The sequence below is a fragment of the Carettochelys insculpta genome, chromosome 1 (assembly GCF_033958435.1).
Source record: "Carettochelys insculpta isolate YL-2023 chromosome 1, ASM3395843v1, whole genome shotgun sequence".
Lineage (NCBI taxonomy): Eukaryota > Metazoa > Chordata > Testudines > Carettochelyidae > Carettochelys > Carettochelys insculpta.
In genome coordinates, this window is record NC_134137.1 from 273,772,226 (window position 1) to 273,914,548 (window position 142,323).

The following is a 142,323-nucleotide window of genomic DNA, read 5'->3' on the forward strand; positions in this document are numbered from 1 at the left end:
GTGGCATAAAGCATGCAGTTACTCTTTTTTAACATTAGCAACGTTATTACATATTGTATTTTCAATACAAGGGGCCTGTAACATTTCTTGCTGAATAGAGAAACTTTTACATCTAATGTTCTCAACATTTTGTGGTTAATAGTCAGAATCAAGTATTAGAGTTCTAAACTGTTATCCTGCTGTGATAGTTGGTGGAATGTCCTAGTAACTGACCTAGATCTCTGTTCTAAGGCCAAATTCAGTTGTTCCTGCTGCTGCTAATAAGTTACAGTAACTGAATAAGATCTAATAAAAAGTTAGCTAACTTTGTCTCTACAGGGAGGAGGAAGCTATTCAGTTAGATGGCTTAAATGCATCCCAGATAAAAGAGATCAGAGAAAAATCAGAGAAGTTTGCATTTCAAGCTGAAGTTAACAGAATGATGAAACTCATTATCAATTCTTTATACAAAAACAAGGAGGTAAGCAGTATGTTTATCCAGGCAATGTCAACACCTATAATTCAAGCATAAAATTTGTTATAACCCTAAACTTTTTTGTTTCAGATCTTCCTGAGAGAATTGATTTCAAATGCTTCTGATGCTCTAGATAAGATAAGGCTAATATCGCTGACTGATGAAAACGCTCTTGCTGGTAATGAAGAGCTCACTATTAAAATAAAGGTAAGAGCTGTTAGCTACTATAGTAATGTGCTGATTCTTCCATTTCCTCTTCCCACTTCCATTGGAAAATACTTTTTCTTGCCCAGATTAGTGTATTTGTATTTAACATGCTGCAGATCCCAGGGTTTGTGAACGAGTTTGACTAAAATCTTAGTACCTTACTATTGGATTGACCATAAAATCTTCAACTGCATGTCTGAACTGATGTTTAGCGTGCCATATAAAGTCAATCTGGTACAGAGTTCAAGCTAAACCAATAACATTGTTGGAGTTGGTATTAAGTTGAATTACTGTGGACTCTACACTGCAGGAGAGTCACTAGGAGAAATTCCTGTTACCTTACGTTGACTGACTTGGCTCCTATCCATGTAGAACGCAGGTTTGGCTGTAGAGCAGTCTCTTAAGTTGACAGTCCATGATGCTCTGAGATCAAGGCAATCTCTGCTGTAGTGTAAATGTAGCTTTAGAGTTATAATATTTTTATACATGCATGCGAGGACTCTCACTCTGCAAAAAGTGGATGAACCTCTGCCTTTCTTCAGCAAGAGTGTGTGTCAGTGCTCTAATCAGATTGTTGCATACCAGGTCTTCATGAAGAATCTTCTCCATTACTGTAATATTCACCTGCAACTCTCAGCTTTAACTAGATGGAGCACCTGTGGTCTTTAAAGTGATATTTAATGGTATGTGCTTTCTTTTTCTAGTGTGATAAAGAGAAAAACATGCTTCATGTTACAGACACAGGTATTGGCATGATCAAGGAAGAATTGATCAAAAACTTGGGTACCATTGCCAAGTCTGGTACAAGTGAATTCTTAAACAAGATTACTGAAATGCAAGAAGATAATCAGTCAACCTCTGAGTTGATTGGCCAGTTTGGTGTTGGTTTCTACTCTGCTTTCCTGGTAGCAGATAGAGTTATTGTCACATCAAAGCACAACAATGATACTCAACACATTTGGGAATCTGATTCAAATGAATTCTCAGTGATTGATGACCCCAGAGGAAACACGTTAGGCAGAGGCACCACTATAACGTAAGTCTTGCAGGTGATCCTAAAAACTTAACCTCAATAGATTAGTAATATACAATACTACAATATAATACTGCTCATTAGCATGCTATCTCTTCTCATGCATTATGAATTCTTTGCATTTAACTCTTCATTTATAGTGTCCTGCTCATGGAATAAGTGTTTTGTTCAGAGTAGGGAGGACTTCCTGAATCAGGAACTTGAGGAGAATTAAACTACACACTAAAGGTGATGAGATGTTGAAAGTGGGAAGAGCAGGTATAGTTTAAGGATTTGATGAAATATAAATAGACTTGGTCATGCTTGACTTTTTTATCAAGTTTGAAAATTCTGTAGGTCAGCTGCATGAGCTGAAAAAACAGATTAGCTGTGTAGTAAGAGTACTCAGTGTTCTGTTTCATCACTTTTTAGAAGAAATGCAAATTTTGAATACTTCATGGTCACGGTAATACACTGTTTACCTTACTGTTGCACATTAACACACGCTTAAGAGCATAATTCATCTCTGAACTTACGATGCTCTGACACAAGGGGCTACTATGCTGGGTGGTCTTCCTGCTAATATAGGTAGTTGTATCTGTGGCTTTTATCATATGAGCATCAAGAACCACACAAACACTCCACTTTCAATTTTGTCAAACTTGCATTAACTTCAAGTAGAGCAGACAAAGCTTAAAATTCATGTGAAAGTTTCATGATTGTTTCCATCTCTGGTTGTTTGCTTAATGAAATCTGAAGTGTACTAAAACAACTAGTCCAGATTGCTTAAATACTACTAGGAAGACTTTCCATCAACTTAATGTGAAAAAACAAATGCCCTATGTAATAGTTTATCTGACAAATCCTATGAGCAGCCAATCTGAAGTTGTACTATGGGACTAGGTTGATCCACTCATGGATTGGCACGCAATTCAACGTCCTCGTGTGGACCCTTTTTTCTCTTTTTGTAGTATGCTGCTGTGCTGTTGAATTCAAGTTTGTTTTTTAAGAGAATTTTATATGTACTGGGAAAGTTCATTCGTTAAAAGCACTTTTAACAGAGGGCTAGCCATGTTATTCTGCATCTGCTAAAAACAGTGAAGTCCTGTGCCACCTTACAAACAGATTTTTGGAGCCTAAGCTTTGTGGACAAAAAATTTTAGCGTAAGGTGCCATAGGACTTGGTTTCTTAAACACTTTGTGACATTTCTCCTGCCCTCTTTTCCTGCATTCAACTATAGTGACAGATGTTGCACTAATCTGGCTTGTCTTTAACTGTAGTTTTTCTAAAGCTGTCCTGATGTGGTTTGTTTGAGGTTCTGTAATTGGAACAGCTGTAAAAGTACTGTACTTCCTCTGGAAAAGACAGGATACCAAAGGACCAGAGTTGACAGTTAATCCCAGTTCAGTTGGAACGTTCCCAAGGGACTGTAATTAAGCATAAATAAAGTAAAATTGCACTGATGCTAGTCTAACACTTGCACTGAATGGCTTGTACTGTCTTTTTCCAGCCTTCTCTTGAAGGAGGAGGCATCTGACTATCTCGAGCTGGATACAATTAAAAATCTTGTGAAGAAATATTCACAGTTCATAAACTTTCCCATATATGTGTGGAGCAGCAAGGTAAATAGTTCTTAACTCTTATTTAATGTAATTAGTTATCTATATATGATATATCCATGTCACGCATTTTGAAAGGTTTGAGCAGTATGCTTCCTGGTAGGGTGCCCTCAGTAAGAGAACTTCATGAGTTTGCTCTCGGAGTTTAAGCCTTCTGTGAAAGAACTTGCCCTCGTGGGTTACCAAAACCTGTATTTGGTTGTCATTTGCTAGTAGTGTCTCCAAATAGACCTTTCCAAAGCAGCAGAACTGAAAAGTTGCAGGTGAGCTTCATTACTCTTTACACCTGGCGAATAAAAGCACTAATGGCAATATCACAGTGCTTGGAAAAGCTGAGCAATGGCTGAAGAAATTGGAATCTGAAACAATAAATCAAAAGAGGCAGGTGGTAAGGAGTAAGTCAAAGGTTTGTTCCTCTGACTCCTCAACTGAGTGGCCGGGGGGAATACTCTGCTGCTGCTTTGAGAGAGTCTGGGGGGGAAACAAAAAACAAAAAGACTATCTCTGGTAGCTAGAAGCAAAACCAAAAGGTGGAATTCCTAAAGCGGAGAACTGCTCATAGTAGAAATGAGTACTCTGTTACCCGTAGTTTCTGGGCTTATTAGGGTGAGTTTGGAGGCCTCACTGGAGGGTCTCATTCTAATCTTTGTCTGCCTCTGCTCAACAGTCTTGAGCAGCATAAAAAATTCCAACAGTGGTTGAAAATCGACTTAGGCAAGCTTCTTTCTGCTGCATTCCCATTCATATGTGCTGTTCGAGACAACTGTCTAATGCTATTGATCAGAATGCTATGTGATTTAATTTTAAAGCGTGACAGTGGACATGTTCCAGCTATGCTTTCAAAACAGCTTTATTGTCAGTTGGTAACTAGATTTGAAAATAAGCCCTGTAACCATTAATCACTTTGTTCTATTAGAAAAAATGGAAAGGCTGTTTTGACCAGGTTCTTCTGGTTTAAGCACAGTGGACTTACAGTTAAGTGTTTCCACAGACTGAGACTGTGGAAGAGCCCACTGAAGAGGACGAAGTAAAAGAAAAAGAGGAAACTGATGATGAAGCTGCTGTTGAAGAGGAAGAAGAGGAGAAAAAGCCAAAAACTAAAAAAGTAAGGTTTTGGGGTATAGACTTGAGTGTTAAAAGCTTTGTTTGTAGTTCCATGTTAAGCAGCATAGCACCTTTTAATCTTATAGATGTGCATGATACATTTTAGCAACACCAGTGTATTCTATAAAGTTTACCTGTCAATATTGCATTAGCACCGTAGCCCAACTAATAAGGCAGTAAAATAAGATTAGAACACACTAGTTGCAGTGTAATAAACATCAGAATACAAGAAAAGTTTTTTCCCTGTTATAGAAACTGGTAGTACTTCATGAATTGTAGTTCCCACAAGGATGCCTCTACAAGAAGCTGAGAACCAGGTCACAGGTGTGTTTACTGAATGAATTTTCACATTGGCAAATGAGCTTTTTTCAACAGAATCAAGCATCTTGAGCTGTTAAGCTAACTGACAAATCAGAATAATTACAATATATCACCCACACTTGAGCAGAAGAGTGTAATATTTTATTGTATAAACTCAGTGTGTGTAATTTGTTTGTGGCTAAACAAATGCTTAAACTCTGAGTTAGCAGCTGTCAGTCTTCTTAATATCTCATTGCTTGTTGCTGTATACTATACCTTAAACATAAGATTGTAAACCCTTCAGGTTTGGGCACCATGTCTAACTTTCCTGAAAACTCCTAGTACAGTACTGAGCACTTGAAGTAATACTGTGCATGCAGAACATCTGAGGTTGATACATAAATAAACGTTGAGATGCTTCAGTGAAGCAGTGATTTTTATTTTTCTTCTGTAACTTACAGTTGGTCTGCACTGCAAGTTTAGATTACGAGTTTGACCCAACACTAAAGTTGGTGTGTCAGCACTCCCCAGTTGATCTAAAGGACTTCTAAAATACAAATTTTGTATTCCATCTGAAGAGGAGTACAGCGTCAGAAGACATTCATTCATTGAATTAAGGACAACTGTAAAAGCTAGTGTAATCTGGCATTACTGGTTTCCAGGTGGTGATCAATGATGCTCTGGTGAGCACTTGAAACTCCAGTACTCTTTAGCCAAGTGACCAGGAAAAGCTCCCAGAATGTTCATTTCTGGTTGAAGCAGCATGGAAAATTCACCTATACAGCTGAGCATGCATGTCAAAGGTCACACACACCAGCATGGAGCGTTTGAGACAATTGCTGGGGGAGAGGTATAGGAATCGATGCAGGCAGAGCTCTGAGCCAGCAAAAGAAATGCTGGTATCTATCAATCAAACAGGAAATGGTTGATCAGGGCTACACTGGGAACATAAAGCAATGCCGTGTGGAAAATAAAAGTGCTTAGTCAAGTGTACTGTAGGACATGTTGATTCTGAGCCACAGACGTGAGAGGCTGATGTGTACCACAACCTGCAACAATGTTTTCATCACATCAATAAAGCAAATAGGAGCATAAATGTTTACAAAATTCTGGCTTTGAATGTTCAAGAATATGAAAAGTAGCCTAGGATTCCAGTCTGCTGCAGGTATTGTGGGATAGCTATCCATAGTGCAGTTCTTGAGGATGTGCGCCATCAACCATAACCACCTGCGGGGGGGGCATATAAAACTGAGTGTTTTGTTAAATCTGGTGCTTAAAGTTAAAATGAAATCAGTAAACTTGTTGGGTAGACATGCACTTATGGTAACTAAATAAATAGCAATGTCAGGCACATGCAAACCCCCTTTCCCCCCAAAAAACAAGTAAATTTTTATTTTTTTGTGCACAGGTGGAAAAAACTGTTTGGGATTGGGAGCTTATGAATGATATCAAGCCAATTTGGCAGAGACCATCTAAGGAAGTTGAAGAAGATGAATATAAAGCTTTTTACAAATCATTTTCTAAGGTAAACTGGATATGGGCTTCAAATTTCTATAGTACACTTCTGGATACAGTACACACTTCATTGGAAGCAGTTTATGGGGGAGGTAATTATGAAGGAGTCCCTTGGGTACCTTAAATATGGTTGTATCTTTGACTGTTATGTTTCAGTGAAATCAAATATCTTTTTATTTAGTCATTAATTAAATGTATTTTAATGTCCTGGCCTATGATGGGACTAAAAAACAAGTCCTTGCCAAGTTCAAGCTTCCACATGTATTGTAAGATTGTGTGGGCTTTTTTTTTTTTTGGTGGTCCACACCAGTGAGTTAGCAGTAGCTTAGTTGTAAAATAGCTGGTGGCTAGCATAGGGAAGGGAGAATCAGGCCAGTCAATGAGTGCATGTGGAAGTCTTTTGTGTTCAGTCAGGCATGTTTGCCAGCCAGCATCCTTTCATGTGTAGAGGTTGTATGCATACCCCTGTGCCAGCTATGGAGCAAGTGCTTGGATGGAAGGAGTGCATAGTAGTAGACAGGAGCAGAGGGCTGGTGCTGGTTTGTTTGTTTTTTTTTTTGTTTTTTTTTAAAAAAAAGTGGCATCACTAGGGTCATGTGCCCACGTGATGTTTTGTATGCACATTTTAAACATGCTAAACTGGACAAGCAGCATCTTCATGGAAATGAGAAATTCAGTGTTGAAAGCGTTACTTTTTGCTAGAATTCCACACTATTAGGCAATGCAGAATTAATCTTTGCAGATGACATCCTACTTTCTTAGGATCTGGGGGGTGGACCAGATCTGGCCTGCCGAGCCTGTTAACCCAATCTGATACATAGAGTAGTACTGGATGCTCCCTGTGGCTCTGCATGGTGGCAGGGGGGCAGTGCAGTTTGCTGAAGGTGGGGCCAGTATGCAGAGTCTTTCCCTCCCTCCCCCCCACCCCACACAGCCAGTTTGTTTGAGTGGTCTGGGGCTGCTGACTGGTAGGCAGGAAAGGCTGAGTGCTGCTGGCTGGATGTTGCTTAGATAAGCACCTCCCAGCCACAGCCTGTGCCTGTCACCCCACTCCCTCCCAGATCATTCACCCTTTCCTGCAGCCAAATGCCCTCTCAGATCCCATACTCTCTTACACCTGACTCCCCTACACCAAGCTCCCTTTTGCACCAAACTACCTCTGGAGAAAAGTGTAGCCCTTGATTGCTTTCCAAAATCTGGAAATAGCCTCCCATCCAGAATTGTCCACTCCTGTTATATCCTTTCATAAATACTTGCTCTTGTTGTTTAACTACTATATTTACATGCTATTTGCCAGGGAAGTAAACTACCAGAATGGTATTGGATCTCGGTATTTAGTTGGCACAATCTGTCTCGCTTCATGCAGATACCCAATTAAAAGATGTTAGTTTCCTTTCTAAAGGGTAAATCCAGGTTAGTGTTATGCAGAGATTACCACCACTCCTAATTTATCCCATGAATGATTTCTATATCACAGATTCAACTGTTCCTTCCACAAGTGCAGATTCACAAGAATCGCTTTCGGTTGATTAAATGGTAACTTTCCTTCCACAGGAACATGATGATCCTATGGCTTATATTCACTTCACTGCTGAAGGAGAAGTAACATTCAAGTCTATCTTGTTCATTCCCAACACAGCTCCACGTGGCTTATTTGATGAATATGGATCTAAAAAGAGTGATTACATTAAGGTAAAAGGATAAGCTTATTCCAGCTTTCAGAATGTTTAATACCTGAAACATTCCTAATTCTTGTTTTCATAATGCAGTTGTATGTCCGGAGAGTGTTCATCACTGATGACTTCCATGACATGATGCCAAAATACCTGAATTTTGTCAAGGGTGTTGTAAGTATCTTGCAGTCTTTCAAATGAATTGGCTTAAGTTACTGTTACATTGACTTCATAAATTCACTTTCTTCAATTAGGTGGACTCTGATGATCTTCCTCTCAATGTGTCCCGTGAAACACTCCAGCAGCATAAATTGCTAAAGGTAATTTGACAAGCTACTTGAGCCTAAGCACTGGGTGGCTAAGTAATATGATTGTAGCAAGTACGTGGAAGCACAAAATACACAACTAGCTGTCGTTAGCCTAGATTTTTTTTCCTAGACCTTTTGCTTCTAAATTAGAAATTTAAGTTATTTTTCTTAACTAAAAGGTGAGGATACAAAGTAGAATGCCTTTCACAGAGTTTTGCCGTATTCAGAGTTCTTAGCTATCCCCTTTTCATTCCCTCCCCCCCCCCCACAAAACAAGGTCTATAGATAATCTCATTTAGAAAAGAGGTAGGTAGACATAATCTTTCTAGAGCATTCTATGTACCACCTTTAAAATATTGGCTGTGCTCAGTGTTCATGTAACTATGGGTGAACTTGCTTTTTTGTCTCCTGGAATTTAGGTTATTAGAAAGAAACTGGTTCGTAAAACTCTTGACATGATCAAGAAGATTGCGGAAGAAAAATACAATGATACGTTTTGGAAAGAATTTGGTACCAACATAAAACTTGGAGTAATAGAAGATCATTCCAACCGTACCCGTCTAGCTAAACTTCTTCGTTTCCAATCGTCTCATCATGAAAGTAAGACTACTAGTCTGGACCAATATGTGGAGAGAATGAAAGAGAAACAAGATAAAATCTACTTCATGGCAGGAGCAAACAGAAAAGAGGTAAAATCTTCTACTTGACTTGTGCTACAACAATAGGAAACCTGTTTGAGTTTAGGAGTCTCACTATTTGTAATTCAAGATATTACTGCTAGAGTGATTTATGCTCTGTGTCATGTGGTAGTTGCTTACACTGTAGCATTGCTATTAAAGGCAGTTTTTAGACATTAGCAAGGGTGGCATTTAGATGAATATATTCTCAACTGTCTGAACTGTATAGTAATACAGTTCCAATTTAGTGTTGAGCAATACTAAACTCATTTCTGAATTAACTTGTATTTGTAGGCTGAATCTTCACCATTTGTTGAACGTCTTCTGAAAAAGGGTTATGAAGTGATCTATCTGACTGAACCTGTGGATGAATACTGCATTCAAGCTCTACCAGAATTTGATGGCAAAAGATTCCAGAACGTTGCTAAGGAAGGAGTGAAATTTGATGAAAGTGACAAATCCAAGGAGAGTCGGGAAGCTTTGGAAAAGGAATATGAGCCACTGTTAACCTGGATGAAAGATAAGGCTCTAAAGGACAAGGTACAAATTCTCTTCAGAGTAGCATTATCATGTTTCTTTCTAGTAATGGTATCTGATTAATCTTAACTTTCTTCCTCATTTTCCCTGTATACTTCATATTTTTGGCCCTTTTGGACATAAGCTTGGTTTCTAAATGACTGTAGCTAGCTTTCCAAAAAGGACTTCACTCACCTCACTTATTCTACACTAATAGGATGTTTAGAACTTTTTTCAAACAGCTTTCAAAGCTGCCTTGATTCATGTATAACAAATACATTTCTGTATTTGAGTGGAGGGTATTAAAAACTAACTTGACTTCAAATAGAAGAATTGCTAATTTGCTTTCCCAAAGTAATGCTGTAATGGAGATAACAAAATAGATGCTACTCTTCATTAGAAGATCCTGCTATCTCAGTAAATTAATTTTTTTTTTTTTTTTTTTTTTTCCCCCAAGATTGAAAAAGCTGTGGTGTCTCAACGTTTAACTCAGTCTCCCTGTGCACTGGTTGCTAGTCAGTACGGATGGTCTGGCAACATGGAAAGAATCATGAAGGCTCAGGCATACCAGACTGGGAAAGATATTTCCACAAAGTGAGTTTTTTTTTTTTTGTTTTTTTTTTGGTACTTCTCTGTAATATACATAAGCCACAGTTTGGTTTTTTTTTTTAATTATGCATTTATTTGTCGGAGAGTCTTTTGGAATTATAAGAATGGAGCTATTAGAAATACTCCATCCCTTGTTAAGAGTACCTTTATTTACAAGTACTTGCTTAAATGAGGGACACATTTACTGACCTTTCGTTCACTGGATGAGTGAACTCCCCCCACCCCCATGGCTCCAACCTGCTGCAGCCTGACCCACCAGCCCCACAGACCCAACCCACCTCAACTTTAAATCCCCCCTGCAGGCCCCCATGCACCCAAACCACTGTACCCTGACCCCACCAGTCTTAGACCAAAACTGTTGCAGACTTTAAATCCCCCCCCCCCCCGACCCAACCTGCAGCAGCTTGAACCCTGCCCCCCCCCACCAAACCAATCCTCCACCATCTTTTAACCCTCCCTCCCGCTCATGTCCCCAGACTGCCCCCCGCTTTTAACCTCCCACAACCCCAGGCTCACTCAGCTTTCAAGAGCAGCACCATGTGCTGACACTTCAAGCACTTGAAACCAATCAGACTGTTACACATCTTAATAGGAATTTAGTGTCCCTCTTTAAGAGCAAAAAGTTAGGAACCAATTGTGCTTGTACAGTGAGGAATGAGTGTATCTGGGGTGGAACTGATAACAGGAGGATTGTGATGCTGGAGGGTGGAGTGAAGTTCTGAAGGTAGAGCTGAGGCTAGGCTGGTGGAGAGGTGCATGTTCTTGAGGCCAAAGATTGAGGACAGAAGGTGGAGGGAAGCAGGGTTTGGTGTTCTGCTTAGGCTTAAGTTATCTCTGGCAGCTCCTGGACAGCAGCGTAGTGGAGGTGTTTAAGGTAGGCTTCCTGCCTAGCCAAGTGGCCAGTACTGTCCTGTTTTGCCAGTAGCAGGTCCACCTCCTAGACAAACTCTTATGTATAGGTACTGTACCCACTCTTCAGATTAGCCAGGAATTGGCCAATGGGAGTTTAGAGCCAGAGCTTGGGTTGGGAAGTGCACACAGCATCCTTTGGGTGGCCCCCCTGCCCCCGAAAGCTGCCAACAGGCCTGCTGCTGGCCACTTTGAGGTTACAGTGTGGTATGAGGACAGATGAAGAGATCTACTTTAGAACCACTGCAGCAAGGCAATGCAGTACTGGATTGTGACCTATAGTTTTGAAAACTACTGGACCACTTTTTTCCTGAACATTTAAGGTGTAACCTACTTTGAATACTCTACTCCAGTGTTGAAATTGAGAAATCAGTTTCCTGTTACCTGCAGTAATACTACTGTGATGTTACAACTATTTCTGACTACAGTTAGCTGTGTTTTGTTCTGTAAAAATACAGAATAACACAAAACAGACAGGTAGTATTTTAAAGATCAAACACGTCCAGATCTGAGGAAATGGGTCTGTCCCATGAAAGCATATTGCCTAAAATTATTTTGTTAGGATTTAAATGCTGTTTGACCGCTGGGTTTTTTTTGTTAGTTTTGAGTAGTAACCATAGGTTATGCAGAGTGATTTTTATTTATATAAAGGTAGTACATGTTTTAGGAAAGGGATCCATATAAACTTTGAATCCACCTACTGGCTAAGCATTGAGTTAGTTTTCAGTGCTTCATAAACCGCTTTTTATACTAGTGTACCTGCTTGCTTCAAACTGATTCAACAGAATGAATTGTGCTTCAGTAATATCAAGATAAGCCTCTGACCATCTCAAAATGCAGTTCCAATTAATAGTTCATGCTACAGCCCTGTGTTTCATATACCACTGACTTTCTGCATTATAGTTGTCACTGAGAATTTGAACTTAGACTCCTCTAAAGAAAACCAATCCTTGAGTACTAGATGGCAAACTGAAAGTGTTGTGTGTGCGCATGCGTGCAGATATATACAATAATCTAATGTGTTTTTTCTTTCAGTTACTATGCTAGCCAGAAGAAGACATTTGAAATTAATCCTAGACATCCGCTGATCAAAGACATGCTCAGGCGCGTCAAGGTAAATGGATGTGACAAAACAATAGGTTAACTGTCCAGCTATGTTAATCCTGTTTAATTGGCCTTCCTTCCTTTCCAAATCAGGAAAACGAAGATGATAAAACTGTTGCAGATCTTGCTGTAGTTTTGTTTGAAACAGCAACCATAAGATCGGGCTATATGTTACCAGATACCAAGGAATATGGAGAGAGAATAGAAAGAATGCTTCGTTTAAGTTTAAACATTGACCCTGATGCAAAGGTGAGCTGCCTTCACTTTTGGATCCTGTTTAGTGCTCCTGTGATCTTTGGCTTTCAAAGCACTTAAACAACTAAATCACCTTCCATGTCTTATAAGTTTAGGGGCGTACCTGTAGGAGGGGAGAAAACTAATAGCTATAGCCAAGCACTTTTGCATGAGCCTTCCAAGTCCAGGTCAGCAGCTTTGATGTTCTGGCTGTGCAGCTGCTCTTGGAGAACAAGCCTTGCTAACCCAATTGTTGACCTCAGCTTGCAAGGATCTACATAGCTGATCCTCCAGGTGGTGGCTGGGGGGGTCACAGGAGGAGAGAGAATCCTTCATAGCATCTAGAGTCAAATCTACTTGCTGTGTATCCCGCTTCTTGGAGTACAAAGGTGAACCGTTCTGATTTGACCGCCCTTCAAAATTTCTCCTAGGTCACATGACAACTTATCTACTGCAGGTGGCACAACACCATCTGAAGACTTGCAGTGTGCTGTTTTTCCTCACCCCCACAATTATGGGTTACTAGAGAAGGATGTAGGGAACAGCTGTAACAGATGTGCCCAGTGTGGAATTGCCATACTTAAAGAAAACCGCATTGGGAGTGAATAGCTGGATCTTGCTATCATGTTAGTGCAAAAGCAGGTGAATGGACCAGGAAAGTGAACCTCTTGATTATCTTCAGTCTGATCCACAGGACTACAGTCTCTCTAGTGCAATTAACTCAACACTTAACGTTGCACATGAAATATTAAACTTACTTTAAACCTTGAAGCTAGATGAATAAATAGCAGATTAAATCTGCTAACTTTTGTGCCTGGGTTCACTAAAACCCATTCAGTGTCAGTTCATACAGCTGTCTTTCAACTGAATCTTGTGCATGTCCATCTACCATTAAGACAAATAAGCAAACTAATGTGAAGTAAAATGTCTAAGGTGGAAGAGGAGCCTGAAGAACCTGAAGACACATCTGAAGTAGAGCAAGATGAGGAAGAAGTAGAAGCTGATGGTGATGAAAGTGAAACAGAGAAGGTCAGTTCTGCATCTGAATTGCTGTGATCTTTAATCCTGGTGTGTTTTTTGTGTCTTTGTGCGTCCCCCCCCCCCCCCCCACCTAAATTCTGAAGTCCCTTCACCTCATTAAAATGAGCAAACCATAGCTTCATTGAGGCATGGTGTAGACCTGTGCTTTTGATATCAGGCTGCTGCTTGTTGACCTTTTCAGATGAAATGGTGGTAGTTAAAGGGTGGATCTAAATTGGGGTTAAAGCAGAGACACTTCATCCCAAAGCACTTGGTGTATGCCTGTCCTAATTCTACTGGATGAGATGCTACTAAAATATTCAGAATAGATTAGTAAGTGTAACTTACTATTGGAGATTTTTAAACCACAAATAGCTTATTTCTGACCAGATTCATCAGTTACTCTATTAGACTGTATCAGAGGTAGCCGTGTCAGTTTGTAGTTTTCGAGACCAACAAAGTCTTGTGGCATCTTATATAGCCTAACAGATATTTTGAAGCACAAGCTTTTGTGGGGAAAAGACCCACTTCATCAGACGCATCTGATGAAGCGGGTCTTTGCCCACGAAAGCTTGTGCTCCAAAATATCTGTTAGGCTATAAGGTGCCACAAGACCTTTTGTTCTTTTAGAATGCTAGCCAGTTTCCAATAATCATGTTTCAAGGTTAAATTTGATTACTGAATACTCACAAATGGAACTAAAAGTAACCCTAGATCTTTAGAGAGATGCAACTGTTTTACTGTAGAGGGTCACAAGTTGTAATGCTCTGGGACACTTTTTCTGGAATTGTAGTTTCCTACTGCATCATTCCCTAGTCTGAAGATCAGGTGGAAGAACTACTGAAGCAAACAGAATAAATGATTGGTTCCTAGCAGCAGGGAAGGGCCTCTTTCACTTAAATCTGTTCTCTTGGGGTGATACAACATAAGGGCTGTGTCTATGCTATCCAAAAACTTCGAAATGGCCATGCAAATGGTCATTTCGAAGTTGACTAATGAAGCACTGAAATACATATTCAGTGCCTCATTAGCATGCGGGTGGCCGTGGCACTTTGAAATTGACATGGCTTGCTGCTGTGCAGCTCGTCTAGATGGGGCTGCTTTTTGAAAGGACCCCCACCTACTTCGAAGTCCCGTTATTCCTATGAGCAGATGGGAATAAGGGGACTTCGAAGTAGCCGGGGTCCTTTAGAAAAGGAGCCCTGTCTGGACAAGCCACCTGGCCGCAAGCCATGTCAATTTCAAAGTGCTGTGGCCACCCGCATGCTAATGAGGTGCTAAATATGTATTTCAGTGCTTCATTAGTCAACTTCGAAATGGCCATTTGCATGGCCATTTTGAAGTTTTTGGATAGTGTAGACATAGCCAAGGAGTGTTTGGTGTTCAATCTCCTGTAGCCTGTAATTTGTCTATAAAGCTGAAATGTTTTTCTCAATTGTACCTAAATCTGCTGTTTTAGTGAGGTACATAACCAGGGTTGGGGATGTGGTGATTTTTGGGGAAGATAAAGTGTGCTAGATAAAAACAAGCTCTAACAAAACTGTTACCTGTGTCTGGACTCATACATAGCTGTTTAAATGTACCTGCTACACTTCTTCTATGCTGACCTGCTGCAGCAGTAGATAGATAGGAACTCTAGTTTGTTTGGACTGTCTAGTTGTCATTTATAGCAGTTCTATTTTTTAAAAAAAAAAGCTCAGCAGTCATGATCCAGACAGCTGCTATGTCTCCATATTTTCAGTGTCCTTTTTTTTTTTTTAAACTGAGAAATTTCCCAAATGGTTCACAATCACAATGGCATTCCAGAGGTAGCCTATAGTGGACAAGTTGGGTTTTTTTTTGGTGCCCTTTTGTTGTAAATGATGTAAAAAGCCAAATTTTTTTAAAAAATTGTTCTAGATTAAATAGGGGGTCATATTTTCCTCCAGTTGGACACACATGGAGCCTCCTGTAGGAACAAGATGGTTTTAAAGATTTCCTCCTGTTACTCGCCTATTGTGTATTAAACCTAAATTGGTGTAAACAAGTAAATAGCTTTTTTTAAAGGGACTAGCAGAGCTTGTGACTCAAGACAATAAATGCTATGAAAATGAGAAACACAGCAAACATACTACAGAAACTGGCCTTCTGAAGCATCATAATGTATAGAAGCCATGGTTTCCAGTATGCAGACATGGACCCAAGATATTGATTACTCATTTATAAATCTTTTTAAATTGTCTTGAGCCAAAACTTAATTTTCTCTCTCTCTGCAGGAATCCACAGATGTAAAAGACGAACTGTAAACGGCACTCAGCTAGCATCCTGCCTGGGGTGAGGAGGGAATGTGAATTAGACTTTTCAGTTTTTCACTGTAAAATGTTGAGGGGGGTGGTGTGTTGGGGTTATGGGCAGAGGAAGATTTTTTTAAGTTGAATTTTTTTAAAACATTCCTCATGAATGTAAATTTGTACTATTTAACTGACCTATTCTTGGTGTGAAATCTTGTCATGTGTACAAAATAAAAATGTTCCCAAACACTGTGTAACCTCTGTCCTGAGTGGAATGCTAATGCCTTTTCTCTGTACTCTGGCCTAGGCTAGAGGAGTTCACATGTTTGGCTTGCATGAGTGCTTGGTGTATACAGTGGGTGACTAGGGAGAGGTGGGACAGAGCTGATGTGCTCAGTATTAAATCACACTTGTGATAATTGCAACTTCTGCAAATAGGAAGGTTAAGACTCTTACATTGAGTGAGCTAAAATGCCTCTGCTGTCAAAATCAGACTCTTCACTTGGTCTTGGAGAGATGCAGCATAAACCTTTTAAGCATCCACTGTTTGGGCAGTGGGGTGACAAGGGGAACCTGTACAAATTTCTCAAGTTCCGAATTGCTGGCTGGCTTCTGCATGCACTGGAAGGCCATATCTCACAGGGGTCGGCTACATGGAGCTTGCTTCGAAGTGGCTTGGATAAAGCAAGTGATTAAATTTATATTCAATTAGTTGATTGTATCATCTCTTCACCTTCATCTCTATTGCACTTCGTAGGAGCCCAGTATATTACCCTGTTCAGTGTGTACTAGAGTATTTGAGTGGATTTAAAACACTGCATCTAAAAGAAAATTATTTTGCATTATTCTCTCTTCCCACAATTTACTCCAGCACTGAAGCTCTTCACACTTAGTGGATATTGTTCTTCTTCGAGTGTCCCCGTGGGTGCTCCACAATAGGTGTCGGGCTTGCCCAGCGCCGCAGATCGCATCTTCCAAGCAGTATCTGCTGGACCACGCATGCGCCGGCGCGCGCCGCTCCCTTGTGCGCTCCTGGCCATGTGCGCAATCCGGTCCCCGCCAGTTCCTCTTAACCGCCGTCGGCTGCAGACGGAATCCGAACTAGGCTAAGGCCAAGTAGCGTATTCAATGACTAACTGTTTTTCTTTAAAGTTTTTTTTTTTTTTTTCAAGTACTTAGGCTACTGCAAGTTAGCCGGTTGTGTGTTTGGTGTGTGTGTTTTTTGTTATTTTTCAAAACAAAAAAAACAAAAAAAACTACAAGCGGGCCAGCTTCAATCCAGTCCCAGTAACAAGCGCCAGAGGCCAGGAGCATAGGGCCATCAGCCCTCCTGCCGCGGCAGGCCATCAGAAGGGGAAAACAGCACAGAGAAGGTGCTAAGTACCCGTTTAACAACTGAAAGACTCACCAACAATGTCCTCTTCAGGATTTAAAAAATGTGAGTCCTGCCAAGAGGCGATGCCAGCGTCTGATGGGCACAGTCTATGGATAAGGTGCCTTGGAGTCCCATGTTGCACAGAAATGCTCCTTCTGTGCTAAATTAACAGCCAGAGCAAGGAGAGACAGGGAGATGTGGCTTAAAATGCTGCTTTTCGACAAGGCCCTCCAGCCAGACGTGCCGGAGCGGCCGCAGCAGGAGGGACCCTCCGGGGCCCATAAAAGGAAAGCTGCCTCCCTCACCCCATCAGCGCAAAAACTGAGGAAAGTCTCCCCAGCCCAATCCCTGCCGGCAGCAACAGCGAGTGGGACGGGAGGAGCGAGCAGCCCCCAGCCGCAGCAACAGCTGATCGGGGGCGGCACGGAGAGCCACATGGAAGCGGCTCAGCCTCTGATAATCAGCCAGCCACCCCGCACCACAGGCAGGGTGGCGGCTAAACAAGTGCCGGTACCGGCGGCACCGCAGGCAGCGGCACCAACCCCCGGGGAACCAGTGGTGCAGAGAGCGCAGGCACGCAGCCTGCAGGCACCGGAGGACACCGCACGTGCAGCACCGCCCTCAAGCGTGCGGAGCACGGTGCGGAGGGGGCCGGGATCCCCTGTACGTCAGGGGGCGGAGTTACCCCCTCAAGGGAGGGGGAAGGCTGCACATGAGGAGGCATTGCAGCCCCTCTCCGCACAGGGCTGTGGAGTTGCTTTCTCGCAGCCCTCCAACCAGAAGGCAGGGGTCCCCCCTAGCCTACCCGGAGCCCCCTTCTCCATTTTTGCAACCAGCCTCACCCTGGCTGGAACCACCTTCACCCTTCCTGGGGTTTGAACCACTGGACTGTTATGCAAAATCACTCTCTCCAGTGTCTCGACGATCTCCCTCCCCCAGACGCAGAGGGTATGCACCAAGGGAGTGGTCTAGGTCACCTTCCCAAGAACAGTGCCTATACTGCCATGGTCACCCCTACCACACGGGGCATAGACACCATCGGCAATCTACTAGGGAAAGATCCCCACAGACGATCTCGTACCCCCGAGGGCAATCGCGACCGGGGACAGAGACTCAAGCATCTCGGGGGGACTGGTTATGGAACCCCGAGATTTTCCCTCGCAAACCTCTAGTGAGAGGGTGTACCATCACCAGCAGGAACCGGAAGGGTCCAGAGAGACATACCCCAGCGGTTCCTCGCTCTCCTCCCCGGACGAGGCTACGGCCCCGGGGGACGTCCATCCTCCGGACGATCTCAAACAGTTTCAAGAGCTGTTTAAGAGGGTGGCCTTCACGCAAGGCATCCAGACAGCAGAGGTGCAAGAGAAACACCATAAGCTCCTCAAAAATTTGAGACCTCTGGCCTCCTCCAGAGTAGCAATACCGCTTGATGAAGCGATCTTAGAGTCCGCCACTACGATATGGCAGACCCCTGCGACTATTCCGCCTGTCCAAAAGAGAGCGGATAAGAAATACTTCGTGGCGGCGAAGGGCATGGAGTTCCTGTTCAGCCACCCACAGCCAAATTCCTTGGTGGTGGAGTCGTCGCAACAAAGATGAAAGACATCTCAATTCAGGACAGGGGGAACAGACAAAGATGCCAAGAAGCTAGAGCTGTTCGGCAGAAAGGTCTACTCCTCCTCCACCTTAACGTTGCGAATAGCAAATTACGCAGCGCACTTAGCGAACCATAATTTCGACAATTATTCCAGGTTAATCTCCCTCATGGACTCGCTTCCAGAGGACAAAAAGCCGGTGCTCAAGGCCATAGTGCAAGAAGGCTACGCAGCCTCGAGGACGGGAGTTCAGATCGCCCTGGACGTTGCGGACACAGTAGCACGTTCCACAACAACGGCAGTGGTGATGCGAAGGGAGTCCTGGCTCCAGACTTCGGGTATACCGAGGGATCTGCAGGCAAAGATAGTTGACCTTCCCTTCGACTCGCAGAAGCTGTTTGCTGAATCAACTGACTTGGTCCTTCATTCCAGTAAAGATTCAAGAGCCACACTCAGGACCCTGGGGATTTACACCCCTCCATACACAAAGAAAAGGTACTACCCTCAACAAAGACGGTACCAGTACCAGCAACAGCGCCCCCAGTACCACAGGGGTTAGGAGCAAGGGCGACATCAACAGCACCAGCAGTACAGAACTCCCAGGCGACGTTCACAACAGAGCCGTGCGTCCTCGGGGCGGGGCCAAAGGCCACAAGTTTGACATACAGATCCAGGGCTGCGCCATCACTACCATCGCACAAGGTCATCCGAAGCGACTATTCCACCATTGCCTCCGACCATTCTACGACCAGTGGCAAAGGATCACCACAGACAAATGGGTGCTGGAGATCATAGCCACGGGGTACGCCATCCCCTTCCAGTTGCTCCCACCGTCACGACCTCCACCCAAGCCCCACCTCCAGGAGGCCTCCCATGTAGCGAGGCTCAGGCAGGAGGTGGACCATCTCATGCTCATAGGGGCAGTGGAAAGAGTGCTGGAGCAACTGCAAGGGAAAGGGTTCTACTCCAGGTACTTCCTCACGGAGAAAAAGACAGGAGGCTGGAGGCCCATCTTAGACCTTCGCGGCCTCAACCGGTACCTGCACAAGCAACGTTTTCAGATGATCACAATCGCCTCCATCCTTACAGCACTGGACGATGGAGACTGGTTCGCAGCCCTCGATTTACAAGACGCGTACTTCCACATAACTATCCATCCGGTTCACCGGCGATTCCTCCGGTTCATGGTAGGCAACGAACACTTCCAATACAAGGTCCTACCGTTTGGCCTCTCCTCGGCCCCCAGAGTCTTCACCAAGACCTTGGCAGTGGTGTCAGCCTACCTGCACAGACGGGGTATTTATATTCCCGTATCTGGACAACTGCCTGCTCAAAGGGGCCTCGAAGGGGGAGGTTCTGTGCATGATACGCGTCACAGCAAACATGTTCTCTTCACTCGGCCTGGTTATCAATCTGGCAAAATCAAAAATAGACCCCACACAGGACATAGAGTTCACAGGGGCTCGCATAAACTCGGTTACAGCGAGAGTATATCTACCAGAGGCTCGCTTTCGGGCCATCGGCTCCCTCGTGCAGGTCATCACCTTCAGCCCTACGGTGCCGGTCTTGACGTGCTTACAGCTGCTGGGCCACATGGCAGTGGCGATGTTCGTAGTACAGAACGCCAGGTTACACATGCGCAGCATGCAGCACTGGCTGGCGAGTGTATACAAACTGGCAGTACACACCGTTCACAGGGTGGTGTCGCCCACAGCGGGGGTGCGCAAATCCCTGCAATGGTGGGTAAACCCCAGGAACCTGCTAACAGGGGTATCCTTCCACCAGCCGCAAATATCGGTTTTTTCTCACTACAGATGCCTCCCTCATAGGGTGGGGAGCGCACATGGGCGAAGAGGTGACTCAAGGACTGTGGTCACCCACGGAACAGTCACTACACATAAATATACTGGAGCTCAGAGCAGTGTTCAACACCTGCAGACACTTTCGAGACCATATACAAGGCAAAGTCGTCGGGATCAGTACAGACAATACCTCCACCATGTTTTACATAAACAGGCAAGGAGGAGCTCGATCCCGTGCCTTATGTGCGGAAGCAATCCGCTTATGGAACTGGTGCATCGCCAACAATATACTCTTGAAAGCCTCATACTTGCCAGGTGCGCACAATGTGAAGGCAGACCAGCTGAGCAGGCGTTTTGCACTCACACACGAGTGGCAGATCCGTCCCGATCTGCTACGGCCGATCTTCCACGCATGGGGTTTTCCCCAGATAGACCTGTTTGGCACTCAACACAGCAAGAAGTGCCCACGATTCTGCTCCAGGGCAGCACTGGGATGGGGGTCCCTGGGGGACGCGTTCGCGATCCTGTGGAGGGGCCTCCTGCTTTATGCGTTTCCTCCTACAGTGCTGATCCACAAAGTCTTGCAGAAAGCCAGGAGGGAAAGGGCCCGGATGATCCTGATAGTCCCAACGTGGGATCGACAACAATGGTTCCCCCTACTCCTGCGCATGTCGGACCGTCCACCGATGCCTCTTCCGGTGGCACCGGATCTGCTCACGCAAGCCCAGGGGTCCATAGTGCACCCGCACCCCCAAAGCCTGCGACTGCAAGCGTGGTTAATCCATGGCTCAGCTCCCTAGAGAGCACATGCACAGTGGAAGTACAGCAAGTCCTAGAAAGTAGCAGGAGGACTTCCACCAGGAAGACCTACAAGCAGAAATGGACTCACTTCACGGCTTGGTGTTCTACCAAACAGCTGGCCCCCCTTTTGGTGCCTATACCTACAATACTAGAGTATTTACTGGACCTCAAGAGAGGAGGACTCTCGCTATCCTCGTTGAAGGTCCACCTTGCTGCTATCTCGGCGTTCAGACACGAGGAGGAAGGGCACACGGTGTTCGCCCACCCTATGGTTACCAAGTTCCTCAAAGGGTTGGTAAACCTATACCCCCCCCCCCCTTGGAAACCGATTCCACCTTCGTGGAACTTGGACCTGGTGCTTACCACGCTAATGGGACCACTGTTCGAGCCCTTGGCCACGGTCCCCCTCCGCCTCCTTACAATAAAGATGACCTTTCTTCTTGCAATTACGTCAGCTCGTAGGGTGAGCGAGCTCGCGGCAGTCATGGCAACGCCACCCTGTACTGTTTTTTCCAAGGAGGCGGTAACCATACGGCTGCATCCAGCCTTTGTTCCCAAAGTTTCTTCCGAGTTTCACATTAACGAACCTATTGTTCTACCCTCGTTTTATCCAAAGCCTCATAACTCCAACGAAGAGGCGCGCCTACACCTCCTGGACGTGAGGAGGGCGCTAGCCTTCTACATAGACAGGACCAAGTCCTTCCGGAAAACGGATAGACTCCTAGTCTCCTTCGCTCCCAAGTCGAAAGGAGAAGGTCTCCCCTCGCAGAGAATCTCAAAGCAGATTGTATCCTGCATAAAAATGTGCTACGAGCTCAAAAAGACTCCTTTATCGGCCACTCCCAGGGCTCATTCCACTAGGGCGGTGGCGGCATCAACAGCCTTTTTCAAGGGCGTTGCGTTAAAAGACATTTGCAGAGCGGCGACCTGGTCATCCTACGACACCTTCGCCAAGCACTATGCCCTTCACAGGCTATTCCAAGAGGATACCCGTCTCTCTACAGCGGTCCTCTCGGGGACAAGCTGCACATAATCCGATTACCCACCTCCTATCTTGGGTTACTGCTGGGTAGTTACCTATTGTGGAGCACCCACGGGGGCGCTCGAAGAAGAAAGAAGTTACTCACCGTAGTAACGGTGGTTCTTCGAGATGTGTCCCCGTGGGTGCTCCACTACCCGCCCATCCTCCCCGCTTCGGATCTGTTAGTGTTTTGCAGGGGCACCCGAGGCGGTTGGTCGAGGAACTGGCGGGGACCGGATCGCGCACATGGCCAGGAGCGCGCAAGGGAGCGGCGCGCGCCGGTGCATGCGCGGTCCGGCAGAAACTGCTTGGAAGATCCGATCTGCGGCGCCGGGCAAGCCCAACACCTATTGTGGAGCACCCACGGGGACACATCTCGAAGAACCACCGTTACTACGGTGAGTAACTTCTCTTTTTATAGCTAGGCAGCTCCAATACCTGCTTGTACCAAGGTGAATAGACTATGGCCATAACAAATGTCGGGTATAGTTTTTCTTGTACAAACTTCAGTAGTTTTTGTTTGTAGAAGCAACCTCAGGTGGTAACAAGCTTATGGTGCTTCAAGTGCAAATTTGACAGATAAATGTGGAACATTTGTCTTGAGCTTTGAAGATGTACTAGCTCTCAAATATACCTGAGGGCACCCAGGGTTGCCAAACTGTAAAGGCAAGGTGGCTTCCCTTGGGCACATGAGGAAAAAAAATTGGTGGCATGGATGGGATTAGATCAAGACTTCTTAGTCAGGCATTCTGCCACACCCTGTTGTCTTGGATTATTGCTGTAAAAGTTTAATGTTTCTGGTCACTTACAAGTGTAAGTTTTTTTTTTTTTACGCTGTCTTATACTGCTGACAACTCTGCACATAGTATACACCATTCAAATAAGAGCCCTTTTCCTTCCTGCAAATTGTATTAAGTTTAGAACTCATGGACTATAGATTTCTCAAAAAAATTCTTGTTTGGGCCAAATAGTGCTAATGCTCAGACTACTTACTTTACATTTCAGTAGCTCTTCTGAATCTCTAGAAGACAAATTGACCTAATTACTATGCTAAAACAAATTTTGAAGTGTATGCTACTACTGGTTAGTGGTAGCATTTTTGTATTTTTATGGTAATGTTGGAATTGAGGTATCACCTTCCATTTAACTCCTTACTGGTACGTGCAGGTATGCCACTGCTACTAACTAATACTGAGCAAGCAGCACTTCTTCCAGTGATCCCTGTAGGTGCTCCACATTAGGTGTCAGGCTCACCCCAGCGCTGCAGATCGGAAACTTCCAGCGGTATCTTGTTAGGTCGCACATGCGCCACTGCACGTTTGATCCTTCGTGCGCTTTCAGTCACGTGTGCGATCCAGTTCCCCCTTAACTGCCAACAGCTGCAGACCGAATCTGCTCTGGTTCCAATGCCTGAGACCGATAAATTTGTTTTAATCTAGTTATTTGTTCGTTCACTAAGACTGTTAAAGTTGGTTTCTTTCTTCTATATAGTTTATAGAAGGAAAAAAGGGAGCAAAGAAAGACAAGGGAAGGAGGCAGCTGCCTCAGGCAGTTCACTATCTTAACGGCCATAAACGTTATCTACTAACTACCTTATTTAACACTGAAAGGAGTTAAGCACCCTGGCAGAGATGTCTTTGCCAGGATTTAAAAAATGTGAATCATGTCACAAGGCCATGCCTGCCTCTGATGGCCACTGTAAATGTATCCATTGCCTTGGAGAGGCCCATGTGCCCCAGAAATATCCTCACTGCTGTAAACTAACGGCCAGAGCAAGAAAGGACAGGGAGATGATGATAAAGATGATCCTGTTCAACAAGGTCCTGCAGCCTGAGGTGTTGGAGAAGCCCTAAAGGGAAGGGCCCTCAGGGCTGTATAAGAGAGAGGCTGTCTCCTTAACCTCCTTTTGTGCATAAGAAAAAAGCTTTCCCCAGCTCGATCCTTGCCGGTGGTATCTGGGAGTAGGACAAGCGAGGCACGAGGCCGTGAACCGTTGGCAGCTCAAAGCAGCAGAAAGGCCACACAGCATGCAGCGGTGCCTGGGGCTCCAACCAGTAAGCAGTCGGCACCGAGAGCACCGCAGGCATCAACATGGCAGGCACCGGAGGCCACAGCACCAACGGCATCAGAACGGGGGTACCCGGCATGGGACCTGACGGTGCCAGAGAAAGCTACCTGCACAGAACCGCATGCAGTGGCACCGGGCATGGCACCAAGAATTGTGCCGAGGTCCCCAGCACCAGAGATGTTGGCGCCAACTTCAAAAGCACGGGCTGGTTAAAGCAAAATCCAAAACCCACCACCATTGCCGATTCCCCCAGACATCATTGAAATGCTACTGTCTCCTAGCTCTCCTGAGATGGATATGCCACAAGGGGCTGCAACACCAACAGCTTTTCTAAGACCCCCATCTCCTTTTCTTCAGCTGCCATCTCCCTGGCTCAGGCATCCTTCACCAGTCTCCAGTACAGAACCATATGAATACTGCTGCAGAGCATCCCAGCAGATTTCAGCATCAAGGCGGTCACACTTCTCTAGGCACTATACATACAGACACCGGTCTTGGTCTAGATCCCCATCACCGGGACCCTGCCCCTGCTGTTACGGCTGCTCATGTCATGGTGAACACCGACACAGGCTCAAGCTCGAGGGGCAGATCCCCACCTCAACCTCCAGTACATCCCTACATTCACCCCCTCCCCCTTCAAAAAGAACCCAGGCCTCTCCAGCGAAGACAGCTCCATAGTCCTTGGACCTCCCTCTAGAACCCTTAAGTGAGCAACCACACGAGGGGGCTCAGGAATCAGAGGAGGTTTATCGCAGTGACACGTCTTTGTCCTCCCCGATGAGGCGGTTGTCCCTGGGGACATCTCTCCTCCAAACGACCTTAAACAATTCCAAGAACTTTTTAAGAGGGTGGTACACACTCGAGACATACAAATTGCAGAAGTACAGGAGAAACATCACAAACTCCTTAAGAATCTGAGACCCCCAGCATCATCTAAAATAACCATCCCACTAGATGAAGCCATTATGGAAGCACCCACCAATATATGGCAGACCCCTGCCTCCATTCCAGCTACAAACAAAAGGGCAGATAAGAAGTACTTTGTTCCATCCAAAGGTATGGAATTCCTGTTTAACCACCCCCAGCCAAATTTCCTAGTGGTCAAATCCTCACAACACAGGTCTAAGACACCTCAATACATGTTAGCGGGGGGGGGGGGGGGCGGGGAGTGGTCTGACAAGGACGCAAGGAAACTGGACTTATTTGGAAGAAAGGTTTACTCCTCCTCCACGTTATTACTGAGGATGGCTAACTATGCTGCCCACCTATCAAATCATAATTTTGATAACTATTCTAGACTTACCTCTCCTATGGATTTCCTCCCAGATGACAAGAAACTGGTCTTGAAGGCGATTGTCCAGGAGAGCTATGCGGCTTCACGAACAGGCATCCAGATCGCCCTTGATGTAGTGAACACAGCAGCATGCTCCACAGCCACAGCAGTGGTAACGCGTGGAGAGTCTTGTCTCCAGATGTCTGGCATCCCCAAAGATCTGCAAACAAAAATTTATTTGACTCAACTGATGCAGTCCTACATTCCAGCAAGGATTCGAGGACCGCACTCAGAACACTGGGCATGTACACCCCTCCATACAGGAGAGAGAGATTTTACCCTCAACAAAGGTGCTATGCATACCAACCCCAGCGCTCACAATACCAGTGGGGTTACGATCAAGGGCGCCATGAACAACTACAGTATAGGGCAGCCAGTGGGTGTCCCCAGCAAGGGCATACACCTTCAGGGCAAACTCCAAGACAGCAAGTTCGACAGTTATGTCGAGGACTGCAATACCAAGACCATCCCTCAATGCCAATCACAGCACATGTTCCACCACCGACTCAAACCATTTTATCCTCAATGGCAAAGCATCACGACAGACAAATGGGTGCTGGAAATTTATATCCAAGGGATACGCCATCCCTTTCCAATCACTACTGCCACCAAAACCCCCTACCCAGTTCCTCCCCAGGGACCCCTAGCACAAGACAAGGTTGAAGCAAGAGGTAGACCACCTCACATTTATAGGGGCAGTGGAGAGAGTCCCAGAACAATTCCAAGAGAGAGGCTTTTACTCCCGATAGTTTCTAACGGAGAAGAAAACAGGAGGCTGGAGGCCAATCCTGGACCTAAGGGCTCTCAACTGGTACTTGCACAAACAGCGCTTCAAGAGGACAACAATTGCCTCCATAATCACAGCACTGGACAATGGAGATTGGTTCACAGCCCTAGACTTACAAGACGCATATTTCCATTTAACAATCCACCTGGCACACAGACGTTTTCTTCACTTCAAAGTGGGCAGGGAGCACTTCCAATACAGAGTCCTCCCATTTGGTCTTTCTTCGGTGCCCGGAGTCTTTACCAAAACGCTTGCAGTAGTACCAGCTTACCTACACTGGCAGGGCATGTTCATTTTTCCATATCTGGATGACTGCCTTCTGAAAGGGGTCTCAAGGGCAGATGTCCTGCGCACGACAGATGTTACTAAGACCTGCACCTCACTGGGCCTAGTCATCAATTTCTTGAAATGAATGACGGAGCCCACACAAAACATAAGAGTTCATAGGGGCATGCATAGACTCTACTACATCAAAAGTATATCTGCCCGATGCCTGTTTCCGCACCATCAAATCCCTGGTGCAGGTAATGACGTACAGCCCCACAGCGCCAATCCTAACATGCCTACAGCTTCTGGGGCACATGGTGACCACCACGTTTGTGGTACAGAATGCCAGGATCCACATGCAAGGCCTGCTGCCCTGGTTGGCGAGCATTTACAGGCTGTTGATTCATACCATCCACAAGACAGTATCACCCACAACGGAGGTGCGAAAGTCGCTGGCATGGTGGGTAGATGCCAAGAACTTGCTTGTAGGAGTGCCTTTCCACCAACCGCAAATTGCGGTTTTTCTCACAACAGACGCATCCCACATAGGATGGGGAGTGCACATTGGCAACAGAGTGACACAGGGGCAGTGGTCCCCAGCAGAGATGGCAATGCACATAAACATACTGGAACTCAGAGCAGTGTTCAATGCATGCAGGCGCTTTCGAAAATACCTGCAGGGCAAAGTGGTCGGAGTCAATACCGACAACACCTCCACAACGTTCTATATCATTCATCAAGGAGGGGCCAGATCTCGTGCGCTATGCAAAGAGGCAGTCTGATTGTGGAACTGGTGCATTGCGAACAACATAACGCTCAAAGCCTCATACTTGCCAGGTGTCCACAACGTGAAAGCAGACCAACTAAGCAGACACTTTGCTTTCATGCATGAGTGGCAAATCCGCTCCGATCTGCTCCGCGAAGTACTTCACAGATGGGGTTTTCCCTGAATTGATTTTGTTTGCCACCTACACCAACAAGAAATATCCACAGTATTGCTCCAGAGCAGGCATTGGGCAGGGTTCTTTGGGGGACGCCTTCATGGTTTCATGGAAGGGTCCTCTGCTGTATGCATTTCCTCCCACAACACTCATTCACAAGGTTCTAGAGAAAGCCAGAAGGGAGGAGGCACGCATGATACTTCTAGCCCCAACGTGGGACCAACAGCAATGGTTTCCCTTGCTCCTATGCCTGTCATGCTGCCCGCCACTCCCCCTCCCGATAGTACCGGACCTTCTCATGCAGAGTCGGGTCCACAGTGCACCCCCATCCTCAAATGCTCCGCCTACAAGCATGTCTAATCCATGGCTCAGCGCCTTAGAGAGCACATGCTCAGAAAAAGTAAAAAGTCCTGGAGTGCAGTCGGCAGGCCTCCACCAGGAGGATTTATGTACATAAATGGAAACAATTTATATGGAGGTGCTCATCCAAGCAATTGGCTCCTCTAGACGTCTCTTCCCCCAATTCTAGAGTACCTGCTGGAGCTGTAACAAGGTGGACTTTATCCTCATTAAAGGTCCATCTCACAGCTATATCAGCGTTCCAACATAGAGAGGAAGGGCCAATCATATTCGCCCATCCCATTACCACATGGTTCCTGAAGGGGCTTGCAAACCTATACCCCCCACAGAAACCGTTATCACCTTCATGGAGTTTGGACTTGGTCCTCGACACACTGTCTAGACCGCCCTTTGAACCATTGGCCACGGTATCCCTCCGGTTGCTTACCATAAAAACTTTTCTTCTTGCAATTGCATCAGCCCGCAGGGTGAGCGAACTCGCAGCAATAATGGCAACATCACCCTACACAATATTCTCAAAGGAAGTGGTAATTTTACGATTACACCTGGCCTTCATTCCAAAGATTGCTTCAGAGTTCCACATTAACGAACCAATAGTTTTACCTTCATTTTATCCTAAACCACATACCTCCAGCAAGGAAGCGCAGCTGCACTTACTAGATGTGAGGAGGGCGTTGGCCTTTTACATAGACAGAACTAAGCCCTTCCGGAAAACAGACAGACTTCTGGTGTCTCTCGCACCCAGATCAAAAGGGGAAGGCCTATCCTCTCAAAGAATTTTGAACAACATTGTATCCTGCATAAAACTGTATCATGAGCTCCGTAAGACCCCTCTGTTAGCTCCGCCCAGGGCTCACTCCACTACAGCAATGGCGACAGCGACAGCCTTCTTCAAAGGAATCGCATTAAAAGACATCTGCAGAGCGGTAACTTGGTCATCCTACGACACCTTCACCAAGCACTATGTGATGCACCGGGTGTTGGATGAGGATACGCGACTATCGACAGCAGTCCTTTCAAGGGCAAGCTGCACATAAATCGGGTATCCACCTCTATATTATATTTGGGGTCACTGCTGGGTATTCACCTAATGTGGAGCACCCATGGGGACCACTCGAAGAAAGAGAAGATACTGACTTGTGTAGTAACGATGGTTCTTCGAGATGTCCCTGTGGGTGCTCCACTACCCACCTGTTCCTCCCCCCTTCAGAGTTCTGCTTTGTGTCTTTCAGGAGGATCTGGGGCAGTTGATCAAGGAACTGGCGTGGACTGGACCACGCACGTGACCGAAAGCGCACAAAGGATTGATGCGCGTCGGCACGTGCACGACCTGCCAGGATAACACTGGAAATTTCCGATCTGTGGCGCCGGGGCGAGTCCAAAACCTAATGTGGAGCACCCACACGGACACATCTCGAAGAACTATCATTACTATACTTCTTTCATGCAGCATGTTTGAAAGAGTGTAGCAATATTGCTCTAGAACTTATTTCTGCTTCTTAAGCAAAGCTGAGGTTCATGACCCTCTGGTGGCAAATAGCATTAGGAAAAATGTCATAAATCTGAAAGTGAAGCTTTGACAGATAATTTGCATCACTGCTCAAAAGTTTCTTGCCAAGAGAAGTTTGAAGATAATGCAGTGAAGACTGATAGGCTGAGGAATCTCTAGCAGCTGAAAGATGCTGCTGCTAACACTAAGCAATTCTGCTCTATTAATGCATTTTGTGCACCTACTGAAAAATTCTGATTGAAAGCTACAGCAGTCAAGTGTTAAACAAGGCAATGTCTTGCACAACTCCTCTACTGTATAGCCTATGGGGAACCCCTAGACAACAGTCCAAATCCAAAGTCTGAGGCTCAGGCCTCCCCCTATGGAACCTGGCCTACAGCATGCTGGGGCTGGCTCAGGCCAGTGGGTTTTGAAAGGGGTGACAAGGTGCTCCACATGCAGCATGCTGCTCCTATTCTGTACCTCCCCTGGCAGGAAACCAGCAGGTGCTGCCTCTGGTTGGCTTATACATCTATCTCCAACTCCAGTCTGTTCCTGCACTTTCCTCATAACCTGCTCCCCAGTAGCTCAAACACCACCCACCCACTGCCCCCAGTTGTGGACCCTTCCTGACACACACACACACACACACCCTGCCCCCACTTTTGGTCCCATCCTGGTCCTACAGAAGTTAATTGGGCCTGGGAAAGCCCTCAACTTCAGTTCACACTTCATTACTGTCCTGCCCATGGTATTGAAGCATAAGGGGAGGAAGCTGTCAGGTGGGCCACAGTGAAGGGGTGGGTGTGGTAGTGGAGTTTTTTTTCCCACTCTCCACTTTTGACATCTTCTGGGTCGGGGGCCGCAAAAGGTTACCCACCTTTGGCCTGTAATTAGGCATCTGTATAACTGATCTCAGTTTTGAAATGTGCTGAGCAGTGAGCAGCATAGAGCAGTTTATTGTGTACAGTATTTCCAAAATGTACCATCCTAGGAGCTTACATTTATGTACTTATAAAATTGTCATCTCCTCCAAATGTAACATGCAGCTTTGGCCATTTCATAACTTTGGGAGTAGTTATTTTTTGTGAGGTTGTACACTATGATTTGCATTATTTCTTGAAGGCTTTAAATGAAGGTTTACAATAGAAATTGTGTATCAAACTAAAACCAAGGACCTAAATTTAGATACAAAACTTTTTAAACAGCATTCCATGAACACTACTGTGGGAGTTCTGGATAACATGAAGTTGTCCAATACTGTGGATGGTAACTTTGGGGATCTAGAACTAAGTCCTTAAACTTCAGACTGAAGTGCCTATTCTAACCTCTGGCCTACAGTTATTCTCTGTCTAGCTCAACATATTCTGTAAGTACTTCGATGGAGAAGTTTTCCTATGGATTCAGACACTCAAGAATTGAAATGCTGGGTCCAGCTCCAATTACTTTCACTCTTCATTTGTCCACTCTGGAAAGGCTTCAACAGCAAAGAGGGGGCACCTTGTGTTAGAATAGTGCATACCTCTGTTTTGAAAGAGGGTCATCTTACTCCCACAACTTTCACTACATTTTGCTTTGGTCAGTACAATAAGAGCACCCTGAGGCTACATCTACTCTAGAGAGGTTTGTTGACAAAAATGGGGATTTTTGTCAACACTCAGAGCATCTACCCCCAATTCATTTTGTCAACAGAAACTGTAAACGAAAAAGGTGTGTAGACACTCCGGGGGGCCCTTTTGTTAACAGAGCAGGTCAAAACATCAATTCACTTTTAGGCGTAGATGCAATCTGTCGACAGTTTTGTTGCATCTTTCCTGATAGTAACTTCTGTCGACAGATGCTTCTGGTGTAAATATCGCCTCGGAAAACTTGCACTCTGTTTTTGCCTACTTTTATTATTATTGCCCTCTGGGGCTCCTTTTTCCTCCCCCTGCTGCCAAAAAGCTATACTTTTTCTCACGTACTTTGGTGCTTATTGGATGGCTCCTTGGCTCTAGCTGGCTCCCCATGCTTTAAATGTTAAACCTGTTTACTGTCCATAGCAGTCTTGGATGGATAGTGATGGTGTGCCCATTGTTTAAGAGAAGCACACGTTCCTCAGAAGTGCCCCCAGAGTGAGAAACTAGAAAAGCAAGGGAATCTCAATCTGAAAGGCATGCTCATGGAGAAACTTCTGTGCCCAGTGTCAGACCTTGAGCATATGACTCCCCCTCATCATCCCTCTCTTATGGGAGTATCTGACCAGGCACTAATCTGAAAATTGAGCACAAGAGACCCATCTCCACATATGGCCTCCTTGTCCTGGAATCATTTGCCCCCCAAAAAGCAGTCTCCTACTACAAATACTCCCCCTGTACCACTGGCACCTAAAACACCACAATGTGAGGTAACTGGTCTGTCTGGCACTAGGATAACCTGAGGAACAAAAGATCCAGTGGGGTCTGGCTCTAAGGTGTGCTCCCATACTAAGGCAAAGCTTGTTCCTCTGGTACCAAAACCAGTCTCCCTCTGCAATGAGCAGCACAATAGCACCACCTGCAGCCCCTTTACATAGCAGCAGGGCCATAGCACCATCTGTACAGCTGTTGCTCCCCAGCCTTTGTCTGCTGCCTTCACCCTTTCAGTGGTGCCCTCACCCATTGCCTTACTACCCAACTGGCCATATAGGGATCCAGGGGCATTACATGGAGCCTAATCTGCCAGGACACCTAGATCAACCAGTTCACCCACTCATTAACAAGACTTGGAAGAGGACACAGAAGGTATTGAAGACCCCTCACACCTGCATGTATTTTCTTCTTGCCTCCTGACACTATCATCACACCCCCACCCACATCAGGGGACCTTCAAGCATTCCAAGTTCTCTGCAGATGACTCCCTTGACATTTTGCTGGCTGAGGTACTGGACACATCATGAACTAACATCCTATGTGCTTCTCCTGCAGCAGAACTGGCATTGCCCTCAAATGCAACCCTTGTGGATACAGCTAAAACAATTTGGCAGACTCTAGCCACAGTTTCTTCTTCTTGCAAATGATCTGACAAGTATTATGTCGCATCTAAAGGAGCTGAGTTTCTATTCATGCACCCCATTCCAAATCCTTTAGCGGTGAATGCCATGAATCAGTAGGAAAAAAAGTGTGGCCCACACAACTCCATATGACCAGGACTGGAAATGCCTTGACTTGTTTGGCAGGAAGGCCTATTCTTCTGTCAGCTCCGCATTGTAGCATAGGGCCATGTAGTCCCCATAGCCATGTCTACACTATCCCAAAACTTTGAAAGGGCCATGCTAATGACCATTTTGAAGTTTACTAATGAAGCGCTGAAATACATATTCAGCACCTCATTAGAATGCCAGTGGCCAGAGCACTTCAAAATTGCCGCAGCTCGCCGCTGCATGGCTTGTGCAGACGGGGCTCCTTTTCAAAAGGACCCTGGCAACTTCAAAACCCGATAGGAATAAAGGGAGTTCGAAGTTGCTGGGGTCCTTTCGAAAAGGAGCCCCATCTGGATGAGCCGCGGCAATTTCAAAGTTCTGCAGCCACCGGCATTCTAATGAGGCGCTGAATATGTATTTCAGCACTTCGTTAGTAAACTTCGAAATGGCCATTTGCATGGCCATTTTAAAGTTTTGGGATAGTGTAGACATAGCCCCTGTGTATATTCCATTACATGCTTTCCTTCCCTGCTGTTCAAACATCATAACCTCAGTTCAGTGGAGGCATAGGTACAAGATAGGTGCATACCAACAAATGCTGCTACAGGTTACACCTTCCTTGTCTGGCATAGTCATGACTTGACAGGTCCCGAACAAGAGAATTTGCCAGATGAGGGGAGGTCCAGGGCTTCTGCACCACAGGACTGCTGCAGCCCCAGCCACCAGCCTCCCTCCCTGTGAATTCCAGCCTCAGTCTGGGCTCCAGCCCCTGCCTCCCCACAGCTGCTGTAGGGTGGGGAGCTTCCAGTTCCTGGCTCCATGCTGTCACAAGGCAGGTGGAGGGTCCAGGTCCCAGCCCCCCTATTGTGGGGCAGGAGAGGACTCTAGCTCCCCTGCGGGGGGGCAGGCAGGACTCCTACACCAGCCTCAGCCCCACCCCCTGTACTCTCTCATCCTGGAACATTTGGATGCTGGACCACAGATGCCAGCTAAGAGAGTACTGGATTTGAGAGGTTCAGTCTAATGCTCTATTTAGAGGAATTTTCACCTTCCTCCTCACATATCCAAGAATCTCAGATGTCAGAAAGATTAGGTATTAAAACAGAGGTCACCATGGGCAACTGGTGAGTTGACTGGACTCAACAAGACACACAATCCTAAGTATGACCAGTGCCAAGCCACACATCTGGAAGGGATCATGTCCATCAGAAATGGCAAGATTTCCACTTCTATTCCTTTAATACAGTAACTGTAGGTTCTTACTAACTTCATACATTCTAGTAAGATCATAAATAACCATATTTTAGAATGCAACTTTTTTTTTTTTTTTTTATAAATAAAGCACATTAGCTTAAGAGTGATTGAAAGTATCTTTAAGCAATTGGTTTGAATAGTGTAACACTCTCTTCTTAATCAAGTCATTCAAACAAAAGTGTCAAACTAAGTGCCTTATAAAAAAGTGCACCCTTGAAACTCTGAGGCTACGTCTATACGTGCCCCAAACTTCGAAATGGCCATGCAAATGGCCATTTCGAAGTTTACTAATGAAGCGCTGAAATGCATATTCAGCGCTTCATTAGCATGCGGGCGGCAGCGGCGCTTCGAAATTGACGAGCCTTGCCGCCGCGCAGTGCGTCCAGACGGGGCTCCTTTTCGAAAGCACGCCACCTTCTTCGAAGTCCCCTTATTCCCATGAGCTCACGGGAATAAGGGGACTTCGAAGTAGGTGGCGTGCTTTCGAAAAGGAGCCCCGTCTGGACGCGTCGCGCGGCGGCAAGGCTCGTCAATTTCGAAGCGCCGCTGCCGCCCGCATGCTAATGAAGCGCTGAATATGCATTTCAGCGCTTCATTAGTAAACTTCGAAATGGCCATTTGCATGGCCATTTCGAAGTTTGGGGCACGTGTAGACACAGCCTGAGTTAGCCACTGAAGAATTGAAAATTCATGATCGTAAGTAAACATAATAAGAAACCTTGGTAACTTGCATCATTCCTTGATATAATTGCTGAGCTTTATCTCTGATAATTGTGACTGTATTGTGTATGTGTAGTATGCACCTACGACTGTTTTGGCTACACTTGACTGGTCAATTGTTGATTTATATATTAATGTGGTTCTTACCAACCATCAGGGCTTAGTATTACTACCAATTTTAAGATGATTTATGCCTATTGATTCATTTACCTCCAGAAGGAATAGAAGGCAGTAGCAGTAAGAAATTTTGCAGAGGGTCACACGTTTCCTAGGGGCCATGTCTACACTTACAAAAAACTTACACGGGGCCATGCTAAGGGCCAAATTGAAGAATACCAATGAGGTACCAAAATGAATATTCAGTGCCTCATCAGCATGCTGCAGCACTTCAAAAGTGCCGCAGTTCACTCACCCGCAGCTTGTCTACATGGGGCTCCTTTAGAAAAGGACCCCCATGTAGATGAGCCACAGGTGAGCGAAATGCAGCACTCAGCATGCTAATGAGGCGCTGAATATTCATTTCAGCACCTCATTCATTTCAGCACCTCATTAGTATTCTTCGATTTGGCCATTAGCATGGCCATTTCAAAGTTTGTTTGTAAGTGTGGACGTAGCCAGGAAGTGTAAGATAGGAGTAAAAACTCACATCCACCATGATACTTTTTTTTAATTAAATCTTCATGACTTCTCAAAATTTGGCTAGAAATAAAGTTTGGTCTGGAAATGCATACCAACAAGATATAAAACATTTTTTGGACACCTTCATTAAAATGAGCTTTTCATTCTGTGTTTTATACTTATTAATCTTCTTAGTGTTTTTATTTTCACTCTTCCCTGCTTTAAATTGTGGTATTTCTTAAACATTCTGAGATGTTCCAATGATCAGCCACAAATAAATAAATTTCTTCCCCTCACAACTGGAAGTTGTTGCTCTTCTATTTGAAAAAAAAAAAAAAAAAGAGGCAAGCTCACACCCCTGCAGTACTCTCAAATCCACTGATTTTCTGCCTTTCCCATCTGAACAAGTACAGCAACTACAATGAATTATACATACACCAAAACGTATTATATAAAAGATGATTTCTCAACAACTCTTCTGATGAGAAATATAGCAATAGTAAGCTAAGTTCTATTTAACTTTGTCTGCAAATATATTGTATAGACAAATAAATAGAGAAAATATCTAAAGCATGATTCTGGGTATTAAATATCTGCTTACATAAAATTATAGCTTTAAAAAATAAATAAAAAGCTAATCAATTTAATGTAGTGGTGCCACAGAAAATTTCAGGCCCTTACCACTACTGATCTGTGCTAAAGAAGAGGACCTCTGAGTCTGCAGAGCATTCTGTAATCATTATAATAAATGTATTACATTCACCTTAAAGCCTTGTTCATTTTCAAATTCCTCATAACGTTTCTTCAAAGAGCCGATACAAATTATACTTTCAACACATTTTAAAAATTCTCATAGAATAATTGGGCAAAAATTATATTCTACTGAAAACAAAAATAAGAGAGCTTTAATGAACAACTGACTGGATTTCTGATAAACAGTATTTTGCACACAATTTCTTACACGAGTTGTTTTGTTTTAAATAAATATAAAAATAAATTTACAGGCCTACAATATTTTGTACATGGACTTTGGGTCTCATCATGACAAATGGGACATACTGAGGCAAACGGGTCTCAGGACCCTATGTTATTTAGGCACTTCTGAAATTTCTACCCTACATGATTTCCAGATTCTGTGGTCATTCCTGTGAAGTGTTAATGTTATTCTGTCTTTGTTTTAGACCCAAGAGTTCTGTTTTCAGTTCTCCAGGCTTAGGCGGAACTTCAGGTATACTCTATAAAACAAAACAAAGAGATGTTACTCCTCAAAATCTGTGACGGAGGTAAAGAAAAAACAGAAAGGCTGCGTCTACACTAGCCAAAAACTTCGAAAGTGCCATGCAAATGGCCATTCCGAAGTTTACTAATGAAGCGCTGAAATACCTATTCAGCACCTCATTAGCATGCGGGCAGCAGCAGCACTTCGAAATTGACGTGGCTCGCTGCCGCGCGGCTCATCCATACAGGGCTCCTTTTCAAAAGGATCCCACCTACTTCGAAGTCCCCTTATTCCCATCTGCTCATAGGAATAAGGGGACTTTGAAGTAGGCGGGGTCCTTTTGAAAAGGAGCCCCATCTGGGTGAGCCGCGTGGCGGCGAGCTGCATCAATTTCGAAGTGCCATGGCCGCCTGCATGCTAATGAGGCGCTGAATATGTATTTCAGCACTTCATTAGTAAACTTCAAAATGGCCATTTGCATGACCATTTCGAAGTTTTTGGCTAGCGTAGACGTAGCCAAAATTAGACATCCTTCAGGGGGTGGGGGGCTGGAAAAATGTACACTACATTCAAGTTAAAATTATCTTTTTTTCTAAAGTTAATTTTAAACTGATCTCTAATATCTAGCAAACGTCCCTCTTTCTAATTCAACTTCTTACCCATGGCAATTTTGCTTTAGTCTTATGGAACAACCTGATGTTGGGGGGATGTGGGGAATACCGTATATTTTCTAAACTAGACCTTGCAGTCAACTGCAGATATGCAATTCAAGCTGTGGCAATTGCATAGCTGGAATTAATGTATCTGGAGTCAACGCTAAAGTCTGTCCTCACTGAGGGAGGTTAGCAGGAGTTCGGGGAGGTCAACTGCAGACCCCAGAGAGATTGATTCTGCATGTCTTTACCAGATGCACGAAAAACAAACTCCAGGAGATCCAGGCTTCAACCCAGTACGTTTAGACATACCTTAAGACCATTCCACAGTACTAAATCCCATTCTAGGAAACTGATTATTCTTAAGGAAGATGGCGGAAAAAAGTGCACTCCAGATTTCTTTTAAATAGAGTGTCATCCACACTTCTGATGCTCTCCAAAATAAAGCTCAAACTGATATATCTTTCCCTTAATTTTCATGTATTGCCACATGTTTTCCTGATGAGCAGCTGTCTCACTTCAAATAAATGAACTGCCATTCCAGTGAACCTGGTCAGGATGCATATGCACAAGGTCTCCCAAAGATACAATCTGAAAATGGTGGGAGAATATAGGAACTAGCCACAGGAACAAGAACCTCTTCTGCTCTTCAGAAGTGGACAGTAGCTGTATTATATGGCCAATATACATTTAAACTGCCAAAAGGAGCTTCAGATTGCACTCCACACCTGCAGGGGGTGACACTAGAAATTCACATCCTCACCAATGCTCAACATGGTATTGAAGATGAAACACCTACACTGGAAGTGGGAAAAAACTTTCACGCTACTTAACTTTTGCTCCTTTTAAAGCTATAAGCCTTTAGAGTCTAGTTTAAATTACAGACAAGCATTCTGTACAGGTACACATTTTGTCTTTTTATATGTAAAAGAAAATAGTTTTATGAAATTACTGTATACTTCCTAATTACCAATCTACTGGTAGGAAAAGTATTACTTCTAAAATTGTGAGACAGATTCTTCAAATATAACAATTTTTCTTTTTTAAGGAATTTCTGTTTTGAAATGGACATTGTGAAACTGGTCTTTGTTTCCTCTACTAGAGGGCAGGTACCCCCTGCCACATTTTGAAATAAAGCTACACAGATTTAAACAACAAATTTCCACAGAGATGGAGCAGGATGGCAGAAAGATTGCAGAAGCTCTAGGGCATTGGTTCAAGCTTCAGCCAGGTTAGCAGTTACTATCTGACGGCTGTTGGATTAAGACAAATCAGATCAAATGAAAGTACCTTGTACCTAAATATTACAATGTGGATGCATTTTATATTACCACAACTGTTACTTTTGTCTGCAACCCTATGAGAGAAGCTAAAGATCTAAAAGGCAAGGAAACAGCTACTATCCCTATTCCCCTTGAAGGGCTGCCTCCAGATCAGAGTGAGCACATATTAGTGGGACATTAAGAATATGGTACCTTGTACTGGCATTGCCATAATATCTGTTCTGTGGAGAGGCCATCACTCTCCAGTACTGCAGATTTTTTTAAGTGTCAAAATTGGATTTGCATGTATTTTCAGTCTTTGAACTTTTGGACAAATTGAACTACACATCTCTACCAAAGCTGTAGCATTTCACCTGGCTTAGAATTGAATCCACAAAAATTTCATACTGTTTCCATCAACTTCACCAATAAAATCACTTCTGAGCTTCATGTCTTAATAAAACAAGACATACAGGTCCTGTGTCTATTTCTTATCAAACAAAGGTTTATTATGTAGTCTCAATTCCTGGGAAAACTACTACCTCAGCATGTGGTACAGCTTTCACTACTGCAATCTATTTCCCATGCAAGCTGTGAAAGCAACAAACTGGTGACTTTGATTTTAAAAAAAGTTCTGTATGCATTACCAACTTGGGATTCTAGCTCCCCTAGTCTAGAGCAGAAAAGAATCTTATAAACCCAAGAAAAGGTAAATTTTCTCTCACCAAAATATGCTACGAATACTGCCAATTTTCACTGCACATGCAGAATGTTTTACATTCTGAATAACCTGGTATTTAATTTCTGAGACAGACTGCTCTTCAAAACTGAGGAAATAGCCTGAGATGGGCTTATGACTTTCTAACAGCTTCATACCTTTGCTTCTTTTGCCTCACTGAATTAACAAATGAGCATATCAGCCTTGAAATAGAAATGTATTGATATTTTTGCCCCAGTGTCCTTAACATTGAACAGCATTCCTAGAGGAAAAATTTCAAAGCACACATTGCTTAGCAGTTATAAATGAAATGAAAACCAAAACCTTAAATCACTTACAAGATCAGGTCTGTAATATCTATGCACAACTTCTGCCCCTGCAAGCATGGCCAACATACTTGCACTGAGCATTTTCAAATATCGAGGCCAAGATACCCCAGCTGGCATGATGATGAGCAGAGGGTCCTTGAGATTTGAGTACTCCAGCTGACTGAGGGAATATTAGAAAAAGTTGCAATAATTACTATGACAACAAGCCCACTCTGAAATACAATTCAGCCATTTGGAATGTGTTAACAAGAACCTCTGTATTTGGTTAAATCACATCCACCTTCAGTAGGAAACAGATGAATGTGGAGGAAATCTGCTTTGAGCAAGCTGGACTTGGTGACCTCCTGAGATGTCTTGTTAGCCCATAATTCTACGAAATTTGCCACCTAGCTTCACTTAAAGAGTTTAAAAGCAGGTAAGGAAAATGTAGAATGTTCAAATCTCTTGAACGCACTGCCAAGTAACGCCCCCTTGGACACCAGCCAGAAGAGTTCTTTGTCTTTACCCCAAGCGCAATTCCACAGACTGGAGAGAACGCCACTGACCCCCCGTGCTACACACATCCACTATCCCTTCCGGGAGACAGAGACGTGGAAAAAGCACCATTCACCTTGCATGCAACACAACTCTACCACGCTGGTCTGACAACACCTCTGTCGTGCCCAGGCCGCTAAGCATGAGGAGGAAGTCCCAGATGACAAGATCTCTGCCCAGAACAGCGCCAAGGTCCTCAGAAGACGACCTAGACCGCCCGTCCTACTGCAGAAAAGGAGACGCCCCTCTCCAGTTCATGTGACTTGGGGCATGGTCGTCATCTCTCACGTGACCATAGCCGCTGCTACGGATTTCCGTCTATTGCCAGTCTGCCTCTACTTCCCCGCAACCGCTCATGGGAGATCCCAGGGAGCCGCTGCTGCAAGGCCCCTTGGAAGCTGGCTGGGGAGAGAGGATGCTACGGTGACTAGGGAGGCGCACTCGCTGCTCCCTTGTTTGGTTCAGTAAGTGTGTGTGTGTGTGTGTGTGTGTGTGTTCATTCATTTCCCTGAGTGGTGTAATACCTCGCGCAGGGGCTCTCTGCGCTATCTCCTACGTTTAGCCCACTGTAGCAACCCACCCTGAGGTGAGATTAGCATTAGCTGAGCGATTGCATTAACAATAAAATAATCCTGAACTAACGGGATTGTAACGCCTAACACTGGTGCCCGTGGCTGTGCTAACAACGCGGGAACGGTATAGGAATCCCTGAGTTGCCAAAGTTCAGAGGGTTTGGTGTTTTTCATTAGTTGTCCTCCACACTTGGCATTGTGTGATTATGGGAGAATCTCAGCTGTAAAAAAATGTCTCAAGCCCCCTGTGATTGTGGACAGAAAACTTGGAAATGTGATAGCTCAGTGCTCAAAGATAAGAAGGCAAATATTCTTCTGTCGTTCTTAGGCTTAGGGCCTGATTCATGACTTTGGATGCTTTGTGATAGCAGTACTGTATTCTCTTTTATCACTAAATGCTCTGTGGTAACAGTACTGGCATTACTCTTGCAAACATATACAGGCCTTTGTAACTTCATATGTGTGAGCCATGATCTGGCAAGGCATAGTAGCCCTGTTGGCTTCACTAGCCTTAGTCACATGCATACGGGAAGGCATGGGTGCAAGTTTTTTCAGGATCAGAGGCACAGCAGCCATGTGAAAGTGTACTAGTCTCTGCTGAGTGTTAAGAATTGTTTCTGTGGAATACGGTGATATTTTCTATGAAAGCCTCTGGAATGCCCCTTAACAGTGACTAAGGACTGGTCATGAACTTTTTTCCCTTGTCTTGTGTTATTTTACTTTACTGAACTTGCATTGATGTACACCCAGCAAAACAAAGCAGCAGAAATGTAGCACTTTAAAGGCTAACAGAATGATTTCTTCGGTGATGAGCTTCAGATGATGAAGTGGGTCTGGCCCAGGAAAGCTCATCACCGAAGAAATCATTCTGTTAGCCTTTAAAGTGCTACATTGCTGCTGCTTCCATTTGTTGGAGTACAGAGTAACAGGGCTACCTCCCTGTCACTGTGCATCCAGCAGTCAACAGTATGGACGGGTAAAGGGACTGCTCACATGCAGTCTTTACTCTCCCAAAGAACTAAGAAAAATGCAGGTGCTTTTTTAATGTCTTATGACGAGTGATATTATTTGTGTGTGACCAAAGCCCAGCCTCACCTCTGAATCCAGCTTCAGGACAGCGCGTTTGAGTGTTAAATAGTAGGCTGGGGGTCCCCTCTCTCTGGCCCCAGGAAGTGCTTTGGTTGCAGGTGAATATTTCTAGAGTTGTGACTGTAGCTCTGCGACCCCCTTGTTACTGCCTGGAGGAAAAGCCTCGGGCCAGGAAACAATCCCGTTGCTGTCAAGCGGCCTGAGCCTGGGCCCGCCATCTGTCCGTCATCTAACAGGCGGGGGCGGTGGTCCCTTTTGGCCCTTGCGGGTGGGAGCAGAATGGCCCCGCCCCTGTCACCTCCCTTTTGCCTTGTCAGCTTTCTCGCCGCCTGGCGTGTGCTTGATTCCGATTGGCTGCGCGTACCCACGTGACCGCTTGCTCGGCAGGCCGGCCGGCTCCCGTCGGGGGATGAGGCGGAAGAGGGGGTTGGGGGTTGCGGGTTGCGCGAGGGGGTAGCGGCCGGGTTCTGCTGGCGCTCGCGGCAGCCCGCTAGGCCAGACGTGCCAGCCCGGGGATGGAGCCCGAGCAGCCCGGCAGGTACGCGGAGCGGCCGGGCCTAGGCCTGGCGCGGGGAGGTCTCGGCTGCTCCTTGGCTGCACATCAATGGGCCGGATACCCGGCCCCCAGCGGCCGGGCCCTGCGCGGGGCCTGGGTAACCGCAGGGACGTGGCCGGGGGGATGCTCGGCCCCTCTGGCGGGCGGGGGAGCTCACGGGAGGGCGGGAGAGGAGTGCGCGTGGGCGGGCGTGTATATACGGACAGCGTATAGAGCAGCGGGGGGCGGGGTGTGTAAAACCCACACACCTATGTTGGTTAACTGTCGGATGTAGTGGTACCCAGGTCATTTCACAGAAAAAGAATGTGTCCTCTACAGCCTAAGCTGAGAGCCAGCTGGCATTTAGCTCAAGCTGTAGAGGAGCCTGCCCCAAGCTTCAGAGACGTCAGGTTCGATTCTGCCTGTCGGCAATTACCTGCACCCCCAGGGTATGCAGAGTGGAGAGTTTGTGTGTTTGGTGGGATGAAATGAGGTGAGGCTTATAGAAGGGATGTATTGTACGGGGACCTGTATTGGGAGAATATGTATGGGGTGGCATATCTGGATTAAGAGTCTCTGCACTGTGTGAATTGCAGGAGTATCTGATGAAACATTGCTGGCCAGTGACCTCATCTTTTCCATCCAAATGAGGACTTTTTCAATCTATGTGCAGAATACGCTATTTTCTATGTACTGAGGTATTTGCAAATGTGCACCACAAGTAGAAACAGAACTCCTAGCTGTGTGCACTCTGCTAGTCGGTTGGGCAGCATTTGAATCTCTCCTGAGTGGAGATACCAGAGTACAGTTTATGGGAAACATTGCTGGCCAGTCCTTGGTCTAAAACTGCTTAAAGATTTTGCCACATATTGGAGGGCTAGTGGCTAATTACCTCAAATCAACATCTGGCAACCCAAAGTGGTTCATGCATTGTGTGTTAGCTAAAGTAATTTGATGGAAGATTAAGCAATTAAAAATTGTCAAAAGTCACGTAGTTCTGATTGTATGCAGTATGTTGTATCCATGTTGGTCTCAGGATACAAGATAGTATGGTAATAGCTTTTAATCAACTTCTGTTGGGGAGAGAGAGAGAGGAAGCTTTTGAGCTTACACAGGGCTTTACAGAGTCACAGTTTGGTGTAAACTCACCAGCTTCTCCCTCTAACAAAAGATGTTCTCACCCATCTGTAATAGTTAATTCTAAGGCATGGTCTAAACTACAAAATAAGGTCAATGTAAGGCAGCTTACATCAGGCTAAGGCTACACTATTGTTTCTATTTCAGGATCCATTTGTATCTCAAAGGCTATGTCTACACTAGCCCCAAACTTCGAAATGGCCATACAAATGGCCATTTCGAAGTTTACTAATGAAGCGCTGAAATACATATTCAGCGCCTCATTAGCATGCGGGCGGCCACGGCACTTTGAAATTGGCGCGGCTCGTCCCAACGGGGCTCCTTTTCGAAAGGACCCCACCTACTTCAAAGTCCCCTTATTCCTGTGAGCAGATGGGAATAAGGGGACTTCGAAGTAGGCGGGGTCCTTTCAAAAAGGAGCCCTGAGTCGCGCGGCGGCGAGCTGCATCAATTTCGAAGTGCTGCGGATGCCTGCATGTTAATGAGGCGCTGAATATGTATTTCAGCGCTTCATTAGTAAACTTCGAAATGGCCATTTCGAAGTTTGGGGCTAGTGTAGACACGGCCAAATAGGCACAGCTAAACACCACAGGGGAAATAGCAGGGCTATTTCAAGTGCAGTGTTTCATTCCGGGTAACCCTTGTCATACAAGGTTACCAAGAAGTTTGAAATAAGCTCTTATTTCAAACTCTAGTGCAGTGTAGCCTGCACTGGGTTCAAAATAAGATGCCTTGAAATAAATTTATGCAATTTGCACAATGCAAATTGCATAAGTTTATTTCGAGCTAGGCACAAATTGCATAACTTCATTTCGAGCTAGGGCTCCAGCTAAGTATCTATATTACAACATTGCTTCTGCTGGTGTGAGTCAGCTACCAAGGCAGATTAATAACTTGGCACCTAGGTTGACATAGTTAAGGCAACAGAGTGCTTGCAAGTGCTGTATTTGCATTGCCCATTTGTTTTCAGGTCTGTCAGTGCCCCACACGTTTATGTTGGTGGAAGCACTCCCTCCTCTGGGGAGGATCTGCAACAACCAGCCGAGGAGGTGTAGTGTGAACATGAACCACCACAATAATTAATAACTTAAGGAAACAGTTTAATAGTGTAGACAAGATCTAGCTGGACAGTAGTTTTAACTTGGCTACATTACCCACTTCCTGTGTATATGAAGGTATATACTTTTAAGAACATCAAGTGCACTATGTTAAATTTGTGTTTATAGAAAAATGGAAGAAAATAAGGCATATATTTAATGTGTCTAATCTGAATATTCTGATTCGGTTAGTAATATTAAATTAGTTAAAAAAGAGAGGCTGTGTTTATCAATGTTTGACACCCATTACATGATCGGAAGCATCTACCAGTTATTTAATGGAGTTGATGAAAGACTATAAGTGGAGACTGTAACATACATACAGTGTATGCCAAATCTGGTTAAGAATGTCATGATTTTATTGTGATTAATAATATTCTGCAGGTATAAAGTGAAGGAAAAAGCCAATGTGTTAATGATAAATGACTAACAAGACTGACTTCTTTCTTTTAAGGTATTATTCTCCTCTTCAGCAAGCTCAAGCATTTTATTCATTTCCATTCCATCAGATGACAACTGCAGTTCCTAACATGGAAATTATGGATGAACAACAGACTATAGGGGGCATTTTAGATCAAAATGTTGCTCAAGAACCTATTCAAGGTAGTGTGACCAAATTAATATAACTTTATAAAATTAAAATCTGGATTAATTCAGCTGAAAATGAAATTGATCCTTAGTGGATTTTTCTAGAATGATTTGTTTTAATAATTGCTTCTTTGTCTGTTGGTTTTGCTCTTTTTGGCACTTTTTGAACAAGTGTTCAGAAATTTGGGTTTTATAACATTTCTAAAGGAATAAAATAGTGCTGCATGCATATAGGAAAATACAAAGTGAACCCTGCTTATACTTTTGACATTGCTCAGCCTTGCCAAATTTGAGCTGATGTATGTATGTAGTTTTTGCTCTGCATGTATTTATAATATGGGAGCACTTTACTATGTCCTTTTGTTTTTTGACAAATTAAATAGTGAAAAAAGATAGGACAGCTAAGCACAAAGGCTACATCTTCACAAGAAGCAGCTGTCGACAGACGTGACTATTGGAAGGGATTTCCCCACAAAACTTCTGTCGACAGATTGCGTGTACACATAAAAGTAGATAGAAAGAGCAATCCACTCTGTCAGTAGAGAGCGGCCAGACTGCCCAGCCTTCTCTCGACAGACCAGAAGCTTTGCAAACAGGGCTACCCAGTGAACTGGAAGCCCTGTCTGTCAACAAAATGGCCCTGAAGCATCTACATGGCTGTTTTGTCCACAGGAAACTGTTGAGAAAGGTGTTATACCTGAACACAGAGAGGTGTAACACTGCTACGGATGTGCTGAGTTTTGTTGACAGACTGAAAACATTTTATGTGTAGATGGTCCCTGGGTTGTTCTGAGAAAAGTCCAGTTTGGCCAGAAAGAACATCTTGTGTAGACATAGCCAGAAGGAAAGTACTCCTTATGGCTATCAAATATGTAACTTTTTTAAGTCAGTTTATAATTTGTAGCTGAACTCTGTCTTGTGGTCTACAAAGGGTTGTTTGCAAAACTTAAATTCTCTAGTAAAGGTCCAGATGGCCAAAGAATTGGTACAGTAATCCCTCGATTTATGCAGAGATTGCATCCTGGGCAACCACTGCGTAAATTAGGGTGGAGAGGCAGGGTTGTGGAGATCCCCGGAATTCCACTGTTCCAACTGCCCCCTTCCCCTGGCTGGGAGAAGCGGCACAACTGCCAGCTCGAGCTGCTGACTTCCCCCAGCTGGGGGAAGTTGGGAGGGGAGGGGGTCAGCCACATGGCCCCGGGCTTTGCCCAGCTGGGGAGCACACAGCTGCCTGCAGCATGGTTATGCACGTTAATTCAAGTTAAGTGCAAATTGAAATGGCACTTTGAGGGTTTACTGTAATAAGCAGTACTGTTTTTGTGCTGGTACTGAGTACCAGCACCTCAGCAGCTCCAGCCATGGTATTGGCTGGGGGGGTGGGGGCGCCAGCTCTATTTTTACAGAAAAAATCACCAGTAGTAGGCATAGTTAATTTGAAGATATGGTAGGGAACTTGCATGTTGACTTTTCTTGAGATGTATTTTCTTGAGATACGTTTTCTATAAAGTAACCATCCTTGTGTATGATGATCATGAAGCCAGAACTCTGGTTTTGATTTTGGTGATCCCACCCTCGTCACTTCCATTTTAGGTGGGAGGGATAGCTCAGTGGTTTGAGCATTGGCCTGCTAAAGCCAGGGTTGTGAGCTTAATCCTTGAGGGGCCAGGTAGGGGTCTGGGACAAATAGAAGGGTTGGGGGGGGAAGTGCTCAGTCCTGCTAAAAGGGCAGGGGACAGGACTTGCTGACCTCTGGAGGTCCGTTCCACCTCCTGTGAGATGTGTATCTGTCCATAGTGATATTGCCAATGAGAGAGAGTAGCATTCCATTGGGCAGTGAATTTAATTTTCATCACTATCAACCAAAAGTTCCCATTTTACTTGTCCAAAGCAAAATATGCCAGTAGTCTCTCTGTTAGTGTGGCAGGGCCTCCAGCTCCACACCTCTTTGGAGGATTTTCCTGCTATCCTCAGGCCCTGACCCCCATGACCTAATCAGTATTCCCTCAGTCAGGCCCAGAACCTAGTCAGGCTTCAGGAGCCTTGTGAATGCACCTACTTCCTTGAGTCACAGGGGGTGGTGAAGGGAAGCTCAGGCCCTCCCTCTCCACCAAGCTCCAGCCCAGGGCCCTGTCAGTGCTGGGGGTGTATCCCCAAGCAGCAGCTCAGCAGGCATCCCCCGCCACAGTATGCTGAGCTCCCAGGTTACCTCCCTGTTCCCTGCCCAGGGCTGCTTCCTACCCATCTCAATGCTGCTGATCTTCCCCAGACAGCAGCGCCTTCCCCTCTGCTAGCCAGCACCAACTGACTGGCCTCCCTGCCCTTTATACTTGGACTGCAGTTGGAGCATGCCCAGCAGGGCTGCAGGGGAGAGACCTTTTCCACCCAGCAAGCCTGGCCCCAACCCCCACTGACTAGTGCAGGGTTGGTACACCCGTCAGTTAGCATGAACATAAACCTCCTCAACTTCACTTTTTGCTATGGGCTAATGCTGTTCAGACTGAACCTGAAATAGAGCATTTCAGATGAAGGCTGTTTTATGCAAGGATTATTTTAAATGAATATTTTGAGAATGCAAACAAGTGAAAATTTGACGAGCATATTTTTGTATTAATGTTTGACATCAAAATGATTTAAACAATTCAGGATTTTTAGAAAAGCCATGCGAAAAGGAAACTATTACCTTGTGTTTCAGAAGTTGCAAAGGGAAGGAAGAGAAAAAACAAACCAACAGAGCCAAAAAAATCAGCTGTTAAAGCAGCTAAATCAACTAAGTCAAAAGGCAAACAAGAGAAGATTACCGATACGTTCAAAGTCAAAAGAAAAGTAGACCGTTTTAATGGTGTGTCTGAAGCCGAGCTTTTGACCAAGACTCTTCCTGATATTTTGACTTTCAATTTGGATATTGTAATTGTAAGTCAGACAAGCTTATACATTTTCAAGTCTGTTACTTAGTAATTATGACTGACTACTGTTTGTAAATCATTTTCATGGTGTGGTCTCACGTAATATAGTAACATACAAGTTGTTTGTATACAATAGCTTCACATTTTCTATTAAACCTTATACTAACAGCATTCTAGTTTATGAAAAATCTTAAATTTAAATATGAGGGAAGGTAGAAACAGTTGATACTATTATTCAGTGTTCTTTCCTTACTGTTCTTCCCCCAAAATGCTACCTGAACTGCTGTAAAATATATGTTGTGATAGTGCAAGACGTTACATCTATAAACTGAGAATCTTATTTTTAAATCCTGAAATAATAGAAAATTGTTCTTAATTGGGCTGTGATTAATAGGTTTGACAAATGCACTACTGTGTAAGATTTGCAAGTAATTAGAGCAGTTTGATAAACATTCCTTTTTCCCCTTTGTTATCTCAATTGATATGTTTTTGAAGCTATAATTTACTAATGCTTTGCTCTTTAGATTGGCATAAACCCAGGTTTAATGGCAGCATACAAAGGACATCATTACCCCGGACCTGGAAACCACTTTTGTAAGTTTACTTTTCTTTTTATTGGGATTTGCAGAAATGTTTGTGACATTTTAAACAAGCTTGTTTGTATTTGTGATTTTATACAATCTCAACACAGTCTGTAATTTAATAAATACATACTTCCATGTTCTGTCATGTAAAGCCACACAAACAAAACAAAAATGGATCATCTGTGAGTCCTGTGGTCTTGTTTATAATTGCAGATTCAGAATTACGTAAATATAGTTACAACATTATATTGTTACCAACAATTTTGTTTAAGCTTAGGTTATTACAGCATATAATTTAATAAAAATCACATCGCTAGTATTTACATTTTCATGGTTTTTTAAGTCAGCAGTCATTGACTTTCAAAATAAAAACCAGGAAAAAAAAATCTTTCCCAAATGTAATTTTCTGAGTGCCCGAAAAAATAAAAAGGCAAATACAGAATTAACAGAGCTCCTAGATGTCTGAATAAAACAGAAACCTCTTCACCCACCCTTCAGTTCCCTAAACTTGTCGCTTCTAGCATTAATGGTAGCCTGTTTTCTGGATTCTTTATTAAAAAAAAAAAAAACTGTCTGCCCTTGATCTGTGTTAGCACCTGTTGATGTGAACAGGAGTGACAAGTCCAGATTAAAGCTGATGTTTGAAACAAGCTTGGTGCCTACATCTTGTACTGGGTTTTTGCGTTAGTGGATTTTCATTTATTTTCTTCTGAAATGATTGTCATGCTGTGTAGAGACTCAGCACTGTGAGTGCCTGCCTCAGGGCAGGTTCTCAGAAATAGTGCAGATATCCCAGACTCGTGGCATGTTCTATAGTTAGACTTTATGAAACCAGTAATGAATGTGAATTTCTGGATTACTGCAACAGTCTTAATGTGGAGTCTCAGAAAGGCTGGAGAACCTAAGGGAATTGTCTTATAACCCACACAAACAAGTTTCCATCTAAATCCTAAGACTGACAGAATTGGGGTGATCTGTATATTCAGATTGTCTTTCACAATCTCTGGGGATATCTCACTTCATTGTAGAGTCTCTGGGCCCTTCAGAGTTCAAAAATATACAGTTTCTGCTTGGCAAGAATTTGTATTCCTTTTCCCTAAAGTACAGGGGGAAGAGAGAGGAGTTTATGTGCAGTTCTTTTCTTCATGGATAGATTGGAATCAACAAACAGTCTCTCGTCCTCTGATGTTCCATTGTGGTTTGCCTGGTGTTGATGGGGCTTCGTTGGGCAGGAGATAACATCTCCTGTGGCAACCAGTCTAGCATTTCACACTGGTGATGTTTTTCTCCTGACTCCGGAGGTTTAACATTTCAGAGCAAACACACGGGCTACATCTACACTAGAGAGTTTTGTCAACAAAAATCACAGAGCATCCACACTAAAAATGTGTTCTGTCAACAGTAACTCGACAGACATCTGCCTGTCCCCCATGAGACAGAATGCCTTTCTTGGCAGTAACTGTTGACAAAGAAGTGGTGTGGATGCTCTGGGGATCCCTCTGTCAACAGACAGGGTTTTCGGGTCTGTGGGCAGCCCTATCTGCTGTGCTTCTGGTTGTCCGTTCTGCTGAGAGAGCGGCCAGGCAGTCTGACCACACTCTGTCAACAGAGCAGCTCAATAGAGCGATTTACTTTCATGTGTGACCTCAGTCTGTTGACAGAAGTTTTGTTGAAAGATATCTTCTGACAGAAACTTCTGTCAACAGATCGCTGTAGAGTAGACAGCCTTAAATAAATCCGGCACACTCTTGTCCGGCAACATCTGTAATTTGACATGATTTTAGTTAACTGGATGACCACTTATCAGGGGTGTGGCCAAGTTTCCCGTGGTCCCCTAAAGTTTTGTTTATAGCCACCAGTCCTGGCTGTCAGTGATCTGTGCTGTTATTTAGCTTTAATTTACCTCTAAATATCTTTGAAGAGCCCAGTAAGCAGGGGAAGCTTTGGTAATGCTGTTAGACAATACTGACCTTCCGTGGTGTGGCAAATTCTCTCGTTCAGCACCGGTCTGGTCCTGAGAGCGACGGACTAGAGAGGTTCAATCTGTATATTGTAACATGTCTATAGGATATCATGAGTGAGGGTTCATGCTCAGGGATGTGAAAGATCACCCCTCTGAGTGCATGCAGCAATTTCAGCACTGTGAAGTGCCAGTGTAGATAGGCTCCCAGCACTGGGACCTGTGCTCCTCATTGAGATGTGTTGGGTTGTTTTTTTTTTTGTTTTGTTTTGTTTGGGGTTTGGGTTATCAGCACTAGAAAAAGTCTCTCCCAGCACTGGCGCTGAGACTACACTGTTGTGTTAAAGCACTGCCACAGCAGCACTTCAATGTTCTATGTATAGACAAACCCTGAAATTAATGCATATATGTCATAGTGTCTAAACACTAAATACATTCTTATAAGACTAACACCTGTTTTTGAGCAAAACTAACATGTGGGTGACCTAGTCTTCTCCCCAGCTATGAGGTTTGTCAGTTCTTAGCTAATGTGTGCAACCTGGGCAAGAGCTGACCTATAACCTGCCAGCAACACAACGAGCATTTGACTTAATATGTAGTTTAATATGAATCAGTCCAAATGTTGTGGGCATGCTAATTAAAGCCATTATATAGTATAAAGATGTTTGTTTACAGTGGGGCAAACAAAACTCGTCATTTTAAACTTTCCATGTTACATCAAAAATTGCGGACAGACAGAAGTAGTACTAAAATCTGTATAAGATAAAAACTTAAATACAAAAAAGTGAGTTTACTTACTTTATGGTGAAGCACTCTGTGGCAGTGTACAGCACATAACATGACTCAAAAGCAATAAAATGTTTGTTAAAATTCAGACAGTCCATGTCCCACATGGGGTGTGGGGGGAAGCGATGGCAGGATAAAGTAGTAAATTACACTAAAAACAGGCATCCCGAAAAATATGAAGTCAAAAAAACCCTGAAATGGTGGTAATTGCTGTAGGGTTTTAACTAGAGATAGGATAACAGATGAGTATCCAAGAGGTGGATTCATAGTAAAGATACTCACTAGTAACCAGGGCTTGCACCATTTTAGGTTCCTAACATGAACAGTGTCAACTTGTTTAACATCAGAACAGCCTGGATTTTTGAAGACTTTCAAATTTATTTTCTTGACCAATGTTGCTTTCTTTTCATGCTGTTTGTTTTAAACTTCTGATAGTTTGTGGCAGTGTGTCTTCTGGGATTTTTATAGCAACTTTTTTGTTGAGTGCTTATATTTTGGGGAGTCCTTTTGTTCGTTTTTATAACCCCTTACAGGAAAAGACAAATGGCTGCAAATGTGTTCTTCTCATGACATAGCGTCCAACACACTAGCCACATGTGGCTGTTTCGCTGGCTGAGTGTGGCTAGTTGACTTGAATAATAAATATATTTCAGAATAATCTGGCTAGTTTACTATAGCACCATGGTTCTTGTATTAACTTTGTGGTCCTGGGCTTCAAAAGAGGAACCAAATAGAATATTGTGGAAATAGATACCAATCACAGTTCAATTTTTTTTCCCCTCCCTTAAGTCATACAATTAAAACTCCAAATTCAACTTTTAGGAAGAAATCCCTGTTTATGGAAACAAAGAATCCAGTGATGGCATTATATTTTTCAACAGGACTCTTTTTTTATCTTGCAGCATACAGAAACATTGCTCAGTATTATCAGTCTTAAATTAATGTAGCTAAGGCAACCATCGTCTGAAATAAATGTTTGCTTAACATGGAACATTCCTTTAGCATTCCAATATTGGGCAGTATCTTTCTTAAAATAACTTGCATATTTGTCTTCATTTAATATCTTCTTAAGTATTTCAAAAAGCATGTGATTTTTACTTCTCTTTTCACAGGGAAGTGCCTCTTTATGTCTGGGCTGAGTGAGGAACAATTGAACCATATGGATGACCACACTTTACCACAAAAATATGGTATTGGATTTACAAACATGGTGGAAAGAACAACACCAGGTAGCAAAGACCTCTCCAGGTAGGAGAAACAGGATAGTGCTATACTTGGGCAATGAAGAGTAGCCAAGGTATTAATCATAAATGCAATTGCTTTTTCTCATTTAGCAAAGAGTTTCGAGAAGGAGGACGAATTCTGATGGAGAAATTGCAAAAGTATAAACCTCGCATAGCAGTTTTTAATGGAAAATGTAAGACTCTTAATATTGAATCCTTCTCTCGTTCCAGCAGCCTTCTATGTGGCATATAATGATCTATCTTCATTTCATTTTAGGTATTTATGAAATTTTTAGTAAGGAAGTTTTTGGAGTTAAGGTTAAAAAATTGGAATTTGGATTGCAGCCCCACAAAGTCCCAGACACAGAAACTGTAAGTTCTTTCAAAATTCAGCACTAGTGAAACCAATGGACTGGTATCCATTTACCCTGGTAGAGAATTTGGCCAAAATATGTTTGGAGAAATGAATGGGATTGGGCAAATATAATCCTTTTTCAGCCAGATATTTGTGGGAGTTTAGGGATTTTGCTTTTGGAACTAGTTTATTATTGTCAGCAAGATAATTACATGCCAAAAGAGTATCTGTAATCTGTATAAATAATTCCTGTGCTATCACCAGTATCCCCATTCACCTACAAATAATATATTATAATTTTACAAGTATTAGAGGGATAGCCGTGTTCATCTGTATCCGCAAAAATGAGAAGTCCTGTGGCACCTTATAGACTAACAGATTTATTGGAGCATAAGCTTTCATGATGCATCTGACAAAGTGGGTCTTTGCCCACGAAAGTTTATGCTCCAATAAAACTGTTAGTCTATAAGGTGCCACAGGACTTCTTGTTATACTTTTACAAGTATACTGTTCAGAAACTCAAATTCGATCTAAATACGACTCCTCTGTGTGTGTGTGTGTGACATGTACACATATATACTCACACAACAAGGAAGGACATGAGGATGACCATGATGCTAGTCCAAGCATGGGTGGGGGAAGGAATATTTAGGCACTGTGCTATTAGCGCTAGTAACAAAATCGCGGTATCTGGCCATGTAAGGTTATCGGTACTTTAAATTCAGCCACCTTAAGGTGATTTGCAGTTGCATCTGTTGAATTTTGATAGTTTTGGTAAAATTCTTTGAGGATGTATGTGTTAGAGGTGGACTCTAAGCAATGTGCAGATCAGAAAGTATGGATGGACTACACATAGATTTGATCCAGAGACTGTTCGTCAAAGGGTTATTTTATGGACATCTTGCATTTTAATACTGTATCTGCTTTAAAAGTAAATAACCCCATGTAGTAATGTTGGCTGTGTTCTAATTGATTTAATTTTGCAATCAATACAGTAAATTTAAAATGTGATATTTGTAAATTAATATTGGGTGAGTCACTTTAATTTTACTGATTTAGTTTTCCTAGGGCATATCTACAGGTGGTGTAAATTGTCATACTGTCAGCCAATGATCTTACCTATAAGTCTGAGGTAAGATCCTCAGCAGGTGATCCAAAATAATGGAATAAGTATTGCCCCATTTCATGAGGCGTAATTAATGTTTGTGCAAAGGCTTAAAAATAAAAAGTGAATGCTAAGTTATTCTTGAGGTTTTACATACTGTATGTTTTACTGACCTCTAGTTTAGCATTGCTTTCTTTTTGTTGTCTCTCTTGTAAAGCTCTGCTATGTTATGCCATCATCCAGTGCAAGATGTGCTCAGTTCCCACGTGCACAGGACAAAGTTCATTATTACATAAAGCTTAAAGATTTAAGGGATCAACTGAAAGGCATTACACCCAACACAGAGGTGCAGGAGGTGCAGTATACGTTTGACTTACAGCTTGCACAAGGTACAGTGCTTTTTTTTTTTTTTGGTAATTTTTTTTAACATTTACATGGTAGCCATATCATCAGGTGTGAGATGAGATAGATAATATGTAGAACCAGCAAAGTTATCAGCGTGGAAGAAAATGAAGAATTAAAGGGAACGTGAAACTTTTTTCCAGCCAACTTACAAGACGTAATAGAGCTAAGCGTGTTATTTATTTCACCTTTTCTTAAAATTTTAACACTATCTCAAGGAAGGTGTGATTTTTTTTTTTAAAAACTTATTTTAAAGAAAAATAAAAATGTATACAATGTTGTGTGATGCAAGGTTCATAATTTAGTATTATCCTAAATATTAACACATTTGAGGCCTTTTTCTCCAGAGGATGCTAAAAAGATGGCAGTTAAAGAGGAAAAATATGATCCGGGTTACGAAGCAGCATATGGTGGTGCTTACAGTGAGAGAAGGACCTATGAGCATGAACAGTGTAACTTCGCTTCTAATGGAACAGGTACAAAGTAACACTTGTGGCTTTCAGTCCCCAAGCCCTTAAATGTGAAAATATATTAGGATTATTTTTCTGCCATTTCAGATGGCTTCCATAGTTTTAGCTTAAAGTTTTTTTTTTTTTTAAAGTACAGGAGCATTTATTGTTTAAATTCATAATTTCATCTATATCACTTTGTCTGGACATTAGAGGCCCATCTTCTGTTTGTGGGAGGGGAGAATTTTTTTTTCCTGAACACTTGTGTGCATTTAATTTTTTTTTGTGTGTGTGTAACTTCAGCAACTTTGCCAAGGTCAGATTATAGAGAATCTGACCAAATCTATTGTGTAAAAATAATTGCCATAATTTACAAGTAGTCCTATATGGATCTAGCCTATTAACACCTCATACTTCTCATTTTAGCCATAAATTTACACAGTGCTTTTCATTACAAAAGAAATGATCACTCTCTCTGAACTTGTATGGTAAGAATAGCAAGATTCAACCAGTGATTTTTTTTTTTAAAAAAAGAGAAAGAATTAAGATTATCCCATTTATCTTGTTTCTGATGGAAGAGGATGTTTTTTTCCTAAATCAGAGTGGTTTGTGGTTCTTCTGTAACTTTATACATCGATATGAAGGCTAGTGTAAATGAAACTTTTGGAATTAATACACTGTTAAGGCTGTGAAGCTAAAAAAAAAAACAAAAAAACAAAACACACACTAAAACCACAAACTGTATAGTATATCCCATTTAATGGTGTGTAAGAAACCGTAACTGTTGGTATTTCCCAGTTTTTGAAAACAGTGTCTTAAGTTGAAAACCTAGTTTTGATATAAAGTTAGCTTTTTCTTGGATTTGTAATTTTAAAGAGGTATGGGGGGGGAGAAACAAAGAAACCTAGATCTTCTGTATATTGTGGACCCTGAATGTTTCTTGACTTCAGACAGAGCTGCTGTCTTGCAGAGTTTTGAAAAAATATACGATTTCAGCCCTAAATAAAGTTGACAAAATTACAAGCAACAACAAAAAACCCCCACAACTGGGGAATAGAATTGGGGGCTGGAACTCTGACTGTATCAGAAAAGCCATCACTAGGGATTTTTGTCTTCACTTTAAGCAAAAAATGGAGGAAGTGCCATTGGTCACAATTGAAGAAAAAGGTTTAAATTACATCGGGCTTTTCTACACTTGCCCCCAACTTCTAAGGGGGCGTGTTAATCAGGGTGATGGGCGATAACTAATGAAGTGCTGTGGTGAATATGCAGCACTTCATTAGGCTAATTCTCTCCCATAGCAACTTCGAACTGTCATACTTCAAAGTACTGGCATGTGTGTAGCCACGGGTACTTTAGAAGTAGCGCGGGCACTTGGAAGTGCCTGTGGCTACATGCAAGCCAGCACTTTGACGTTTGATGCTTCGAAGTTGCCACGGGGGAGATTAGCCTAATGAAGTGCTGCATATTCATCACAGCACTTAATTAGTAATTTCACATTGCCCTGATTAACATGCCCCCTTTGAAGTTGGAGGCAAGTGTAGATCCACCCTATGTATGTGTACTACATCTACACAACAGTGTTATTTCAAAATAACTTTGCAAGCATCCACACTATGTACACACTATTTCGAAATAAATTCTAAATAGCGGGCATGTTATTTTGAATTTTGTGAACTTCATTGTGGGAAGAATAATGCCCATTTCAAAACAGATATTTTGAAATAGGTGCTGTTTAGATAAGAAATAGAGCTATTTCGAAATGAGCCCTAATGGCAGTAAATGGTACTATTTCAAAATAGGCACTATTTCGAAAGGCAGTCTTGTGTGTAGCTGTGTTATTTCAAAATAAGCTATTTTGGAATAGCTATTCCAGAATGGATTATTTTGAAGTAACGCTGCTCTGTAGACACAGCGTTGGGCTTTAGCGTGGTGTTCTGAAGACTGGGTATGAAGGATACAAAGAAAGTTAAAGATTTTAAAATATATTTTGTGTGTTCATCGCTAATGAAACAACTGACTTCTGCTCAAAGGGAATCACAATTCAAATTATTTTTAGGAAGTTAACATGGACTAGAGTAATTAAAAGGGATAAATATGAAAACTGAAAATGTCGGTGCACTACAGCTAGCAGAGCTAATTGAAAAATGTGTTGGGGGAAGGGGTTCTTTAATCAAAATCAACTTTTCTGAAACTTTCCAAAAGCTAACTGATACTTTTGTTTTTATTTTCTAGATGTGAACAACCTTGGCTACAGTGGGGGATCATCCTTTGGTGACGTTCCTAATGGACAGTGGATGATGCAGTCTTTTACAGATCGGATTCCAGAATTGCATAACAGTGAGGCACAAGAGCAAGAACAAAGCCATGTGTAAAAGCTACCTCTTTGGCAGCTGGGCATAAATGCTGCAGTTTTAATGCAGTTGACAAGAATGGTACCTCAGTTCTCTAACTGAAGCATTTTAATAGTATTTTACCTGTTGTTTTATTGTAGTCCAAACCAATGGTGTGGTAGATTTATTCCTATGAAGTAGGTAATTTTTAAGGAAGTGTCCAACATTTTTTTTTAAAAAGTAGCTCTTTTTTGTATATAAGTTTTTTTTATATTTAACATACACAATTTCTTGCAACAACTGCAATAACAAACTGCTTTCTCATATGTGAAGACTTTTTTTCTTTTGGGATTACTTTAATTCTTTAATTTTTAGTGCAGTAGTTTTTGAAATTATACTTTTTACTAATTCCTTTATATGGTGGGGTATTTCATAGCCCTGTCATATGTGGAGAGAGAATGGGAACATGAAAGCCACTTGCCAGTTGCCACTGTTGGTTGGCAGTGTAGCTCTACTCTCGCAGGGTTTTAAAGTAAATGTAGTTATATGAATTGTGCATTTTCAGGGCCAGCCTTCTGTTCTCTGCCACAGGGGAGAGTTTCCACTTTGCTTTCCAAGCTCTGTCGCCATTCAACTCATTAGCCATTTGGCCACTTGGAGCTCTAAGAGCCTTGAGACCTCATCTCCTGCACCTCATAAAAGGGGGGAGGAGAATCCAGTGTGTTGAATAGGGAAGGTTCTTGAAGACTGCTGCTTAGTTACCTTGAAATAAAGCTGCATAGTATCCTCTTTGCCCTGTAAGAAATGAGGTGGAGGCTGTTGAACTCTGTGGACCTGAAATGCCCTTCCTCTTCTCCATGGCTGTTCTCTGGCTTCCCACTAGGCTTATACTGAGCAACTCCTAATAGTGCAGCAAGAGCACTAATTGGGAAGAGAGAACACCTCAGGACTGGCTAGCCTAAAGGGCACCTTTGTACAAAAAAAAAAAAACCAGGGGGGGAGGCCATACTTTCTGTCAAGTCCAAGAGTGACCACCTTATTTGCATGTGTCACACAAGGGAAAACTTACCTGGGGTTAGAACAGGACTGAGGATGATTCTTAAGATATTTGGTTCCTTTCCAAAATAGAGAGAGGAATGAACTGAGAACTAAGGGTTTGGGGGATTTCTTTTCCTTGCTCCCCCCAAAAATAGTTATGGTAGAAAGATAAAGCCATGGACAGCTTCTGTGTGACTATAAAGTCAACCCTGGAAATTACGGTCTTCAAAATACTTAAACAGTTTGTGATTCTGGATGAACTTGGACTGATGTGGCCAATGTAATATTCAGGGAGTGAAATGAGTTTTCCATGCTTGTGTATAAAATGTCACTCTCTTTCCTTCTTTTGATTAGACAGGGGAAGATATGGCTTGAAGTGAAAGCAATAAGTTGATCAGAACATTTTTAATGTTTTGATAATCTTATGAGTAAGGTGCTCTGTGTGCTTGAAATATGCACAAACTGTATTTTCTTAATCCAAACTGATCAGATATTACACTAGCAGAGATTTTTTTATTCTTTCTTTCACAGTTTGGCAGTTGCCATCATGGATCAAGTTGTTGATCTAGGTAATGTCAAATGTAAGGCCTGCTAACAGCAACTCTGGATCTCCCACACAGCTCGGTGGGAGGCAGGCATGATGTTTACAGTTCTCTTCCCCAGTTGTCTTAATTCTAGAGAACTTTTTAAATCAAGACAAAATGTGCTCTGTGTTTCTGGTCATGTTTGTTAGCCACAGTGTAAAGCTGTTCATTATATGGTCAAAGATGTGTGGAAATCTTTCATTTGTTATTTAAAATGTACTGTATCTTGTATCACTGTTTACATGGACATGTTCCTGCAGGTGCTCAAAAGTGCCTTGCATCAGGGATTTTTAACAATTCAATTTATTTGTCAACAACTGTGTGTGGAGCATGTAACTATTACTGAGTAGATAATTTCTGTAAAGGTGTCTGTTTTAATTTGAAGGGAAGGCTCTGTTCTTTAACAGAGGCACCTACTGGATTATGTATGTATAAAATAGAGTTAAATGTACAATGACAATTTCATTGAATATAGCAAATAATGTGTGTGTGTGTGTTCTCTCAAATTGGTGCTGTAACCTGGAGGTTTTAAACCCATCTTAAAAAAATCTACAGATGTTTCACAATAAAATCAGGAATTGTACTGAAATAGCTTACTGTGATACTTTGCCCTCTTACACATGATGTGATCTGATTCTGATCAATATTCCCTCTAATTTTTTCCCATTCACATGAAGAATAAATTCTGTGATGTGTACCACCAGTAAAAACACATGCTGCTGACTGTGGGTACTGTGTTAATCAGCTGGGCAGCATGTGAATCTTTCTGGGTGGCCACCCAAACACTCAGCTTACAGGGAACACTGATTCCACTGCATGTAAACACGCAATGAATTGGTTTTTTTTGTTTTGAAAAAGAGGCACTAAGTGGCTGCACTGAATTAGAATATCAGACCTACTAAAATGCTAGATCACTATGATTTCACACTCCTTAAAAACAGGACTAGAAAAAACATCTTGTGCACAACATTAAGTATTGCTTGTATAAATCCAGGAAGCAAATGGAATCCTCTTTAGAGGATACAAGATGTTGCATTTAAACCCATTTGATTTAGTCCTGATTTTCATTGTTTTAAATATCTTCACTTGAGTAAAAACGTTTTCACTAGTATCTCAAAAGGTTACTAAAATCTTGAGCTAAACTGAACGTTGTAAGTTTTACCCCCCATACCAGAACTTTAACTCAATTATTTTTAGAGTGAAACTTGCCAAATATTTAGGGCTAGTTTGGTTAAAATCTATTACACATACAATTTTACACAGTGGTTCTCACATATTACACAAATAATCCATATTGCAAATTTATGGTACAGAAATAGAATAATCAATTGTGATCTTGCTTGAAACTGGTTTTATTTTTTAAAAGCATTAACATTTTAAATGTCTTTCAGTATCAGCTATTGGGACGAATCATTTTGAACTTCCCTGATGGGTCTGGGATAAACCAGTTTTCCCATAAATTATTGTGAACACTAGGGTAATCCCAAGGTTTGTACCTTCCATTCCAATGAAGTAATTTAGCTTCTTGAAGAAAATGCTCTGAATACCTGGCATCAGGACTCCATCCTGTGGGGTTTTAAACACACGTAAGTTTCTAGCTTTCATAAAGATCAGCATTGGAAGATATTATGCATGGAAACAGAACACAGAAGCTGCTGGGTAGGTTGTGCAGTTGGCGTTGCTGCCTGAGCCCAGGTCAGCATCTTTGGCTGGATTCCCTGCTGACCCAGTGGTGGAAGACTACCATGGTTAGGCCCTGGTCTGAGACCAGGTAGAGCTGTCTGGGTGCAGGTCCCACTGCCCCTAGCCACCCGATCGAGGGGATGCCAGCCTCTTTCCCCCACGCTTGGGCCAGGAGACTTATGTTAGCCAACTGTCAACCAGATGCTGGACTGCTCACTGACCCATCCTCCAGTGCACCCAGACTGAGCACTGTCTTACCCTGTTGGAGGGCTTTAGCCTCAGCTAATGTCCCTACTTTTTCAGGCTGCCTTTTTGCAGAATGAGCAAGAGGACATAATCACCGCTGAGACTGACAGGGAGGATGTGATCTTAAACCCTTCTGGAAGGAGGAATTAAAGTTACTAACTGGTTTGTGATTAATTACTAAATATTCCTCTGTCCTACTTTTAGTGCAATTTTGGACAGCTAAACTGAAGACCCTTTTCTCAAGGGTTTGACTGGTTTTGCACCTTAGTGTGAGTGGATCCCATCTGATGCAAATATAAAGTTTCCTATGTTTGTTGGCTGCCTTTATGCACAACATGCCCCTGAGCCTTGGGCCAAGCCAGAGCCAGTTCAGCCACCCCATCACATTGGGTCTCGTTTTTCCAGTTTTGTATCCTAGTACATAGGCCACTATGATCAGGTTGTCTTTCTGTGTAAAACAGCTGTCCTGACCCTGTAATCCCTCCCAGCCTAAGGACTGTCATAGGTGATTTGATCAGCAATTTCTGCTCCCAGTTTAAAACCAGAACAGAATCAGATCACCCTGACTACCTGCATGTCACTTGTGTTTACATTTCATCCCTGTACTAAGCCCAATAACTTACATGGTTAAAAGTATCAGAGGGATAACCGAGTTAGTCGGTATCTTCAAACACAACAAGAAGTCTTGTGGCACCCTATAGCCTACAGATATTTTGGAATATGAGCTTTCATGGGCAAAGATGAACCCTAATGCTCCAAAGTAGCTGTTATCCTATAAGGTGCCACAGGACTTTGTGTTGTTTACATGGTTAAAGCATACCTTCCTGGCATGTGGTTAATTTGAAAACTTAGAGGCAGAAGATGCTTCAAGCAAATAGCTGTGGTGGGACAAGGAAAGGGATAAAAGGCTAATTTTGATTCTGAGGTGGAAGGAGAATAAGTGTAGCACAGTGATGTGGGCACTGAGGCATGAAGTCATGTCCACAGCATGAGCAAAACTACCCATAGGGTCCTTAAGTCTCATCGTATTTTGCCCCAGCCCTGATTGTTGAGAAGTGAAATCTGCTTACCAAGATGTCGTACATGCCACAAGGGATTAATAGTAGAATATTTATCATGGAATACAATGAGCATTGGAGGGGTGGCCACACCTCCTCCAAGGGTGCTGCTGTAGAGGTTTTCTCTGTGAAAAGGCAAAAAAGAGTATCTCAGAATCATGAAATGAAAAGGAGCTTTACTGCAGAACCAGAAGGCAAAACTGATAAATACTAATACCCTCGCTAATATATCATTAACATCTGTGTTGCAGAGATTGAAATGTACTTATTTACCTAAATCTAAATACACACCTTTTCACTGGCATTCCAACACACAATGGGATTTTTTTTCTTCTAATTGTGGCCCACATTTGGTGCTGTACAAGAAATCTGGTCCCAGCCAAAGCAACGGGAAGCTCATGGTAGCGGAACTGAACTGTGGGATTCCTGTCACAGTGAGAGGCTACTCAATTGGAACATGGCAGAAAAATGGACTTGCCATCAGTGTTCAAGAAATGGTTCCAGGGTTATATAACAAAATTGGCCCTTTCCACTATGGCTAACCTGACAGTTTGTAGGTTCCCCAAACAAGAGCTGAGAATTTATTTCCACTCTGATCTTACTGCAAGAAGGAGAGATTGGCCCTGCCCATAAACAGCCTGAGCCTGAAAGGGGCTGATTCCCACAATGAAAACTGCATGTGCTCAGCCCCTCTCACAGTTAGCCCTGGCTTGCTGAGTCAACACAAGACTGCAGAGTCTCAAATGGTCACTTTATGTTTTTCATGACTCTGTGGTTGGATTAAAGTAAGTGGAATTTGTGCAACATAAAGTTATTTTACATCATATGCTGTGAAGGGAAGTGCATCTTAATTAATGGATCGTTGAAAAATGAATAAAACTTCAACTTTAAACAGCACATTGAGTCAGTCCAGAACAAAGACTTTAAGATCTGTACGTACTCAACATTTCTTTGCATCCATTTTTCTAACTGCTTTGTAATCCTCTGGTGCTTCCATTCTGTCATATTAGCCACAATTACTCCTGGATTAAAGGAACAGGTGCTGGGGTTGATGCCAAGATCTCTAACTGTTTGCTTTCGATAGTCGAGATATCCCATGTACGTGTTCTAGAAAGAAGGAACAATATATATATATATATGTATATATATATGTCTACTGTAAATCTAATTTATATCTGGGACTGTTTAGAAGCAGCTTTATCTACCTCACACATGCGCAAGATAGACAGGTAATGATAAGCCTCACATAGTGCATTGCTACAGGATTATGCCTTGCCTTGACTTCAGTGGGAAGCACAAGGCTGAAGGACAGGTTATACTAGGGGTCTGCGACCTGCAGCTCCAGAGCCACATGTGGCTCTTTAAGGACTTCTTTGTGGCACCCGACATTATAATTGCAAAGTTTAAAAAAAAAAACAACCGTCCTAATTATTTTCAATAAACAGTGAACATCTAAAAGCCCAAAAATGAAAAATTCATATCTAAATAGCGAACAATGTAATCTCAACACGTTGGCTAACGCCCCCCTCCCCCAACCACGTCCTCCAGAGAGAGAGAGGGCTTGGGAGTGAATGTCAGGAAGACAGTGGTACAAACATGCGTGTAAAGAAATAGAATAAGAAAGAAGTCTGTGAACATCCTGCAGTAAATGTATCGCATTACAAGTCATTGTGTGTGCACTGTTCTTAAAATAGGGGTTATAAAATGTACGTTTTGACATTATTTATTAAGGACTATCTTGTATTCACATGCATTGTGGCTCTTGAATTGCTGGGGTTTTTTTTAACGAATTGGGGAAAAAAATGGCTGTTCTAGCTATTTTGGTTGCCGACCCCAGGCTATCCCAATCTTTTTGTTAACACTATTTCCAGGACATCCTATAGGGCTTTGTTTTTGGAACCACCCCACTTCTCCCACTACACCTTACTCTAGGTCAATGGTGGGCAACCTACCACCCACAGCCCACCCCCATGGCTTTCCCCTTCCCCTTAGCCCCTCACGCACTGAGCCACTGAAGCCCTACACTTCCTACTCCTTACATTCCCTCCCAGTGCCACAAATCCATTGATGGTGCCCAGTTCCTGCCCCTTCCCCTGCCTCCCAGAGACTGAATGTCACAAATCAGTCATTCACGCTCTGGGAGGGGAGGAAGCGGGAGGAGCAGAGATAGTGTGCAAAACGGCAGCTTTGTGGTGATTCAAAAGTGCTGTGGGGGAGTGGGGAGGAAGTGCAGGGCTCTGGTGCCCCAGTGTGTGGGTGAAGATGGCCTGTGGGTGAAACTTGCATGGCCAAGGGAGGCCACAGGTCATCCACCACTGATGTGGCCCACTGAGCCACAGAAGGGCCACTGATGCGGCCCTCTCACTATTCGTGGTTGCCCAACATAGCTCTAGATGATTTAGCACATGACCAGTGTAGTTTTCATATGACTACTAGACTATAATAGTTGCAGATGCTCAATACCGCTCAGAATCTGGTTTTCAAATAACATCTTTTGAGCAGCCAACACAGTAACAGAATCATAGACTCCCAGGGCTGGAAGGGACCTCAGGAGATCATTGAGTCCAGACCCCTCCCCAAAGCAGGATAAACCCCAACTAAGTTATTCCAGCCAGGACCTCGTCAAGCCAGGACTTAAAAACCCCTAGGGATAGAGAATCCACCACCTCTCTAGGCAACACATTCCAGTGCTTCACCACCCTCCTGGTGAAGTAGTTTTTCCTAATATCCAACCTAGCCCTTCCCCACTGCAACTTGAGACCATTGCTCCTTGTTCTGCCATTCATCACTACTGAGAACAGCCTCTCTCCATCATTTTCAGAGCCCCCCCACCCCCTTCAGGAAGTTGAAAGCTGCTATCAAATCACATCTCACTCTTCTCTTCTGCACACTAAATCAGCCCAAATCTCTCAGCCTCTCCTTGTAGATCATGTGCTCCAGCCCCCTAATCATTTTCACTGCCCTCCGCTGGATCTTCAATAAATCCACATCCTTTCTACACAGGAGGGGGTCCAGAACCGGACACAATACTCCAGATGCGGCTTCACCAGGGCTGAATAGATGGGACTAATAACTTCTCTTGATCTGCTCGAAATGCTTCTCCTAAAGCACTCCAATATGCCATTAGCATTCTTGGCTACAGGAGCACACTGTTGACTCCTAGCCAGCCTCTCAGTCACCGTAATCCTCAGGTCCTTTTCTACTGCACTGCTACTTAACCAGTCGGTCCCCAGCCTGTAACAGTGCTTGGGAGTCTTCCATCCCAAGTCCAGGACTCTGCACTTTTCCTTGTTTCATCTCATCAGATTTCTTTTGGCCCAGTCCTCCAAACCTAACTCCCCACTTAGTAGAAAGTTTGATGTCAAGTCTGTCGCTACTCTCTCCAATACTTTGCACATGAGACCTACCAAAACAAGAGGCATTTTGTAAAATACAAAAAGAAATGAATCAGGAGATAGCACATCTTAAGATGATTATAGGAAACAATTCCCCTTAGTAAACTATGTACCTAAATCCTAATACAACATTTTACCCTGACAAAACTTCCATTTTGGAATGAGGAAAATCGTGTTACATTGTGAGGTAAAAATCCAACATTTTAAAACTAGTTTCTTACCTGCATTCCTACACTTCTCACCATTTCATGAGTTGAAGGTAAATCACAGTCATCTGAAAAAGCTGCAGCGTGGCCTGGAGCTAACTTTGTGTCGTACAGTTCCTGGATGTCACCTGATAATCCAAAATTGAGATTTTTAAGAATGAGTTTGTTTTGTTGCCCTGTACTTTTCTTTCAGCCCAATCAGAGGAGGCTAATGAGGTGCTGTGATGCATATGCAGCACCTCATTAGCATAATGGCTGCCAAGGGAACTTCAAAGTTGCCAGCTTCAAAGTTCCTGCAGCAGCCTTTATGTTAATAATGCATATGCCTCGCAGCACCTCATTAGCCTCCTCCAATTGGGCTGATTACCATGCCCCTTTTCAAGGAGGGGGTAGTGTAGACAAGCTGCATTTGTTCTCAGTTATATTAGTGCAACTCCACCAATTTCAAGGGATTGCCTGGGCATAAGTAAGGCAGAACTTTGATCTATGGGAATTGGTTTCAAACATGGGCCCTGTAACTGGAAGTCAAAATGCTACATTTGCATGTATTCATCTATACTTTGTGCATCAACATGACAGTTTGAAGGTCCAAACATGAGACATGAGCTGTAGCCTGGTTGCACAGATAAGCATGTCTGTACCTGTCCTCTGGATGGGGGGGACTGTATCTCTTTCCCCTTACAGCCCGCTTTGGTCCCCTACCCTTGTACCTAGGTTTTTTTGGTCAGGGGACCAGATTTTCTCCTTCAGGCATTATTTTGCTTTATCTTATTAAGATACTAAGCCTCACCATTTGAAAAGTGGGCTCACAATATCCAGAGCCTAACATCAGCAGCTAAAATATTCACAGTGCTCCTGGTTATACCAATGATGATGTCAATCCAGTTTGATTGTCTAGGAAACCTGAATCTTATCACAATGTAAGACAAATGCTGGAACTGAGCCGCAACTATATCACTTTGTAGAGGCAACACACCAGTTTGTCTGAGAACCTGACATAGGATTCGTGTCCCACAATGGGACAATGTTTGAATTAAAGGGACACTGTTATCCTTAAAATTTTCTACCTTAAACTTGCTATGATCTGGAAAGGAATTGCCTCTAGATTCTAAACAGCTTGCCTGTGTCTATACTTGCGTTCCTCTTTCAAAAGAGGCATGCAAATGAGGGAAATCAAAAATGCAAATGACGTGCAGCTTTACATATCTGGTGCCTCATTTGCATATCCTTCTTTCGAAAGAAGAAAAGCAGTGTAGACGCGGCTCTTTTGAAAGTAAACCCCATCATAGATGGACCCCCTTCTTCCTATTTTATTTCAGGAAGCAGGGGGTCTTTCAAAGATGTGGTTTACTTTCAAAAGAGCTGCGTCTACACTGCTTTTTTCTTTCAAAAGAGGAATACATAAAGGAGATGTCAGATATGTAAGTCTGCATCTCATTTGTATTTTCGATTTCCCTCATTTGCATGCTTCTTTTCAAAGAGGAATGCAAGAGTAGACATAGCCCTTCTGTTTTGTAAGATGTGAAACAAAACAACAAGACAATCACCAGCTACATTTTGGGTGTCACAACCCTAAATTCAGTGTGCGAACCTCTTGCTGCTGTGCAGAAAGCACTTAGCTAACAAATACTTTTTCCACAGAGCGAAAGACTAAAATCCATGTTCAGTGTTTCCTCGGACAAAATTCCAGTGAATTTCAAGGGGAGAGTGGACTGCTGAAGACTTTAGAATTTGTTTCCCATTGTATAATATTCCTGCTAACATCACTGATGAGAAAAAAAGGCAGAGCTGTTGACACCATTGGAAAATTGTGGTATCCAAGTGAGGAGAAAAATCTTTTCTGCCCCAAATAGTATAATGTGAAAGAAAGTGCATCATCAAGCTTACTCAAAGTGAAGGGAAGGTAAAGAAAACAAACCCATCTTTAAAAAGTGGTCAGCAGTGTCTCTTTAAGTATTCCTGCTTTGAAACGTGCATCAGAAGGCAAGAGAAACTGCAGAAAAGCTACCGAAAGTAAAATGGATGGATGGCTCCTGTTATACCGCTGATTTCGAAGGTAAGAAGTCCTGTAACACCTTAAAGCCTAACAATTTGTTTATTATTTATTTATTGTTAGTCTTTAAGGTGCTACAGGACTGCTTGTTTTTTGTTTTGGTTTGGTTTGGTTTTGTGAAGCTGCAAACTACCGCCACTACCCTTCTGAGAGCTGTTACTCCAGTGAATAAGCTGACCCAATAGCCTTGGCTAAGCAAAAACTTTCCTTGGATGCCCTACTGTAAAAAAGTTTTATAAGGCTTAATTAATTATCATTTGCAAAGAGCAGCACACGAGATTCTTGGATGAAAGGTGCTATAAAGTTAAGAGGGACATAGAGGAATGCTGTAGGGGGGGAAAAGATAAGCATGAGAAGTGGTCAACACTAGCAGGAAGGAAGAACAGAGAAAGTGGCAGAGAAAGAAAACAACAGACTGAGAAATCCACCTGAAAAGATAACTGTGCTCCTACTTAGCATTTGCTGTACAGAGGTGAAAGGATTCTCCAGCATTTGAATTGTTTCCTGGTCTATCCTTAACTGACCATTACATAGTCACATCAATGAACCTGATTCTGTGGTGGTACTGAGAGCCCTTTGCTCCTGTGGATATAAATAGAAACTGAGTTGAGAGCAACAAGATCCAGGGGCTTTTACAGCCTGACTTGAGTAAATTCTTCTCTCTCAAGAGTAAGCAGTCATTTGGTGTAAGGATGCTAATAGTTGTGGGGATTCAAGGTCAGCATCATATTTACCAAACAAAATAGGAAATATCAAATACTTCTTTTCAAAGAGGAGTATTGCTGTCTGTTCTAGTGAAACCACTTTTACTGGAAGTATCAGAGAGGTTGCTGAGTTAGTCTGTATCTTCAAAAACAACAAGAAGTCTTGTGGCACCTTATAGCCTAACAGATATTTTGGAGCATAAGCTTTCGTGGGCAAAGACCTGCTTCATCAGATGCATGAGACTATTGGACTTGCCTTGTTCACTCATGCAGAGCAACCAATTGGCCACAAAAAACCCTGAAAGTCACTCACACACCTATGATTCAGGCACAAATATCCAAAAATAGAAATGCTACTTTTCAAGAATTTGTGGACCTTAGCTTACCTTGCACAATCACATCATCGTCCAAATAGATGACTTTCTCATGTTTATTGATCAGCAGGGGGAGATAATATCGAACGAAGTTCAGCTGGTAAACACAAAACCAATCAAAATGACAGACTAAGTGGCACCATGGCTTAATGCAGAGGTCTTGACTGTCTTCTGGGATTCGTATGTGACTTAGTCCTCTCATCACTGTACCCTGGCCAACTACCATTTATTGACTGCCACAATTTCATACTTGCCTCCCTATTTTCTTTAAGGCAATGCCCTCCTGGCCACACTGAAGTCAATGGGAAATTACTCGCAATTACTTCAAAGGGGCCAGACTTTCACCCAAGAACTTTGGAAATATTAACTATAGATTCTCTGTCAGAAATGTTGGGATTTTTCTAAAGCACATGGGGGCCATATTCTTTCTAGGTGTAACTAGGTGGTGACAAAACAGGAATGCATTTGACCCACCATGCCCCAAGATAATGTAAGAGGAGCCCCAAAAGATCACCTTTCTCCCACTCTCAGACGACACCTGCTTGGGTGCTTGCATTCGGAGGTTTAACCCGTGACTTTAACTTTAAAAAGGTAATAGTCCCAGTGGTTAGTGATTCACAATGGCCTAGATCTTCCACTGAAGTACACCAGCTTTTCACAGTACTCTCAGTACAAAACATCCCTAAAGTCAGCACAGTCAACCACAGGGGAATCATCCTAGTGTAAGGGAACACTTCACCGGCATAGCAAATCATACACTACGAGCAGTTCCTACCATGGGTGCAGGGGACATGGCAGAGAGAAAGGGGAAAGGCTGCTAATTTTGTCTGGATGTATTCCTGGAGGTTTCTTCACATGACATAATTCTTAATTAGAGATTAATTCCTGGAGAGTCCAGGACAACCCTAGAAAGTGGACAAGGTTGCAGCTCCCTTGCCATTTAGCAATCCTCATCTTCCAAAACAGTCAATAGCAGTTGCAGACAGCCAGTAACATTCAGAGCAGCCTTAAGGCTCTAAACTATGCTGGGAGACTAGTCCAGAACCATCAGCTCAGGGATGCAGCGGAGTTTAAATTCTTAAAGTTATAACAGTAAGCCCCTAGCTTAAGCTCCCAAACAGATAACTTCCATGCAGGAAGATGTGCAAATTAGCAGCTACTTTGCTGCAGCTAAATCCTCTTTTTGAGCAATGTCTTGACATTTAGTTGTTGGCCCTTTTCTGAGAGATGAGTAAGGGGAAAAAATGTAATCTCTTAGGAGCTACAGTCTTGGAGGGCAAGGCAGTAACGCTGACCATTTTGATGACATCTCTACAAAAGTGTTTTTAGACCTCTCTAAAGTGCTTGTAAGTTTGGTGTGCCCACTGGCCAGCCCAAATCTATGGCCTGGCCAAGACTTCTCTGGTCAGACCAGGGTTAATTGCATCAGATCATCCACCTGGTAGGATACCCCACAACATATAAAGGGGGCTCTATCCCAAGAGATAGAACAGAAGAATGACAATGTGGAGTAGATGCACTTGCTACAGGAGAAATGGTTGGCTAGTAAGAAAGCAATCAAATGTTATTTCCAACTGGTGCAGTTCCTCTAACACCCCATGGTTCTGTATGAAGAAGCAGAGAACAAAGAAGAGTCAAACGCTTCAAAGTGCATTAAAATCTTGGGGATTTCGACAGCTCTGTTTTGGCGATAAGTGGTCTTTGCTTACTCACAGGCTGGAGTAACTCAGGTCGTGCTGCATCTGGTCTTATTTTTCCTTTTAGTACCATAGGGTTGAACTCCACCATTTTATACTTGATTTCTTTCAGTTTGGAATTTTCAATCCATTTTCTGAGATGAAAGAGAAATAATAAAAGTGTGTTACAGAAAACCCCAAACACCTTCAGTATCACATGTCCAAGTGCATAATGGCACACGCCTGGCTACCTTTAAGATTACTGGTTTAAAAACCATAACCACAAACACTTTCAATAAAAAACATATTTTTGTAATTCTTTTCACAACTTTCTAGTCCAGTTTTGGCCAGCTCTACTTGAGATTCTTTTCTGGTGCCTCCACTTGACAAGTATTAGCACCTTTTCGGGATCTTACCTGAGTCCCTGTTCCACCACAGATTTCCTACATCAGCCACGGCAGGTCACTTATCCTCTCTGCCCCAGTTCCTCCAGAATACTTAGACTCCTACCTTTGATCACTTTCAAAGGAATTTTGGAGCCTACATACTTTTGAGGCTCTGGTCCTCAGCTCTTCCTATGTAATATGGTGTTAACAGCACGTCTTTGCCTCACAGATGTGTTGGGAGCACAAATACATTAAAGACTGTAAAGAAACTCTAGTAATGGATGCTGTAAAATGCTGGAGCAAGAGAGTCCTTAATGAGTTGGGTTCTTCATTGATATGGCCCCTGCACTGATGAACTCACTCCTCCTAGAGATGTACCTGGCTTCAATCCACCCCACTTTAAACACTAGCGACTATTTTGTATGATGGTGTCATATTTACAACCTCTGCCTGTCCCCTTTTGTGTGTTAGCCCCACTCCAGCTGTTCTCTTCTGAAGGTTAAGGCACAGCCCTGAATGAGGAGCAATGCACAGCCATGCTGTCCCAGAGGGAGTTTCAGGGAGGATTGTGCAGGAGAAACAGTGTCCCATCTTGCAGCTGGCCTCCTTTCTAAGGCAGGGGTCATCGCAGGGCTTATACCAAGCCCCCTTTGGGTTGGCTAGAGCCCCCCCACAGGACTAACAGGCAGCAGTCCATGTACCCACACCCCCAAACACAGTGACTTATCTGTGATGGCCTTTGCTCAAGGGGAAGGACTGACTCCCTGGGTCCTTGCCACATCCCTGTGCACCAAAGCAAAGCCCAGAGACAATCAGGCCCTGAGTACGCAGCAAAATGAATAATTTCTGATCACTGCGGGTACCTGAGATGCGGAATGGTGTTCTTTAGGCCAACCACGTAGAACAGAACGTTAGCGTCAGTGTTGCTGTAGATGCTACTGATTGCGGCCACAGCTGCCCCCATTCTACCTGGCGCAGCACATATCACCACTGGAATTTCTTCGTCCATTTCCTCAGGACTCTCCAAATCAACTGCAGAGAGCAGGAGCACACATGACTGCACTGGCTTCAGCACCTTTTGTAACAGGCCGAGGCTTTTATCTGTGTTGCGGCATTACAAACCAACCAAGCCAAAGGGCACAACTCTCAGGAAGCTGATACGGGGAGAAGAGCTGGGGAACATGATTAACAGCACTGAAACTGGTGCATAGAAATACCAAAACAGATACTAGGGCTAACTCTACACTAGGCGTGTTCGACTGATAGAGGAATACCAGCATACTACACGCCACCAAAGCACGCCTAGTGTGGATGAAGCTGTGCCTTGTACACTAGCATCACCCCCGGCCACTTAACTGCATCTACACTAGCGGCTACTGGCAAGAATCACACCTCCTCACACCCTGACTTAGCCCAGCAGAAGTCGATAGTTTAGACCTGGCCTAGGCTACAAAATATTTCACTCCTAAGGTCTGCCCTGAAGTTTTACTGCTATAACTGTCATTTAGGAGTGTGATTCTTTTTTTTATCAACAGTTTTATACCGGTCAAATCCCTAGTGTGAAAGCCATTATACCCCAAGCAAGGTTACTTACATTGGCTCAGTTTATTTCCTACACTTTTATGCCAATGCAACTGGATCTAGAACAATTAAAACATTCTAGTGCAGACAAGTCAGTGGTTGGCTGATTTAGATGGCTTTGCAGGCCTACTGGGAATGAACAGGTGGCCTCAGGCGGTTCCCAAGCAGGCAGATTCCCATCATTAAAAAACATCATCACTGTTGTTACATGTTTGCTTCTCTGTTAGCCTCAGCAAAAAAATTGAGATAGTGATCCAGCTCCCACTGACATCAACAGAGGAACCTGCACTGGCCTCGAGAAGAGCAGGACCGGATCACAGTGGAGATTCTTATCTGCTACAGGTTGAACCTCTCTAATCTGGCACCCTCAGGACCTGACCAGTGCTGGATGAGCGACTTTGCTGGATGACAGGAGGTCAATATTTTCTAGCCTATAAGCAACACTTCAACTGCTTTACTGGGCTCTTAGAAGACATTTGGGGTAAATTACAACTAACTAACAGCACAGAACAGTGAGAGCCAGGGCTGGTGGCTGGAAACAAACTTTATGGGACCACAAGAAACTTGGTCACACCCATGATAAGTGGTTGTTTGGCTAATTAAAATCATGCCAGATTACGGAGTTTGCCGAACGAGAGAGTTCTGGATTAGAGAGGTTCAAGCTGTACTGACCTGGTATTGGTCAAATTAGCTGATCAAGAAACTGAAAGTTTTGTGGCCCAGATTACATCAAAATTCAGGGTGACCATATTTCCATATGGTGAATACAGGACACCTGATAAAATCACTTGACTTCAAGCAAGTTCAATGGCAATCAATCAGAACTACATGGTAATCCCTCCCCGTCCCCCAACCCAACATGCTATGAAACTCCAGGTCCTAGTGGGGGTATCAGGAGCCACGGGGGCTGGGGGGGCTTGGATATAGGTGTAGTGTGACTTCTGTTTTGAGGCTGGGGTATGCAGGGCTCAGGACAGCTCCATATCACAGGTCTGGGAAGGCAGTGCCATATCCACCCAGATTCACCTTAGCAGCCCACCCAGCCTGTCTTTGTTGTGGTGGTGGGCAGATGGAGGCACTGCCGACAATTGTAACTTAGAATCGGAGAAGCTCAGCTCAAAAAGTCTGAAAACAGCTCAGGGTGCAGGGAGGGGGGTAGTTAGGTGCTGTGTGTGAGCAGAGGAGTGGCCCAATGGGTGGGGAGGCTGTGTGCCCAGGGGTAAGTAAATGGAGGTTGTGTGTGGCCAAGAGGGCTCCCCCCGGCCCCTGTTCCTCGAGGATTCTGCCAGTCACAGAAGCAGGTCTCCCACACCCGTGGCTCTTACTGGCTGTGTGAGAAAAGGGGGCTGGGAGCTGAGCAGTAGCTTCAACTCACTGCAGCAGCAGGAGAGGTGGGTATGGAGGCTGCCTGCACCATGCCACCAGCCAGAGGAGCAGTTGCCCAGCACTGCCTGGCTCTGGCTTCCTGCCTCCACCTGGCCAATAGGTGGGTAGAGAAGGCAGCGTGTGGTTCTGTCCCTGGGGTTGCTCTGCACTGGCACTTAAATTGAGTGCAGGCAATGTCCCCAGTGCCCCCAACTCCCCAACAGCCCTGCCCAGGAGCTTCTGCTGCCTGGGGAGCCAGGATTCAGCCCTGCTGCTCCTGGTGTCTGTTTGGGGAAGGAGGCAGGGATGGGGACTTCAGCCCCTCGGCTCCTGCTTTCAGCCCCACAGGGGTCTCTAGGGCTTGAGCATTTAGCCTCTCCATTCCTGGCTTCACTGGCACGAGGGGAACAGCAGGAACTGGGGCTTCAGCCCAGGGAAAGAGAGGTGCTGTGGGTTGGGGCTTCAGCCCTGGGTGGGAGAGGGGACACCAGGGATCAGGGCTTCAGCCCAGGGAGGGGGCACTGGGGTAGGGCTTCAGCCCTGGGAGGGGCACCTTCCCCCTCCCTCCACCCAGCCTGAGGCCAACACACACTCTGCCTGACTGACCACCACCTGCCCACATTCATCCACGGGCTGCAAACAAGACTTGGCTGAAGCTGAACCACCCTGATTAACCAGTGGGGGAGTGGAAAACATCGGGCAATTTGTTTGGGTTTTTCTTTTTGTTTATTTTGTTGTTTTTTTCTAAACAGCGGGTCACCTAGAAGAAGTCTTGAATATGGAACTATCCTATTAAAATCAGGGTGGACAGTCACCCTATCAAGATGACACAAATGATTCTGTTATAAATTCCTATTCATCCTACAGCAGAAAAAGAAGCTAGTGAAACCCAAATGAAATAATGCGATCCTTACCTGTTTCATTATTTAATGCAGCTGGCACCTTGTGAACTTTATTATACAGAATGACACAGATGGTTAAAACAAGTAGGAATAACAAGATCTGATTAACTGAAACAAAGAGAGGACAATGTTAAAAGTTAGTATAAAAACTAATAGCTCAAATACTTGTATTTTTATTTGTAACAGCTACATGGCTGCCCTTTACTGTAGTCCTGTATTTGTTTTCAAAAATCCCATCCCACTTGCTGTTTGGCTGAATTAATAACAAAAATTGCTTGTAAGGGTTATTTAGAAATTTGCACTGTTGTAGTCCTTCTCCAGTATTAGCAATTGCTCTTTCCCCAAGTTTTGGTTTTCAAGGATGTTTGGATTGAAACTACATCCAAAATAGGCAAACTGTTAAATCATTACGTGTGTTATTCAAAGGTTCCTTAGCCTAGGAAAATTGCCTGCTGCTGAAAGCAGTTGGCAGCCATAGGATCGATCCCCATTTTTTCCTCAACTATTGTTGAAAATGATTTTAACTGATTTTATAGATGAGACAACCTTGTTTTCACCATAGTTGCAGAAAGCCAGGTTCAGTCTGTGTGGGGAATGGTCTCATGCACACTTTCCATAGCGGTGCTGCCAACGCTTTCCATCACCTAAGTGGGGTAATATATATTTCATACCCAGGTGAGCATCCCCATCTCCCACACAGAAGGGTGGGTCAGCCACCTTTGACCTCCCAGTTCTTCTCCTCCTCACAGTACACACTCTATGACTCAAACATGGATGGGACCAGGCAGGGCTTTTTTCCCCAGTACCAGTTTTAGAAGAGGCCACTGCCGCTGTTCTGGCTCCCTGCCCACAGAGGAAAGAGCAGGACTCAGTTTAATTGGTTTAATGGCCAGCTGGACCAATAAACCAATTAAATTGGTTTCTGCTCTTTCAGCGTGCAGGTCAGGGAGCTGCTCCTGGGGCTGTATGTGGGGGGAGCCACACAGATGGCAAAGCAGCAGGAGCACGTGGAGCTCCTTTTGAAATGTAAGTCCTGGGGTCGGGGAGGGTTAAGCCTGGCAGCAGGGTTTGAGTTGATCCGGGCACATGTGGCCGCATGGGTTGAGCTGGGGGCAGTGGGGATAGCTGGGGCCATATGGGTGGGTTGAGTGGGGGTAGGGCTGTAGGGGGGCAGTTTGTGGCTGTGGGGAGTGTTGAGCTGGGGGGCTCATAGTGGGAGGAGTTTGGGGCTACAGGAGGGGTTAAGCCTGTGGGTGGGCGGTTTGGGGGTTGAGTCCCAGCACCTTTTTGTACAGAATTAGGATAGAATTTGTATAGGAATTAGGTGGGCAGTCGGAGCAGCAAGTAGATGGAGATGTTGTTTGGAAAAGATCTTACAGCGTGAGGTATATGTAGCAGTAAACACTGTATTCAGTAATAACTTTGCAGACCAAGGTCCTAAGCTAAGGAGGAATTGCCAATGGAGGGAGGCAGATAAAAGTGGAAGGCTGAGGAAGGGACCATGATTATGAGGTTGCTGGGAACTCTACTACACCTATATAGAGCAGCGCTTTTCAACCCTTGTGCCGCGGTGCATGTGAGAACTGTCCCAGTGCGCTACAAAATTTCATTAATTTCCCCTCATGGTGTCTCTTTGCAGAGTCCCTGTGAGGGGAAATGCTGACCTCATGGGACCTCATCTGTGCAGGAGGCAGCTGAAACACTGCTTCCCACTTGAACAAGCTGGTGGGGAGCTCACCCCCATTCTCGCTGTGGTAAGCAGGAGGGATGGCGCCTGCTGGAACTGGGATGTTGTTTAAATGCCACTTCTGGCTCCAATGGGCTGGCAGGGAAGGGAGGCTGTTTTCAGTGGTTACTCGATTACTCCACATCTCTAACATGGGGTTGAGCAGGTTTTGCAAACGTGTCTGTGCTCAGCATCTAAGACAGTGTATTCTGTGGTGGATATGAAACACGAGTGTATTTGATCCTACTTTAGCTTGTTGTATGTACTACTGTGTTGCAAACCTTTCTAATGAGACTGTAACCACAGTAAATGTAACTAAATGTCATGTTTATGAGCAATCGATTCAGCTGAATAAAGTGGGTGTGTCATGGAATTGTTTTTCTCATAGAAGTGTGCCATCTTACTGAAAACGTTGGGAACCACTGATTTAGAAGGTAACACAAAGAGTGTATAGTAATCCTGCGAGATACACGCATTCAAAAAGTGAATATCTTGCATTTACTTGAGGGGTGGTCAGTGTCATGAGGGGGCAGGGGGACCCTGCAGTCCCGTGGCTGGGAAGTGTCTGGGCTCCCAGTCCAGCCCCCAGCAGCAGCCCCAGATGAGTCTGCTGCTGGGTTCTCCTCTCCTTGCTGCTTGCAGGGCCTGGGAAAACGACCAGCTCATGGCTGGTCATCTTCCATGGTCCCACCACTGCAGGTGATCTGGGAACAAGGCTGCTACTTGGTTCCCGGCTCCCCACTGCTTGTGGGACTGGGAAACTGACCAGCCATGAACTGATCAGTTTTCCTGGTTCCACGAGCCCAGGGAATATGGGGAACCAAGTGGCATGAGCTGGTCAGTTTCCTGGTCCAGCAAGTGGCAGGCAGACTGGAACCAGGCTGCCCCTGGTTCCTGGCTCCCCACCACTCTGGGAGCCAGGAGACTGACCAGCCACCAGGGCTGGTCAGTTTCCTGGCTCCTGCAAGCCCAGGGGAGCTGAGAACTAGGCACCAGCCTGGTTCCCATCTCCCCTCAACTTGCACAAAAATTTGAGTTATGAGGGGGTTGCTGGAATGCAACCCCATGTAACTCGAGGGTTTACTGTACAGTTTTTCTTCATTTGTACAATTTAATGCACTGATTTTAAAATGTGTAAGAGAGATAAAAAAACCACAAACTGATTTTGGAACTCTTTTCTAGCTATTATGTAATCCTCCATTTGCCATTGGATTTCAGAACTAACCCTATCTGTCCCTTCCCTTTCTCCCAAACTCCCTTGGGTAAGCTATTAAACAATAAAGCATTTTAGATTATTAAAATAAATTATTAAATACGCAAGGTCTGTTTGAGGATGACTGAAATTGTCACGAAAGTAAATGTGGCACACCACAGACACTGTGCCTGTTCCAAAATATTTGCAAAGGTATAAATATTTTGATTCAAGTACTTTACTTAGCAAAATCAAAGCCTTAGTAACAAACAAATGCCTTTATTTTGATTTTTCAGCTTCTATCAGAATCTGCTTGGACAGATTGCTTATGCAATCTAACATAATCAGCCCTGATTGAGTAGGATATTATTGGAGAGGTTAAAGGTAAATAAGCACCAGCATCATCAGCAAAGTAAATGAAAAAACAAAAAAGTAGTCCTGTAGCACCGTAAAGACTCACAGAATGATTTATTAGATGAAACTTGCTGAAAGTAATTTTTAATTCTATTTTATAAATTATGTAGATTCATAAATGTGCTCAGAATGCGACAATTATTAAAAAAAAACATAAAATACAGAATTCTGCCCTCAGTTTCACACATAAAAATTTTTAGAGTCACATCGTCAGCTGGCGTAGTCATGTCATTAGTGTCAGTGGAGCAATGCTACACTACGAGATAAATTCAAATATTTAACCTTGATATTATGAATTTGAATAGTGTCCACACAGTTTCTTGAATTTGATCCACCTTTTTTTCCATGTCAAGTCTCCGCATCCCCATCGCCCTGTTCAAGTTCAACAGCGTGAGCACTGCATTGTGGGTACCTAATCCACAGTGCCTTAGCCCTGGTTGCTTGTGGATGTTTCATGCTGGAATTCCAGAACTCCAAGCACTGTCCCAGAATTCACTGCATCATTAACTGCACAAAAAAGAACTGAAGATTGCGCCATTTCCTGCTGCAGCATTCCAGTGCAAGCATGGATCCACGAATGCTCCAACTCACAGCACAGATCATTTCTGCAAACCCAGCAGCTGTCATTCAATTTGTCTTTCAATTCCGAAGCTCAGTGATGCTTGGTTATCCTACGGGTGGTGCTGCTGCTGCTTCTCCTGATGATGGTGATGACGAGGATGGCTTGGAAGAGCAAATCTCCCAACTGCAGTGCAAGAACTGAGAGCTGCTAGCTGCCAGGACTGCACTGGTGTTAGTGGAACGGTGGTTTTGGACTCGAGAAACCAGCACTTGCTGACAGGAATCACATCATTTTGGAGTCTTGGGATGACCAGCAGTGGGTGCAGAACTTTTGCACGTGCACATCCACCTTTATGGAACTTTTTGATGTGCTGGCACCTGTCCTGAAGTGCAGCAACACCAAAATGAGGCCACCTTTAATGCTTCAGAGGTGAGTGGCAATTTCTCTGTGGGAGTTTGCAACCCCCAACAGTTACTGGCCAGTGGCAAATCAGTTCAGGGTGGGCAGAGCTACAGTAGGGTCCATAGTGATGAAGATGGCCCATGCAATCTGTCAGCATCTCCTCAGGAAGACTGTGACCCTGGGCAATGTACAAGCCAAAGTGAATGGCTTTGCTGCCCAGGGCTTTCCTAACTGCAGTGGGGCAATAGAAGGCACGCCCATCCCCCTCATGGCCCTGGCCCACCTGGCCTTGGAGTATATTAATTGAAAGGGATACTTCCCCATGGTGATGCAGGGATTCGTAGATCACAAAGGTGATTTTACTGACATCAATGTTGGCTGGTCAGGGAGGGCTCATGACGTGTTCATATTCCGAAATTCGGGACGATAATGAAATTCCTGGAGGGGACTTTTTCCCCTGATCAGAAAATCAAGACTGGTGATATGCAGATACCCATTGCTATATTGGGCAACCCTGCTTACCTTCTGCTTCCCTGCCTGATGAGACCCTACACAGAAGCCCCGGACCCCAGCAAAAAAACCTTTAAACACAGACTGAGCAGGTGCAGAATGTGCCTTTGGATGTTTGAAAGCGAGGTTCACGTTTATTGAGCCATTTGGACTTTTCTGAAGCTAATGTCCCCACCATTATTACGGTGTGTGCTATTTTGCATGACATATGTGAATCAAGGCGGGAGACTTTCCCATCTATCTTCAATTCTGAAGTGGAGGCAATAGGCAGGGCTTACTCACAGCTGTCTACACTGCCATCCACCAGTAGCCACGCTCAGGCTGCAGCAATAAGGGACACTTTAAATAACAGCTTTATGACTGATCTGTAAGGCACATGCTACCCATGTATTTCCCTTCCATAATGCCAATAAATCATACCGTGCCATAATGAATGAATGCTTTTACTTGGTGGGAGGGGTTACATTGCAGTAAGTAGAATGCATGTGGCTGGCAGCTGCGACTTCAGCACCCCTCCACTCAACCTGCTTGGTTCCCTCAGCCATGCATCGGCTGTGGACCAGGGAGTATCACTGGCCAGTTGTGTCTTCAGCAGCACCTATCCTCACCCCACCCACCCATTTTGATTTGTGTCCCCCCCCAACGCTCCTGCACGACAAGAAATCACACCAAGCTGAAAGAAATGATTTTATTTTGGGGGGAGAGGTTTAAGTGGCTGGGAAAAGAAGCCTTCTCAAGGGTGCTTGAAGAGCTTTTTGCAGTGGCTCTTGGGGCTGGGCAGGGTAGCCTTGTCCTCCCTCCCCGCATGTGGAGACCATGATGACAGGGGATGAGTGACCTTTCCTCAGGGGATTCAATGTGGGGACCGTGATGACGGGAGGTGAGCACCCTCTCCTCAGGGGACTCCAGACAGTGGTACCAGCTGATGCCCTGCTGGGTTGGGAGTCCCTCTTCAGCGGCAGCAGGGAGCATAGGACCTTCATCTGTTCAGTAATGTCCGTTACAAGCTTTGCCCTGACCTTGGTCTTCTTTGCTGCAAACTCACTGTGCTTTGCCGCAGCCCCACTCATCTTTGACAGTTGCTGCTGCTGCAAGTCAAACATTCACTCGTTAAAGTTCACTTGACTCTGATGCCACTCAGCTGTACTGTGACACCACTGAGCAGTGTCCTTTGTCAGGTTCTTGTGCTCTGCCTCTGTATTTTCCATAAGCTGCAGGATCAGATCTTGTTTGCATTTCTTCCATTTTCTGGTTTTCTCTGGAACGCTGGGCACTGGGTCTGGAAAATGAAGGTCAAAATTAAGATACAACTGACATAATGTGCTTTGAAGCACAATGAATGGGTCTTTCTGTGTACTATCACTGAAAGTATACTTTTGAAGAACCCATGGATTATTAAGGATGGGACAGTAAGTGTGCATTTCACAATACCTCACTTGCCATCACTTATCCAGCACATTGCTTTGTGGACATGGTAAGTTATAAGCAATTGTCCTCTTTTGGTGGTAACAGGAAGGTCTGCAAAGCAGGGGCAGCTGCCAGGTGTCCTGTGGCAGTGAAAAATGGACAGGTGCTTGTGGGGGTTCAATGTACAATAAAAATTATGTAAAGAAAAAAAATAATCCAAAGAAAATCTGGGTGTAAAGGGACATGGGAGGGGGAAAGCGCAGCAGAGGAATCCCCCACAGGGCACGGGGATTCCTGAAAACTGAAAAGAAATGGTGCTTGGAAAGGTACATGGGAGAGGAAATGCCCAGCAGAGCCTGGCAGCCGTGTGGCATGGGGGAGTCCTGAAAAATGAAAAGAAGTGGTGGAACAGAAATGCTGGGGAAAAGGGACATGAGATGGGAAAAGCACAGCAGAACCCGGCAGCAGCATGGCATGGGGGAGTCATGAAAAATGAAAAGAAATGCTGGTTGGAAAGGGACATGGGGGATGGGGGAACAACTGCAGAGCCTGCAAACCACGTTGTGGGGGGTGGGGGGAATGGCGCAGCCACTGGCTGCTGCAGGCATATGTAAAGGGGCAGGAAGCATGTTAAAAAAGATATGAATTCTTGTGCTTCTGCAGTCTACCAAAGTTTTAGGAGGGTGATATCTTCTAACAGATCTGGAGAAAGAACAGCTACTCCTGCTGTGTGACGAAAAGCCTGGCAAATGTGCTAAAATGCTGTGTGGTGCTATGACTCCAGATCACTATCTGGTTGCCTGGGGGGCAAGGTGTGCTACCATGCAAGCCACAACAAGCCAGGCCTACTCAAGAAGCTCGTGGAAAAAAATACAAGAGTGCCTGGATGAGGCTTTCGAGGAGATCTCCAAAAAGGAGAAGCGCTCCATCCCAAGAAACATTAACACGCTGTTCTGAGGGGCACAGAACCACAGCTAGCAAACCAGTACCCATACACAACCCTACAGCTATACCCACCCCCAACCCGCTTCTAGCATGCAGAACAAATACTCACACAAACTGCTTGCTCCAGGGGGTTCCGGGACCAGCGTGGAGGTGACCAGTGTGGACGGGAGCGCCATAGAGGAGACTGGTTCCAGGTCTGTGGAGAATTTGCAATTCCAGGTCTATGGAGAAATGTTCCAGACTGTCTGGAATAACTTCCTTTGTCCCCTACTCGTTGTCCCCTTCCTCCTCTCCGTTGCCCTATTCCTCCGGGCCACCCATCTCCACCGGACTCACCCCAAACTCCATACCAGGGCCTCCACAAGTGTCACAATTCAGACCAAGCTCCATGGTTGGGTCACTCCACAGAAGCATGTGCAGCTGTTGATAACAGTGGCAGGTCTGTGGAGCCGTCCCTGACCACTGATTGGCTTCCTGGACTTTTTGATAGGCCTGCCGAGTTCTTTAACCTTCCCCTGGCATTGCACAGAGTCCCAGGAGTAACCTCGGGCAGTCATCGCACGTGACTTCTGATCCTAGATGGCTGCGTTTCTCTTGGTCACCTGAAGTCCCCTGGCCACTGATTGGTCTCCCCAAATTGCAATAAGATCCAGAATCTCCTGGTGGGTCTAAGCTGGGGCTGTCTTGCGAGTCTCAGAAGTGCTAGCCAGATCACTATCCTGCAGTATAGGGCTACTGATAATTGCTACCGATGCAGTGCGATGGTTACCGATGCAGTGTGACACGATGGGCAAAGTGATTTTTCATAATGGGCCCCCTTTTTATTTGCAGGGCTGGTCTACTAAATTCCAATTCAAATTTTCATTCAAATTCAAATTCAATCCAAACTTCACGGGCTTACTTTGATCTTCTTCCCGCACACCTGACAGCAGTGCACAATGGAGCGACCGTACTTGGAGGGTCACCATGTCACTTCGTGGGGTACATACGGGACACTTCTGCAGGCTAACAAATTCGAATGAAGGACATGGTGCTTCCACACTAGCCTTGATTCGAGATTTAAAACTAACACTATACCCATCTCTGTAACGGATATTATGATTCAATAAATCGAGTTAACAGCATTATGTGTGAAGACAGTCGTGTTTTAATATTGAGCTAACGCCTTGAAATTCAAATTTATCTCATAGTGTAGATGCAGCCTTAGTGAGGCATAGTTTGGCTTTGTTTAACCTGATCCTGAGAGATACCGAGAGCCTGAATCAGGCCAAATCCTAATTATGGTACTGAGCTGGCACAGAACCCACCAGGGTTATGCAGGAAAACTAGGCTCAGCACCTAAAGGTCTTGAGGGTGAAGCCCTCCTCCTGAGCAGTGACCAGAGAGCTACTCCATAGCCAGAAAATTCCAGCCATTCCCAGAAAGGCAGAAGTCCAAGACTACATCCCTTCTGCTATATTGGTAAATGATGTCACATGGGGGGCAGCGCCTCTCAAGATGTTCCTGCGCGGGCGGTGGAAAGCAGGTGCTCCCCAGTTGACTGAGAAGGGAAGTAAGTGGCCTATGGAACTGATGGACAGCATCACATCAGAGCTGTTAGCCAAGAAAGGGAAGAACTCATTCACAACCAAGGATCTCTATGTGCCAAGAAAACAGGTACGTGGGAGCTAACACATCCCCTTCAACTCCCACTCACCCACCTACTCACTTTTTGGAAGACTCGAGTGAGCCCCAGCCCCTGGATGACTCTGTCTCTTGCCCGCATATGACTTCAATTTTGCCTCAGCACTGCAATTGCTTCCTTGGCTGCCTCCACGAGGAAGACAGAAGGATCAGGATTGCAAACAGGTATACAAGGAGGAGGAATTGCTTCCCTCCAAGAGCTTCTATAACTCCAACAGACCTAGCTGTGAACCTGATGAGAAGCCACTCTGCAGCCTCTCAGTTCTCAGTGTCCATCAAACCAACACAGAATGGCATCTCTCAAGATTTTCTCCATTGATTCAAGTTCAGAAGTGATGTGCTAGGTGAAGCAAGTTACGCACTGGTGAGCAGATATACAGTCTACATTTGTATGATTCCTGTACCAAAGATGACAAAAGGCAGATAACAGGAAAACACATAAAAGGAAAATGTCAGAAAGGTGTATGTTAAACTAGTCTCTTCCACTTATTGCAATGTACTCCCTCTTAACTCTATTGCCACACACTTAGGATATAAATTACATTAGTTTAGACTCATCCACTTCTAGTGACTTCTAATTTTCATCACATTATGCTTCATTTCTGAACCTGTGCTGTTAACTCCAGAGGAATTTGCAGTAATTAAGCATGTGTCAGAATTAGATGGTGTCATTATAAACTTTTACACAGCAAAGCTCGTGAGTATTCCCATTGACTGCAGTGGTGTTAAACACATGCTTCAGTGCTTTGCCAAGCAGGGAAGGGGTTACTCATCATAAAGTTATGAATGGTTTAATTGCTTTGCAGAATTGGAATAATAAACTAGCATGCAAGCCTGCTGTCTATCCTGTAAAAATTTTACAGGATCTTTATACAGCTGCTTAACAAAAATGTTAATCAAATTGATATTGAAATGTTCTGAGTCATTCTTACTTTTCCTTAACAGAGCCATATGTTGCTTTGGCTAAGAACTGCAATCTGTAGTTTAAAAAAGAGAGAGAAAGAAGTTAGAAACACAGGAACAATTACTTCTTTAGTATTTTGTAGGTCCAATTTTGCACCATTAGGTTTTGCCTTTGACTTGAATGGAAGCAAGATTGGATCCTAACTTTGCAAAGCTTTTTTATGGAAACATATTACATTTGCAATGTTTTGGCCAACAATTTATGACCTTGTATAATCCAGAAATTATAAAAGCAAAAATGTTTTAAATATATGAACTAGTTTCAAAGCTATATAACTACAGAGAAATAAGTTATGTTTAGATAAATTCAGTGCAATCACTTATATCGGCTATAGTATCAACATTTTATAACAGATTTTTTGTAATGTAAAACAAAAGATAAAACACAAATATACAATGTGTCTATAAAAGGCATCTCTTGATCTTTTAATATGTTGAAATTATCCTTGACCCTTCATGTAGCAGAACAACAAAAGTGAACACCATAATGCCATTTCTAGATCTTGTTAAAATCAAATACACAGAAACATAGATGCTGCTGTACTGGATCAGACAAAGGAGCCATCTCCCCTGGAATCCTGTCTCTTGGGCGGTGCCTGCAATGACAATTTTAGGAATTTTTCCACCATTGCTTCAACATCAGTACTGTATAGTTTTCCTGGTGGCAGCACCAAGGGGACAGCACAATTCAGTAGGCTGTACAATGAGGGGAGAGTGTTGGTGAATGCTGGCCGTGAGTGTTTTAACCACATTATCTACAGTGCTGGGGCAACTAGAAGTTTCCTTAAAACTGTCATTGTAGTTAAACCCTGCAAGTGGCCAGTATCAGATGCCTCTGAGGAAAGTATTAAATCGCCTCAATGGGCATTTATGAGAAAAACCCACACTTCCTTGTATTTTAGAAGCCAAATTACTTTTTTAGTTTAAACTTTTGGGAATACAAACTGGGAAAATTGTAACAGCAAAAAGCAGGTTATGATTTATTTTTAAATTTATGGGTCCAAATTTGAGCTTGTCACAACTCCCACTGATAATGATGGGCTTATCAGATAGCTATTGTGTTGCACTATTTTAAATAAATAATATTACCAGTACTTTTTTTTTTCTTCCCTGGACACAGGCCTTTAAAATAATCCATTGTAACAGTTTCTTTTTAAGAATAAATACCACTCTAGGTACACATTTGGAAACCAAAAGGATTATCAGTTTACCGCTCCTGCAGAGGCTCTCATGACAACATGGTGTGTTGTGTACAGAAGGTGCAGCCAAGGCCTTTCTCCTGCCCACATCTAGCTAGTAATAAGAGATGCCTTTGGTGCTAGCCAATGCACATTCCTAGTGCTCCTAAGCACAGCCACTTCCTCCTCCTCTACTACATCTGTGGAGGGTCAGTCATAATCCGGACCAGGATGTTTAAAAAGGTTTATGTTAGTTACTTAGTTAGTTATGTGCATCATGGGGCCTGTTAACCTATGAAAACAAACTGACCTCTGAGGAAACAAATGATGCGAGATGTGAGATAAGACATCAAAAACTAAAACAAACGAGAACTACACAGCACCATCACAAAAAAGAAAACAAAGGAAAGGCTGTTGTGTGCCACTTCCCTCTCTGGCACGGTTGATGTTCCTGTCCTCCCAACTCCTTTTTCTGTACCTATCTTTTCTGTATCTATACGGTGCTATAGATACTCAGTTTATGATTAAATGTAGTTCATTCTGATGCATAGAGGAGGCTGGAGTGGTATGAATTCTTGAAAGCTGACTCACAAGACGCAGTTATGCTTTATTGGTTAATTCTGAGTTTACAGAAAGCTTTAGTCAGTCTCCAATTTTCACTGACAAGTTAAATTCTAAACAGAGCACATAAACAGAGCCGTCTCGCTCTGTGGTGTCCAGCCAGTTCTGAAGCTGTAGCCACTAAAGTGGTTACTGCCAGAGCAAACAAGCCACATTGTTCTGAAAATATATTTACTTTTCAAGACAACTAGACACACTCATCCAGCCAAATAGCCACATGTGGCTAGTGTGTTGGACACCATGGGTAGATGCATATAAATATTGTAACTGGTTTGGAAAAGATTAATAATAAACAGTGTCAGGTAATAGTTATCTTAGAGCTAAATTCTTATCGCACCCGCATTGTTTATTTAAAGTTCAATATTCGGCTCTCCTCATCTGCACAGAACCTTCTTCATTTCCATATGTAAGTAGATCAGATGAGAGTAGTGCTTTGCCTCAGAAATCTCCCCTTCTTTGCACAGCACACCAGTGATGTTTCCTTTCTTGTCTGGAAATGAGAATCGGTAATATTTTAAGTGGATAAAATTCTCACCCCTTGGGTGAAAGCCCGGCCTCAGTTAAATCAACGGCAGTTTTGCCATTGATTTCAACCGGACCAGGAATTCACTCCTGCCAGTAGAATTTGTCCCAGACTGTAAATGGGACTTGTAGTCACTGCGATATGCAGCTAGTCTGTCAGAACTCCACGGTAACTCGAGAAATAATTAAAACAACCCAAATCACACCCAATTTTTAATCTTTCAAATCCAGACCCAGAAAGACTCCCCGTATAATACATTTTCAGTTCGATATTTGAAAAGATTTGTAACATCCGGGGTCTGCATTTTGTAGCTTTTAAGGAAAGAAATGGCTTGTTACTCTGCAGACATTTGACCTAGTTTTCCTGAAGGCGAATCTGGACTCTAGCATCTCTAGACACAATTGCCAGATCATATAACAAAATGAGGGGCAGCAGCAGGGGAAGCTGGGTATGAAACAGTGACATTATTGCTGAGATATTTCCTGATTAATTAGTCTTTACCTTTCAAATGGAGCACAGCACTCAGCTTCTCTCTCCAGAAGAACTGCAGGGCGACAACACTTGGCTCCTAGCTGACGCAAAACTGCAAGCGCTCATGCCAAAACTGCCTTGCCCAGGACTCCCCTTGGAAATCCAAGGTACAAGAGCCTTAAAGGGCCACAGTAATGCTTTTAACTTGGGGATCCTTTTTCAAATCCTTCAAACTTCCTCTGTAGCAGAGCTGGCTTTTCTTTCTGTTTTCTGCCTCGGAGAAGTAGCTCAGAATCCAGATGTTGCTCTGGTGGAGCAAAAAAGCCCCATAAACTGTTTCCAGATGTGCTGAATGATGCAGCCCCAGAGCTGGCAAACTCCCTGCAAAGCCTCATCTGGCACATTGCAAATGAATCCCATAGGAAACAAAATTCCAGATGGGAGAAAAGCAAATATCTCCAGAGGTGACTTCAGGAATCACATGGTTGAGTTACAGTTTTGATTTGTTATTTCTGGTAATCATCGAGAGATAACTATCAGTAAATAAGAATCAAGTGAAAAGAGAGAGCACAAAGCCAATGTGTTAACAGTAATACATTACTGTAGTAAACACCCACATGACATCAATAAGTATGTTAACTCTTAGAAAACATTCACAATTAAAGCCGGCATGATATGTCTTTAATACTCACTGAAGATTAAAGATTATTAGACTGTATTTTTTCTAGCATCCTTATTAGCAGGTTACATTTTAAAAGAAAAAAATAAACTAATTGTAATTTCTACAAGAGCTAAGCCTGAAATTTGCAGTGAACGCCTAACCCCTGGACTAAAATCAACGGTAAAGCTCTTTTGACTTCAGGCCTATAGCTTTGGAGTGTTGCTAGAATATTTACTACTGATGTTTTGCCACTGGACCACAATAAATATTTTTATTTATTTATTTATTTATTTCACAATTTATTTTTATTTTTGGGTTCCACCTTTCTTCTGTTTTACCTCAGTTTCCATTACTGCACAGTCAAGCTCAGATGAAAAAATTAATTATGGATTTCAGACATGCTAACATTTTCAAAAGTGCTCCCACCCATGAGGTTGGTCTGTGTCTTTTTAAATTAGAGGACATTTACAAAATTCAGCTCTGAATGTGAGTTGCGGTTTTGAACTCTGCCCCTTCCAGCTCTTGGGAAAGTTATGAAACAGGTTTGAGCAACAAGGGAATTTCAAATGTCAAAGGTATTACTAACACACATACAAATCTCATAGAGCTGGAAGAGACCTTGAGGGGTCATTGAGTCCAGTCCCTGCCCTTCTTGGCAGGACTAAGAACCATCTCTGAAAGAGGTGGGTTTTTTTAAAAATAAAAATTAAAAAAAAAATCTATTTATCCCAAATGGCCTCCTGAAGGATTGAACTCACAACCTTAACACCTTCGTTGCATCTTCTCATGCTTCTGTACATGTCCCATGCCTCCCCTTGGGCTTGGGCTGGGGAGCTCCTTCCCTCCCCCATACCTGTCCAATGCCCATTAAAACATCTTCTATACGAGACAAGCATGGTGCTTTCAAAAAGAAGTATTGAAAGAGGTATCATACAGTACTACTATTCCACAGCAGCAGCAGTGTTACACCACATGTAGCATTCTAAACCTCGCAGACAAAAATTTTTAATGTCAATTTATCAATATTCAAAACAACTTTGTTTTTTGTTAGAAACTGGAGTGAGACCAAATCAATATGCCACCAAATTTAGAATAGAGATTAAAGAAAAAACATCAATCAAGCAAATGCCTGAAGCTCCAGCATATATATATCTGAACTGTACTGTCTGTGTGTGATTTCTATCCTGAGGCCACAGACAGCTTTTTGTAGGTAGGGAGTTTCACCTTTGCAGAGCTGCTTGCAGGACCAGAACCAAAGAGAGGAACAATGGCTAAGCACTTCATTAGCACTGCAAGGGGAAATGTTATTAAATATTACTTTTTGGTATTAAGCCCATGTATCTTCGGATGCACCCCCGCCCCCTTCAAAAGGGTGCCCTGATTTCGAAAGCACCCTTCTTCCCAAAAAAATACCAAAGACAAGCTGTATGTAAAACTAATGCTTATTTAAACCATCTGTTATGGCGGTGTTATTTGTATCAGTACAACCTAGACACACAGACTATATAAAAGCTAACAAAACAAAGCAGCAGAAATGTAGCACTTTAAAGACTAACAGAAGATTTCTTTGGTGATGAGCTTTCGTGGGACAGACCCACTTCATCAGATCTGATCTACATCAGCCCCCCAGAGACCCACTGCCCCAGCCTGCTCCTCTCCTCACACACAGCCCCGCTAGGGCCCTCAACCTGGCAACTTCCCAGCCCAGTCCCAGCCCCAACCTCAGCCCCAACCCCAGCCCCACCAAGAGACCATTCCTCCCCCAACATTTCCTTGGAATCACTCACTCCAGCCCCACCCAAAAGACACTTGTCAGTCCCTGTGCCCATAAATCCCCTTGCTCTGGGGATTGATGCTCCTTTCCCCATTGCCCCAGCCAGCCATTCGCCTGCGGCAGCCCACAAATAGGATTGGCACCAGACCCACAAAAAATTAATCTGGTCCTGAATGAGAGGACAGGATCCTCTCAGCAGCAGGGTGGCATTTCCCGCTCCCCACAGGGAACACCCCCTCTTTCTAGTCTCTCCTTCACAGTCCTGGCTGGCCAGGCATCTTTCCTGTGTTGTCCAAACTGCTGCATTATCCCAATCCTTTCCTTGTCCCCCAGCAAAAGATGGGCTCTGCTGCCCTCTGCTGCATGTATCTCATGCTGAGGAACAAGGAAGGGACTGGGATAATGCAGAGAGAGAATAACAGCGGTTCTGATAAACAAGAGTATACAGTGTTTCTTGTCATCATTTCTCTCTGATTGTGGAGACTTCGGGTACTGGTGCACCTCAGACCTTCCTTTTCTCTGCCTGTGGCACATAATATTTTGGACTCCTGTGGGCTGTCACACTTTGATTTAGTTTCAATTGAAATCTGAGGAGTGGGTCCTATCCGCAATAGGTTATTACCTAACACACTTGTTGGTGTCTAAGGTGTTACACAACAGCTTGTTATTTATTAAGTTGTTGGGCTTAGTATGTGGGTGCTGGTGGCCTGTGATATACAGAAGTGCTACCAGTGCCTGTACCAGCCGTGTGCAAAGGAGTTTCCCCTGTTTCGGACTTACAGGTCTAAAAAGCAGTGGTGAGATTACATGCCAAAGCTTAAAGTTCTCCCTGTGTTCTTTCATATAAAAAAACCACCCTGAAGATGTATGTTGGAGAGTTCACACATTTAGTGGTATCTTAGAGAACCACTTTTGACTTTTAACTAGTGTGACATGCATGCTCTTTGTTGACCCAGCAAATTGGATTAAAAAAGATGCAGACAAAAACTTTAACAAATTGCTTATAAATGTTTAAATGTGTCCCTTTGAGACTAAACTATTCAGATAGCAGGGGTCACCCTCCTATTAGTCCCGTAACGACGACTGTATCCTCATTCTGTCCAGGGATACTACAGGTTGAACCTCTCTCGCCTGGCACCCTCAGGACCTGACCGATGCCGGGCGAGAGAACTTCCCGTATGACAGGAGGTCAATATTTTCTAGCACATTACCAGCGCTTCCACTGCTTAGTGGGCTCACAGAAGACATTTAGGGAAAAATTAGGGCTAAATAACAGCACAGAACACAGAGAGCCAGGACTCATGGCCGTAAACAAACTTTATGGGGCAACAGGAAACTTGGCCACACCCATGATATGTGGTCACCCAGTTAACTAAAATCATGCTGGATTACGGAATTTGCCGGAAAAGAGAGTTCCGGATTAGAGAGGTTCAACCTGTAGAAATCTCATAAACAATATAGAATTGTTAATTGATCATTATAGGCAAATGTAATAAGACATCTTGTTAACTTACTTTGATATATGGTAGAACTTCAGAGGCTAGTCTGATAGTTGTTTGAAAGCCTGTATTGGTGTGTTCTGTACATGCCTGGGATACAATCCACAGTTCAAATACAACACACTGAGATGATTCTGGCTGAATTAATCAAATTGCTCATTGGCTAAGAATAACCAAGATAAATAATGTCCAAAATAAAATTTGACCTGAAAAAAGAAAACAGCAATAAAATTAGCAAACTAATGATCCCTAAATTCAGTAAAAAGGAATTATCCTGATTAGATTCCAACATAATATTGTCTGTAACACTTATACAATAAGCATATCTAGTCTGTTAGATTTCAGCTTTAAAATCTAACTAGCGCCTTGGCAGTTTCATAAAAGTTACTCTCCATTCATTCAGAACCAGCTCTACATACATTAAAATAATTCTAGCTACTCCGTGTTCAGCCTTCTCTCCATTTCTATCCAAGCTTCAATGAACAACACAGGGCCAAATTCATTCCTGTTGTAACTGCGTAAAATCATCGATGTTTCACCAAAGGCAAAACAATTTACTCCACTCTCACAGCTCACATAGCCGTCCCAAGCAACAGAACTTCCTTTAGGGTGGTAAGTCCACTCACTAGCCCTCTTACACCCTCCTTCATTCAACCACATAGTTACCTACATTCCCCACACATAAGGTGCCCCCCAGTGTTTGAATCGCTAAAAGATTGCCAGAGTGCACTCATGGTAGTGTCACATAAGTGACAGTAGTGCAAAGCTCGGCAGCTTGCCCAAGGACTGGAGAGTCCTGTGTGCCTCACAGCAATAGCTTCTGAACTGTGCCTCCTACCCTGTGTACGGAGACACTCCTACCGCCACCTATGTCAGTCCTGTGGCTTATGACTGGCACTGGCAATTTATCAGAAGCACAGATCTCTGACTATGTCACCAGTGCATCCAGCAGCGGGCCAGGGCACCTTTCCTGTTAGTGCACTTCAGCAAAAAAAACGAGGAGTCCTGTGACACCTAAAAGATTAATATGATTGTTAGCCTTTCAGGTGCCACAGACTCCTTGTTCTTTTCTCCCCCCGGCTTGCGCTGAAGTGAGCCAGTGAGAGGCACCTGGATCCTGTGCACTGCCAAAGTCAGCTCCACAACAATAATACCAACAACAGTGACAGAACAGCATTCTGGAGAATTCTGGCACGGCTCCGTCCTCTCATTTTCATGGTTGGAAAAGTGTTGACCTCTGGAATTCAAACTCATTGCCCAGAGGTTGTAGAAAGCATTATTTATCCAAAAGGAACAAACCTCACACGGCCATCATTTTGGTTTGTCGTAGGTCAAGGGGTATGAAGTCCATAGTCTAATGCAGGGATCTGCAACTTTTCCCAGTGCTGAAATTTGACTTTTTGACCTCTACGTATGGCCCAAGTGCTGGAAATACTTTTTAAAGTCACTAATAGTCCTATTTACAAGTGTCATTAATAGATACATGAAGATGCAGAGCTTTTTCTTTCAAGCGGCGGTTGGTAGCATTAGCTGGTCTTTTGTTAATGCGCCGCTTCGAGCAAGCTCCCAGTTGCATGGGGGAGGAGGCTGAGCTCCTGCCTCATGTGCCGATGAAAATTGGCTTGTGTGCCACTTGTGGCTTGCATACCAGAGGTTGTTCGCTCCAGGTCTAATGCAAATGTTTTCAACTCATTTGTTACAGGTTGCAAAGAATATTGTGTGTGAAAGAGAAACCTGCAGAAATTTTGTTTTGTGACATGTCGCCATTTTTAGAGTCCTGTACAAATAATAGCTACTCCCTTCCCAGAGCAAAATAATTAGAGAGGTGTGCTGCTTTATGGATAGACACTTCTTGGGAACTCATCATTTTGAGTGCTTCACAACCATTTGTAACAGCAACAAAGGGTCCTGTGGCACCTTATAGACTAAGAGAAAAGTTTTGAGCATGAGCTTTCGTGAGCACAGACTCGCTTCATCTGATGACTGACTTCACATCAGATGAAGTGAGTCTGTGCTCACGAAAGCTCATGCTCAAAACTTTTCTCTTAGTCTATAAGGTGCCACAGGAGCCTTCGTTGCTGTTACAGATCCAGACTAACACGGCTACCCCTCCAATACTTCACAACCATTTCTGACTTAAGCCTCACAGCACTCCTGTGAGGTGGGGAAGTATCATTATTCCAGTTTCAGTTATCAGGAAACTATGGCAGAGAGGCCCAACACCATACAGGAAATCAGTGTCACTGGCAGGGTGTGCTTGGCTGTTTGTCAAATAAAAAGTTCATATTTCTGTGCAGAAAATTTAAAAGGAATTAGATGCAAACAAAAGGAAAATGTTTATTGGCAGGCCTTGGAAAGGGAGGGATTTCACACCATAACACAAGTTTCTTAACCCATTTGTTACAGGTTGCAAAGAATATTGCATGTGAGAGAGAAATGTAAAGCAACTTCCTTTTCTGAGATACCAGTTTTTACAGAGAAACAGGTAGTGCCCCAAGTAGCTTTGAGGGGGAAGAAAAAGATATAACAAGGTTGCTGCTGGGAACAGTCCTTTGGAAAATATAATACTAAAGATGTCATGTTGCTTGACCAAGACCGTGTCTACACTAGCCAAAAACTTCGAAAGGGCCATGCAGATGGCCATTTTGAAGTTTACTAATGAAGTGCTGAAATGCATATTCAGCGCCTCATTAGCATGCGGGCGGCCGCGGCGCTTCGAAATTGACGCGGCTCGCCGCCACGCGGCTCGTCCCAACGGGGCTCCTTTTCGAAAGGACCCCTCCTACTTCGAAGTCCCCTTATTCCTACGAGCAGATGGGAATAAGGGAACTTCAAAGTAGCTGGGGTCCTTTCCAAAAGGAGCCCCGTTGGGACGAGCTGCGCGGCGGTGAGCTGTGTCAATTTTGAAGTGCCGCGGCCGCCGCATGCTAATGAGGCGCTGAATATGCATTTCAGCACTTCATTAGTAACCTTCAAAATGGCCATTTGCATGGCAATTTCAAAGTTTTTGGCTAGTGTAGACATAGCCCAATAGTTGTACATAGGTCCTGTCAGAGGCATTAACCTGAAGCTTCTTAGTGCGGTAGTTAGGTTTTTACTTAGGTTCCAGCCCCAGCCAAGGTTTTTAACTTTTACTTTCTCCCTCCCTTGCACACTACATCAGGGGTTGCCAACCTTTTCTCTGTTGCAGTGCACCTTGAGCTCCAGGGGCTTCTCCCTCCATCCTTGGCTAGTGGCTGCAGGAGGGAAGAGGAGGGGCAGAGGTGCTGCTACAGGAGAGGACTTGGGCAGACAGGGAGATTGAGCTCTGAATGGTTGCCCCCTCCTGGAAGAGGAGAGGCAGTGAGGCAGATGGCCAGTCAGAAGATAGGCCCCCCCCCCTCTTTATTTGCATGTACTTTGGTTTGGTTTGTTTTTTTTAATTCCACATACAATTGTTCAGGCGTCGTGGCCCACCCGGTTGGGATCACTTCATTATATACACCTTTGGGGAATCTCCTGTGGGAGCCTAGCTCAAAGGGGAAGAGAAGTTCAGTCTCTGGCTTATCCCGAGTCTTTTCTCTTCAATTCTTGCATTGTGCCCAAAGTATGACATTTGTGTTTGGTGTAACAGTGCATCTTGCCCTATTATAACAAGCTTTGGTTGGGGCCAGGGAGGGGATTTCAGACAAGGGGAGCACTCTGCACAGTTGGGAACTCCAAGGTGGCTTTCTCACAGATCCATTTGTTGGGGTTGAAACAGCTCTCAGCCAGAATCTCATCCACGCCACAAACAGCACAGGTGTGAGCGCCATTCCTGCCAGTAACGTGAACGCTAATGGAAGAAAGCATCAGAGAAGCAGATTTTACTCCAGTGGTGTGCTAGCTGGATATGTTAACAGCTTTAACTACGAGACTTTTCCTCTCCATGCCACCCACGCCCCAGCATGAGTTAAACAGATATTAACAGAAGCCAGCAAACAGTCGTAAAAAGTCTGGCTAAGGATCTCCTGCTCCACTCTACGTCCACCCCGAGTTATTCCAGTTTCACTCCTTTGGTATTTCTGATGTCATAAACCTACTGTTTCTCCTATTGTCCATGGAGTCTCTCAGGCCAAGTCCACACTGGCAACTTACAGCACAGAAAACCAGCGCCTAGAGCTGTAACTCCTGAGGCATAGCTGATGCACTGGGCTGAACAGAGGGCCACTGTACCCCCCCAGGTCAATGCCTCTCCCCCCACCATGAGTCCTGTGCTGCTTCTGATTATTGCGGAGGGAATCTCACCTGTCCCCTGCAGTGGCAAGGCCCAAACGCACTACTGCTAGGCCATGCTGCTTCAGGGGAAAGGGGCGCACGCACCAGAAACAGTGCGGCACTTCTGTGGGAAGAGGCAGGTGGGGAGGGGTGGGAGCTGGGAGAGGGCAGGGCATGGGCAGAGCAGAGACAGGAGCGGTAAGGGTGGGGGGATGGGTGAAGCAGGGGCAGGGTAGGGGACAAGGCAGGGACACCTGGCTAGTGCCCCCATTGCAATCCCTGCAGTGGTCACCTCTGTCCACACTGGCAAGGCACTTAGTGCACAGCAACTGTGGGGTTAGCGTGCGTGAGGAAAGTCGCCTCGACGAGAAGCATAAAGCTTGCTGCAGGGTGACTATAGCACTGGCATGCGCATGTGGGCGCTTCAGTTGTTTTCTGTTTTGTGACTGGCCTCTGGAAATGGCCCACAATCCCACCAGTAGCCACTCTGGTCAGTGTTGTGAGCTTGTCTGACTGCCCTGAAGGCAGGGGTGCACCCCGTCCAGCGCTCTGTTTCTGACCGCTTGCAGGCTGTGCTGACCTGCTAGGGGACGTGGGAGGAATGCTTCCATGTTGAAGACAGACGTAGGTAGTAGGTGGGGGGGGGGGTGCTGTGCAAATTGCTGGGGAGGGAGATTGAAGGGGCACGATATTGGGGTTTCCTCCTCCCCCTGCCACAGGAGGATAGTTTCCTGCAGCTGTTGGCACTTACAAGACAGCATGCTGACATCCCCTAAAGCATCCCATCTCTCCTCCTCCACCACACACACACACCCTGACACACCCTCCCCCTGCAATGCATTTGAAAAGCAGCTGTCAATGTAATCGGATGACCATGGAGCAAGGGGTCTGAGAAACCTGCATCTTGTGACACCACCTGCCCCAGGTGGCCTTGTGAACCCTTCCCAAAGCACCCTGCCTGGGATAGCTACCACAGTGCCCTGGTCTCTGTGGCATTGCAAGAGCTGCTAGCGCGAATGCAGCACAGAGACATTTCCCTGCAGTGCTCTGTGATCAGCACAGTAACTGCCGGTGCTTCACCGCTGCCAGTGTAGCCCTCCCCACAGTTAAGACAAGGTAGCCAAGACCTGAATTTGTAACGCAGGGGTGAAACATTTAAAATAACGTACAAAACAGAACCCTTTCGGGCCTACTTCTGGCAAAGGCTCAATATGTTTTCTTTGCAGGTTATCCAGAACAAACCCCAGCATCTTTAAACAATGGGTGAGGAAAGGAAGTGACGAATCCTGTTCCAAGCAAAACAACAGGAGGCATTTTAAGACTATAAGCTCTTTGGGGCAGGGATTGCCTTTTTGCTCAGTGTTTGTTCAGTGCTAGCAGCGTGGGGTGGTGCGCGCGTAGGGCTCCTAGGTGCTATGATCAGACACATCAGAAGTCAGAAAGCACTGATCCACACCAGCCTAATCCTGAGAAGAAAGGGAGTCAACTGCAATGTGAGACATGATGTAACCCCTACCACTACTAAAATGTCTACATGGGATCGGATCCAAGAGCTGACCTCAGGCTTTTGCCACAGACAGGACACCAAACTAGGTGGGCGAGGGGTCTCTTCAGCCTGGTGATCTTTCGGCTTAATTCAGTAAAGATAAGAATTATTTGTAGGGTCGTCCTAAGGGGAGGAGAGGGGCAGGGCCCAGGGCAACCCCACCCCACCGTGATGCAGGCCCCGCCCCTTTCCTGCTCCACTCCCACCTGTCCCTGACTCCCTCCCCAACCAGCCTGACCAGGGATTACTTGGGGCAGGGCACAGCAGTGGACGGCAGCAGCAAGGAGTTGCCTCCCATCTGCTCCCCTCAGCCCCCGACCCGCATCTCACTTGTTCGCTCTACCCTCCCAGCCCATTGAGCCCTGCTTCCCCACAGACGTCTGGGAGCTGAGGCTGCTTCCCTCTGCTGCGGAGCTCAGTGGGCAGGAGGCTGCGGTGGAGAGGGACGGTCTGCCGGTCGTGTTGTGTGGTGAGTGCAGGGGGGAAGGCAAGCTTCTCCTGCTGCCAGCACCTGCCCTCCCCACCCACACCCTGCCTCAGGTAATCTCCCCCGTCCCATCCATAGGACAGCTGAGGCAGCCACCATGGGGCCCCAACAGTGCGGGGCCTGGGGCAGCCACCCCGCTTCATTCTGTGGGCAGGACGGCTCCACTTATTTGTTCCAAATAGTTTAAAATTAATAAAAGGAAATAGATTCAACCTACTTCTCTGCTGGTAACCCAGCACCAGTCACCCACTGCCATCTCTCCTTCCCCTTACTGAGTCCAAGCCAGTAGTAGCCTTTTTCCATCTTCAAACTGTTCATGATAAAGGTCTGGAAGATACGTGACCAAAATTGAAGCATCAGATCGAGGGGATAATATTAGTGAATGTAAGAGAAAGGAAAACATGTAATCAGTTGTCCCAGTGTGCTCCTGGAAATAACCCGTAGATAAACTGATAATAGTATATAGTTTCATGACACTTTTCATTCTACAGCTCTTTGTAAACATCAGCTAAGTCTTATTATCCCCATTTGACAAATGAGGAAACAAGGAATGAATTTTGCCTCTGTGTGGCAGGGCCAGTGAATGCCACTAAGTGGTGCACAGAAACTGTTTCTGAATTTCTGAAAGGAGATGAATTTTACCCAAACAGTTTCTGTAATTTGCAAAGTCATACACGCTTATGACAAGAGTAGTTATAGAAGCCAGGACCTCTGACCCCCCCAAGACTGTGCATTAACTGTGGGGCTATTCTTTCTGAGCCCCTATCAGTTGGATGTAATACTCATTTCCACTTGCAAATACATGATAGTCTCCTGGGGAAGAGGTTTAAACAGCCTATCTAGAAACCTCTAAAGGAATGAGTTAGATAAAGAACAACAGTGAACATACAGTGCAAGGAACAATCCTGAAGTGACCCTACTTGTAAGGCCTTTCTGTGACACTAATATACTATGGTCAGGAGAGCTCTCTACAATTGTACTTTTTCCTTAGAGAAGAGTGGGATACTCGAAAGGGCCACTGGTTAGCTTGAGAACAAACATGGTGCCTTATTGGCATAATCTCTCTTTTCGTCCGGGGCAGAGAAGATCCAGGGCTCAATAATTATACCCAGCCTGTTTTAAAAATAAGAACATTAATACCGTAGTCCCTCGAGTTATGTGAGGGTTGTGTTCCCAGGCACCCTTGTGAAACTCAAATTTCACGTAAGTCAGGATGGGTCTTTTTTCCCTGGCAGAACACACATTCTACAGCTGGGAAACCAACAGGAGCACCTGGAGCTCCTTTTGAAAGGTAAGTCCTGGGTTCGGGGGGCAGTTGGAGAGGGTTAAGCCTGGTGGTGGGTTGGGGCCGTGGAAGGTGGGCAGGAGGGTTAAACCCAGGGTGGGTTAGGGCTGCGGGGAAGTCGCAGGGCTTGGAGTTGAGCCAGAGCCACACGCTGGGGGGTGATGAGCTGGAGCTGTATGCAGGGGGTTTGAATGTGGGGTGGGGTGGGGTGTTGAACAAGAGCCACGCATGGGTTGGTGAGCCAGGCTGAAGTGGGTTTGAACCAGGGCTGGGGGAGGTTGAGCCAGGGCCACGGGGAGTAGGATTTTGAGTTGCAACTCGAAATCGTGCATTTCGAGGGCTTACTGTACAGTTAAAAGAGAGGTGGCTACAATGGAGACACTTTCCAGGACAGGTGACTGTGATCACATAACTTACAAAAAGCCCAAAGCCTCTCACACAGTACATCCTCCCCAGATGGTTTTATTCATTTACATGGACTATAGTGACTGAAAGTGTTCGTATAACCTGTTCACTGCCCAGCATTTGTATAAATGCTGTTATACAAAGGTCTGGGACTTGGCACAGAGAGACTTCAGCTTGCTTAGTGTCAGGGTACAGGGTTAGATGAACCTTTGGTTTGCTCCACAAAGGCAAAAGCTGAGAGAGAATCCTGGATTAGCTGCACCATTGAGCTGATCCAGCAGTAGTGCAGAAGAAAAAAGGGCTGACTCCTCGTCTTGTCTGGTGTGTCAGGAGCTTGAGGCAGACCACATAATGGTCTGATCCTCTGTGCCAGGAAGTGAGGCACATTTGACTTTCTACTCATACAGTTAACAAGCAGCCATGTAGCACCTTAACAACACTCACTAATTATTAGGTCATGAGCTTTCCTGGGTCAGACCCACCTCTTCAGATGATTGAAGTAACAAAAAATAGAATCCAGGGTTTACGTATCGCAGGGAGGGAAGGGAAGGGGATGAAAAAAGGGGTACCTGTCACTAGTAGGACCAGTTGATGGCACAAACTAAAGTAGGATGTGTCCCATTCCTATGAATATCAAAGGGGGGGAAATGTGAGATCCCTGTTGAGCCAGCGGTTAAATGTGTCAAATTTGCAAATGAATTACAATTCAGATGCCTCCCTCTCTAATCTTGTGGTAAAATCCTTTTGTAGAAGAACGGCTGCTTTCAAATCTATTATGGAATGTCCAGGGAGGTTAAATTGTTCTCCAATAGGTTTATGTGTATTCCAGTTCCTGATGTTAGATTTACATCCACTCATTGGCACAAAGACTATCCTGTTTGTCCAAAGTACATGGCAGAGGGGCATTGCTGGAACATATCACATTAGTGGATGTACAGGTTTATGAGCCCCTGATGGTGTGGGTGAATAAATGGAGATAGATCTCTCGCTTAGAGCTGGAAGGGGCCTTCAGAGGTCATGAAGTCCAGTCCCCCACCTCTCAACAGGACTTACCACTATCCCTGGCAGTTTTTTTTAAAAAAGTGTATTTGCCCCAGAGCCCTAAATGGCCCCCTCAAGGATTGAGCTCACCACCAGGAGTTTAGCAGGTTGCAGCTCAAACCACTGAGCTACCCTGTAGCTAGAGCCTGGAAGGGTGTCTCCAGTATAGTTATGCGGACAGAACTGGCAACAGGGTTTGTTGCAGAGATATGCTCCTGCTTAGCGTTTCCATGTGTGGTTTCTAGTGAATATTTTCTTGAGGTTGAGTGGCTGTCAGAGAGGACTAGCCTATCACCCAAGGCCTGTGAGAGTGAGGGATCATGTTCCAGTTAGCGTTGCCAGATTTTTGGAAAACTTATGCAGGACAGGCAGCCCAACCTTCAGGATCTCCAGCCAGGGCTGCCTGTCCCGCATAAGATTTCCAAAAACTGGGGCAGGGACCCTGAAGCCCCAGGGCTGAAAGCCAGCTGCAACATGGAGCCCCAGCCATGAGTGCCAGCTGCGGGACCCCAGCCTGGGGGCAGAAGCAACCCTACAGCCCTGTGGCTGGAAGCTGGCTAGGGCATGAAGTCCTAGCCAACAGTGCCAGCCAGGGGACCCCAGCTGGGGAGCCTCAGATTTCAATTGGCAGCCCTGTGGGACATTTTTGTGTAAATGCGGGATGTGGGATTGCCAACTGAAATCCGGAACCATCCCTCAAATTGCAGGGGCATTTCGCAACCCAACATAGGTTGCAGGTTGTCAGTGCTGCACTGGAGGGGTTTAAGCTGAGGGCTATAGGTGATGACAAGGGAAGTTCTGCTATTTTCCTTACTGGGCCTTTCATGAAGTAGGTGACTTCTGGGTACTCACCTGACCCTGTCAATCTGTTTCTTTACTTCCCTGGGCACGTAATTAAGTTTTAAGAATGCTTGATAAAGATCTTGAAGGTTTTTGTCTCTGTTGCTGGGGCTGGAGCAGATACAGTTGTATTTTAGGGGTTGGCTGTAGACAATGGCTAGCATGATGTGTCTTGGATGGAAGCTGTCAGTATGAAGGTAAGAATAGTGATATAGATTGGTGTTTATGTGACCATCATTGACTTGTACTGTAGTGTCCAGGAAATGGATCTCTTGTGTGGCATGTTCCAGGCTGAAGCTGATGGTGGGATGGAAATTGTAGAAATCCCTGTGGAATTCTTCAATGGAATCCTTACCATGAGTCCAGATGAAGAAGACGTCATCAATGTTGTATCTGTAGAGGTGGGATACTAGAGGACAGGAGGTGAAAGAACGTTGTTCTAGATCACCCATAAAAATGTTGACATATTGTGGGGCCACGTGAGCGCCCATAGCAGTGCCACTGACTTCATGATGTAAACTGTCCCCAAACTGGAACTAACTGTGGGTGATGACAAAGTCACATAGCTCAACTATAAGACATTAGTCTCTAAGGTGCTACATGACTGCTCATTATTTGTGAAGCTACAGACTAGCATGGCTGCCCCTCTGAGACCATTTACCATGTCTGGTATAATATTGCTTATGTTCCTTTGTGGGTTTGCTCCCTCTTCCTCCATTAGAAGTGTGAATGGGGTGTTTTCTCACCTTCTCCTCCTCCTTGTCAAGCACAGCCAGGTTGGCTGCTTCTGAGCTGCAGTGCCTCTCGCTATCACTCCAGTTTTTTTTCTTCTCTGAGAAGTAGTAGCATTTCCCCTGGTGCAGAACCCACCCGAGTGGGCAGTATTCACACTGGGCATGTTCTACAGGGTAAGAACAAAGAGTCCTAGAAAGAGATCAGTTTGGCATCTGCACCCTCCTTTTCCCTCTCACTCGCTTTAGCCAATGCCCTCTCTTTGTCAAAGATCATCCTTTCTTTTCATATGTGGAGCTTGGCAAGGCAATCCCTGTCTTTCTCTACTCAGGGCTAGACTGCAGAAACACACACTACCTGGAGACTTCCTTAAAATCAGCTTGGTGCTTCATCTAACACAGAATGTAGCTGCCCACTTTCTGAGTGGTACAGAATCACAGTAACTTATTACACCCTTGCTCCTTTCTCTTCCAAGGTGCCAAGTCATTGCTAGGTGATAATCAAAGCACTGACCATCACTTATAAAGCTCTGTTTCTAGGCCCCAGTTCTCGCCAACAGCCTCTCTCTCTAGCCAGCCATTTTTCCTTTGGTGCTGCCACCTGCCTGAGGGGGAGTGATCCCTGTAAACTGAATGCTTGGACAGCCTCAGAGGAGAGATTCTGATGCTGCCCAGATGATTAGCAGATCACCCGCAGCAGGCAGCATGTGTTTATATTGGTGGTGCACATCCACATATGTCTTGGTGCAGATAAGAAAACTTATTCCACATATATAAGGAAAAATTAAAGGGAACTCAGCAGTGGGGGACGGTACTCCTGGGTGCCATAGACAGGATGGTCCAGTCCTTGCCTCTGGAACTCACTTCTACTAAAAAATTGTCTGAGTTGAGCCTGGCTCCATTTGAAGTGTGATATAAGAGCCATCTCTCTGCTCAGACTTTACAGTAAGTGCAGGTTACGGGAATGCCATTCCAGCTGCCAGGTGGTCCACCCCACACCCTTTTTGGATAGCCAGTTTGGTGCTGCCCAAGGGGATGATATAGTTATTGTCTAACTGCGGAGGAGAGAAATGCTGTTTCTAAATTATTCAAACTGCAACAGAACACTATAGTGATTGGGGCTCTATAAATGGGTGCAGTCATAAAATGATGAACTAGTAACTACAGCATACTCCAGCGAGGCACCAGAGGGAGAATATCACATGAGGCAGTTACCTGCTTTCCCATTCTCTACTTCCCCACAGAACTGTTCCTTCAACTTGCTCAGCATCATCACAGCACTTTGCTCAAGGGCGTGGGAGACATTCTGAGGATTCCCAGTGAGTTTTTCAGACCAATTCTGGGCATGGTGGAGGCAGCTGAGACTAGAGCCTTGGAAGACTTAAATGGAAAACACACAGCTATAAATACATGTCATGGATTAAGCAAAACTAGTAGCCCTGTGACATTGAAAACTGAGTTGGAGTGCCCTTCTGCAGCAAGTACAGCACAAGAAACATACCTGCTTCCGTTTCCCCTTTCTCTGAGTCCCCAGTAAATACTTCAGACAATTTTTAGTACAACCATAGTTCTTGCAGGGCTAATTACCAAAGTCCCATGAACACAACCAACAACTCAAGTCCCATAACCATATTCCCAACATCAGACAAATTAGCTTCTCTCACCACCAGCCCCTGGCTCTTTCATCTGGCTCTGGCATCCCTCACCAGGCCTCTGTCCCAGCCTTCCACCCTCTGTGCTCCTTCAGCTTCAGGTCTCTGGCTTCTTGAGCCAGCCAGCATCTCCCTCTGCTGCTGTCAGTCTTAAGATTTCTCTGGGCTTGTTTGCCTAGCATAGGAAAGCCAGTGAGCCAGCCTTCCCACCACTTTCTTCATAGTTCTCACTTCTTTTCAGGGAAGGTCTGCAGAGAGGTCACTGCTGCCTACAGACTCTGCCAGAAAACTTCCATCTCCTGCTCTCAGGGAGCTCTGACTCACCAGTTTCTCTCTCCCTCTCAACCTAGGTGCCCTCTTTTGGGATGGTGGCCTGAACCCCTGTTCGCCAGAAGCTGGGACCGGATCACTTGATTACTTCTTCTGTTCATTTCCTCTGGGGCACTGGGCATTGGCCGCTGTTGGCAGACAGGATACTGGGCTAGATGGGCCTTTGGTCTGACCCAGTATGGCTGTTCTTAGGTTGTTTTAAAACAACTGGGAGGCAGCTGATGAGTTACAGAGCACTGGCCCTGCTCACTCCCAAGGGCAGTGTTACGCTATGATAGTGGGAAAATGAGACCCATCCAACATTGTCTTTTTTCGACACACTATATCCTGAGCGTCTCTCTGAATTGCTGAGGGCAGAAGTTTGCTTTCATGCCCGTCAGCACTTTATACTTGTCTCATCTGGCCAAACAGCAGGCACAGCAAACGATGGTGCCAAGCTTTTCTAACCATCAACTTTTTCCTTTGCAATGGGCTCTCTTTCCCTCCCATCAGTCTGAGCACTAGAACTCTCTAGCTGCTCTGTTCCCAATGTAACAGGCAGGGTGATGGATTAGGAATGGAAGACAGGGTCATAAAAATGGACATCCTATAGGGTATGCGTAACCCGTTCTTGGATCTAACCCCACTCCTTCTTGTGACTTCTTGGCTTTGAAAGGAGGAGCCAGAACTTACTCAGAACAGTCAGGCTTGTCAAAGTCCCAAGCAGAATGGTCACAACGAGGCCTATGGATATGGCCAAGGTTCGGCAAAATGGAGAGGACGTGGAAGAAACTATAAGTGCAAAAACAGCTGTTAGCACAGTTTAGAAACAGGAAGAGGCCCACCAAGGCAAGGGACAGCAGAGCACTTGTGTCCATCTGAACCCACAACAGAAGGCTGTGGCACTTCAAAGAGAGGCACTTGAAGGAGGTGGCACTTCAAGGAAAGAAAGTTAAACTTGCCCAATAAGAAGGCACTGACCTGGGTTACTAGCTTCACAGGAAATAAAATATTAGGATGGCATCTGCAGTGACTCTACAAGGGTTACATATTTCCCTCACTCCTAACGCTTCAGGGCATAAACTACTCCTTGGGGTACAGGAAAAAAATGTTTTCATGGTATACAGGGTGCAATGGTGCATCACATGGGGCTTTGTGGATGGTTTGATCTCATCTGAAGCAGCTGGCCAATCTTAAGAGAACAGATGAATATGTGATTACGATCACACTTTAGTTTTGCTGCAGAGGCAGAACACAGGCACCCTCTCTCTCTGTGTAGTGCTTTATTTAATGTTTATGTCAATGGACAGGAACTTGTGGTTTAAGGAACCTTTTTTGTAATGATTTCCTGATATGCTGACTTGCTAAATAGCGTATGAATTTCTCTGACGAGTAACCCATGGAAGGGTGACAGATCCTATCAGTGGCTTCAATAGTGCCAGGGAAAGCTGTTACCCACTCTCCAGGTGTTTCTCAAAGCAGCCTGTGTAGCCTAGGCTAGGCACGTTAGATATTATCTGACATGCAAGTGGGGCTTTTGTAAGTCTACTCAGACTCTTGGCCTGATTCTCCTCCCTCAGTTGCTGGTGTAAATCAGGAGTAACTCCACTGACATCAAAATGTAAAAGGAATCATGCTCTCTCTTTTCCAAGTATTCTAACTTTGTGTCATAGTTCCGGCATTATTAATTAAGCAAACTCCTCCTAACGTAAGAGCTAAGACCACCATATTCAGCAGAAACAACGAGAAGTCCTGTGGCACCTTATAGACCAGCAGATACTTTGAAGCATAAGCTTTTGTGGGCAAAGAGGAAGACGCAGATCTGACGAAGTGGGTCATTGCCTGTGACACCTTGTGCTCCAAAATATGTTAGTCTATAAGGTGCCACAGGACTTCTCATTTTTGTGGATACAGACTAACACGGCTACCTCTCTGATACAAATTCAGCAGGTAGATTTCTCTTAGCATAGCTTAAAGCAAGATAAGGGTTTGGTGGGCAGGGGGAGAGGGGCTGAGCCCACCCCCAGTTTGGAAAATGGGATGTGCCTGGAATGGGATTGCTTCTCATAAAAATATACAGAGAAAAAGACTGAATCAGCAGGCAGGTGGAAGGGGCTGCCTGGGGGCAGGGGCACATCACCTCAGGTCAGGACGGCCACCACCCCAAGCCTCCCACCCCCAGGCACCCTTTCAGGGGGAGGTGAAGTTCCTCCCCATTCATATGGGAACGTTGCTGGCTCTTCCCCTTCATCGGGGAGCAAGGAGACAGCCAGCCCACAGTTTGCTGGATTCCTCACTCTGGCTGGGGAGAGCAGGGGACAGACATACCTGGATCTGCCCCAGCCAGGGGACCTGCACCCCTCCCCCGACCGTGCCTGCTGGAGCTGCAACCGCCATGAAGAGATGCTTCTCACTTGGCCCCAAGCAGCTGAGGTGAGGGCGGGCTGGGGTGGAAGTCAGCCTGCATACCGAAATCCTCATCCTCAGTCCCACCTCAGAGCAGGGATTTAAATCAAGCGTGTACATTTTCATTTTATTTTCCAAAAAACAAAAATAATTGAACTAAGGACCCGAGCAACAACAGGAATATTAGCTAGTAAAAAATACAATGCAAATAAATACGCCAGGGCGCCCAGATAGGAGTTTTTATTGTATGGTTCCCAAAGCATTTTCCAAATATTAGGCTTCACCACATCCAGAAATAAGTACATTTTACAAAGGGGAGAACTGCAGCCCAAAGTTAAACCAGCCTGCTGAACCGGAGGCTAGTCATCGGCAGAGTTGGATAAAGACCGAAGAGGCCCTGCTACGCAGCAAACAGCAACCTATGGCAGCAAGTCTCAGGCTCAAGGGCGCCATTTCAGAGCGATGGGGGCAGCAGCTGTGCATACCAGGACACTGCTTGCTCTTCTGCCCAGACTTGCGGGGAGTGAGGGGAAAGTACATGGCTCATCCTGGCTTGTGAGGGAAGCGGGCAGAGGAGTAATTCACAGGCTGTGTACTTTCCCCTCGCTCCCTGATGGGCAGGAGAAGGGGAAGAAGAACAAATGGTGTCGCCATGCGCATGGCTGCTGCCCTCCTGAAATGGCACCTTGCTCAGGCTCACACGACAGGGCTAAAAACAGCTGGGCTGGAAGAGTCCGAGCTCCAGCCCAAGCCCGAATGTCTACACGGCTATTTTTGCGCAGTTGGCAGGAGCCCAGTGAAACCAACGCCTTAGACCCAGACGTGTGGCTGTGGGTTTCTGCTTGCCATGCAGAGGTATGCAAGGAGTCCTGACTACTGGTGGGCAAATAACTGATCTCTGGGGCTGGTCGCCGTTCCCCCTTCCCCAAAGAAATCGGGAGGAAGTTGTAAATTGGGTCAGGTTGAACTGAGTCTGATTTGATTTGTTTTAATGTTGGTCAATCCAAGGGTGTTCTGGCTGTGTTCCAGAGGAGAGATTCAAAGCCAGAGCCCCTGCTTCCAACCCCCAGGCTAAAGGCTTGGGGCTAGCAGCAGCACCACCACCCCCACTGCTTTGGGACTGGCCCACTGAGCTGTACCAAATTTGCACATTCTTTGGGACCAGTCAACTGTGTTTTTCATCTATCAAACAGTTTCTTCGGCCTCCCAGTTTCCTCTTCTCTCTGCTAAATCAGGGGCTCTCAACCGCTTTCTTTCTGACCCCATCTAGCTCCCCCCAACAGGCTATAAAAACTCCGCAGTCCACCTCTGCCACAACAACTGGCTTCCTGCTTACACACATTGGGGCCGGCCTTAGAGGTTACCAAGCAGAGTGACTGCCTGGGTCCCCACACCGCAGGAGCTCCCACCGAGCTCCACTGTTCAGGCTTCAGCACCTGGTGATAGGGCTCATGGTCCTGGGCTTCAGCTTTCTGCCTTGGGCCCCAGCAAATCTAAGGCTGGTCCCACTTGGCAGATCAGATCCCCTGAAACCTGCTCATGCCCCACCCAAAGGCCCTGGATCTCTAGTTGAGAGCTGCTGTGCTAAATCAAACTAGCCGCAACCTAGTCCAGAAATAAACTCTAGAGACATTGTCCTTACCTCCATCCAATCTTTTCTTTCTTCCTTTGAAGCGTAGGGCTGTGTAACCATCCTCCCTGTCTTCCATGAGCCCCTCTGGCAGAGCGAACCCAAGAGCACAAACAACCCTTCCTGTCACTGTCAAAGCAATGGTGGAAAGTTAGGAAGGAAGGGGCAACAAGCCTGGTCACTTCTGAACTTTAACAAATGTAAACCACACAGGATGCTTGTATTTGTGTTGGGAGGACACAGCTTAGTGCAGGCCTGAAAGGTGGGGCTTATTTTTATAACAAACAAACGGTTTTCATGTGATGTGTTTATGTTGTATATACAACAGGAAAAATATTGGGAACGAGCCCTGCAGGCTACTTGTTTCAGAGGGGTAGCCGTGTTAGTTGGTAGCTTCACAAAAGACAAGAAGTTCTGTAGCACCTTAAAGACTAACAAATGTATTTATTAGGTAAAGAGCTTTCACAGAATCACAGGGCTGGAAGGGACCTCAGGAGGTCATCTAGTCCAGCCCCCTGCTTCAAGCAGGATCAACCCCCACTAAGTCACCCCAGCCAGGACCTTGTCCAGCCGGGACTTAAAAACCTCTAGGGATGGAGAATCCACCACCTCTCTAGGCAACGCATTCCATCCAGTGCTTCACCACCCTCCTGGTGAAGTAGTTTTTCCTAATATCCAATCTACTTCTTTCCCTCTTCAGCTTCAGACCATTACTCCTTGTTCTGCCATGTGACACCACTGAGAACAGTTTCTCACCCTCCTTTTTAGAGCTCCCCTTCAGGAAGTTGAAAGCTGCTATTAAATCATCCCTAAGTCTTCTCTTCTGCAACCTAAACAAGCCCAAATCCCTCAGTCTCTCCTCATAGGTCTTGTGCTCCAGCCCCTTAATCATTTTTGTTGCCCTTCGCTGAACCTGCTACAGCACATCCACATCCTTTTTATACTGGGGGGCCCAAAACTGGACACAATATTCCAGATGTGGCCTCACCAGTGCTGAATGAAGAGGAATAACTACATGTAAGACCCACTTCAACAGGCTCCTGTTAGAACTAGAGACGGACCCTTGGCTTGGCACAGCCTATGCCTGCCCCTGAAGCACAAAACCATCCTTCTTGGAAGGAGTTAGGTAGGCAAATCTTTAATGGCAGCAACTTCTAAAGCCAGGGCAAGTGTGAGGGACAGGGCTCCTCTCAGCAACCACCTTAACAACAGGTTGAGGCTGCAGTGCTAGAGTTTGCAGTAGTTCTCTCCCATGGGAGAATGACAACAGGTTCTACCTCCTGGGTCCAGCACCAGGAAATCTGTGGAGTTCAGTGCCAGTTTTTTTTTATGTAGCCCCAGCAGCAACTGGGGTGAGAGTGCTCAGGGAAAGAGGCAGCTTGACCTTGACAACCTCCCTCCCTCTCACCCTGAGCGACCCCCTGCCCCTCAGCACAGCAAATGAGCTAATTTCAGCCCTCCAGCAGGACAGGGGGGAGTAGCTGCCCTCAGGTCTGGCTTTTCCCCATGATTGCTCCATCCTGGGAGCACCCACAGGCATGCCAGATCACAGATGCTGCGGGATTGTTAGAGGACCACCCTGCATTGCACGAGGATGGGGTTAGCTCATGCTATGGGCGGGGACCCATCTCCCTCACCTAGGGTGGTGGTGGCCTAGACACGGAGCTTGGCATGGCAGGCGCAGTTGCAAAGTGTGCTGTGGGTGGGGTACAAGGATCAAGGGGGAGCTCTCAGCACTGCAGGCTGGCTGTGAGCTGGAGAGTGCCGAATATAGATCACTGACACAGCTAACGTGTGAAAGCCAGCAGGTGGGGTGGCTCGGCTGCCTGGCATTTAGATTTGAACAGCTTGAGACAATGGCTTTCTTTGCTTCAAATGTGCATCCGCTTCCCAGTCCCATTACTGCAAACTCCTGCGCACATCTTCAGAGGCTGCTGCTGCTGCTGCTCCTCCGTGGGTGCATCGTGCATAGTCAGAAAGCAATCTTCCCTTGTGTGTGTGAGCTTCAGCTCTTAACTACAGCCTCAAGAAAGGTGGGCCTTGATTCCATAGCACTGAATGCCGTGTGGATCACTGTACATGCGGGGGAAGGGAGGTGCTGACATAAAGGCTGCAGTAGCATCTACCATCAGACCCACCTTCTGTGTGATGTACAGGCTCAGCCACAGGCTCAGCTTCCCAATCTCTGCACTTGTTTGGTGTGGGTTTTCATTGCTGCCTCTGTGAAGGCAACAGGCCTGCTCTGGAAACCTGCCCAAGCCGATCCGGAAATGTGCTATAACTATCTGGCTCAGGAGTGAGAAAAAACACACATACAGAGCACAGCAAGTTACAGAGCTGCAAAGCCCTGGGGTATACAGGCTCCCAGTGCTGTTAGCTACCAGCTGGTAGGTAGTTTACGTACAGTGCTAGAAGACCATGCTGCAATGGCAGTGCTTTAAACTTGGAAGCATAGAGAGGGCTGTCTGGGCAGGGGCACAGGGGGGGCACTTGGCCGTGGCCGCAAGCTCAACGGGGGCCCCAAATTTAGATACTTGTTAATTTTTTGGCCTTTGATAAATTTTGCAACTAGTTTTTATGCACACACCCTCAATAACTAGTGCATTTGCATAGAAAAAGGCTCTGATGATGTCTCTTTTGCTGTCATATTATTTTATTTGCATGGATCTGAAGAAGTGGGTCTGTCCCACAAAAGCTCATCACCGAATAGATCATTTTGTTAGTCTTTGAAGTGCTAAATTTCTGCTCTTTGTTTTGTTTTCATGGGTCACTATTTTTTTATTTTTATTATGGCTTGGGGGCCTCTAAAGCTAGAAGTGCCCTGGGCCTCTCAGGGGGCCTGAATGGGGACAAAGACTAAAGTTACCAGCAGGGGACAAACTCTTCCTCTATGACATGGGAGTGGAGGTTCAGAGTGGGAGCTGCTGCTGCTGCTGCCTTCTTCCCTGTAGGAGTCTGTTGGCTCCATTCCAAAAAACCCCTCTGCTTCAGAACTGCTCACGTCCGTCCGATCCAGCGGACAGGAACTCTTCATTGGAAGGATGTGCCCAATCCTGTGCTACCTTCTGCCTGCAGAAAAATTAAGCGAATGCCGAGGCCCCATCCACCACTCAATCCACTCCCCTCTCTTCATCGCCTGCTCTTCTCCATCCTCTTGATTCCATTTCTACTTGACCTTTTTAGGATGTACCTAAAGTAGCTTTTTAAAAAATATAACTCAATGGCAAAGAAATCCCATAAGGTGGGAGTCACGTTACCTAGGTATGTTATATACAATCCCCTTCACCAGCTGCATGATCCAGGGGAGCCTGGTGCCTCATGGGGTGCAACTTACTCAGAGGTGAGTTTCCCTATGGAGGCTGCCAGTCAGTGAGCAGAACTGAGGCTTCATGTACATGTCCAGAGATCATGAATGAGGGGATGTTTTCATATGAGGCAGTGCAAGGAATTATGAAAACAAGTGTTATTTAAAAACAAACAAACACCTCTTGAGAGCCAAACAAAACCTCCAGTAGATCACAGAATCACACAACTAGCTGCTTCTAGTCAAGCACCAGACCTTGCAACAAAAATAAAATTTAGGTGCTTTGATTTTGGATTTTTGAGTCCCAAAAATGGTGTAGCTATCACCATCTACAGTTCTGGAGCGGATGAGTGGTATTTTTTCCTTTCTTAGCCTGGTGACCTCTGTCAGCGTCACTTGCTTTTCCTGTTGGTGCCACAATTAAGGCTAGGTCTTCCTTTAGAAGCCTTAATGTGTTTGGGAGCTCAGAGAAAGCACAAGCACACTCAGTCATGTGCCGGTATGATGTGTTCCAACGAACTGTGGCATGGGAAACTGCGAATAAATGAAACTGTGCCTCTGTGGAGGGAGAGGCCTTCCTGTGTAGGCTAGAGGTCTTGTGGGAGACGAGGTGATCTCTGGTATGGTTACAAGCATGTGTGTAGGTCTATTTTTTTTTAATATTTTCTCTGTAATGCTTTTATTTTAAGTTTAAATATGCTTGCTTAGAAAGAGCTGTATGGTAACTTAATTATAGACAATTATCCTGTTACAGCCTCTGAAGAGGAAGTAAAGTGACTGCAGATGTTGGTTGCTTAGGCAGGCTGCCATGCTAGGGATATCATAGTCAGGCCCTCTTAGAGAATGACAAATGCCTGGGCCAGTTTGAGTTTAGAGGTCTCAGCCATAAGTGTATCTAATTTCTCGTCCACAGGGTGACTCTTGCAGTAAGTAATTTTCACCCTCGCTCCTCCCTTCCCGCCTTTTGCCCCGATGTGTCAGTTTTTATTTTTTTGTTTGTATCTCCCTCCAGCCCACGTGTGACCCTTCCAGCCCTCCAACACCCCCAGTCCCTGAGTGTGACTGCCCCCAGTCCTCTAACACCCCCAGTCCCTTCCCTGAACACTTGCGACATTTATTTATTAACAGTAAAGCTATTATACCACTAGCATAGATATAAAAAAATATAACTTTAATTGTTTCCCTTGCAAGCAAAACTCTTCATTTTAGAAATGTTTTTCCAGCTTTATGTGCAAACACCTTTATAATTGAAGAAAAATCTAATTTACATGCAACATCACTGTTAATGTTAAGCACTGTGAAACCCTTCAAAGCCCCTTGTCCTATGGTAGAAGGATGGTACCTCTACTTGTTTTAACATGTTAAATGTGCATTCACTTGAAGCCACTGATGCAGGGAGACTGAAAATATGTAATGCAATTATGATATTACAAAATACAGTCAGTCAACAGCACAAGACTGAATATTTCTTGAAGCAATTCTTTAGATTTGATGGTTTAAAGTCAGTGGACTATACGTTTCAGGAACACAGTCTTGTTACAGAGCTCTCTTGAAATTTTGTTGCTGTACACCTTTGTTGAAACTGTTTAGCTATTGAATGTAGATCTTATCACTTAGTTCTCTGAACTCCCAAAGGAATCCAAAAAGAGTACAAATTTATCTCAGTGAGTCATATCAATATTTAAAAGTATTTTGTTAGTCTTTAAAGCTACATGACTGCTTTTTTGTTTTGATAGAATGCAAACTAACAGCTACCTCTCTGTCATTAGCCTTTGATGGTGATTGCCAGGCTGCCCATCCTTGTCTCTCACTCTTGAGAAGAAAAAGCAGTCAAGTAGCGCTTTAAAAACTAGCAACATAATTTATTAGGTGAGCTTTCGTGGGGCAGACCCACTTCTTCAGACCATAGCCAGACCAGAACAGACTCAATATTTAAGGCACAGAGAACCAAAAACAGTAAGCAAGGAGGACAAATCAGAAAAAGATAATCAAGGGCTACGTCTACACGTAGCTACACGATGTAGCGACATCGAAATAGTCTATTTCGATGAATAACGTCTACACGTCCTCCAGGGCTGGCAATGTCGACGTTCAACTTCAACGTTGGGCAGCACCACATCGAAATAGGCGCTGCGAGGGAACGTCTACACGCCAAAGTAGCACACATCGAAATAAGGGTGCCAGGAACAGCTGCAGACAGGGTCACAGGGCGGACTCAACAGCAAGCCGCTCCCTTAAAGGGCCCCTCCCAGACACAGTTGCACTAAACAACACAAGATCCACAGAGCCGACAACTGGTTGCAGACCCTGTGCATGCAGCATGGATCCCCAGCTGCCGCAGCAGCAGCCAAAAGCCCTGGGCTAAGGGCTGCTGCACACGGTGACCATAGAGCCCTGCAGGGACTGGAGAGAGAGCGTCTCTCAACCCCTCAGCTGATGGCTGCCATGGCGGACCCCGCTATTTCGATGTTGTGGGATGCAGATCGTCTACACGTGCCCTACTTTGATGTTCAACTTCGAAGTAGGGTGCTATTCCCATCCCCTCATGGGGCTAGCGACTTCGACGTCTCGCCACCTAACGTCGATTTCAACTTTGAAATAGCTCCCAACACGTGTAGCCGTGACGGGCGCTATTTTGAAGTTGGCGCCGCTACTTCGAAGTAGCATGCACGTGTAGACGCGGCCAAGGTGAGCAAATCAGAGTGGAGGGGTCGGGGGGAAGGTCAAGAATTAGATTGAGCCAAGTATGCAGACAAGCCCCTATAGTGACTCAGAAAGTTCCCATCACGATTTAAACCATGTGTAAATATGCTGAATTTGAATATAAAAGCCAGCTCAGCTGCTTCCCTTTCCAGAACGGTGCGATAATTCTTCTTCAGTAACACACATACCTTTAGGTCATTGACAGAATGCCCCATTCCATTAAAAAGTTGACTAACTGGTTTGTGGATCTGGAATGTTTTGATGTCTGTTTTGTGCCCATTGACCCTTTGTCTAAGGGAGTTAGAAGTCTGTCCAATATACAAAGCATCTGGGCATTGCTGGCACATGATGGCATATATGATGTTAGTAGAGGAGCATGAGAAAGTGCCCGTGATTCTGTGAGTAACCTGGTTAGGTCCAGTGATGGTATTTCCAGAGAAGATATGTGGACAAAGCTGGCAGCGGGCTTTGTTGCAGGGAAAGGTTCCAGGACTGGTGTTCCTGGGATATAGACTGTGGCTGTTAGTGAGGATCCTCATGAGGTTGTCTGTAGGAGAGAACAGGCATGTCACCCAGGGCCTTCTGGAGTGTAGCATCCTGATTAAGGGTAGGTTGTAGGTCTTTAATAATTCACTGCAGTGGTCTGAGTTGGGGGCTGTAGGTGATGACCACTGGTGTTCTGTTCTTGGCTTTTTTGGACCGATTTTGGAGTAGCTGGTCTCTGGGTATTCGTCTGGCCCTGTGGATTTGACATGCCTGTCCTCCTTGCTTACTGTTTTTGGTTCTCTGTGCCTTAAATATTGAGTCTGTTCTGGTCTGGCTATGGTCTGAAGAAGTGGGTCTGCCCCACGAAAGCTCACCTAATAAACTATTTTGCTAGTCTTTAAAGTGCTACTTGACTGCTTTTTATTTTGATAATGTATAGACTAGCATGGCTTACTCTCTGTTACTCTTGCGAAGGGATTCCTAACCTATGGGTCGGGACCCAAACATGGGTCATGCTTAGATTTGTTAAGGGTCGTCAGCAGCTCAGAGCTGCACGTGGCCATTTGCAGCTCCTTAACACTGCCACATCCAGCAGCTCTCTCCATCAACAGATAAGCAATTATGCATTACAAAGAGATTCTCCACCTTTCTATTCATAGCCACCCCAAGCAAGCCACTTAAGACTCTTGCAGTAAGTAATTTTCACGCTCGCTCCTCCCTTCCCCCTTTTGCCCTGATGTCAGTTTTTATTTTTTTGTTTGTATCTCCCTCCAGCCTGAGTGTGACCCTTCCAGCCCTCAAACACCCCCACTTCCTGAGTGTGACTGCCCCCAGCCCTCTAACACCCCCAGTCCCTTCCCTGAGTATGACTGCCTCCAGCCCTTCCAGCCTCTGAGTGTGGGGTTTAAGCTGGGAGTGAAGGCTGGGAGCGGTTTAGGGATGATGGTCTTTCCGTCACCACAACTCAAATCAACTATAATAAAACAGTGAACCATAATAAATGTCGTGTTATTATTTTATTATTAATGCATTTTCTCCTCTTCTGTGAAATAACTACTATGAACACACGATCCATTGTATACAGCCAGGCACTAAGGTACAACCGCATTTGATCCAATCCATCAGACAGAGACAAACATCTACCTGACCTTTACCAAGCTTTCCTGAAACTACTATACCTACCTAAGGAACCGAAGAAACAGACTTACAGACCCAGTGATGTACCCAGAAGCCACCCACTACAAGACAGGCCTCGCAAGGAAAACAAGAGACCACCACTGGCCATTACATACAGCCCTGATCTGAAGAGGTGCGTCTGTCCCATGAAAGCTCATCACCAAATAAATCATTTTGTTAGTCTTTAAAGTGCTACATTTCTGCTGCTTTATTATGAGAGAGACAGAGAAACAGAAGCTACAGAACTTTTAAGCAAGTAATTACACATCATACTTCTAGTCCTATAACCAATACTAACTTAAATATGCATTTCTAATACATGGATGAACACCAGACCAGGAATTCAGTTGCAGTTGTCCTAAACTGTAACAAGGCACTTTTCACAGAGGAATGAGAAGACTCAGTGGAGATCTTTGATACAGATCCAACGCCTTAAGGATTCGCAATGCACTGTAACAATTTTCTCTGTATTCAGATAAGCACAGTTCAGGTTTGCATCCTCATTTTCAAGTGTTAGTCTGTAAAAGGAAAGGAACATGGAAGGTGATTTTTCTGAGCTAGGAGACAGCTTTTCCGTCATCATCTAGGACCAGCAATACAGCATGCCCCCCAAAGAGTCATTCACTTAAAAAAAAAAAAAGTCAAACCACCAAAAACCTATTTTGTTTTTAATGGGAAATCAATTAGCTTTACAAGTTAAATAATTCCATATCAACATTTTCAACTTCACCTTCAGCACAACCTCACATTAGCTGCTCACTTGTCCGGGCGACAGTCACATCCCAGTAACTTACATGTCATCAGTAAAGGGGGATCCATCTACCCATCTCCATCCCGCTGTTCCTTTACTTAGTCCGATCCAGTAGTAATAATTTTCTTTGTAACGGTTTATTATTTCCTGTGAATAGTACCAGTAAGAATGTAATTACTCCTATTATTGCTTCCAACTCACAAAATGTTTAGGGTGAAATCCTGGTAACACTTAAGTCCATGGGTTAAAGTAAGTATGAGACCTGGGGCAGCTGGGGTCCTGGGCAACAGTGGGGGTGGGGCTTTGGACAGAAGGGGTGGAATTAAGGACCAGACTCCCTCAACCAGCCCTTCAGAAGCGTGGAGGCTCTGGTGGAGATTTGAAGGGCCCAGGGCTCCTGCCACAGCTGTAGCTGCTGCCATTGTGGTAGCAGTGTCTGGGAACCCGAGACCCCTTTAAATTGCTCGACCCAGAGCAGCTTCCCCTTTTGCTCTCAGGCCTGTCAGTAGGGTCCATCAGTCCTACCAGCAGGGCCGCTGACAGGGGAGAGGAAAGCCGTGTATGGATTGGTACCAGTGGCTGCTTCTTGCCAGCACGCTGTACTGCTCATACTAACCCACTTTCACTTCTGTTTAAGTCAATGGCAAAAGTCCCACTGGCTTTGATGGATCAGGATTTCACAGTTTGAGCTGATATTGCATTGTAGGGGTTGTCTTGTGGGGTAGACTCCTGAAATTCCCTGTGAGGATCACACCTGTTTTGCTTTTTCTGTCCCCAAGAACTTCCCACTCAGAACAAGCCAGGCCAGCAAAATGACATTCAGACAATGTTTCAACAGCAAAGATGTTACTTTGGGTATGGCCTGAGGGGAAGGGGAAGGCCTGAGAGCAAAAGGGTATGAGGGAGACAGAAGAGCTTGCCTCTCTGCCCATCCACCTCCAAAAGAGATGGCAGGTCATGACCTTCTTGCACATACTGCTATTTCTCACTTGTGGAATGACCTGACCTGACCTAACCTAACCTCATAGTGGGTACAAACGAGGCAATGATGGAATAAAAAGGAGTTGGAAATAGGAGCAAGAGAGGGAAAGAGAGGAGAGAAAACACTGAATGTAAAACTAGCTGCAGAGACACAGAGCCAAGTTTTAGGAGATCCGAGTTCCCTTCTTAGCTTTGTTATCTCCATGCGTCCGGGGGCAAGTCACTTTACCCTAAATGTACATTGGTCATGTATTTTGGGCAAATAAGCTTTTGAGTGTCCCAGCCTTGGGCCTGTTCTTTCAGAGGCACTAAGTGCCTGCAGTTCCCATTGCCTTTAACAGGATTTTGAGCGCTCAGTGCCTATCACAGCAGCACTCACATACTTTACTAGAGATAAGAGCTCCACGTGTCAGATGTACGAACCAGAGCATAAGAAAGTCCCTGTCCGGAAGAGCTTACAATCCAACTAGACATGACAGTGTCAGAGGAAGGCTGTCACGGCTCCTTCCCCACTCTAGCAAGATAAATGCAGAAGTGGGGGCCAGCAAACGTACCTCCAAAACCTTATCTACCAGGTTTTGGTATAAACTCCCCTCCCAAAATCCTAAAAAACCCTAAGGTTTTGGGGATAAAATTTGCTGCCACCACTCAAGTAATAATAAGGAAACCAGGGAGAGACTACTTGGGAAATCTCAGCCCCAAAAGTGAAAATCAGGACACAAACATTAACCAACCAAGCTAATAAAAATGAAAAGAGAGAACTTTTATTATTACAACACTATTTGTGTTGCAAGTCTCATGACTAGATGGAAGAGTCACAAAGTAAAACACATGGGGAGTCTCCACCATGGGCCTAGAACTTAGTTAAAAGGAGAGTAAAAGAACATTTCTAAAAAGTGCACAGACATCAGATCCCACTTCCCAAACCATAAAACAATAAAGCCTAACGGACTTATCTAAACTTACAGGAGATTGGAGGGCCTGTTCTTGGAGGGAGATATTCTGTCTCTCTCTCACTCATGGCTGGAAAGAAGAAGAAAGACCAGAGAACAGAAAAAGGGATGAGCCAAAAAATTCAATTCTTACCTACATTCCTATAGGCCAACTCCACCTGGCTAAGGAGGTTAACCCTTTTATTTCCAGGCTGCTGGCTAACCCTCATGATCATGACAAAGGCAAATGTCAAAACTACCCCTCCATGCTGCCTATTCCCTTTACCACCAAGTTCACAGCTAAAAGCTTCTTCCCATGGGAGGAGGCCCCTAAGGAAACAGCTTATAGCAGAAGCAAGAATGTACTTACTCCTATTGCATCCAATTCACGAAAGCCGTGTCTACACTAGCAAGTTCCCTTTTTGGAAAGAACACATGGAGTGTCCACACACAAAATGGAAGGTGTTATATACACAGGAGTCAGACAAATATGATCGCCTACTATATATTTAAATTGGGCAATTTTAACAGCCCAAAGTTAGTACCAGTGGGGCCGACAGCCACTGCAGGCACCAGGAGAAGGAGGGAGGGGCCTGGCTATGGGAGCATGGAACAAAAGGGCAGAAGGGGCAAAGCCAAGGGCCGTCTGCCCTTAGCGCTGCTCAGACTGCAGCACTGCCCTCCCCCCAGCCATGCGGCGCGGTGGTATAGCAGCACTTCAAAGGCGCCGTATGAAATGCCAGGCTCCAGGGCAACTGCCTTCTTTGCCCCTCCCATTGGCAGGCCTGGCTACCACCTTTTGATGGATTTTGTTTTTTTTTAAGAGGGGTACAAACTGACAATTTCTTTAGCTATGGACAGGGACATACTTGCCTACAGCTTGCAAGTCAGACTACTGCCAGGAAGGACAAAGAGCAGTCTCTATCTTCCTGGCTGCCACCACACCCACTTGCTGGGATCTTGCTATGTATTATTGCATCTTGGTCCTTTGTTCTCCTAAAAGGATGTCAACTTAATCTGGGCAAGGAGATGGAATCACCTCATTCAGATTCAGCTATATGCTGAACACCCAGGCCACATCTACACGGGCAGCCTCTGTCAACAAACCTGGGCTTTTGTCAATAAAACTCACTGAGTGTCTACACAGTTAAAGCGCTCTGTGGAGAGTTTGTCAGCAAAATTCAGCTGTTCAGTCGGCAGCATTATCCCTGCTCCCGATCAGGTATAATGCCTCTGTCGACACAGTGCCTGTGTCGACACCTCCGTCAACAGAGAGGGCTTCCAGTTCCCCAGCAGCCCTGTTTGCAGAGCTTCCAGTCAGCCATTCTGTAGGGGGGGCCGGGCAGTCTGGCTGCTCTTGATCAACAGAGCGGCTTGTTCTTTTTAGCCACTTTTTGTGTGTGGGCGCAATCTGTAAACGGAGGTACTGCCGGGTCTTCTCTGTCAACAGAGGCTGCCCATGTAGTCGTAGCCCTGGTGTATGAACCCCATGTTCATAAATATCATCATTATCTTTCCTATTTTTCTATTTCTGATTTGTATGATAAACATCTGTCTGGCTCTGCTCTTTTGTAACACTGTTGTCATAGAAAGAGCAAGCTAAAGTAATGATAAAGGTTTGCGCAGTTTTGGAGTAGCTAAGACCACAATATGCTGTGCGTACAGCAACCAAGCAGCTAGTTCACAAGCAAGACACTTTTTCCTTTCTCCCTTCCTGCGTATTTATTTTACCTAACAACTAACAAAACAGGATTAAAACTTCAACTACTCCAACAACTCAGGTCTAGGTATACAAGCAATTATCCTTTTCTCACAAATATTTATACCTTCTTCTAATATTATCTACAAAGACTACCAAAAGTAGAACAATGAAAAGTCTTGTGGCACCTTATAGACTAACAGATGTTTTGGAGCACAAGCGTTTGTGGGCAAAGACCCACTTCGTGCATCTGATGAAGTGGGTCTTTGCTCATGAAAGCTTATGCTCCAAAATATCTGTTACTCTAAAAGGTGCCACAAGACTTTTTGATGTTCTCGAAGCTACAGACTAACATGACTACCTCTCTGATACTTACCAAAAGTAGCAGATTTTCTCCCTATCTAATAAAACTCTATAAAACTGGAAGGAAAGGAAAGTTTTAAATTTTTAATTTAAATTAAAATGTCACTTTTTCCTTCTCATGTTTTTAGTAAATGATTAAAATTAAATGGTGACTGTTATAATGAGAATAGGCCAGCAATAACTACATGAAAAAACAAGACAGACAATCAACATTTTAATATTGTAATAACACTTTTGAAATAATTTGCTGGGCCCAAGATCCTAACTTATTACTCCAAGAAAGCATCTCTGATTTAAAGAAGTGCTTAGTACTTTAGAAAATCAGGAAAGTTCCTAAATAGGGAGTTTGGAGCCAAATTTTATGCTACTTTTTAAAAATCTTGGCCATGGTTAATAACATATGTGATAGGAACATTTTAACTGAGCCCCATAAGAACACTGAGCAATCACTTCCTCTGAGAAGAGAAACTTGTATAGCAGCCAATAGTTTGTGCACCCCTCTAGATGAAGCAGTACAAGAAAGAATAAATTACTCTGTAGTAACTAAATGACTATAGCAAGAAGTCCTGTGGCAAACACAGACTAACATTTATTGCAGCATAAGCTTTTGTGGGCAGAAGTGACAAAGTGGGTCTTTGCTCATGGAAGCTTATGCTGCAATAAATCTGTTTATCTATAAGGTTCCACAGGACTTCTCATTGTTTTGCAGACACAGACTAACATGGCTACCCCTCTGATAAATCACTACATCATTTAAAAACAACTAGCAAGAAGAGAACAAAACCAAATCAAAGAGATCTAGCTAGAAAACACCTGATCAGGCAATATAGTCCTATGGCTTTGTCTACACTTAACATATTAAAGCATAGCCACAACGCTCTGTAACCCCCACTGTAAACCACCTCTGCAAGGGAAGTAGACCACAGCCCTGGGAGCACCACTCCTAGTACTGTAGTCTAGTTCACACTGGGGCTTTCCAGCACTGTAGCTTGCTGCGCTTGTTATATGTAAGTGCGTGTACACATCCCTGAGCCAGAAAGTTACAGCACTATGAAGTGCCAGTGTAGACTGGGCTTACGTGAGGGAAAATTCCTGGATTGCTCAGCCAGCATTAGCCTTCACAATCAGGGAAAGGCTCCCAAAACTGACCCTAATATGACTGCTTACCAGAAGGCACTGACAACAAAACTAAGCAGCTCCTGACTGACCCAGCCACCCCATCTAAGAGATTTTAAAAAAAAAATACAATAGCAATAGTTTATTATTTCAAAAACTTAACATGAGACTAAGAAAAGAGCTAATCATTTTTTTAAAAAGTAGTGAGCTGTCATGAAAAGAAAAAGAAAAAAAAAAAGAAAAAGGTAAATTTGAGACATCTCTTCAGAATTTTTCCTTTCTCCTCTAACTTCCCCCCAGAAGGGCTGATCATGTTTACCTTAAAATATTTTTTGAGTTTGTAATGTCATTCTTTATACCATCAATTTTAAAGCAGGACATATATCATGTAACTAGAGCTGCACCCTTTGATGGTCTTTGCTCTGGCTATTTACCATGATAAACATTTGTTGAAAATGGTAAATTGGTCAAAAGGGATCTCTGTGTAAAATGTACTCAAAGATTGTTCTTTATCTGACACTCACCAATTCCTGTTTATTTTTTATTACACCAAGTGTAGCTCCACTGGCTAAACAGAATTCATTACTATCATTCCAGAACCGGGGATCATCAGAAAAATAGTAGCATTTCTTCTCATATCCCATCCATTTCTTTGGGCAGTAACTGATCTCCTGAGTTGAAGCACATTTGTAGACTACGAGATACAAAACAACCAGCAATTACATTTTCAGACTTATTTTCCCCCTTATCATAAAAAGGCTTTGGCACAGGTCAGTTGATGTAAATTGTCAAAGCACCCTTTAGTTCGAAGATTAGTAAACACAAACATTGAGAACAGACAATTTCAATTCATTTCTATTTACAGTACAAGTGAGAAAATAATGACACAAATATTAAGACAATATTAAGGCTGTGTGTTAAATCCACATGGTGAAAAATGTTCAAATTGAGTGCTGAAAGTCAACTAAATTAAAGGGGTCTGATTCAGGGAACATCCTGACAACACACATAAAAAAGCAGGAAATGTAAGTGTATAACATTCTGCCAAGCCACGTGAATAAGGATTATACATGTAAACATTTTTCTAGTGCACAAATCTAAATGTCTATCTTCATTGCTTCTGGGAGCAAGCCTCCCAGCTCAGGTACATGGCCTTGAATTAAGCAGGACTCAAACTAGCACAAATAGCAGTGTGGATGTTGCAGCACTGGCAGAAACCTAGGTTAGTCAGCCAAGCTCAGAACCAATGGATAGGACAGATCTGTACTCCGGTGGCCACTGCTATTTTTAGCATTCTAGCTCAAGACTCATTAATGCACATTTGTTAACCTGGACGGGGAGGCTCACTCCCAGCTGCAGAGTAGACATCCCCTAAGGCTCGAAAAGAAATTTTGAAAATCATTTTAAAATTTTCCCTGTACTTATTGTCTCACGTCGGGCATCAGATAACAACGTCCTGAGCAGCGCTGGCTCCTGTGGAAGGTGTATGACTCCACCTCTGAGTCTGATTCTGAGGAATCATTTTCTGGCAACTGAGGTGGAGCAACAGCAGCTAGTGCCGGTGAGTGTTGCCAGGAGGGGGAAAACTGGTTCTGTGTCATCATGGCAAGCTTCCCTTTTGATGACTCTGGGGTCTTGCTACCAGTGGCAGCTCCCAAAACCCAGGATATGACAGTACCTGGAGCAACAACTCCTCTCCAACTGCCTCAAACCCCTCCGGCATGGATGGTAATGCTCATGTAGCTGCGCTCTGATTGCTCTTTATTGGAGAGTCCAAAGGTGCCAGAATCAACGGAGCCCTTCAAGAGCTGGAGTCACTAGCACCATGTGAACAGCTGTTGCCTCATAACAGCCTAGCCTGGGTCACATTCTTCCAGCATCTCTGTGCTTGGAAGACCTTAGGTTGGGGATCACCCATAGTCATTTTCCTTCTTCCTTATTTAAAAAGCAACGAGATGTCCTGTGACACCTTACAGACTAACAGTTGCATCTGACAAAGTGGGTCTCTGCCCATGAAAGCTGATGCTCAAAAAAAAAAAATCTGTTAGTCTATAAGATGCCACAGAACTCCTTGTTCTTTTTAAATGGCAAACATCACCACTACAAATAACTATGGACAAGTAATAGAAATAGTCCCCTGAGAAAAGTACTTGTGGGAAACACCAGGACAAGCTGAAACTCCAGGTACTGTCATGGACAATAAGAAACAACCGAGGGGTCAGCAGGTCTCCAGGGCCCTTTATACTACCCTTAGGAGTGCATTACTCCAGGGCCACTGGAACCCACCCAAAGGCTTACCACTGAGCAAAAAGCTCAGCTTGAATACACACCTACATTGCAATGGACAGGAACCAGCACTAGAAAAAGAAAAGTAATTTCTGCTGCTCTTCATAAAACAGTACAAAAATAAAATGCTGAGTTTTAAACTCCTTTACAATGGATTTGATAAGAGAAGAACCTTAAAGTACAAATGCAGTGCTGGGTGACAGTACAACACAGGCTATGTCTTATACAGATACTGTGGTGGGGAAAGTCTTAATAAATCACAGCTAATGGAAGATCCAGATAATATTACTCCCTTGCAAATCATCTAACAATGGAGACTTGTAATAAAGCTTGTCAACACAAGAAAATTAATTGGAATAATTACTTTAGAATAAAATACACAATAGTTATTCCAGAATAGCTCCCATTCTATTCTAGAATAAAAGTCACTTCATTCCAGAATAATTAGTGAACTCACAAAATGCACTAATGACAATTATTTTGTTGTTAATTTTGCATCAATTATTCTGATCTGTTTCCCTGGGAAGACAGGTTCTTAGTTTATTTCACTTCTACAGGCCTTAGAAAGGTCAACCTGGAGATAAAAAATCATCTATTTAGAAGGAAGTCTAGTGTTATTCTGCTTATATCCCAGAATTCATACTTACCCAGTGCAATTGACAGACAAACACTCAAAAGACCCAAAATCACACTAGGGGAACAGAACTTCCTCCCTTTTGTATTCCAGGCCTGTGGGCTCAACCACGCATCTGAAACCAAAACAGAACAAGTTTAGGTCTCAATACACTGAGATATGATGTACGAAATATAGTGAAATTCACTTCAGCTGTCTACACCACGAGATAAAACTGTATTTCAAGGCATTAGCTCAATAGTAAAATGTCACTGTCTTCACAGTTAATAATATTACCTGGCTTTATTGAACTGTAATCCCGATTACATAATATCTATATTACAAGATGGGTATAATGTCAAATTCTAATTTAAAATCTCAAATCAAGGCTAGTGTGGAAGTGCCATGGCCTTAATTTGAATTTATTAGCCTCCAGAAGCGTCCCGTAAGTATCCCACAAAGCAACGCGATGACCCTCCATATATGGCTGCTTCGTTGTCTGCTGCTCTCCATCAACGTATGCAGGAAGAAGGTCAAAGGAAGCCCACAGAATTTCGGAAGATGCACGTCGTGAACCCTCCCGGAGCAGCCAACGCTGATGTTGGTAAAATGAACTTTGTGATCTCCCAACCCCTGCAACACCATAGAGAAATATCCTTTTCAGTTTATATACTCCAAGGCCAGGTGGTTTGGGGCTAGAACGGGGATGGGCGTGCCATCTATTGCTGCACTGCAGTTAGGAAAGCCCTGGGAAGCAGAGCCATCCATTATGGCCTGTACACCTCCCAGAGGCACAGTCTTCCTGAGGAGATGCTGACAGATTGCATGGGCCACTTCATCACCACAGACCCCACTGTAGGTCTGCCCACCCCCTCGAACTGATTTGCCACTGACCGGTAACCGTCAGGCATTGCGAACTTCCACAGTGTGATTGCCACTCGCTCCTGAACCATTAAAGCTGGCCTCATTCTTGTGTTGCTGTGCTTCAGGGTGGGCACCAGCACATCACAAAGTTCTATGAAAGTGGACTTGCATATATGAAAGTTCTGCACCCACTGCTGGTCATCCCAAGACTCCAAAACCATGTAGTCCCACCACTGTGTGTTGGTCTCATGAGTCCAAAATTGCCACTCCACTGCCAGCAATGCATTCATGACAGCCAGCATTTGTGAGTTCCTGGACCACAGCGGGGAGATTTGCTCTTTCAAAACATCGTCATCATCACCACCATTATGATAGTAAACTGAGCTTTGTAGCTGAAGGAAAAATTGTGCAACAGCCAATATGGTTGCCAAAATGATCTGTGCTATGAGTTGGTGCATTTGGGGATCCATATTTGCACTGGAATGCCGCAGCAGGAAATGGAGTTCTCATTCTTTTTTGGCACGGTTACTGGTGCTCTGAATTCCAGGGTTGTGTTTGGAATTTTGGAATTCAAACATGAAACACCCACAAGCCACCAGGGCTAAGGCACCATGGGATAGGTACCCCAAAGCACTGCTCATGCTGTTGAACTTGCATGGGGCAATGGGGACGCAGACACTTGACATGGAGAAAAGGTGGGTCGAATTTCAAGAAGATTTGTAGATGCTAAATTCGAATTCATAATATCAAGGTTAAATAATTGAATTTATTTAAAAAAAAATCAAATTTACCTCATAGTGTAGATGCAGCTTTAGTGAGCTTGTAAAGTGAGGCCATGATGCTCAAGATAGGACTTCAAAGTTCGGCTCCCAAATCCATATTTAGTCATCTAAATAAGTTGCCTGATTCTCCAAAGAGCTGCAGAACTCCGCAATCCAGAGAACTGACCAATTCTTTAGATGCTTGAATGTGTACTTAGAATGACGCTAACTTTAGACTCTTATTTGGGAAATATTGTTCTGAAGCATCATTTATAGTGAAATAGAAGTAGTATTCTGGGTTTGTCCAGTGTTTTGTAGCATGCAGCTGAAAAACTGGGCCTATATTAGTTTTACCATTGTTATCCATACAGCTCTGTCAGCAACAATTAAGCGTCTTTAATTTGCCTATACGAGCTGAAGACCCTGAATTTGCAAACAGAGCTACAAAAATGGCTCTGAGAGGAAAGGTTCCTCCTAGTCCCTTAATTCCACTAGATGACACTTGAAATATTAACTATTTCACTGCTAATCATTTTAGCAGGTGGGCTAGGAGAGGCAGTAAGGCCCAAGGACAGGGGAGACATTTCAGATTTTAATTGGGGAAGAGGGCAAATTTAATCATGATTCCAGGGGTTACTATAGCACTTGAAAACTTGTTTTAATTTTTGCAGATAACTTACAGTGCTCCTGTCAGACAATAATTTCTAATTCCTATATAAACACAGAAAATTAAATACATATTAGACCTGCTCAGCTCTGATACCAACATGTTAGAACATCTTGTGTCAAGCCATTTAATGGTCACTGATTAGGTTTAAGATCTTAATGTATGTTCTTACTTTGTTATTAACTCTTGAATACGGCAATTGAAACAACTATAGAAAATTATCTAGACCTTTTTTATCACTTATTTGCAATTCATCAAGTTTGGAATAGAACATTTAACTTTTGGAAGCATCTTATTAGGGTAGGACACCATTAGTTGATAGTGCACCTGCTTGGGGCTCTAGGCAGGTTATCCCACTACAAATAATAGACTAGAAAATGACTTTAAACAGTAGTGAAACTGACACTTTCAAGTCATTTCATTGTATTGCTGATCTCAAGTGTTCAAAATCAAGAAGTCTCAGCAAAAATAATGAAATTAGCTTTGAAATTATGAGATTATGTAAAAATATTAGTTTTGTGTGTATGGTGGTGGGGGGAAGAGTTCTTTACATTCTACTTTTTGAACCTTTAAGGTGCATTGGGGTCACATTTTGAAGTTTTCACCACAGCCACAAGAACTACAAACTTCGTATTTCTTTCAGAATGAAGCTTGAAATCATCATATATCTTTTGACTCCAGAAGCTAGGGTTTTAAGGAAGACAATTACTATCATAAGACTCATGACAAAATCGTGAAAGTTGGAAACACTGCTTTCACTTGCTTAGAGGCTAGTTACTTTCCAGAAAGGTCTTAAACACAGCACTACAGTGACTGAGTTGAAGTTTTCACAGGAGAATATATTTTTAATCAAACACCAAGAAAACACTATGTTTTATAGTTAGAAAAAAATTGAGACTTCTGAGGTAAATCAGGACCAGAAAACAAACAGGCACAATAGGTCTGGGCACCGTTTCCTCTTAAAAGAAAGTTGGAGGATCAAATCTTCTAGTCCTTAATCCAGCGGCCAGCAACCACTGTCACGGTTGCCACAAGTGGGACACAAGCCAATTTTCATCAGCATGCAAGGCAGGAGCTCAGCCCTACACCACCTCCCCCATGCAGCTGAGATCTTGCTCAAAGCCAAGCTGCTTATGGATTTAAAAAAGACCAGCTAATGCTACCAACCACCATGTAAACGGTAAAGTTCTGCATCTGAACTGATTTATTAATGAAGCTGTTTTAAGTAGGAATATTAGTGTCTTTAAAAAGTACCACTGACTCTTGGACCATACATAGAGGTCAAAAGGTCAAATTTTGATACTGTCTCACAAAGATTGCTGACCCCTGATTTAATCAAATAAAACATCTATTATCATCCATGCCTCCAACCACAGATATGAATATCACAGTGAACATATAACATGTCAATAACCCTACAATTCATACTGAAATATCTGAGCTGTCTTGTATGCATTGGCTCAGGAACTACATTTTCTGGAATATTCCACAGACTGCTGAGCACACAGAGGCCATTTCTACAAGTGGCATGCTAAAACACGGAGCGAAAGATGCTAATGAGGCACGGATGCAAATTCCCTGTGCGGAGGCCACTTCTTCCCAAAAATTTTCAGGAAGAAGGGGCCTCTGGAAGCAGGACTTCCTTCCAGAAGAACCCCAGGGCCATGCTTCTACACAGCATTTTGGAGTCCGGAAGAACAGTCTTCCAGACACCAAATCATGTGATGTTATGCTAATGAGGCACGGGGAATTTGCATCCGCACCTCATTAGCATCTTTCACTCCATGTATTAGAAATGGCTAGATGGTGCCCTGTGAAGACTACAAATTATAAAAATCATTGATGTTATGGATGCTAGATGCAATTTATGCTTTGTTCTGGAATTGACCTGGATGCAACTGAAGTGCTAAAAATTAGATATGTAAGCACATCTGACAATCATTCAACATTTTCTCATTTCTTACTTTTCTCAAACTCGGAACAAAAAAAAAAAAATGGTTTTCAGTTAAAGGTCTGGCCTGCTTGGCTTTGCTTCCATTCATTAGAGGCATCTATTTTGCAGCATGCCACACCCAGAAAGGCTTGTCCAGTGGTTTGGGAGCTCCATTAGCATCATAGAAGAGTGCAGCCATTGACCACTTACCAAATTTTTGGGAGTGCCCCCCCATAAAGTAGTATTGTCCACTCCTAGTTTAGGCTCAACAAACACCAACTGCTAGATAACCACCCACTGTGGTCCCTTTTGACCTTATAATTCTACTCCTGTGGCAAACACTTTAAAAGAAGCATCTCTATAGCCCCCACCTGAGACTAGGGACATACATTCTTAGAAATCTGCCAAGGGCAGATTCCAATGCCAGAGAGGATAAGTTTAATTAAAGGGCTACAGCATGCTGTCCTGAGCTATTCCACAAGGTCAGCCGTTTCTCTTGTCCTCCTCAAAGCAATGCATACACAAATCATCCTCTGTGGCTCATTACCCAGGCTCAAAACACTTTTTTTTAGGTCTAGCTTTATTACGAAGTAACTTTTAAAACAGCTTTCCCCAAAAGGAAAGTGGATGTTGGCTATCAGTTGAAACCATCAGTTTGGTAACCTAGTGTAATACTTGAGCGCCTGGTGCATGCAATTTTTAAAAGGACCACAACATTTTGATGACATGAGATTTTGTTGTAATTAGGAGCTGTGTGTCTCAAAAACCCCTTGTTCAGCTGACCCAAATTTGGACCCTGAGGATATGCAGCAAATGGGCATGCAGATGGGTTCTACAGCCTCTATTAAACTTGACAATCAAACAATAATTTAATAAAACAAAACAGCAGCCATGGGGCACTTTAAAGACTAACAAAATGATTTATTAGGTGATCCTACTTGTCTGTCCCATGAAAGCTCATCACCTAATAAATCATTTTGTTAGTCTTTAAAGTGCCCCATGGCTGCTGTTTTGTTTTGTTACAATACAGACTACCATGGCTATCTCTTTGTTAGTAACTTCGTAGTTAACCTTGATGACACAGTCATTGTGCAGCACCTTTTGTATTAATGCCCACATGCAGCAGCAACTCTCCAGAATGGCTAATGTAGTAGGGACAAACCCAAGTCGAGATGCCTTTTAAAAGCTTGACAAAGATTAATTTTTCACTGGAAAGAAGACTGGGGGTGTTGCTTCAAAAATGATTTAGAAGCAAGGGGAAAATGTCTATATGGAGATAAATATCTCATAGAACTAGAAAGGACCTTAGGAAGGCATTGATTCCTGTTCCCATGATGAAATCAAGCACCATCCTTCTTTTTTTAAATCTATTCGCCTCAGACCCCTCAATTGTCTCTTTAAGAATTGAACTCGCAACCGCGGGTTGGAGGGAGGCAATGCTCAAACCACTGGGCGGTTTCTCTTCCTCCCCCGCAGCAGCGCCAGCACTAAACTTCGGGTACTTAGAGGGTTTGGTCGAAAGGGGCATACATAACAACTGAAGGCAGGTTATGCAAGGGGTTAGCCTAGTCCGCGTCCAAACTGAAACAGGTGGTTCCCATCACCTGGGAACACGAGACTCAGCTCTGGGCGGCCACACCCTGTTCTTCTGCCCCCCGCGGCAGACAAGAGCGAAGGACGCAGCCGGGTCAGCCAGGGAAAGTGCACGCGCGCAGAACACGGCAGAGCCGGGCCAGTCCCTTACCTGCCTCCCCCGGCTCTCTCGGGGGGTTTGCTGCGCCGGACGCCGCGGACTCCGAGGAGCAGGCGGACAGCGGCGGTAACTCTACAACGGTTGATCTCTCCTGGCCCTCGCTGGGGCCGGCGGGATCAGACACCCTTCGCTCGGGGCCCAGGTTAAAGCCTGCCACGCTCCCGCGAGACCCCAGTTCAGGACTGCTCGGAGCAGGGGGCTGCCCGCCCTGCTGCCTGGCGCTCCGCGCTATTGCTTCGGGGCAGCTGCTGCTGTTGGGGGCAAACATCTGCCAAAGCCCCCTCGCCTCCTGTTGGGGATCATCGTCGTCAGAGTCCCCCTCGAAGGGGGTATCGCATCTGCTGGGGAGGGAGGAGACGTAACCCCCATCGCAAAGAGAATCCAAACTCTCTTCCTGGTCTGCCGGGGCGAAGAGCGCAGGAGCAGGACGGAGCGCAGCGCCTCCATCCCGCCTGCGGCCATGTTCAACAACCAGCCTCCGCCTCCCGCACAGCAAACGCCCCCCTCCCCGCCGCTTCCCCAGTCGCTTCGCACACGGGTGTCCCTGCTTCTTCCTCGTCGCCCCCCAGCAGCGGAGTCCGGAGTCGGCTGACTACACGTACATCTGACGCATTTCTCTTGTGAAGTCCCACCTACAAGGCGACTGGTTTATACAAACGCCTATTTTATTCTGTAAAGCGTATTTTATGAACAGTTTCCGGCTAGGGGGTTGTGCAGTCCCCATCCTTAGCGATATGCAAGTACAGGTTGGAGAAGTAGCCAACAGGGATGATTTAGATCAGTGTTTCTCAACCTTTTTTTATACAGTACTCTCAAAAAAAATCCAAACCACCCCCTGGCTTCTCTCCCATACCCGTAAGGGCACATGGACTAGTGCTTGGGAAACACCATCCTAAGGGAATCTGAGGTCTTGAAACCTGCAATTCAACCTATCCAGATTACTGTACCCTTTTCCCATGAGCAGATGGGAATAAGGGGACGTCGAAGTAGGTGGGCTCCTTTCGAAAAGGATCCGCGCGGCTGCGAGAAGCGTCAATTTCGAAGTGCTGCTGCCGCCCGCATGCTAATGAAGCGCTGAATGTGCATTTCCGCGCTTCATTAGTAAACTTCGAAATGGCCATTTGCGTGGCCATTTCGAAGTTTGGGGCTCGTGTAGACACGGCCGTTGTCCGAATGAACTTTTAGACTGTATAGTTTTTATGCAGCCTGTTGTAAAACTAGGCAACTATCTAGATGAGTTGAGATACCTCCTGGAAGACCTCAATGTACCCCCAAAGATGCATGTACCCCTGGATGAGAAACACTGATCTAGATGGTGCTTGGTCGTTCCCTGAGGGCATAGGACTGGACTTGAGGACCCCTTCCAGTTCTGGTATGCTATGATTCCATATTTGCCAAAGCTACTGAAAAAAGGTGTTTATTATAGTGTATTATAATCCTCCACCCTATTCTCTATGCATCCTATATGCCTGCTTCACTGACTGTCACTGGACATAGAGCAGAAGTTTTAACTGAGTTCTTTTGTGATAACCAGGTCTATTTCCTCAGCTGTTACAGTTAATTGTGTGTGTATGTAGTTTATTTTTCCCTCCAATGTACTTTAATGTTTTAATTATTTCAGTTAGCTGCAGCAGTGTCCAAGGTCAGAGTGGATCCAGACCTGCCATTGGGTGAAGTTGGTCAGTATATTGGCAGCGGTGAGCCTAGTAGTTTGGCTTAGTACATGTGTTCCACGTGTTGCTACAGATGTTTAGAGCACAGCTGTGTAGTGACCTTGTCATGAATGAATGAATGCCTGTAAAGGGCTAACACTTAGAGGAGTCTCTGCAGCAGGATGGGGGGCAGCCAGGTAAGCCCATTGGAGAAAAAGAGATTCTGTCGAATTGGGAACAACTGCAGGCTAAGGGGTCTTGGTCTCTCCCTGCTCCAAAAAGCTTTGAAAGATAGTCGAGGAATGAACACTGTCAGCATTTCTAGCTTCTGCCCACTAGAAGGTGTTTGGCTTTCCCTTGTTGGCAGTCTCCAAGAGAGGCCACAGCCCTTTGCTACCATGCCCCAAACACAGGCCTCAGAAATGTTTTCCTCAGCAGTATCCATTGGGTTGGTTCTGGTGCCCTCTGGTGTCACACACTCATAATGCCATCAAAACAAAAAAGCAGTCCAGTAGCACTTTAAAGACTAACAGAATGCTTTTTTGTTTTGATCATATACAGATTAACACAACTCTCTCTCTGTTACTACTCACAGTGCCAGTATACAGGCTTGGCTGATCCTGCGTTCCCTCAGCTCCTTCTTTCCAGCCAACTCAGGAAGAGAGGGTACATGGTGCATCTTGGAGTGGATATATACAACATATCTGGAAGAACACCAGTTTTGGAAAGTTTAGTTACCATTATTTGTTCTTCAAGTGATTGAACAGGTCTGTTCCAATTTAGAAGATCCCCAAGTTGTTGTACAGGTGCTTTAGTGATATGCTGAGTGCAATGTGGCTCAACCGAACCGAGTATCATCCGCAGCCAGTTGAGTGATGACATAAAGAGAGACAAATGTGTTCACTGGTGGCCAAGCTGTCACTCTACAAATGTCAGGAATAGGTACCTGTCCTAGAAATGCTGCTGAAGATGCTTGTGCTCTTGTGGAATGAGCCACTATGTCTGGCAGGGTAGGAGCACGTACCCATCAGGTGTGGATATATGATGAGATCCATGTTGAACTTCTCTGAGCTGAGACAAGGAGATCTTGATGGTCCCCTCTGACCTTAAAGCCTATGAGCAGACAGAACCTACATTTTTAGGGTAGGATTTTCAAAAATGTTCAAACTTGGCAAAACTTGTTCCATCGACTCCATGCAGTTAGGAGTAAAGGGCGGTTGTTGTAAAGAAAACCTTCCCCTTATTCCTCAGGCCATCTTTGCTTGCAATTAAATGCATACAGCTGCCATTCTTAAGAACATAAGAATAGCCATAGTGGCTCAGACCAAAAGCTCCATCTAGCCCAGGGGTCAGCAAACTGTGGCTTTGGAGCCCCATGCAGCTCTCTAAGGAGCCACTTGCAGCTCTGAGCGCTGCTGCAGCTACTGACTCCTCTTGCAGCTCTGGAGGCTGTTACTGCTTAAATTAAAACAACTAAATTCAGGTACCCACTGTTAAACCAAAGGAATTCAGTATTTTTTTGTTAAAGCAGTGGCAGCCTCCAGACCCCCTGAGCAGTCAGCTGCAGCAGGGAGCCCTGGAGAAGAAAACCACAGCAGGGCAGAGAGCCCTAAAAGAGAGAGCCAACAGGGCAGGGAGCTGCCCACACTGCACACTGGGGAAGTCTAAGCCTACAGGAGAGCTGGTGGTGGGGGCAGCTGAGCGTGCCCCTGCTGGAGCCGTGCAGAGGAGGAGACAGGGGAGTAGTGTTGGGAAAGGGGATTGAGGTGGCAGCCATAGTGGAGCAGCAGCAGAACTTGTGATCTCAGTCAGGTTAATCCTAGGGGTGGAGTTGGGGGGCGGTTTGGGGCTGCAAGGAGTTAAACCTGGGTATGGGGGGCAAGCTTGGAGCTGAGAGGAGTTAAACCTGGTGATGGGTGAGGCGAGTATGGGGCTGAGAGGGGTTATGCCTGTGGATGGGGGGACAGATTTGGGGGCTGAGGCAGGTAAAGCCTGGAGATGGGGGATACTTAACTTTAACTGGTGCAAACCATTGTGTGCATGCTGTTCTTAAAATAGGGGTGACAAAAAGTATGGTTTGATGTTGTTTATTAAGGACTGTCTCATACTCACATGCATTGCAGCTCTCGAAGTATTGAATTTGTAACTGAATTGGAAAAAAATGGCTCTTCTCACTCTTTTGGTTGCAGATGCCTGATCTAGCCTAATATCCTGTCTTCTGACAGTGACTAATGCCAGATGTCCCAGAGGGAGGGAACAGAACAGGTAATCATAACGTGATCCCTCCTTTCACCCATTTGCGGCCTCTGATGAACAGAGGCTAGGGACACCATTCTTACCCATCCTGGCTAGTAGCCATTGATGTACTTAACCTCCATAAATGTATATAGCTCTTTTTGCACACTGTGAAAGTTCTGGTCTTCACAACATCCTCTGGCAAGGAGTTCCACAGGTTAACTGTGCACTGGATGAAGAAACTCTTCCTTTTGTTTATTTTAAACCTGCTACGTGTTTTTTTTCATTTGGTGACCACTAGCTCTTGTGTTATGGGAGCAAGTAAGTAACTTTTCCTTACTCATGTCTCCACACCAGTCATGATTTTATAGTCCTCTATCATAAACCCCCCACCCTCCAAGTCTTTTCATTTCTAAGCTGGAAAGTTTTTTTTTTTTAATTTCTCTTCATATAGCACTCCTAAACCGCTAATCATTTTTGTTACAAGACACTTTTCTACAAGAAACAACTACACATATGACTCTAAGTCTGTGGCCACACTTGGCCAAAGCTTCGAACTGGCCCTAATAACCAAACTGAATACTAATGAGGCACTAGCATGAATATTCAGTGTCTCATTAGCATGTACCAGTCACAGCACTTTGAAAGTGCCGCTTTCAAACATGTATGCTTTGGCTACACAGGGCCCTTTTCGAAAGGACCCTGCACATTTTGAAATCCCCTTATTCCTCAGAGGTTTTTCAAATGTGTGGGGCCCTTTCAAAAAGGGCCCCGTGTAGCCAAGCCATGTGCGTTCGAAAGCAGCACTTTCAAAGCACCACAGCCAGCAGCCTGCTAATGAGGCAATGAATATTCATTTCAGCACCTCATTAGCATGTCCAGTTCAGTTTTGGCCAAGTGTGGCCACAGCCTAGGAGTTCCAGATTAGATCACAAATAGAGGTAAGCACAACACTGCAGCTTGGACTTTAGTGCCTATCTTGGAGATGGCAAGGACTTAGCGTATGCTACTATGGTCAGCTTCTCCTATTGGCTAGTTTATGCAACTCCCCACTAATGCTCAGAATTGCAACACCAAAATCCCCCTTGTGGATCTGTGTTTTAGGACAGTAGTGGGCAAAATTGGACCACCAAGCAGTTCTCTCCAACCCACCCAGCTGATTACCTGAGTGTGCATACTTACAGCCAGCAGCATGTGTTCAGCTGCCCCTCCCATACTGTGTTCTGTCTGCAGCTGAGCTGCTCCTAGGATTCTCCTCCTACATGTGCATAGGGAGATGGCAGGACAGGGTACTACGGAAGCCAGTGTTCCCCTGCCCCGTCCCCCTTCTCTGCAGATCGGGGAGTGGGAGACTCACAGAGCAGTTGCTCCAGTCTGAAGCATAGATAAGTGACTCGCTGAGGAGTGCAGGGCAGGGGAGAGAAGAGAGAGAAAAAAAAAAAAAGCCAGACGGATTTCCCTTAAAGAGACAGAGTGAGGCTTCTCTCAAATTTACCCAGCACAGTCTCTGTCACAAATACCCAGTTTGTTCCACATATAGTCACTGTCACATACACACTGCAACATACTAAGTGTCAAAGTCTGCCTCTCACACACAAACTGTTTCTTTTGTACTCACACTGTCTCTTTCTGTAGCCTCCAGCCCCAACCCTTCTGCCCAAGGCCCTGCCCCTTTTTTGCAGGGGCAAGAACCAGCCTGCAACCAGTACCAAAATTCATGGAACAGCCCCTCTTCAAAAAGTATTGCTCACCCCCAATTTAGGGCCTCATCTTATTTGTTTAGGAGACATTAATATTTTCATAGCTTGGTCTCTCAGTTCTGCTAGTGCCCTTTTGATTTGGAAAGCCTGTATGCATTCTTCCAAAAGATAAGATTTTGTATGCTTGTTTCCCTAATAGTCCAAAAAGCACAAGATGACTTGGGTCAGGTCTACATTCAGAGGTAAAAATCAATTTTATACACATTGATTCCATTCCACAAATTCTCAGTGGGATTTGTGCACCTAAAATTGATTTTTTGCTGCCACCTATGCAGCAGGAGTTAGATGGGAGAAACTTTCTGCTTCACTTCCCTTACTGCTCATGACTGCCAGGAGTACTGCGGTTAATGACAGCTCCATGAAGTTTGATTTAGACACAGTAAATCCCCACTAGATATGGTAAATCAAACCCTAACAGACTGACCACCAGTGCATTGATCTTTCCATAAATACAGACACATTTAGCAGCTTGAATCAAAAGCATTATACTTGAATCAGAGCATGGGTGGACAAAACCACTAAGTCCCTGCACAACTTCTGTATGATGTAATAAAAAAAAATACAACTTCACATTAAAAGCAACAGGCAAAATGTTTATTTGAAAATATTGGCTCTTGAACATCTGGATTCTGATCTCAGGGCTGCTAGTCTGATGGTGCATATAGCAGTTAGTTTGCCTGGACTCACCTAATGAAGCTGGACAAAACTGACTAGTACACAACTGGGGTAAACACAGTTTAGGCTGGAAGCTTTGACACTTTTTTGTGCTCTTAAGAAAAAGTCAGATTGTTTGGTTCCCAGGCTACTGTCTTTTTTATAATTTGTGTTTTAAGGCTTGTGAGGGGAGCAGAGCGGGAGAAATGGCTATGGACATTGCTGCTTCCCTTCCTGCCTGGCTGGGGGAATGCACTGCCAGAAACCACCTTTGGGAGGGTTTCCTCCCTGCTTCCATTGGCCAGATTTTGACCAATGGGAAGAGCGAGTGATGGTGCCTGTGGAGCAAATATTCAGGAAAGCACCCTTTCTTCCTCTCATGGCCAGTCCCTGTACTCCATCTTCCCCAAGTGCCCTCCTGCCCAGCTCTCCCAGCCCCAGGTCTGTTCCTGCACACCCCCATCTCTCCCAACCCATGTAGTCTCCTGCACCTCCCTTCCTGCCCAGCTCATGGATCTCCCATTACCAGCTTGCTCCTGCATCCTCTACCCTGGCCAGCCTTCCTACCTGCAGCCTGCTCCTACATCCTCCCTCTAGCCAGACACCGACCCCCAGCCTACTGCTGCACCTTCCCTGCATTCCCGACCTTTCACCCTCAGTCCTCTCCTGTACCCTGTCTTCTGGCCAGTCACTTCAGCTTGTTCCTGCAGCCTCCTAGACATCTCACTCAGACTGCTCCTGCACCCTCCGCGCTGGCCAAATCTCCATTCCCACTCTGCTCCAGCACCCTACCTCCTACTCACACAATCCCATTGCTATCCCACTCCCTACCAGCTCCCTTCCACACTGAACCCCTCATTTTTGGTCTTGCCCCAGAGCCTGGGGAGGGCTTACCAAATCTACTGACCTGGGACCCAAGAGTTAATCTGGCCTGGTGGATGCCCTGAAGGTTGGTCCTCCCCACCTTCTCTCACCCCCTCCCTTTGCCGCTGTGGGGCTAGAGCATCAGGGTATTTGAGGTATCTCAGTTGGGGGCCATATCAGTGAGGGTTGGGGGGGTTGCTTCTCAGCTGGTTTTTCTGTAGAGCAGTGGCTCCTTACTCCAAAATCGTTCCCTACCTCTGCCATAAAAGACAATTTTGAACTTTTTTTTGACAAATACATTTTATTTAAAACAAAGTTTGATAAACAAAACGTGATAAAATTAAAGCACTTTATTTTGATGATTTAATTTAGCAGTTATACGTGCACACTTATGTTACAGCTCCAATAGTCCAAATTGAATAAATGTAGTAGTTAGAGATAAAGGCATTTTGTCATCATGGATGGTTGGCTGATGGTCCACAGAAAGGTTGGCGTTGAGCAGGGTGGATCATGGGCCAAGAAGTTTGAGAATCGCTGATCTATATTTAGGATCTTGTCTGATTTTCAAGAATGTAAAACCCAGTAATTTCCATGTTTTAGTCTGCCAGCATTAGATGCAGCTGTTTACAATATTTAGCCACTACTACTGTACCATTCCCCAATATGTACTCAACAAAAAAAACCATGAAGAGAATTGGAATAATGACAGAAGATATCAGTGTTAATCCTCAATTTCTCAGTTACTTAAAAAGAGATTAAAATAGAGAGCAAGACAGACAAGAGACAGACAAGCAAAAAATATTTACAGAATGTCTTTGGGTACATAAGTTTTATATACAAATACTAGTTGGAAAATATTAGCTTTTTTTTTTAGCCTTTTCTGTATTAAATTCGTTTGTATAGTAACTATTCTCACAGAATTTTTAATAATTAGACCTACCTTTGAATTCTAATACTCAGAGTGTCAGTTATTAGCCTCTGAGTGGTTTGTGTTCAGAAATTTCATGTAATTGAGCACTGGGGTGTACCTCATTATTGCTGGTATCTCCAAGTTTGTAGGACTCTAAGGAAAAGACCCCCTTCAAACTAATAATTATCTACAAAAAGTACACCACAAATAAGAATGAGTGATTAATAAGGAGTGCCTATGCTCTAATTATGTTGTGTCATGAATAAGAGGTCCTTGTTATAACATGTTTTTTGTAATGAATGAAAAAGGGCTTTAAAAAGATGTTTATACCTCAATAAATCTGTGTTTACACTAGGCACAAAACTTCAAAATGGCCATGCAAATGGCCAAATCAAAGATTATTAATGTCAATGCCCCATTAGCATGCCGCCAGCCGCAGCTCTTCGAAATTGATGTTTCACTCCCCCGTGTCTTGTCCAGACACGGACCCTCCAACTTTGAAATCCCCTTATTCCTATTATTGAGAAGTAACCCCTCCAAGGAACCAGGGGATTTCAAAGTTGGAGGTCTGGACGAGCCGCATGGGAGTGAAATGCATCAATTTTGAAGAGCTGTGGCCAGCGGCATGCTAATGAGGCACTGAATATGCATTTCAGCACCTTATTAGTAATCTTCGATTTGGCCATTTGCATGGCCATTTCGAAGTTTTGTGCTAGTGTAGATGTAGCCTAAGTGTTAAATTGTTGCAGAGGTTATTAAAGATGACCAGATTAGAACTCTTATGTAGGTTAAAAATAAGAGAAATTCTATAAGTAATTAGATAAAGCGAAAATGTCAAAAATAGAACACGATATTAACTGTGGGAAAGCAACCTTCCCTCCAAAAAGGCATTTGTATCACCTACTATAATCAGAAAGGTGGGTTTGAAAGATAGTTGAAGAATGAACATTGTCAGTGTTCCACCAGGAAGAGAAACTACCTTCTCTTCTCTATCTATAGGAGATGGTAAAATATGTCGTCTTTCCTGTATTAATTTGATTGATAATCTTTGATTAAAATAATTCCTTTTAGGCCTCTTATTTGATAATGAGAAATTATTGGAAATCTAGCATGTTGCATGTTCAAATGGATTACAATAGCACAAGTTTTCTATTTACATAGCTCTGAAATGTACATTTTTAGGCCATTATAAAAACTGACCTTGGATCTTTAGCTTTATTATAATTTAGAATAAATTATAACACAACTTATAATAATTGTCACAATTTTCACCACAGTTTAGAAAAAAGGGGTATTAAAAACATGTATGGATCAGATTTTTAAAAAACACTGGGGTGCCTAAATATGCAGATAAGCACCTAGTAGGATTTTAAAGGCCTCTTCATATGCTTAAAATGGGATTGAGTCAGAATTAGGAACCCAATCTACTCTTGTGCTTTTAAAAATTCCACTAGGCTCCTACCTGCATCTTTAGGTGCCTGAAAGACTTGGGGACAGATTTCAAAGTCCTATTCTTTGCCAGATTCAGCAAATATTGGAAAATGTATCCTGTTCAGCAGAGGCCACAGAGGAAGAGCACATATGTTTTAACTTTTCCAGTCATTCAGTTTCAACAAGAAATAAAATTCATTTAGCATATAGCTTTGATTATTTGGTATTCATCTTCAGTACAGGTTGAGTTTGGAAGATGGGTAATACAGAAGACAAGTGCCACAATAACCTTTTCTCCTTCTATACATTTTTCACTTCCCTTGTCCCAAAAGCCTCTTAATTCAAAACATTGAATACATTATGGAAAGTGTACATGATCTTGTGTCCAATACTGCTAGATACAGTCAACAGTTTCTCCATAACTTACTACATGGAGTCTCAGTTAGCCTTAATGCATACGTTGGGATTCTAGGGAAGTGAGAAGATTGATTTGCAGACCTAGGTTTGATTTTCCAATTTATCAGAACAGCGTGATCATAGCTTCTGAAGCATCTCTGGCAAATGAGCCAACACAGCCAACGAATCTAAAGCTCAACAAAGAACAACCATTTTTGATGGGGGAGCCACTCCAAGAATTTGATAAGTGGTCATGGGCTGCACTCTTCAACAATAATAAAGTAGTATGGAGGTTGGGTGCAGAAGGTAGCTTTGGTAAGGGATTGTGATGTGGAGTTTGGGAGGAGAGGGTTGTGATGTGGGCCAGGATTTCAGGTTGCAAAGATTTTAGGTTGTGATCTAGGGTAAGGGACTTGAGTGCAGAGTTTGGGAGGGGTATAGGAGCAGAAAATAGGGCAGAGGGTTTGGGTTTATAGGGTGGAGAGCAGGTATGGGTGGCACAGGGTTGGGAGGGGCTGGGTGTCAGAGGTAGGTTGTAACTGGGAGATACTTGGGTGGATTCTGGCCAGCAGCCCAGCAGGTTCCTTGCCTTCCATGCCCCAGCAGGCTGCTTAGAGTAGTCATCTGTAGGTCCATATCTGTTAGACAACATCATACTAATACCCTGATCAACAGGGATGATAATGATATGACTTGACAAATGCTTGTTAAAATTTATAGCAATTGGTAATAAACTCCTTTGGAAAAAGTTATGTTTGTATCTTGCACTAGTAAGAAACTCTCAGTTGGACTCTTTGACACAGATCCAGCGTCTTAAAGATGTGCAATCCACAGTAACAATTTTCTCACTGTTTAGGAAGGCACAGTTCAGGTTCGGATCTTCATTTTCCAATGAGATGCTAAGAAAAAAAATAGTTGATATTAATCAATTCCATTCTGAAAATAAATGTTTGTGAAAGCCAGAATCAGCGATAATTTCTGCAGCTCCAGATTTATGCTAAGACAGAAGCAATCAGCAAACAATTTCTTTTGGCAGAAGTATGTGCTTCTTTGTAATTCAACACATTTAAACAATTTCTCAACTAGTGCCTTTTTTTGTATTAAGCAAATAAATAAACCCCACAAATGTGGCAGTGCACAGCCAGCTCCCTTCATGCAGCCAATCCCATGGCTAGGACTGCCAAGGTGCCAGTACTCTCTACTGGCAAAGTACCAGCCAAAAAAAAAAAAGCACTGCGTTCAACTCTATTTTGGCAGCAACTCATTTTCTGATTTCAGACATATGCCACTAGCCTCCACCAAATTTCTAGTCACAGCTGAAAAACATACACCTGATTAGTAAACAGAGACCCATCAATCCACTGCCATCCTGCTCCTTCTTTTTTTAGCCCAATCCAGTAGTAATAGAACTGTCTGAAGCGTTCGATGTGTTCCTGTAATTCAGAAAAGCAGAAAATGTTTGTTTGTGGCCCATACCAAATTCAACTCAAATTCAAATTTTCAGGAAGAAGGGGCCTCAGGGAGAAGGACTTCCTTCCGGAAGACCCCCCCCCGGGGCCGCGCTTCTAAATGGCATTTGGAGTCTGGAAGAACGGTATTCCGGACTCCAAATCATGTGACTGTATGCTAATGAGACACGGGGAATTTGCATCTGCGCCTCATTAGCATATTTCAGGCCGTGTATTACCATGCTACTTTCGAAGAAAGTGGCCTGTGTAGAAACGGCTCTTGTGTGTTTACCTACAAGCCCTGTAATATACTGAAAACAGTATCAATTGAAATAGGGTTAATTGCAGTTTGAAAGCTGCCATTGTCTTTACAGTTGGAGTATTAAAGATCTACTTTGAAGGGAAAGACTCGAACAACATAGAATTAATGTCAGCCCTAATTCGTAAAAGACCCTGTCATGTCCATCAACAGCAGAAGGTAATGAGATTGAGGACTGCATGGAAACAGTTTATTCCAAAAGCCCTCGAAGCCCCAGCTCTCTTGCTACCATCTTTTCCTGGACATCTCCACAAATTTCCCCTTACCCTATTCAATTGCTATTATTCCAAAATTGGCATTGCAATGCTCACAACTTATCTGTGGTCTGCACTGTAAGTTTTGATTGTCATCTTATCACCTATGAATTGGAGGGGGACAGCTACTGGCCTTTTCCAGGTAAGGATTATTTTAAAACAGTTTTTCAGCAGGCAGTCACCTTTTAAATAATGGAGTTTCTTGGTTGATCCCCATGGCACTATTAGGTCATTTACTCCGTCTCCAAAGGGCCAGTGAAGGCCGATTCCCTATAGTACATTTTCTAGTATTTTGTCAAGACTAGTTTTGAGGATCCCAAGCAATGGTGCTGCTATCACCTCTCTTAGGGAAACTACTCCATATCCTATTATAACCCATACCCAAATATTCAGTCTACATTTTCATCCAATTACCACTGACTCCATTCTGAGCCCCCCAATAGTCAAAGGAGACATAAGTCATTAATTTCAACAAGAACTGTTAATATCCTACTGATGGGCTATGTATACACTAGAGAGTTTTGTGGACAAAACTGGGGTTTTGTTGACAAAACTCGGAGCAGCTACACACAAAATGCATTCCGTCAACAAACTGTTGACAAAAAAGCTGTGTAGATGCTCCGGGGGGCAGGGGCGGTTGCCCTTTTGTCAACAGAGCAGATTAAAAGATTGACCCAATTTTATGTGTAGACGCAATCCGTCAACT

At 44.4% G+C, this 142,323-nt stretch overlaps 6 protein-coding genes across 9 annotated transcripts in view; 2 read left to right on the forward strand and 4 right to left on the reverse strand.

The window, feature by feature from the left end:
- HSP90B1 (heat shock protein 90 beta family member 1) overlaps positions 1-15,789 on the forward strand; it is a 17,421-nt gene extending 1,632 nt beyond the window's left edge. Inside the window, exons 3-18 of the mRNA XM_075007719.1 lie at positions 319-460; positions 545-661; positions 1,366-1,697; positions 3,185-3,296; positions 4,285-4,398; positions 6,106-6,222; positions 7,767-7,904; positions 7,982-8,059; positions 8,140-8,205; positions 8,613-8,882; positions 9,165-9,410; positions 9,844-9,980; positions 11,940-12,018; positions 12,102-12,257; positions 13,176-13,271; positions 15,518-15,789. Coding sequence (XP_074863820.1) covers positions 319-460; positions 545-661; positions 1,366-1,697; positions 3,185-3,296; positions 4,285-4,398; positions 6,106-6,222; positions 7,767-7,904; positions 7,982-8,059; positions 8,140-8,205; positions 8,613-8,882; positions 9,165-9,410; positions 9,844-9,980; positions 11,940-12,018; positions 12,102-12,257; positions 13,176-13,271; positions 15,518-15,547 — 2,230 coding nt within the window. The 3' untranslated portion in view covers positions 15,548-15,789. The remainder of the gene's footprint in view (positions 1-318; positions 461-544; positions 662-1,365; positions 1,698-3,184; positions 3,297-4,284; positions 4,399-6,105; positions 6,223-7,766; positions 7,905-7,981; positions 8,060-8,139; positions 8,206-8,612; positions 8,883-9,164; positions 9,411-9,843; positions 9,981-11,939; positions 12,019-12,101; positions 12,258-13,175; positions 13,272-15,517) is intronic.
- A 19,259-nt stretch (positions 15,790-35,048) lies between these two features.
- On the reverse strand, positions 35,049-40,077 carry UQCC6 (ubiquinol-cytochrome c reductase complex assembly factor 6). Of its 2 annotated transcripts, none has more exons than XM_074983828.1 (3): positions 39,915-40,077; positions 39,314-39,464; positions 35,049-36,358 (listed from the first exon to the last, which is right to left on the reverse strand). In XM_074983828.1, exons 1-3 carry the CDS (start codon positions 39,980-39,982, stop codon positions 36,263-36,265), a joined length of 315 nt encoding a protein of 104 aa, XP_074839929.1. In that variant the 5' UTR covers positions 39,983-40,077; the 3' UTR covers positions 35,049-36,262. The 2 variants fall into 2 exon arrangements, with proteins under 2 accessions (XP_074839929.1, XP_074839930.1); XM_074983829.1 differs by having other exon boundaries at positions 39,314-39,460; positions 39,915-40,052.
- Positions 40,078-41,958: 1,881 nt separating this feature from the next.
- TDG (thymine DNA glycosylase) lies at positions 41,959-59,175 on the forward strand. Its single transcript, XM_074983831.1, has 10 exons — positions 41,959-42,037; positions 44,723-44,871; positions 47,549-47,766; positions 48,284-48,353; positions 52,202-52,337; positions 52,424-52,506; positions 52,590-52,684; positions 53,990-54,161; positions 54,522-54,650; positions 56,859-59,175. Exons 1-10 carry the CDS (start codon positions 42,015-42,017, stop codon positions 56,996-56,998), a joined length of 1,215 nt encoding a protein of 404 aa, XP_074839932.1. The 5' UTR covers positions 41,959-42,014; the 3' UTR covers positions 56,999-59,175.
- Positions 59,176-59,912: 737 nt separating this feature from the next.
- GLT8D2 (glycosyltransferase 8 domain containing 2) lies at positions 59,913-87,332 on the reverse strand. 2 transcript variants are annotated; one of them, XM_074983833.1, is made up of 11 exons: positions 86,835-87,332; positions 86,148-86,300; positions 83,981-84,025; positions 74,220-74,315; positions 71,223-71,391; positions 70,011-70,128; positions 68,310-68,394; positions 65,182-65,294; positions 62,506-62,672; positions 61,578-61,690; positions 59,913-60,144 (listed from the first exon to the last, which is right to left on the reverse strand). In XM_074983833.1, exons 3-11 carry the CDS (start codon positions 83,997-83,999, stop codon positions 59,972-59,974), a joined length of 1,053 nt encoding a protein of 350 aa, XP_074839934.1. In that variant the 5' UTR covers positions 84,000-84,025; positions 86,148-86,300; positions 86,835-87,332; the 3' UTR covers positions 59,913-59,971. The 2 variants fall into 2 exon arrangements, with proteins under 2 accessions (XP_074839934.1, XP_074839933.1); XM_074983832.1 differs by lacking the exon at positions 86,148-86,300.
- Positions 87,333-94,332: 7,000 nt separating this feature from the next.
- On the reverse strand, positions 94,333-107,415 carry LOC142007249 (killer cell lectin-like receptor subfamily B member 1B allele B). Its single transcript, XM_074983834.1, has 6 exons — positions 107,319-107,415; positions 103,964-104,062; positions 102,525-102,689; positions 101,325-101,479; positions 97,225-97,334; positions 94,333-94,552 (listed from the first exon to the last, which is right to left on the reverse strand). The coding sequence occupies exons 1-6, from the start codon at positions 107,383-107,385 to the stop codon at positions 94,402-94,404; spliced, it is 747 nt and encodes a 248-aa protein (XP_074839935.1). The 5' UTR covers positions 107,386-107,415; the 3' UTR covers positions 94,333-94,401.
- Positions 107,416-114,749: 7,334 nt separating this feature from the next.
- Positions 114,750-130,224, reverse strand: LOC142007250 (C-type lectin domain family 2 member B-like). 2 transcript variants are annotated; one of them, XR_012643909.1, is made up of 6 exons: positions 129,686-130,224; positions 123,751-123,852; positions 121,342-121,511; positions 117,674-117,730; positions 115,770-115,873; positions 115,460-115,493 (listed from the first exon to the last, which is right to left on the reverse strand). XR_012643909.1 is itself a non-coding variant. In XM_074983835.1 (5 exons), the coding sequence occupies exons 1-5, from the start codon at positions 129,960-129,962 to the stop codon at positions 115,376-115,378; spliced, it is 771 nt and encodes a 256-aa protein (XP_074839936.1). In that variant the 5' UTR covers positions 129,963-130,224; the 3' UTR covers positions 114,750-115,375. The 2 variants fall into 2 exon arrangements, 1 of the variants encoding a protein (XP_074839936.1); XM_074983835.1 differs by lacking the exon at positions 117,674-117,730 and having other exon boundaries at positions 114,750-115,493.
- Between the last annotated feature and the right edge of the window lie 12,099 nt (positions 130,225-142,323).

Bases quoted from the DNA above. Each gene is read 5' to 3' on its own strand.
- UQCC6 (XM_074983828.1), bottom strand. From the start codon at position 39,982: ATGCTTAGCGGCCTGGGCACGACAGAGGTGTTGTCAGACCAGCGTGGT. The intron at 39,465-39,914 runs GTGAATGGTGCT...ATATTCCCTCAG, and splicing joins AGAGTTGTGTTGCATGCAAG to TCAGCTGGAGTACTCAAATC. The intron at 36,359-39,313 runs GTAAGTGATTTA...TTTGTTTTATAG, and splicing joins GATATTACAGACCTGATCTT to AGTATACCTGAAGTTCCGCC.
- TDG (XM_074983831.1), top strand. From the start codon at position 42,015: ATGGAGCCCGAGCAGCCCGGCAG. The intron at 44,872-47,548 runs GTAGTGTGACCA...CTTGTGTTTCAG, and splicing joins TGCTCAAGAACCTATTCAAG to AAGTTGCAAAGGGAAGGAAG. The intron at 52,507-52,589 runs GTAAGACTCTTA...ATTTCATTTTAG, and splicing joins AGCAGTTTTTAATGGAAAAT to GTATTTATGAAATTTTTAGT.
- GLT8D2 (XM_074983832.1), bottom strand. The intron at 68,395-70,010 runs GTGAGTAAGCAA...TGTGTTTACCAG, and splicing joins GACCTGAGTTACTCCAGCCT to CTGAACTTCGTTCGATATTA. The intron at 65,295-68,309 runs GTAAGCTAAGGT...TTGGATTATCAG, and splicing joins CGATGATGTGATTGTGCAAG to GTGACATCCAGGAACTGTAC.
- LOC142007249 (XM_074983834.1), bottom strand. From the start codon at position 107,385: ATGGAAGACAGGGAGGATGGTTACACAGCCCTACGCTTCAAAGGAAGA. The intron at 101,480-102,524 runs GTAACTGCCTCA...CTTACCCTGTAG, and splicing joins AGTAGAGAATGGGAAAGCAG to AACATGCCCAGTGTGAATAC. The intron at 94,553-97,224 runs GTAGGTTGAATC...TTCTTCCATTAG, and splicing joins GCTGGGTTACCAGCAGAGAA to CGTTCACGTTACTGGCAGGA.
- LOC142007250 (XM_074983835.1), bottom strand. From the start codon at position 129,962: ATGTTTGCCCCCAACAGCAGCAGCTGCCCCGAAGCAATAGCGCGGAGC. The intron at 121,512-123,750 runs GTAAGTATGAAT...TGTATCTCGTAG, and splicing joins TTGTCTGTCAATTGCACTGG to TCTACAAATGTGCTTCAACT. The intron at 115,494-115,769 runs GTAAGTTACTGG...TTCCTTTTACAG, and splicing joins TCCCCCTTTACTGATGACAT to ACTAACACTTGAAAATGAGG.